The sequence below is a fragment of the Podarcis erhardii genome, assembly GCF_964252035.2.
Source record: "Podarcis erhardii genome assembly, chromosome: 3".
Taxonomy (NCBI): Eukaryota; Metazoa; Chordata; class Lepidosauria; order Squamata; family Lacertidae; genus Podarcis; species Podarcis erhardii.
This window is the reverse complement of record NC_138507.1, coordinates 11159230-11303408: the sequence shown is the minus strand read 5'-3', so window position 1 is coordinate 11303408 and position 144179 is coordinate 11159230. Positions and strand designations below refer to the sequence as shown.

Genomic DNA, 144179 nt, shown 5'->3' with positions numbered 1-144179 from the left:
GATTAAGGCCTACTGGGAAATGATCTATAATGAAATTAAGAAAATCCTTAAGTGGACATTTGTAAAGAAACCGGAGGCTTTTCTCCTGGGCATGGTCGGCCAATTGGTACCAAAGAAAGATAGGACCTTTTTTATGTATGCAACAACAGCAGCAAGAATCCTTTTGGCGAAGTATTGGAAGACTAAAGAATTACCTACTCTGGAAGAATGGCAGACCAAGGTGACTGAATTTATGGGACTGGCAGAGATGACCGGCAGAATTCGTGACCAGAGGAAAGAGACAGTGGAGGAGGACTGGAAAAAATTTAAAATCTATCTTAAAAATTGTTGTAAAATTTCGGAATGTTAAGATGTCAAGGGATTGGATACAAAGAATTACAGCTATAAATTGAAATTTATAAAATAGAATTTTTTTTTAAAGAGAATTAAATATAAAAATGGGATGAAGAATTGCTAAAAATTTTTAAAATATGGATGCAGGGAAGGGGAGGTTTGGGGAAGTCGTGTTATGTTTATTTGTTTTTTGTTTATGTTGTAAAATCAATAAAAATTATTTAAAAAAAAAAAAGGAGTTGATCATGGTGCCGCTGCCACCAGCCACTGCTGCTCACAAGGCACAGGTAAACAGCCACTGGGGCTCGTCTGGTGCTGTGGAAAAGGGAGGGGAGAGTTGGGTGGTGGAAGGACGTATGGATCCAGAATTGGCCTCCACAGTCACTTACGGACCCACTGTTAAAACCATGTTTATGGAAGAAGAAGAAGAGGAGGAGGAGGAGGAGGAGTTTGGACTTGGCATCCCGCTTTATCACTTCCCGAAGGAGTCTCAAAGCGGCTCACATTTTCCTTTCCCTTCCTCCCCCACAACAAACACTCTGTGAGGTGAGTGGGGCTGAGAGACTTCAAAGGAGTGTGACTGGCCCAAGGTCACCCAGCAGCTGCATGTGGAGGAGCGGAGATGCGAACCCGGTTCACCAGATTACGAGTCCACCACTACACCACATGCAAAAGGGCTCCAGAGAGAGGCTGGCAGCAACAAAGCCCGAATTGAGCCTGCTTAAAATGGCGGCCACTCAAGCGCTTATGCTGCTGCTGTTGCTGGCACCAACAAAGCCCAGCCCCCTTCCTCTCAGCTCTAAGCAGGGTGGGGAGAAGCCAGGAGGAGGCACTGCCGAACACGCGTGTTGGCACAGCCCGAACAATCAGATCCACGCTGATCCACATGGTGATTCCCAGACCGTCCGTGGACTGGATCCAGAAGGCAACTGGGCCAGATCCAGCCCCCAGGCCTTAGTTTGCCTACCCATGATTTAGAAGGTCAAAAGGTAAAGGACCCCGGACGGTTAAGTCCATTCAAAGGCAACTATGGGGTTGCAGCGCTCATCTCGCTTCAGGCTGAGGGAGCTGGCATTTGTCCACAGACACCTTTCTGGGTCATGTGGCCAGCATGACTAAACCGCTTCTGGCACAACAGAACACCATGACGGAAACCAGAGTGCACGGAAACGCTGTTTAACTTCCCGCCACAGCGGTACCTATTTAGTTACTTGCACTGGTGTGCTTTCAAACTGCTCAGTTGGCAGGAGCTGGGATAGAGCAACGGGAGCTCACCCCGTCGCAGAGATTCAAACCGCCAATCTTCTGATCGCCAAGCCGAAGAGGCTCAGTGTTTTAGACCACAGTGCCACCAGCAACCCTAGTTAGGAGGAGGACAGTTTAACCCACAGCAACCTTGAAATAATCCATACAACCTGGGTCTTGTATACTTTTCGTTACCTGCCTTTCCCCACCTTGATCTCATTCATTCATAGTTCTTTGTAGCAAAACAGAGACAGGTAAACAGGTGCCCTAGCTATGGTTTAGCTCTCTGGGATTTCCTGAACGAGATAAAGATGTGCATATGCCTTACTCTTTTACTTTCCTTGAAAATTCTCTGCAAAACATAGTGATGAATTCCACACGGGAAATTCCCAGTTAGGGGGAAATGGAGGCTACCTGCAGCTGGATCTGCATGGAGTGCAGAATAGCTCCAATCATAGAACTGTAAAGTTGAAAGGGACCCTGAGAATCATCTATTCCAACTCCCTACAATGCGGGAATATGCAGCTGTCCCTGTCATGAAATTCTACACAATACAGTCATACCTCGCGTTGAAGTAGCTTCGGGATAAGTATTTTCGGGTTGCGCGCTGCAGCGACCCGGAAGCAACGGAGCTCGTTACTTCCGGGTTTCACCGCTCACACATGCGCAGATGGTCAAAATGATGTCACGCGCATGTGCAGAAGCGGCGAATCATGACCCGTGCACATGCAGACGCGGGTTGTGTTCACTTCTGGATGCAAACGGGGCTCCAGAACGGATCCCATTTGCATCCAGTGGTACCACTGTATTGATCCAGAGTTGATTCCAATGTATAGTTCAACAAACAACACAAGCAACACGATGACCAGTATACTAGATAGCACTGCAATTCTTATTGCATAATATACATAATTTAGTACAACAATAACAAAAACAAAATGTGTACACTTGTAAATTCTCTAATGTATTTGAAATCAATTGAACACACGTCTGTCAATCTTTGAAAGTCTGTAGAAGTATAATAAGTCTATAGTTGAAACAAAGTAATAGATGCTATCCTGTGGGCTAAGCGGTAAAACCTTTTAGGCGTTCATGGTGCCGAATAACAACGTAGGACAGTGATCCCAGATAATCTGACTGTTTCGCTGGAATCTTCTTCAGCACAACCCATAGATTAGAAAAATGCACAAGGAGCAGTGGTCATAAGGATATGTTTCAACTATAGACTTCTTATACTTCTACGGACTTTCAAAGATTGACAGACGTGTGTTCATTTGATTTCAAATATATTAGAGAATTTATAAGTGTACACATTTTGTTTTTGTTGTACTAAATTATGTATATTATGCAATAAGAATTGCAGTGCTATCTAGTATATTGGTCATCGCGTTGCTTGTGTTGTTTGTTGTGTTAAGTTTGCAACACAGGGGTTTGTTGTTCTGTATCCAATGTATAGTTGGTAGAGTAACAACTTAAACACGTTGCAGGATTCCCAAAAAATAGAACAGAGGCAATTATATTTCATCCAGCAGAGCTTTACTGCTACTGAAGGCAAATGAGCATCATGGTCACAAACACAGTACATTCAGGATTGGCACTGTCCATAAGAAATCCAGTTGCAGAAGACTTAATTTATAATAATTTATAATAAGTCTAAACTTTAACACTAAGCAGATTATGTACAGAACACCACGCCAGAAGGAAAAGAGAAGAGAAACTGAAACTCAGGCTCCTTCTGGCCTTACTTTTAAAGTCAGCATGACCTCTTTGACTGAAAGAGATAAGAGAACCAGTTTAAACCAGCTGTACTCAGCTTCTCTGAAGGAATAACCCAAACATCATGAACCTTCTGCTTGTTCTTTCACAAGGAGAAGCTTCGAAAACTCTCTTGAATTAATTAGAACAGGAAGGATCTCTACACATCAGATCAATACTTTCTGTGCCAAGAAATGCAAACTGACAGTCCCATATGAAGATCAAACTTGCAACCTTGGCATTATCATCAGCACCATGCTCTTACCAGCTGAGCTATCCAGATGCACATACAGATCCTTTTTTACAAAAAAAGAAGAAGTGTGGGGCAGGATGGAGAAGTTGAAGATACAACCAGCTGAGTATGGGCTTCATTTGTCTCTTTTTATGAGGATTGGGGATGCAAACAAAAACAGAAGCATTTGTATCTTTCCTGAGATATGGAGTGTTGTAAATTGGGGTGGCATAGGAGCCTATGGATTGCTTTTTAAAGCTTGTCAAACTCTTTGAATTGCCTTTCTTCCAGCACCCAAAATATATTTCCCATACAGTGGTACCTTGGGTTAAGAACTTAATTCGTTCTGGAGGTCCGTTCTTAACCTGAAACTGTTCTTAACCTGAGGTATCACTTTAGCTAATGGGGCCTCCCACTGCCGCCACCCGATTTCTGTTCTCATCCTGAAGCAAAGTTCTTAACCCAAGGTACTATTTCTGGGTTAGCGGAGTCTGTAACCTGAAGTGTCTGTAACCTGAAGCATCTGTAACCCGAGGTACCACTGTATTTGTCTTATTCATATCCATGCGACGGTCACCTCCAGGCTTGACTACTGTAATTCGCTCTACGCGGGGCTGCCCTTGAAGCTGTCCCAGAAACTCCAGTGGGTGCAGAATGCTGCAGCGAGGCTCCTCACGGGGTCTCTGCCATGGGAGCATATTCACCCAGTGCTTTTCCATTTGCACTGGCTCCCGGTGGAGTACAGGGTCAGATTTAAGGTGCTGGTTTTGACCTTTAAAGCCCTTCACGGCCTAGGACCCTCGTACCTACGGGACCGCCTCTCCCGGTATGCCCCACGGAGGACCTTAAGGTCCATAAATAGCAACACCCTAGAGGTCCCAGGCCCTAAGGAAGTTAGATTAACCTCAACCAGAGCCAGGGCCTTCTCAACACTGGGTGTATATATTTTATTTTAATCATGCTTCAGTATTAATTCAATATCAATTGCATTTAACCTTTGGGTAGAATGTATCCATACCATGCCCTGAGGCAGCATTCTAGGTGCACTGATTTCTTTCTCAGTAGTGGCCACTGTTGCCAGATATGACACAGAGGCGATACATAGCCATTAAAAGAGGCCAAAAGGAGTTAAGTGTCATGGGCCAGTAGTCAGCTTCACCTGCTGAGCAGCAGCCTGAAGGAACAGAAGGCGAAGTGACAACACCTGATGTTGATCAGCCTTCTTGCTCCTGATGAGAACCAGCTGGCTCCAGTTTTCTTAAGAAGGGTTTCCAGCCTCAGTCAGTTGCTGACATTCGTCATTCCTGAGCAGGCCTTGCTGCTTCTTGTGACCCCGGACCTTCAGCTTTCTTGACCCCCGGATGGTCTGACTACGTAAACCCGAGATACTCCTGACCTTAGGACTGGACTGGACCTTGTATTCAGACTCTGCTTCCAGGCAAGTTCCTCCCTGACACTCAGCTGGTTGGCTGGCTTCTCCCTCCACTGAGCTCTGCCATGGTTGGCAACACCACCAGTGCAATTCTAAACACCCTTATGATTGTAGCAAGCATTGTAAGATGCCTGGCATCTTACAGGAAGACACTGCATGCACATTGGCACAAGTCTTTTTCTGAACCACTGCAATGCTGAATATGTATAGACCAGGCATCCCCAACCTGTGGCCTTCTAAATCTTTTGGCCTACAACTCCCATGATCCCTAGCTAACGGGACCAGTGGTCAGGGATGATGGGAATTGTAGGCCAAAACATCTGGAGGGCTGAAGGTTGGGGGTGCCTGGTATAGACTCTGTTGTAAAGGTAAAGAGACCCCTGACCATTAGGTCCAGTCATGACCAACTCTGGGGTTGCGGCACTCATCTCGCTTTATTGGCCGAGGGAGCCAGCGTACAGCTTCCAGGTCATGTGGACAGCATGACTAAGCCAGTTCTGGTGAACCAGAGCAGTGCACGGAAACGCCGTTTACCTTCCCACCAGAGCGGCACCTATTTATCTACTTGCACTTTGAGGCGCTTTTGAACTGCTAGGTTGGCAGGAGCAGGAACAGAGCAACAGGAGCTCACCCCGTCGCGGGGATTCGATTGGCAAGTCCTAGGCTCTGTGGTTTAACCCACAGCGAGGCAGCTATTGTTGCTGGACTACAACCCCATCTGACCTGACCATTGGAAATGTTTGCAGCAGCTGGTGGGAGCTGGAGTTCAACAACACATAGAGGCTGCCATCTTGGTTACCTTCACTCTATCGTAATTCCTATTCCAGCAGCTGCCCTTGTGTAGGAGAGAACCCTCCATCTCCAGAGGTGTCATGGGTGGCAGCCAGGCAAATAGACCTCTGTTATGGGAGCACCTTGCCAAAAGAGGTTGAGCTGCTGACCCCGCCCCGCCCTGCTTGTATTTAGGGAAGTTTTTATGAACAACTTTTTTTTCTAGAGCCAGTTGTTGTTGCTTTTGTTTGTTTTTTTAAAAACCGCACTCTGCTGTTTTATCTTGCTAGTCTTTTCTGGTTTAAATACAGTGGTACCTCGGGTTAAGAACTTAATTTGTTCTGGAGATCCGTTCTTAACCTGAAACTGTTCTTAACCTGAGGTACCACTTTACCTAATGGGGACTCCCGTGCTGCTGCTGCGTGATTTCTATTATCATCCTGAAGCAGAGTTCTTAACCTGAGGTACTATTTCTGGGTTAGCGGAGTCTGTAACCTGAAGCGTCTGTAACCCGAGGTACCACTGTGTTCCAGTTTATTATTTTGTACATATTCAATCCTATTTTAAGCCGCTTTGAGGAGACCAGTTATAAATGCAATCCGTCAGTGAACTGGTTGACTTTAACAGGACGATTCTGGTGCAAATGAGAAGTGGACTGCAGCCTAATACACTTTTCTGTTTCCGAAATTCCTTCCTATGACGCTAGGAATCCTATAAATGCCTTGCTCCCTGGTGGCCCGTTTTTGCGTAGAATATATTTAACGTTTGCAAAGATGTGATTAGGAATGAGCAAACTGACTTGCGCATATTTCTGGAATAGTTGGAAACAGCCCCGGCCCTGTTTGTGGAAAAGGCAGATGCTTGCATAGTGGGCAAAGCACATCAGTACTGATTATAGCAGCAAAACAAATGTGAGTCTGCAGTGCCACCTGTTGCTTCAGTTAGGATCATCGCATGTAATAACTGCAGCTGGAATCACATTTGCTTGGAAGTCAAGGCCAGTATATCTCCCTTGGGGGCTAGGCTGGGATGCGGGTGGTGCTGTGGTCTAAACCACTGAGCCTCTTGGGCTCACCGGTCAGAAGGTTGGTTTGAATCCTCACAACATGGTGAGCTCCCATTGCTCTGTTCCAGCTCCGGCCAGCTGAGCAGTTTGAAAGCACAGTGCAAGTACGGTAAATAAATAGGTACTGCTGTGGCGGGAAGTTAAACAGCATTTCTGTGCACTCTAGTTTCTGTCACAGTGTTTCGTTGCGCCAGAAGCAGTTTAGTCCTGCTGGCCATGTGACCTGGAAAGTAGTTTGTGGACAAACGCCGGCTCCCTCAGCCTGAAAGCGAGATGAGCGCCACAACTCCATAGTTGCCTTTGACTGGACTTTCCATGCACTCTTGATTCTGTCACAGTGTTCCATTGTACCAGAAGCATTTAGTCATGCTGGCCACATGACCTGGTAAGCTGTCTGTGGACAAACACCAGCTCCCTCTGTCTGAAAAGTGAGATGAGCCCATAGTTTCCTTTGACTGGATTTAACCGTCCAGGGGTCCTTTACCTTTTACCTTGCTTTGGGGCTAGTAAACTGCTGCCCTTGGACTTCTGTTTTGAGGCTGTAATACCTGGCATTTCAGCGATAACATGAAGTTGGCCCTGTAACAGGGCCAGATTAAAACTTCTAGAGGCCCAAGCACATAAAAGATTTTGGTTCCCCCATATATATCTAATTCAAAATATAAACTGTAAAATAAATTTTATTTTTTGAAATGAAACAAAAACTACAGTAGGATGGAAAATAATTGGGGGTATGTATACTTCCATTTTATTTTTTAAAAAAATCTAATTTCAAAGTGTTTGATCAGATCCTCAAAACTAATTTTAGGTAATGCATCGGTGTCTATGCTTGGTAGAGATAATGAATTGTTGTTGTTGATGTTGTTGTTGTTGTTAATACCCCGGCCACTCTGGGTGGCTTCCAACAAAATATTAAAAAGGCATCCAGCCTTTCTTGTTACATAGTTGTTCTGTTGGAATTCTGAATATACTTCAGCTGAGAAAATGAATGCTCAGCTGAGCAATTTGTGACCATTAATGTTAAAAATCTGACAATGGGAAATTTCTGTGGTGCCCCCCCCCATTTTTGGCGATCGAAAATGCCAAATTTTGCCATTCCTGCCCTTTTCCTACTACCACTATCCCTTCCCCAAGCCAGAAAAGCTTGACTTTGTGGGATGCAGTAGCAGGGGGTCAGAAGGCATAAGATAGACTCTGTGAGGCTTGTTTAGCAAACTACATTTCCCAGGATTCTTTGGGGGGAACCACAACTGTTTAAAGTGATATGGTGCAGCTTTCAATGTCTAGTGTAAATGGGCCTTACTCAGAACAGGACCTCTCACATCGTCAGACTTAAGTTACTTAAATTCATCGATTTCATTGGGTCTACTCTAATTATAACTAATATTGGATATCAAGCTGCATTAATTTCTGCCCTTCAGAATACCCTTTGCCTTTTTTATTTCTGTTAAGGCCCAAGCTAGACCCACCCACATCTGATGGAAGGGCATTCCACAGGGCGGGTGCCACCACCAAGAAGGCCTTCTGCCTGGTTCCCTGTCCAGGTTTCCTCAAGCTCATCCCTCCAGATGTTTTTGGCCTACAACTCCCATGATCCCTAGCTAGCAGGACCCAGTGGTCAGGGATGATTGGAATTGTAGTCTCAAAACATCTGGAGGGCCAAGTTGGAGGAAGCCTGCTATAACCTCACTTCTCACAGGGAGGGAACCACCAGATGGTCCTCAGAGCTGGATCTCAGTGTTCAGGCTAAACGATGGGGTGGAGACGCTCCTTCAGGTATACTGGGCCGAGGCCATTTGTTGTTGTTCCATACCATCTTTCCTGGACCTGGTGCCTTCAAGATGTTTGGGGCCACTGGTGCTGATGAGCAGTTGCTGTCCCAAACACCTAGCACACACCAGGTTGGGGCAGGTTGCTTTAAACATCTGTGTCAGAAGATTAAAACCCACACACTCGTATACAATTGATGAGATAAAAGATACCATTTCAAACTACTCCATGTCTCTCTTGCTGCGATCAATGCAATTGCAAACGTTTGGATCATTTGAAATCACAGCACAGTAATAGGTCAAACTCCCTGATTCTTATCACAAAATGAGCAAAGCAAACAGTAAACACTCGTAATACAGCATTTCAAAGAGGGGTGAGCCTGCTAAACTTTAGAAGAATGTTTTCCCCCAGAGAATCAAGCCTTATAAGCACTTGAATTCCTCTGTACTGAACATTCCCCGTATCTTTCACTTTGTGGTCTTAATGCTATGGTTGAATATTGTGTTTTAAGTTAGGAATGTCTAGTCCAATTCATTACACTGCCTACAAAGATGAGGTCATTCAGTATTGGTTCTCAAACATTATGATGGGCTTGCTGCGTTTGTGAGTTTGGTGTTTTATTGCACATTCAAAGCATCTGTTTCCTTCCTGTACTAACTAGAACAGTAAATAGTGGAAGCGAACTAGATTAACGAGTTAGAATAGCAAATACTGGAAGTGAACTGGATTAACCCTTCTGTGCTTTTCTTTCATTAGATTAGGTGTCGGATAAGCAGAGAGGTTTAGGTTCTTGAAAAACAAAAATTGAAGAAATTGCAGCAGTTCCAGTAGCAGGAAGAGATTACAGGGTAAATGAAAAGTCCCACCCCTATCTCTCTTCCTTTTAAATTTTGCCAGTTTGATGACTGCATCGCACAATCAGATTAGGACTGCTTGAAATAAAAGTCTGGTCCCACTGAAAGGAAGGCAAGTCTATCTTTGAAATCATTTATTTATTTTACAAATACAACTTTATAACCATCAAATACACATCCATATAAAGATATTACTCTGAATCTCAGGACTTCCTCCCATCCACTCCAAGAGTCCTTTTGTCAACATTTTCAGCTGCATAATTTGTATTTTATATCTATCCATATTGTCCATAGTGTTTGTTACAAGTGAGATTAAAATCCTGCTAATGTTTTCATCTGCTTACAGTGGTCACCTAAATAAATTATAAACTTTTCCCATTCTTGCTTGAATTTCTTGTCTTCTTGGTCCCTGAGCTTTCCTGTCTGTTTTGCCATTTCAGCGTAGTCTAACAGCTTAGTTTGCCATTCCTCTCTGGTAGGGACTCTTTCTTCTTCCCATCTCTGGGCTAGTAGCATCCTTGCTGCTGTTGTCGCATACATAAAAAGTCTTTTCTGTTCCTTTGGAATGTCGGTACCTGTAACTCCTAATTAAAAGGCTTCTGGGTTTTTTTTTGCAAAAGTTATTTTCAACCTTTTTCATTTCATTATGTATCATTTCCCAGAAAGCCTTTATTACCTTACATGACCACGTCATATGGTAGTAGGTATTTGTACTTGTTTTATGTATTTTTGGTAGCTTGTTGATGTTTAGTCGTGTCCGACTCTTCGTGACCCCAGAGCACGCCAGGCACTTCTGTCTTCCACTGCCTCCCGCAGTTTGGTCAGACTCATGTTGGTAGCTTCGAGAACACTGTCCAGCCATCTCGTCCTCTGTCGTCCCCTTCTCCTTGTGCCCTCCATCTTTCCCAACATCAGGGTCTTTTCCAGGGAGTCTTCTCTTCTCATGAGGTGACCAAAGTATTGGAGCCTCAGCTTCAGGATCTGTCCTTCCAGTGAGCACTCAGGGCTGGTTTCCTAAAGAATAGATAGGTTTTATCTTCTTGCAGTCCATGGGACACTCAAGAGTCTTCTCCAGCACCATAATTCAAAATTTTGCTAGCTTACTAGGAGTTAAATACTACTGGCACATCATTTTCCTATAATTTTCTTTCAGCATACAACATGCCATCGATTTCAAGACGGCAAGTCTGTCTTTGATTCCATCTGTGGTCAAGAGAGATGGCACAACTGCTCTTAGCAGAAGCCTCTCTGCTGAAAGACTGGCGAGGAATTTAAGTGGACTCTGTTAATAGCAAAACAAAGGGTAGTGGTGATGACCAGCAGCAGCAGGCCCCGGGAATCTTGTGGTTGCTCAGATGTATGGGGTTGAAAGGGAAGAGGTGAAGATTGCCACTTACATCCATTTTTGACTCCTGCCATTAAGCTTGGCTTCATTCTAAGGACGAAACTAGATGGAACAATGCAGCCATGTTAATGTCTCTGCTCCATTCATGTATAAGGTGGGGTGTTTGTGTGCCAAAAGGAATGTGTGAGGGAGGGGAGCACACACACACCCCAGACACACTCCAAGCAGTCAGCTACCCAAAGAAGGGATTGTGCATGCCAACTTCCACAAATAAATGGAAGGAAATGAAATTTTAGCTGTAAGCTGCCTGTCATGGGAAAAGACAGAATGATAATGACAACAACAACGAGAATGATCAGGAACATACCAGAGAGTAAATCCTATTGACCTCAGTGGGACTTTGTTCTGAGTAAAATTGCCCCAGTGAGCAACCTGGTTGCTGATTTCCGCACCATCTGAAGTTTCCGAACTATCTTCAGTTCATGTGGAACATGTTGCAATAATCTAACCTAAAGGTTCCCAGAGCATGGACAGGGCAAGTTAGGCTATCCCTGTCTAGATAGAGATGCAGCTGTGCCCAAGCAGATAGAAAGCACTCTGAACGAGGCCACCTGCAATTTTTCTGTTCCTTATACATACCCAAAGAGCTATTTTAAGTGCTTCCGAGGCTTTTGGCATGCCCATTGCAATGACTTTGGGGACTTTCCCTCCTTATAATGAACATCAGCCTCTGCCCTACTTTACCCAAAGCTGCCTTTGAAAAGCCCCCTTCATCTCAAAAGCTATTTGCTACGTAATGTGGGACAGAGAGGGAGGGAGAGATGACACGGACTGCTCTTGAGGAACCACAAGACCAGAACCCCGTTTTGTGTGCATGGAACTGATGGTGCGATTCATGGGATTCTGGTCATTGTCTTTATTCTAGCCCTTCATCCATGAGCATCTAGGCGCACGATTGCACTCAAACCGACTAACCTTCCGCATTCTTTTAGGGCCCTGTTTTACAGTTTGCTAAAAATATTGTCTGCTCATAAAAACGGCAGATTAAATTTCCTTGGCAGTTACACACACACACACACACACACACACACACACACACATATCCATAGATGTACAATAGCAAATAAGCTAACCTCATTCTGGCATGAATGAAAACACTTTCTCTAAGTGGTTAGAGTTCCTAAAACAGAATCTACATGCCATAAACATAACTATTCCGGTGAAATTGTTTGCACATGTCTCTCTTTCTTCCCCTCCCTTCTATACCATCTTTGCTGCCAACATATTACTTAGCAGCTCTTTCGATGTCTTTATCTGTGATTTAAATGCATCATGACACATTTTTAAACAATAGCAGGAAACCTCACTTATTACTTTAATTATAAAATAATGTTATAAAATTATATCCACATTTTTCACTAGGCAGTTGGCAATCTTCATCTGACACGAGTAACCCCTTTTTGAGTCACTCTCTGGTTGAGCTCCGTGCGGCTTACGACGGTATGTAATGGATATAAAAACAAGAGCTTTAGGAAGCAGCTATCGGATCATGTTAAAAGAGGTAGCCAAGCTCATAAATGCAATCATTCTACTATGATACATGCCAGGAGAATTAATAACATAAGTTGTGGGAATAAGGGAAGAAAATCTGCGCTCCTTTTTTTTTCTCTCAAAAGAAAATCTGTGCCGCTTGCTACGATTTAATGGCACTCCTCTATGCTTGCGTTAATTGCTTGGCTTTCGTCTTGGTGCTTTTGCCTCCTTTCGGATCACAGCTGCTTCCAATATTCCCCTCAACACTGACATTTTCATATATAACTATATCTATAAATCTGTACATTTAGTTCTACGTACATGGCTACTGATTCCTAAACCTGAAAGTGGGATGGTAACAAAACAAGGTATCCTATGAAGAGTCTGGATTCTCTTAAATAGGCAGGGTTCTAAATAAACAGGGCTCAAATTCTCAATTCAGCAACAAAACTTCCTGGGTGACCTTGGGCCAGCCACTGATTTTCAGGCCTACCTCACAGGGTGGTTGTTGGGGATTAAATGAGGAGACGGAGAACCATTTTTGGCACCTTGGAGGAAAAGGTGGGATATCAGTGCAAAAAAATAAAACTAATTAACTCAATCATGGTTCTAGATTCAGGTAGGTAGCCATGTTGGTCCCCCGGCAGGTATCAGGCAGCATCATTTTGGATCTAGTCTGGCTCTGTGCTATACTTTACAGAGGATGGTTTGTAAAGAAAACAGTCTTCTATTTGAAGGCAGCCCTTTGTCTGAAGTCTGTCTGATCCAAGAGCAGTTCACAGATAAGGAGCCATCAGAAATCACAGCAGGAGTTTGAGGTGGTCCTCGGTAGTTAGTACCTGGGACAGCAGACTCAGCAAACACACAGCAGTCACATGCAAAGGTGTTTTTCTTAAAATACACGTATTCCTAGACAGCATCTTAAAAAGCAGAGAGATCACCTTGCCAACAAAGGTCTGTATGGTTAAAGCTATGATTTTCCCAGTAGTAATGTATGGAAGTGAGAGCTGGACCATAAAGAAGGCTGATCGCCGAAGAATGGATGCTTTTGAATTATGGTGCTGGAGGAGACTCTTGAGAGTCCCATGGACTGCAAGAAGTTCAAACGTATCCATTCTGAAGGAAATCAGCCCTGAGTGCTCACTGGAAGGACAGATCGTGAAGCTGAGGTATCCAATACTTTGGCCACCTCATGAGAAGAGAAGACTCCCTGGAAAAGACCCTGATGTTGGGAAAGATGGAGGGCACAGTGGACGAGATGGTTGGACAGTGTTCTCGAAGCTACAAACATGAGTTTGACTAAACTGTGGGAGGCAGTGGAAGACAGGAGTGCCTGGTGTGCTCTGGCCCATGGGGTCACGAAGAGTCGGATACAACTAAACAACAATTCCTGTTTTCAGTCTTTGGACACAAAGATGCTTGATGTTCTTTCTCTGAAACCAGAAGTGGGTCCCATTGATTTCTATGCGACTTAATGTCCTTGAAGGATGGCTTTAGAATTTTGGTTTAACAGAGATTATAGTGTTTCTGAATGAACAAATAACCAGGCGTTGTTCCTAATGGCGAAGAAAGTGGTACAAGGGAAAATTGGCCATTTATGTCATGCAAGCTTTTTATTGCAAGTGGTCCTAGATAAAACGAAAGCATTTATGCTTTAGGGAGCCTGAAGTTTTCTCTCTGTCTCTCTGTCTCAGCCTTTATAATTTGGGATTTGCAAAACTCATAGGTTGTTATTACTAGCCCTTTAGAGTGAAACTATTCCATATCCCCCCCCCCAGATCATTGTACATGGCAATCTTCTAAAGAATGATGGCTTTACTTGCCTTGATTTGATTTGTTTTAATTTCATTCCTCTTTCTTTATCCCACGATATAATTAAATTAGCTGTTGTTTCCATTTAACACATTTATATCAGCATTTCTGAAAAACTGGAAATGAATCTGACAACGACATGGTGCCCTAAAAGTCTGTGTCTCTTCTAATTATGCAACGCATGTTGCATTAGCAATCAATCATGGGACTGGCAATTAGACTTGGGTGACACCCAGCAGACTTTTTTCCCTCTATGAAATTTCTCATGCACGTTTGCAAAGTGAAGAGAAGTAGGTATCCCAGGCTTGGCAGGACCTTCTCATCCACTTCTGCAACCCTAAATGTTGTAAGCTCCCATGAGAACTTGCCTACAGGACTTAAATATATTTGGAGTGCTGTGTCACCAGAGAATGAGGAACACAGGGAACTACTTAATACGCAGGTCACGTGACCTGTTTCTTCGGCATTCACGCTGATTTGTCTGCGGAGAACTTAGTGTCAACTATTTATTCAGCCTTCATTCTGCTTTGTTTAGAGGGAGGTTATTATTATTATTATTTAATTTTTATTTTGCTTTAAACAAATACAGATAGATATAAACAACCAAAATTACAAAAGAAAAATCCTTAATAATAATAATAATGGAAAAGGCTAAAAAACTACAAAAAATATCAAAGTACATGGCACAGAAAATAAGCCATTATGGGAAAGAAAAAAGAAAAAGGAAAAAAGGAAAAAAGAAAGAGAAAAAAGGTCAAGGTCACAACAGATCATTATTCTTATCAATTCTCTCTATCTGCATTCCATAGAATCCCTCATCTTGGTATCAGGGAACATTTCCCTATGCAGTATCATTCTAAATATAACCAGGTCTTTATTGATGAACTCTTATCCCCTAGATAATTATTTAAACATTCCCATTCTTCTTTCACCATCTTTTTAGATTTATCTCTTATTGCATCTGTCAGCTTCGTGAGCTCCAAGTACTCGCACAATTTGACCACCTATTCGTCTTTAGTGGGTGTATTTTTATCTTTCCAGTGTTCTGCCACTATAACCCTTGCTGCCGACATCACATATATAAATAACCTGGTTTTATTTTTGGGAATATTATCTGAAACAATTCCTGGTAAAAATTCTTCCGGTTTCTTGCTAAATGTAGTTTTTATCCATCTCTTTATCTCTTCATAAATCATTATTATATTTATCATTATGTTATTAATTTATGCATTGTGTTTTACCTGCACACTAAGGCAATTTGCAAACACAGCATAAAAGCAACTAGAAAAACTTCCAAAAATGGTATCAAAAAACCCCCAGAAAATAAGTTTAAAGATAATACAAGATGTTAAGCAAGTGTTTTCCCGCATCTTCCACTAAATGCTCTCCTCAGAGAGGTTTGGCTGGTGCCTTCATGATATACCTTTAGGCGCCAGGCAAAAATGTTCCTCTTTAACCAGATCTTTGGCTGACTGACATCCAATGCCCTTTTAAAATGTGTTGGGGAAGGGAAGGAATATTGGGTTGTTTTATGATGTATTTTGTTTTTTTATATTGTGATTTTATGTTGCAACCACTCTGAGACCTGCAGTGATAGGGCAGTATACAAATTTTAACCACTACAACAGTAATTTCCTCACCAGTATTTGGGGGCAGGGTGAGCAGGTTTGTTGCAAAATTACTCCAAAACAACTTCGATTGTGCAATCTGGATTTGCTGGCATGCGACTGAATCCCACCACAAGATATCAACAGTCTAGAAGCATCCCATTGTTCCCACTAGCACAATATTGTATTTGCTGGCTGGCAACAACTCTTCCAACTCTGGGACGCGGGTGGCTCTGTGGGTTAAACCACAGAGCCTAGGGCTTGCTGATTTGGAATTTTTTTTAAAGGAATGGTTTCATACTGCTTTACATGCTTCCACCTTGGGTGGAGATTGTAAGGTAGAACATGCACCAAGCAATGTGAAAACTGAAAAGAATTGCAGCCTTTTTACAGATGATCAGGAATTTAAGAATAAATTGGCAGCTATTTGAATTTGTGAACAATTTGCTACAAAGCAGGTATACAAACACCATGTAAATAAATGAAACGTAAATTTATATAATTTTTTTTATATTAAAACCAATGAAGTCATTGGTGCCACATGTTATCTGAGATGGAGAGAGGAAATATCTCGAAACATGGTGCAGTTCAAACAGCACACCTTCACTGATCCATTTTTGTTACTTTTGATTTCTTATTCCTCATCAAACGAAAAACCTCAGAATGCTACTGTCAGGGAACTGCCATTGGAGCCAAGGGTGGTGGTAAGGCTCCCCAATGACGCTGGAGAGGGAACCAGCAAGGAGAGAGGGAGAGCTTCCGCTGGGGAAGGAAATAGACGTGACACCAGGGAAAAAGAGGAGGCTGAGGGAGCTTCGGAGGGAAGGCTCCGGGACTGTTCCAGCGAGACCAGCGGGGAGAGCACAGGACCTCCCCTTGGGACGCCCACTCTGCGCAGAAAGCTTCCGCGCAGGGAAGCCAGGCGACGACTTGGTGTCAAAGAACTTTTATGTTGGAGGAAATTCAGGAAACGCCCACTGACGGATTCTGCCAGTGATTGAGACAGTCACGGAGTACTGACTGTCCAGCCAGGGGAAAGTTTTAACCAAACTACTCAGCTTGGAGCAGTTTGCGCCTTACGCACAAGCAACCCCAAACCCCATTACAGCTACCTTTGTGCACGTGATAAGCAGTGAAATATGCATGCATGTGTATATGTATGTAATGACTAGATTAGAATGATGATATGGTTTTAATTGTAGATGTGTGTGTTTTTGTTTTTTGTGTTTTTGTTCTTTTTTGTTTTCCTTTTTTGTGTCCTGCTTTTTTTTCTTGTTTGTATGGTACAGTGGTACCTCGGGTTAAGTACTTAATTGGTTCCGGAGGTCCGTTCTTAACCTGAAACTGTTCTTAACCTGAAGCACCACTTTAGCTAATGGGGCCTCCTGCTGCTGCCGCGCCACCGGAGCCCGATTTCTGTTTTTATCCTGAAGCAAAGTTCTTAACCTGAAGCACTATTTCTGGGTTAGTGGAGTCTGTAACCTGAAGTGTATGTAACCCAAGGTACCACTGTATTATTTTGGATTCAACGTTTGTAATTTTTGTTATAATTTTGCATTGAAATTTTTAAAAAAGAAACAAACCAAGGGCAAGTCTAGACAGATAATAAAAGGATATATACAATTTTTTTTTGAAAAAAAGAAAGAAATATGCATGGCAGGGAGTTGTTTAATGGAAAACTCCCCCATTCCATATTGCCTTGTCACAAACAGAGCCGGCCCAACCATGAGGCAAGGTGAGGTGACTGCCTGAGGCAGCAGGATTCACCAGGGCATCAGATCCCATTGTCAATCTTCCTTCCCTACTTGTTCCTGACGCAGATCTTCCCTCACCCCCTTTCCCCTGGTGAGCAGGAGGTCGCCATTTTGTAGTCTGCCTCAGGCGCCCAAATTTCTTGGGCCAGTCCTGATCACAAACTCCTCTATTTCAGAAGTGGTTTGATTTTGTGGCTTGGGAGGCTACTGTTGCTGAAACTCCAGCCCAAAGACTCCTTGGGCATGTAGAATTAGTTGCACAGTTCCTTGGATCTCAGCCATGCATTCCATGGAATTTAGGACAATTATTGATGTGGAAATGCTTGCTATTTCCCAGTGTAGGGAAAGGCGGTAGGATCCCGTTGCTCTCGGGCGAACATCATTTGTGTAATAAAAGTCATCACCCTGAGTTATGGCAGAAGGAAGGAAAGCTGGCTCCATTCTGATCAGTTCTGTGATCTCAGTTTGAATAGTTTATACCAGAAATCCTAAAGGGCTCAGCAAATATTTGTACAGCGCAGCAGTTCAGCAAAGATTTGCCTTCTTTTCTGAAGCAGGTCCGAGTAAGGGAAATCCCCGACACCTGCAGAATGACTGTATTGCTTGTTAAAAGAAGCAGAAACCAAACCAAATAAGGGAATTGTGAATCAGCATTAAAAAAAGAGGAAAAATATATTTGGCTAAGTGTCTGGGCATGAAATTGAGGAAAGGACATGCACTGATTTAAAAAATACCAGAGAATTAAGATAACGAGGTGTTTTCAAAAGGCGAGAAACTCTTCACACCAACTTTATCATTGCCCACATTTTCCAGTTTTGTGGTGGTGTTTTCAAAGTAGGAATGTTGTTGGACCTGTAACGTTGGCCATAGCTCACTGTCAGGGTCCAAGATTTGCCTGCTGAAGTTTTACATTGCTCTTAGAACTGAGTATGCAGAGAGGAGCCCCACCTGTTTACTTGTTGTAAATGACTTCCATTAGCTACTGTTTTCAGAAGGCTATAGGCTAAAATACAAAGCTATTGTACTACCAACCTTACCATATGCTTATGAAACATGGACCGCTTATAAATGCCATCTCCAACTCCTCGAAAGATTCCATCAACAGTGTGTCTGAAAAATTTTACACATCACTTGGGAAGGCAGGCGAACTAATACCAGTGTACTGGAAGAAGCAAGGATCACCATTGTTGAAGCAATGATCCTTCAACATCAACTTCGTTAGACTGGTCATGTTGTGCAGATGCCTGATTATCGTCTTCCAAAGCAACTACTGTATTCCGAACTTAAAAATGGAAAGTGTAATGCCTGGTGGTCAACATAAGAGGTTTAAAGACTCTCTCAGGGCAAATCTAAAAAAAAAAAGTAGTATAAGCACTTGATAACTGGGAAACACTGGCCTGTGAGCTCTCCAATCGGAGAACAGCCTTTACCAAAGGTGTCATGGGTTTTGAAGATGCTCAAATTTGGGACGAAAGGGAGAAATGTGCTAAGAGAAAGGGACACTTGGCAAACCCTCACCATGATCAACTCCTGCCTGGAAACATATGTCTCCACTGTGGAAGGATGTGTGGATCCAGAATTGGCCTCCACAGTCACTTACAGACCCACTGTTAAAACCGTGTTTATGGAAGAAGAAGAGGAGTTTGGATTTGATATCCCGCTTAATCACTACCCGAAGGAGTTTCAAAGCGGCTGACAATCTCCTTTCCCTTCCTCCCCCACAACAAACACTCTGTGAGGTGAGTGAGCCTGAGAGACTTCAGAGAAGTGTGACTGGCCCAAGGTCACCCAGCAGCTGCATGTGGAGGAGCAGGGAAGCGAACCCGGTTCACCAGATTACGAGTCTACTGCTCTTAACCACTACACCACACTGGAAGACAATCGTACTCAGCTACAAGTGATCACCAAAGAAGAAGGTATGCCAAAGTGGAAGAGAATTACATGGCTGCACTGGTGGGTTTCATTGAGACCCCTCTCCCCATCCTACCCCACTTCAGAGTGATGTAATAGTTGATTCATCCTTCCAGGGGACTCTGTGAATTATATCTCTGTGAGGTAGATAGGGGTCTCCTAGCAACTATCAGCACTATTAACAAATGACAGCTCCCAGGATTCTTTGGGGGAAGCCAGGACTGTTTAAAGTGGTATAATACTGCTTTAAATGTATATTGCAGATGGAACCTCTCTTTCTATCACGCATGCACACAAACCTTCCAAATGAGAATTAAAAACTGCTTGTTCAGAAAGGAAACTTCCAGCAGGTCGCTTATCACAGAGAGTCCAAATAAACCTGTCATCTGATAGAAGTCACAACCCACTTCTGAGTCCTGCAGACATTTCCTGATCCTCTGAACTCTTAATCTCTTGGCATCAAATAAAGATGACATCAGTGCTTCGCTGAAATGTGTGACCTACCAACTGCACACACCTCTCCACAGCAATTTCCCATGTGGATGAATGAATGAATTGGTGTCTGTTAACTTCAAGGGGAGTTCCACTCTGAGGCCCTATTAGTATTAGTATTAGTATTAGTATTAGTATTTAGTATTGGGGCGCGGGTGGCGCTGTGGGTAAAAGCCTCAGCGCCTAGGGCTTGCCGATCGAAAGGTCGGCGGTTCGAATCCCCGTGGCGGGGTGCGCTCCCGTTGCTCGGTCCCAGCGCCTGCCAACCTAGCAGTTCGAAAGCACCTCCGGGTGCAAGTAGATAAATAGGGACCGCTTACTGGCGGGAAGGTAAACGGCGTTTCCGTGTGCTGCGCTGGCTCGCCAGATGCAGCTTTGTCACGCTGGCCACGTGACCCGGAAGTGTCTCCGGACAGCGCAGGCCCCCGGCCTCTTGAGTGAGATGGGCGCACAACCCTAGAGTCTGGCAAGACTGGCCCGTATGGGCAGGGGTACCTTTACCTTTACCTATTTAGTATTAGTATTAGTATTAGTACCTCAGGTTACATACGCTTCGGGATACAGACTCCGCTAACCCAGAAATATTACCTCAGGTTAAGAACTTTGCTTCAGGATGAGAACAGAAATTGCGCTCCGGCGGCACAGCAGCAGCAGGAGGCCCCCTTAGCTAAAGTGGTGCTTCAGGTTAAGAACAGTTTCAGGTTAAGAACGGACCTCCAGAACAAATGAAGTACTTAAGCCGAGGTACCACTGTATTAGTATTAGTATGCCACCCTATACCCACAGATCTCCGGGAGGTTCACAATATAAAAACACAAAATACATAATAAAAATAAAAGCAAGAACAATCCAATACCCCCCTTTTTTAAAGCAGTTTCATGCCTCTTTAAACAGCCATGGCTTCAACCAGAGAGTCCTAGGAACAGTAGTTCGGCAAAGATACTGAGAGTTGTTAGGAGATGCATAGCCTATTTTTCACACAGCCCTACAATTCTGAGCATCGTCGTAACAGCCAACCCCTGTTCCCAGGGGTCCCCGAGAACTGTAGCTGTGTGAAGCTGAACAGGGGGGTCCCCTTACAAACTCTCAGCAGCCTTAACAAATTATGGTTTCCAGAATTATTTGGGAGGAAACCATGACTGGTATTCTAGCGCTCTAAATGTGTATCAGTGCCAGATTTACGTGTAAGCTAAACAAGCTATAGTTTAGGACCCCACCCCTAAAAAATTAAAGAAAAAAACTGGATGAACATTTCCAAAATATAATATAAAAAACAAATAAAATAAAACCTACATACAGCAACAGTGTTTTGTGTTGTGTACGCTCCTATTTGTTATGTGCAAATGGCTTTAGATACCTATTAGGTCCATAAATTACCATATAGCATATATTCAACACAAACAGGGACAATATAAAGGGCCCCATTACCTTCAGTAGCTTAAAGGTAAAGGTACCCCTGACCATTAGGTCCAGTTGCGGACGACTCTGGGGTTGTGCGCTCATCTCACTCTATAGGCTGAGGGAACGGTGTTTGTCCACAGACAGCTTCCAGGTCATGCGGCCAGCATGACAAAGCCGCTTCTGGCGAACCAGAGCAGCGCACGGAAATGCCGTTTACCTTCCCGCCGGAGTGGTACCTATTTATCTACTTGCACTTTGATGTGCTTTCGAACTGCTAGGTGGGCAGGAGCAGGGACCGAGCAATGGGAGCTCACCCCGTTGCAGGGATTCGAACCACTGACCTTCCAATCGGCAAGCCCTAGGCTCTGTGGTTTAGACCACAGCGCCACCTGCGTCCCTTCAGTAGCTTAGGGCCTAAATCCGGGCCTGTGTGTAGTGCTGATGAGGCCAAGTGCGCTGGGTTGGTAGGAACAACTTTATATCAAAGGCTGCTAGACAAAAATAAATAGCATGATTAAGGCATTACAGGAGACAGGGGAAAATCCTCACTTGTCATTAGGGATAGACCAAAGTCAAAAAACTATCAGTTTCCCTGCCTTCTTTGGCAACTGGCCACTGTGGATGTTCCTTGTCAGTGGAATGTGCCACTGAGCACCACTGAAGACTGGAAGACCATGTAAGTCTGTGTCTGTAGAAACTGACAGCCCTTCAGGTCTTCTGGCTGATTCACGCGGCACCCAGTCAGAGTGACTTGCACGCATGAATTCACCACCACAGATCAGACGCCACAGGTCAAACGTTCATATCGTCCCCCAAACAAAACGCAGTTCTGCGGGATCAGCTAATAGTCGGCTGTGAGGGAAGGCTGAGTAACCAAGGGATATTAAAATGCATCGATGAATTTTCCTTTGGGCACAAGCTGATAGCGACTGGCATTCGAGGCTAAACGGTTGACATGGGCACAGTGACATCTACTGGCCATAATGTGGGAACGCCGTTTTATTTATTTTCTTTTTTGTTTCTCACTCCACGAATGCCTTTCCCCTCCCTTATTTGATTGTGCCAAACTGTTAGGACACACGCAAGGCTGTCCAGAGAGGCTCCTTCTCTGTTGTCTTTTCAGTGATTATTGGTGCTGACCTTAAAGCCCTAAACAGCCTCGGCCCAGTATACCTGAAGGAGCATCTCCACCCCCATCATTCTGCCCGGACGCTGAGGTCCAGCTCTGAGGGCCTTCTGGCGGTTCCCTCCCTGTGAGAAGTGAAGCTACAGGGAACCAGGCAGAGGGCCTTCTCGGTAGTGGCACCCGCCCTGTGGAACACCCTTCCATCAGATGTCAAGGAAATAAATAACTATCTGATTTTTAGAAGACACCTGAAGGCATCCCTGTTTAAGGGAAGTTTTTAATGTCTAATGTTTTACCATTTTTTATGTGCTATAAGCAACCCAGAGTGGCTGGGGAAACCCTGGGGTATAAATTTATTAATATTATTATCATCATCATCATCATCATCATATTTATTTACTATTTAAAGCCGGATAGTGTGTTGTATTTGAGCTCAGGACCTGAGGTTCCCCACCTCTGATGAGAGCCCTGCAACTGGGCATTTGAGAGTGGCTTTCATCTTTTCTTTTCTTTTGCACAGGAGAAAGAATAATAATAATAATAATAATAATAATAATTTATTTACCCCGCCCATCTGGCTGAGTTTCCCCAGCCACTCTGGGCGGCTTCCAATCAAGTGTTAAAAACAGTACAGCATTAAATATTAAAAACTTCCCTGAACAGGGCTGCCTTCAGATGTCTTTTAAAGAGAAGATAGCTGCTTATTTCCTTGACATCTGAAGGGAGGGCGTTCCACAGGGCGGGCGCCACTACCGAGAAGGCCCTCTGCCTGGTTCCCTGTAACCTCACTTCTCGCAATGCGGGAACCGCCATAAGGCCTTCGGCGCTGGACCTCAGTGTCCTCAGCTGAACGTTGGGGATGGAGACGCTCCTTCAGGTATACTGGGCTGAAGCCATTTAGGGCTTTAAAGGTCAGCACCAACACTTTGAATTGTGCTTGGAAACGTACTGGGAGCCAATGCAGATCTCTCAGGACCGGTGTTATGTGGTCCCGGCGGCCACTCCCAGTCACCAGTCTAGCTGCCGCATTCTGGATTAATTGCAGAATCAAACATTACCCTTCCCAAAGCTACATGGAAGCACAGCTTGGCTTTGGACTAAGTGTATCTGTTTCCCAAAAGTGAGCAATCGATTTCCCCACACCTTCTCTTTTTTTTTGCCTGCCCCTGGGTATGATGGAGGAGCAGGTTGTAAGCCTCCCTGCTGCCTTTGGCAAGACCAAGAGGTGGGGGAGGAGGGTCATGGGAAAAGACCTTTTAGACAGGAGGCTCCATGAGATGCTTCTTTCCAAACCTGGGCAACAAGCATCCCTTCCTGGCTTCTCCTTGCATCCTTTCGTCTGCCTCTCACACACATGCCCAGCCAGAATGGCTCCTTCCCTGGCTTCCTCCTCTGGCTGGCCTCATCGCTTGGTGCATGGCATGTTCCAGCTTGTAGCCTTGATCAGCAAATTGCAACGCCACTTGCCAGGTAGGATGGCTTGGCTGAAGTTGTTGCCAGCAGCTGCAGATAACCCAGAGGCTTCTCAGGGCTAGCTGCAGATAGAAGAGGGTTTGCAGCATAGCTGTCAGCCGTCCCTTATTTGGCGGGAAACTCCCTTATCCCAGTGCCGTGTCCCGCTGCTGTCCTGGATTGAAGATATCCCTTAAATTTCGTGGTTTCATGCTTGCCCGGCTTGGGAAGGAAGCAGCGGCTCGGGGTCCTCCGCCGCAAGAGAGAGCGTGCACGCACAAGCTGCCGCCTCTCCATCTCTCCCTTTCCCCCCTCAGGGGCACGTCGTGAGGCGACGGGTTGCAGCGGGTGGGCAGGCAGCCCCTCTCTTGCGAGACTTCCACCGTGCTGCCAGGGGAAGCCAGAGGCGGTGGTGGCGGCTGAAGAGGCAGCCTGAGGGAGGAGGAAGAGGAGGGGATGGGGAGGGACACAGAAGGGTGGCACTTCAGCTGCTGCGGCGGCGCTGCAACCACCTCATGCCGGACTCACGGGCGGGAGTCTCTCTCCCTCCCTCCCTCTCTCTCGGGCGGGGAAGGGTCGATGGAACTCCTCGCGCCAGGACGATGGCAGCCCTGACGTGCATAAGCTGAGCAAAATCCCGTATTTTGGCTGCTGATCCCTTTTTTTCGAGCCTGCTGGTCCCTTATTTTCAAATCTATAAGTTGACAGCTATGGTTTGCAAGGAGATGTACAGTAGTCTGCATGCATGAACAGCCAAGATTGGGATGGAGGCTCACAAGTGGAGAATATGCACATGTACCAGTGTGTGAAATGATAGCACTGATCATCCAGCTCAGGGATGAGGAATTTGTGGTTCTCCAGATGTTGGCCTCCAGTACCCGTCACCCCTGCAAGCACAGCTGATGGTCAGAGATGATGGGAGTTGTAGTCCAGCAACACAGGGAGAGTCACAGGTTCCTCATCCATTCTGATCCACCTGTAAGCCACATAAGACCTACTCCTGGCATAGGCAAACTTGGCCCTCCAGATGTTTTGGGACTACAGCTCCCATCATCCCTAGCTAACAGGACCAGTGGTCAGGGATGATGGGAGTTGTAGTCCCAAAACATCTGGAGGGCTGAGGTTGCCTATGCCTGACCTAGTCCCTTCTTCCCTGGCTGACTGACTCCAACTACCAAAGCTGATCCTGCTGCTCAAAGGGCCTAATAGGGACCATTGGGGCAGGATCTTGCTTGGGGGTTGTGGTTGGCAGCAACATTTAATTCTGGGGGAAATATACTATTTTTGCTGCCATCTGGATTATGATCTTGTATTTTTATTCTTGGGCCTAAATATGAATTGATACTGGACTGTTTAACTTGATTAGTAGAATATATTTGTTTATATCCCAACTTTTTCCCTGATGGCAGCTTACAGGTGAAAATAAGAACCACAAAAAACATAGGAAAAAACAACCATCAAAGAAAGAATTAAACATTGATAGAATCGAAGCTATCTACATATATAAAACATTAGTGTATATTTATCTCTTTGATTATTTTTTAAAAAAATTATAGCCCATCAATATTTGTATGGCTATTGAGAGTTGGTTGATATGTCTTATAGTTCCTGGTGAGTTCTTTTGAAATGTTGTTATATTTTATTATGGAAACTCCCAGTGCTTGTGAGCTGCTTTGAGAAAATAGCATACAAATGTTGTTGTTGTTGTTAAAATGTATATACAGTACTGCCCCATACCCAGAGGTCTCAGGGTAGTTCACAAGATAAAACCACAATATCAAAGCACAAAATACATAATCAAAATATAAACTAAAACAACCCAATAATCACACACACACACACACACACACACACACACCCTTAGAAAGGCATTGGATGTCAAACAGCCAAAGGCCTGGCTAAAGAGGAACGTTTTTGCTTGACGCCTAAAGATGTAAATAAAGTGGTGATGATGAGAATTTTCTTATTTGAGATATAAACTCCTCTGCCAGTCATATAGATAGGAAGCCTGTGGCCCTCCAGATGTTGGTAGACAGTAGCTCCATCTGACCACTGGTGGTCTGACAGCGGCTGATGGAGTATAACATCTGGAGAGCCACAGGTGCCCCATCCCTGGTGTAGATGATCCTCTAAAACAGCCTTTCTCAACCTGTGGGTTCCCCAGATGTTGCTGAACTACAACTCCCATCACACCTAGCTAGCAAGGCAAGAGCGCAGAGATTATGGGAGTTGTAGTCCAATGACATATGGAGACCCACAGGTTGAGAACCGCTGCTCTAAAATCACCTTTTTGAGAATTTGGAATGGGCATCTTGAGAAGATTCCAGTCAGTATAACCAATTCCCAGCCCTGGTCAGTACAACCAGTTTTCTTTTTTTTTCTTCTTCTTTTTTCTTTTTTTGCAAGACAAATAGATTTTTATTAAGATTTTATAAGTTACAAAAAGAAAAAATAAAGAACATATTTAAACAGGGGAAAAACAAAGGGGAAAAAATACAACACAAAAAAACAGGAAAAAAGATGCAGATAATTAAAAAAAAAAATCCTTTACATAGCTTTCTTTCCTTTGCTTATTTCCTTGACCACCTCACACCTCCCTTTTTTGTATTCTAATTCAATTAAATATTTCAGCAAATCCTTTCCATCTTTATTTCTATCCAAATGATTTATCTTAATATACTATAATTTTACATTCTGTTCTTTCACCAATTAACAATCCATTTTTACTTAATCCTTTATATCAGTTCTGCTAAAACCACATTACTTCATTCCAACATCCTTCTAACATTCCTTAATTTTACAATGTTTCTGTAGATAAACTTTAAATTTCTTCCAAACTTCTTCCACCGACTCTCAGTACAACCAGTTTTCAGGCACGATGGGAGTTGTACTCCAACAACATCTGGAGGGCCAACAGTTCCCCAGAATATTGGGTTGCAACCTTGCTGCCTGTACAGGTTCTTCTGAGTCAATGTAACTTCCATGAGATAATATGCATGACTACCCCAGCACCAAGAAACACCTTCAGAAACCAACAGCTGAACACTTGCCTTGGAGGGGAAATACATTTGTCTCCGACTGTTGTGAAATTGCCTTGGCACACATCTTCATTCAAAGTCCCCAAGCAGAACACGGGTGAGAGTATCCAAATCTGGAGAGATATCTTGACTGACGTTTGGGGTTACTCAAACATGGAAAGTTTTGATGTGATTTTAGAACTCCTGGGAAAGCAAGATGCCCGGGCCTTAGCTCACTCCCACAGCCCCGTCTCAACAGGTGATATATATATATATATATATATATTAATAATATTTATTCAGAGTTTAAAAGTTACAAAAAGAAAAAAGAACAATACAAAATACCAAAAAAAAGAGTACAACAGCAAAATAAAAATACATTCACTTAAAAAAGAAAAGAAACAGATTAAACCTTTACATAACTTTCTTCCTTTACTTATTTCCTTGACCTCCTCACACATCCCAATTTTGTATTCTAGTTCAAATCGTTATTTCAGCAAATCCTTCCAACCTTATTTTCATTTAAGTAATTTAATATATTATAATTTAACGTCCTCTCTTTCGTCAATTTCATCAGCTCATTTTTACTTAATCCTTTATATCATTTCTACCAAAACCACCTAATTTTCTTTTCCCAACATCTTTCTAACAATCCTTAATTTTACAATATTTTTGAAGATATACTTTAAATTTTTTCCAATCTTCTTCCACCGACTCTTCTCCTTGGTCCCGGATTCTGCCAGTCATCTCAGCCAATTCCATATAGTCCATCACTTTCGACTGCCATTCTTCTCGGGTGGGTAATTCTTGTGTCTTCCAATACTTTGCGATGAGTATTCTTGCTCCTGTTCTGTCTCAACAGGTGATAAGATGCTTTCTGGAAAGGGATGTTGCCGCCCCAGTGTCCTGGCCAGTTCAACCCTAGATTTGCAGACCTTCCAAATGTCCCTATTTTCCAGGACAGTCCCGGATTTACATAAGCCGTCCTGGTTTCTGATTTGATCCTGAAATGTCCTGCTTCCAGTTGTTGTTGTTGTTGTTGTTGTTGTTGTTTAGTCGTTTAGTTGTGTCCGACTCTTTGTGACCCCATGGACCAGAGCACACCAGGCACCCCTGTCCTCCACCACCTCCCACAGCTTGGTCAAACTCATGCTGATAGCCTCGAGAACACCGTCCAACCATCTCGTCCTCTGTCGTCCCCTTCTCCTTGTGCCCTCCATCTTTCCCAACATCAGGGTCTTTTCCAGGGAGTCTTCTCTTCTCAAATTCAAATTCAAAATCCTTTATTAGGCATAGCACACCACACATGAACAAACAAACATCATATACAGACTGTATAAGATACGGGCTCAGCGAACACTTTTTATCTCATTCCTATTCTTAACTCCCAGAAATAAATCGATGTACACAAATGATATAATACAACACAGCAACATCACCTACCATTAAAACCACTAAATCTCTTTATCATGGCCCATTCTTTATCATGGTCAAACTCATGCTGGTAGCTTCGAGAACGCTGTCCAACCATCTCATCCTCTGCCGTCCCCTTCTCCTTGTGCCCTCCATCTTTCCCAACATCAGGGTCTTTTCCAGGGAGTCTTCTCTTCTCATGAGGTGGCCAAAGTATTGGAGCCTCAGTTCACGATCTGTCCTTCCAGTGAGCACTCAGAGCTGATTTCCTTAAGAATGGATGATAAATGAAGTCTTTAACATGCATAAGAAAATCAGTTTTCAGACAGAAAAATCCAAACTGGAAACAGAATTATTAGATAACAAACAAAAAACCTATCCAAGATGTACAGTTTATTGCTGGAATGGCATATGAAAGATGAACAAGTGAAATCTGTAATGATTGAATGGGCCAGGCACAATTATCATGATGGTGGATTGGGAGAAATTGTGGAAAAAAGGAATTAAATTTACAGCTTGTAATGTATTAAGAGAGAATTTGATGGAAATGATGTATAGATGGTATTTAACACCAGTAAAGTTAGCAAAAATGTATCATACTCATGATAGTAAATGCTGGAAATGCAGAGAAAAAGAAGGAACCTTTTACCACATGTGGTGGACGTGCCCCAAGGTAAAAGACTGCTGGGAAAGGATTTATAATGAACTGAAAAAAGTGTTGAAAAATACATTAAAAAACCAGAAGCCTTTTTACTTGGTATAGTGGGGGGTGAAATTCCCAAAAAGGGTGTTACTTTTTTTCTGTATGCCACAACAGCTGCAAAAATATTGCTAGCGAAGAACTGGAAGAAACAAGATTTACCAACTATAGAAGAATGGCAGATGAAGATGATGGACTACATAGAACTTGCCGAACTGACCGGGAGACTCCGAGACCAGAGAGAAGAGACGGTGGAAGAAGATTGAAAGAAGTTTAAGGAATATTTGAAAAAAAAATGTTAATATTTAAATCTTAGAATAGCTTTGGAAGTGGATTAGGCTGTAGGGTTAGAAGTAGAAGATAGTGTATTTTAAAATAGTATTATTTGCAAGTGATAAAATGTGAAGATTTTTATGGTTAAAGTAAGTGTGATTTAAAAAATGGTTAGAAATTATGATATATGTAAACTGTCAAAGATGAGGTAAAATGAAAATCAGATGGGGGGACTTGGGGAACCCCACCTAACAATGTTTAGAAAAAATAAGGATAAGATAAGAATCTGTTTCTATTGTTTGTTTTCCTGTTTGTTATAAAATGAATTGAAAAAATTGAAAAAAAATGAAATGTCCCGCTTTTCCTGAGGACACCCCCATTTTCATCGAAGAAATGTTGGAGGATATGGAGTTATGTGACACCCACCCTAAGCCAAGGAGATAAGTAACTATATAATCTTTAGAAGACATCTGAAGGCAGCCCTGTATAGGGAAGTTGTGTTTTTTTTAATGCTGAATGTTTTATTATATTTTTATGTATGTTGGAAGCTGCCCAGAGTGGCTGGGACAACCCAATCAGATGGCTGGCATATAAAAATCCACAGATTATTTTCCAGTCTTCTCCAATACGCTTCTGGTTCGCTATTGAACTCTTACCCATAGAGAGAATGCCTGTTTTTGCCACTGCTATCAATCCATGACACATTACAGGAAGGTCTGCAGGAAGCTGAATCAACGAGAGACCTTTCTGAGCATGACAAATGATTCCATTGCCATCTAACAGGGCCCGGATTTGGGGATTCATGTTTGGAAGCATGACAAAGATCTGAATCATTAACCCAGACTGCATAGGAAACTCCACATTGTTGTGATACGTTTGCTTGTATTACTGATCTCCTTTGAATCAGAGAAAGAATTCCGTCCAGCCACACACATCTCATGTTTACTCACTGGTGACTTCATGCAGACATTTCTGGATTTTCATTGGTTATCCAGCCATATGATCATTTCTTGTGTGTTGTTGTGTGTCAGGGCATAACATTGCACTACCATGTTGGCTACCTTAAGCAGGAGATTTGGGTAGCAAGTAATGGCTTAATTTATTACTGTTGTACTTTGGCTACCAGAGAACGGAAGGGGGGAGTGTCAGTTTGCGTTTTTTAGTACAGAAAGTATCAATCTGATGTGTAGATATTGTTCCTATTCTACTTAATTCTGGAAGCTTCTAGAAGCTTCTCTGTGTGGAAGAAGCTTCATGATACAGTGGTTCCTCGGGTTACAAATGCTTCAGGTTACAGACTCTGCAAACCCAGAAATAGTACCTCGGGTTAAGAACTTTGCTTCAGGATAAGAACAGAAATTGTGCTCCGGCGGCACGGCAGCAGCGGGAGGCCCCATTAGCTAGAGTGGTGCTTCAGGTTAAGAACAGTTTCAGGTTAAGTACAGACCTCCGGAATGAATTAAGTACTTAACCTGAGGTACCACTGTATTTGGGTTATTCCTTATGGAAAGCTGAGTACAGCTGGCTTAAACTGTTTCTGTTATCTCTTTCAGTCAAGGTCATGCTGACTATAATAGTAGGGCCAAAAGGAGCCTGGGTTTAACTTACTTTCTTTTTCTATCTCTTTTCTGTCTGGTTCTGTATGCTTAGTGTTAAGTTTTAGTCTTGTTACAGTAGTACCTCGGGTTAAGTACTTAATTCGTTCCGGAGGTCCGTTCTTAACCAGAAACTGTTCTTAACCTGAAGCACCACTTTAGCTAATGGGGACTCCCGCTGCTGCCGCCACGCCACCAGAGCACAATTTCTGTTCTCATCCTGAAGCAAAGTTCTTAACCCGAGGTACTATTTCTGGGTTAGTGCAGTCTGTAACCTGAAGCATCTGTAACCTGAAGCGTCTGTAACCCAAGGTACCACTGTATGAGCTATTGTAAGTTTAAGTTAAGTCTGCTGCACCTGGATTTCTTATGGACAGTGGCAATCCTGAATGTATTGGATTTGTGACCATCATGCTCATCTTTCCTTCAATAGCAGTAGAGCTCTGCTGGATGAAATATAATTGCCTCTGGTCTGTTTTTGGGGATCCTGCAATGTGTTTAAATTTTTACTCTGCTTACTATACGTTGGAATCTGCTCTGGATCAATACTGTTGTTGTTGTTGTTTAGTCATTTAGTCATGTCCGACTCTTCGTGACCCCATGGACCAGAGCACGCCAGGCACTCCTGTCTTCCATTGCCTCCCGCAGTTTGGTCAGACTCATGTTTGTAAGCTTCGAGAACACTGTCCAGCCATCTCGTCCTCTGTCGTCCCCTTCTCCTTGTGCCCTCCATCTTTCCCAACATCAGGGTCTTTTCCAGGGAGTCTTCTCTTCTCATGAGGTGGCCAAAGTATTGGAGCCTCAGCTTCAGGATCTGTCCTTCCAGTGAGCACTCAGGGCTGATTTCCTTCAGAATGGATAGGTTTGATCTTCTTGCAGTCCATGGGACTCTCAAGAGTCTCCTCCAGCACCATAATTCAAAAGCATCAATTCTTCGGCGATCAGCCTTCTTTATGGTCCAGCTCTCACTTCCATACATCATTACTGGGAAAACCATAGCTTTAACTATACGGACCTTTGTTGGCAAGGTGATGTCTCTACTTTTTAAGATGCTGTCTAGGTTTGTCGTTGCTTTTCTCCCAAGGAGCAGGCGTCTTTTAATTTCATGACTGCTGTCACCATCTGCAGTGATCAGGGAGCCCAAGAAAGTAAAATCTCTCACTGCCTCCATTTCTTCCCCTTCTATTTGCCAGGAGGTGATGGGACCAGTGGCCATGATCTTTGTTTTTTTGATGTTGAGCTTCAGACCATGACAGTGCTTGTGGGACTTTGTGTCTCGGGGACCAAAACAACTTGAACACTGCTATTTTTCTAGGAAAAGAGGTGCCAGAACTCGCTGTCAACACCTCCTTGGTTCTCTTACAATGGCAATAGCATCCACCTGAGAGGTGCCAGAACTCCAGTGAGTTCTAGCTGAAAAAAGCCCCATGCTTGACTACTCTGTACCTCAATATTTTTTTGGGGGGGTGCTATATGCTGCTCCATTTCAGGTAGCAAAACATTTTGGACTGGCCCTGTTCTGCCTTGAAATCCTCTCTAACAAATATGTACCGTGAGGGTTGGGATCTTAAACAGAGCAATTGTATCTTCATGTTACTTCTCCGGCCTGCAATAGGATTGAGCCTTCTCAGACCGATAAAGTTGGGTTGGCACAGGCTTCTTCAACTTTGGCCCTCCAGATGTTTTTGGCCTACAACTCCCATGATCCCTAGCTAGCAGGACCAGTGGTCAGGGATGATAGGAATTGTAGTCTCAAAACATCTGGAGGGCCGAGGTTGAGGAAGCCTGGGTTGGCACAACGAGCTTACAATTACATAACAAGCAAGGCCATTAAGTCTAGTGTAGTGTGAGGCTGCTTATACACTATGCCTTTAAAGCACATCCAGAACACATTTCTTTCTCTTCTGGGCACTGTAGTTTACTCCTCAGAGTTACAATTCCCACCAAACGTTAACAAACTACAGTGCCCAGAATTCTTTGAGGGGGGAAATGAGCTTTGAATGTGTTTTAAAGGTATAGTGTGTCCATAATCTGAGCTATAGGAATCTTCTTGTCCAGTGTCCCAAATATTTCCCTGGGCTCTCTAACCAACTTCTTCCTCACCCCACAACTCCATGATCTTTCATCTGTTTTGAAAAATGGAGTCCATTAGGGTTAGTTTACTCAACAACCATCCTGATTTGTTTGCCCAAAGCTTACACAGTAGTTAGACTGTGACAGGTCTTTAGTGAGCATTTGTTGTGTTTTGTTTACAGGAAAACTATATAACAAGAAGAATTCATCCTACATTCAACCTGAGCTGCTTGTAGGGTGTTTATAGGCCTTCCTATTAATCTTTTGTGCCTCCCACACTCTTCACATCCCAGCTGCAAAAATCCCACATTTTTTTAAAAAATGTGTGTTTGTTAATCTAGGCAAGGCTTCCTCAACCTCGGCCCTCCAGATGTTTTGGGACTACAATTCCCAGCATCCCTGACCACTGGTCCTGCTAGCTAAGGATCATGGGAGTTGTAGGCCAAAAACATCTGGAGGGCCGAGGTTGAGGAAGCCTGATCTAGACAACAGAAGGCTTTAATCCTGGATATCTGGTATGCGCCATCCCACAAAATAGTGACACTCTAGAGTTCCCCTTAGCTTTTCTTAGTTTCCTTACATTTCTAACTAACTGACTTGTGGTAAGACTCCGGGGGGCTGGGAGGAGAGCGGATGCTACCAGAGTTTGGTCTCCTCTGGAAGAAAGAGCACTGAAGACTGTTTAAATGTTATTTTTGCAGCATTGCTTCTTTACCTATATGAAAACACAGCATCAGTGGAGACAAAGCAACAAAGCGTCAGCTAAACTCCTCCTAGCTGTTTTAAGGCAAGCACCAGTACCATGGGCTTGGTCACAGTCCTACTTCTCCTGCATTTTATGGTCTTCGATCACAGTTTAGCTGAAAAGTAGAGTATATGTAACAGTTGTTATTGTTACTAATATTATTTTTCTCCAGATAAGTGTGTGATATATCTGTCAGCTGTTGGCAAGCAGTGGGAAAAGGCTCAGTGGAATGATATATTCCTGACATGCAGAGAAGTTCCCTGTCTAAACCACTGAGCTTCTTGGGCTTGCTGATCAGAAGGTTGGTGGTTCAAATCCACTTGACAGGGTGAGCTCCTGTTGCTCTCTTCCAGCTCCTGCCAACCTAGCAGTTCAAAAGCATGCCAGTGCAAGCAGATAAATAGGTACCACTGTGATGGGAAGGTAAAGGGCATTTCTGTGTGCTCTAGCTTCCATCACAGTGTTCAGTTGCACCAGAAGCTGTTTAGTCCTACTGGCCACATGACCCAGAAAGCCGTCTGCGGATAAATGCCATCTCCCTCAGCCTGAAAGCGAGATGAACACCACAACCCCATGGTCACCTTTGACTGGACTTAACCATCCAGGGGTCCTTTATCTTTTACCTTTACCTACCGTTTGTGTACAAATAAATGTGGTTGATTCATTACCTTGTTATTATAGACCTCTGGTAAGGGAACCTAATATGCAGGAACAGGAGAGTAAAAGCAAGTTAAGAAAAACCCCAGTTTAGTCCAAGGTGCAAAGGACATAATTCTCATGAACATGGTGAGCAATGTGTTGGCGTGCCGGGCAGTGTCTTCTTGTTATTCAGGTGAACAGCAGTTGTGGGCTGGTACATTGGCCACTTTCTTTCTCCTTCAACATCAGCATGACATCACAATGGCCTTTGTCTCTCCTTCTAGTGGGACACATCCATGTGAGAACACAGTGGCCAGTCTGTCCAGGGATCCTTTACCTTACCTTTACCTCTCTTTTTCCCCCTACCTTATCTCCAGGTACAACTGGGAGAAAGAACTGCATGAATTCCTTGAGGAATGCTGGCAGTTAATGTAGATCATACAGAGCCAGATGACTCAATGGTTTGGCTCAGGATAAGGAAAGCCTATGTGTCGCAATAAACCTACTGGGCTTTTAAGCTGCCACAAAACTATTTGTTTTTGTTGCAACAACCAGAACTTAGAAATCTGTATTTATCACTGTAAAGTGGTACCTCGGGTTACATACGCTTCAGGTGACATACGCTTCAGGTTACAGACTCTGCTAACCTAGAAATAGTGCTTCAGGCTAAGAACTTTGCTTCAGGATAAGAACAGAAATCGGGCTCCGGCGGCGTGGCAGGAGGCCCCATTAGCTAAAGTGGTGCTTCAGGTTAAGAACAGTTTCAGGTTAAGAATGGACCTCCGGAACGAATTAAGTACTTAACCCGAGGTACCACTGTATACACCTGAGCTTCCCATAGACCTATCACTGGAACTCTTTCATTTTTTTATAGTGAATATGAATATTTTTTATAATGTGAATATGAAGTCATTAGCTAAGCATATTGGACCATTATTAGCATAAATTAGAAGGGAACCAACTGTTGTCGAATTAGTGTGCCTCTTGTTTGATCAGGATTCATTTAGAACACCAAAAACTTGGGGCAGCACACATTTGAAATGATAGGTTCTAAGTAAAGCTATGTTTATATTTTAGGTAGACATTTGTTTTCCCTCTGCAATCATCATTGGAACAAGCAGATTATTTAGTATCCTTACGGGAAATGCTGTTTCCTCAGTTTAGAATGTATGGTTTTAGTCTGGTAGGAAACATTTTGAAAGTTCTGAATGTATTGAAATTGCACAGCAGCTCATTGCTTAGAATGCAGTAACACAGCTCTTGAACTTCATAGAAGGATGTATTTCTTTTCTGTGCTGTTTAGCTGAAAACAACAATACAGAACAATAACTTTTTAATAATTCTATATACAGTGGTACCTCGGGTTACATACGCTTCAGGTTACAGACTCCGCTAACCTAGAAATATTACCTCGGGTTAAGAACTTTGCTTCAGGATGAGAACAGAAATCGTGCAGCAGCAGCGCAGCGGCAGCAGGAGGCCCCATTAGCTAAAGTGGTGCTTCAGGTTAAGAACAGACCTCCAGAATTAAGTTCTTAACCCGAGGTACCACTGTATGTGTTTGGGACATAGGAGCCAACTCCTAGATGCAGAGCTCATTTCAGGGCCCCCAATAAAATATGAGGGGACCAGCCCCCCCAGTTGATTGGCATTGTCATTGATAGTATGCGTGCCCCACATCTTGTGATTGATTATGCAGGGAGGGGCTTACCTGCCGCCTCCCATATTTTATTCAAGTTTGCACCCCTGCTTTGGGGGTTTCCCTCTGCTAGTTTGCCATTTTTGAGATGGGAAACTGTGGCCCGATCCACAGAGGGGCTCTTCTTGCACACAACATGTGCACATGGGGAAGTGGAGACCACGACGCTTCCACCATGCGCATCCTTTGTTGTTGTTGTTGTTTAGTCGTTTAGTTGTGTCCGACTCTTGACCCCATGGACCAGAGCACGCCAGGCACTCCTGTCTTCCACTGCCTCCCGCAGTTTGGTCAAACTCATGCTGGTAGCTTTGAGAACACTGTACAACCATCTCGTCCTCTGTCGTCCCCTTCTTATGCCCTCCATCTTTCCCAACATCAGGGTCTTTTCCAGGGAGTCTTCTCTTCTCATGAGGTGGCCAAAGTACTGGAGCCTCAGCTTCACGATCTGTCCTTCCAGTGAGCACTGAGGGCTGATTTCCTTAAGAATGGTTAGGTTTGATCTTCTTGCAGTCCATGGGACTCTCAAGAGTCTCCTCCAGCCCCACAATTCAAAAGCATCAATTATTCGGCGATCAGCCTTCTTTATGGTCCAGCTCTCACTTCCATACATCACTACTGGGAAAACCATAGCTTTAACTATATGGACCTTTGTTGGCAAGGTAATGTCTGTGCTTTTTAAGATGCTGTCTAGGTTTGTCATTGCTTTTCTCCCAAGGAGCAGGCGTCTTTTAATTTCGTGACTGCAGCAGTCATGCTGCCTAACCATATCCATTGTGTAATTGATCCTTTCTGTAGCAGCTTTTCATGTTCAAAACAAGGGTGGGATTGGTAATATGGTGTCTTGAGCTAGGCCAAAAATTGATGCCCCATCCTTTGATGCGCATCCTTACCGGGGAGCAACAAGCCTACTCCTTGACCCCAGCGCAATTTCCTTCGGAGTCAGCGCGCAGAGAACTGCAGGAGGCGCATTCCTTGGCTTCGACGCCGTTCCTCTTCGCTCCAGCCAGACGCTGGGAAAGACCCGCGTGCGTTTCGCCGAGGCGTCTGCAGGAAGCTCCGCCCGGCGCGCTCGCTTGTTCTTACCTGCCTGCCTGCCGGTGCCAGACAGGGAGGAGACTGAGGAATCTCGCGTCCGGGCCAGGCGTGCGTCTTTGCGCACGGGGCCCGACGAGAGCGCAGGTCATCGGCGCATCTGCGCCGGCTCCTCGGGGCCCCGCCGCCTCGGAGGGTGGGGCTGGCGGGGAAGGAGGGAGGCACCTCCTGGGCTGGCGCTGTCGGGACCTGCACCCAGCGGCTCCTCCGGGACGGGAAGAGGCGGCGGCGGCAGCAGCAGCAGCAGCAGAGACGGCGCCCGGCTTGGGAAGGAGCGAGTGAGTAGCGCGTGGATTTGGGCACCATCAAAGACTTATCGGGTGGGGATCTGGGGCAGCCCGGGTGGCCGGGGCTGGTGCCAGCGCGCTCGCGATTTCCTAGGCTGCTTGCGGAAGGGAAGCCCGCGATTCGGAGCAGCTCAGTCAGTGGGAACACCTGCGCCGTTGCTATGCTATGGGGAGTGGGAGCGCGCGGGTTACTTCCAGAGGGCGGGAAGCGGGCGACTCGAGAGTTGCAGCCAGTCTGCCAGTCCTTAGGAAGGCACTAGAGGAGGCCGTGCGCACGTATTGCTGTTTAGATTATCATTAAAGCTTTTGTCGTGATCTAGAAACTTAATGTAAACAAAAAACAAATACAAATACAAAAAGTATCTGAATCGAGTCCTCTGTTAAAGATAGTTCTTAACGCTTACCGCCCACAGGAGTTAGTAGACCCTCCCAGCTTCCATATATATATATATGTGTGTGTGTGTGTGTGAGAGAGAGAGAGAGAGAGAGAGAGAGAGATAGTATATATATACATATACTTTGTGTGTGTGTGTGTATTTCAACTTATGTACCGCCTTTATCAAACGATCCCAGAACAATGTACAACATTAAAAGCACACAAACACATATATAGGTAGGTGCTTGTAAACTGCTGGGAGAGCTTTTTCTTTCCTTTTCAAATGAATAAATCTTCTAAGCAGATCAAAAAATATGGATAGCATATCAGAGAATGTCTTGGTCATGTGTTTATACACACACACACACACACACACACATATTTACATATATACACACACTGATATGCTATCCATATTATTTGATCTACTTAGAAGATTTATTCATTTGCATATGTATCTCTCAGAGCTGGACTTTAATATGATGCCTTGAGCGAGGACAAAATTTGGTACCACCACTAAATACTGTATTTATTAGTTTCACAATAATTCCTTTAGGCACAGTTTCTTTTTTCCAGATCTTCTCAGCTGGTACTGATATAAATATAGTTGTTGTTGTTGTTATGTGCCTCCTTGGCTCAGCGCCCTGTGCGGGGAAACAACCCACGCTGCCCTGAAGCCAGCGCTAGATAGATAGGTAAAGGTAAAGGGACCCCTGCCCATTAGGTCCAGTCATGACCGACTCTGGGGTTGCGGCGCTCTTTTCGCTTTATTGGCCGAGGGAGCCAGCGTACAGCTTCCAGGTCATGTGGCCAGCATGACTAAGCCGCTTCTGGCGAACCAGAGCAGCACACGGAAACGCCATTTACCTTCCCGCCGGAGCGGTACCTATTTATCTACTTGCACTTTGACGTACTTTCGAACTGCTAGGTTGGCAGGAGCTGGGACTGAGCCAACGGGAGCTCACCCCGTCACGGAGATTCAAACCCCCGACCTTCTGATCAGCAAGTCCTAGGCTCTGTGGTTTAACCCACAGCGCCACCCGCATCCCTAGATAGATAGATAGATAGATAGATAGATAGATAGATATAATTGCTTGTCCACTGCCTGAAGAGCTTTTTCTTCTTTTCTTCACGGTTTGAGCTTATTGCACTGATCCCAGCCTGACTGCACTGACTGCCAATTAGCTTCTAGTCCCAATTCAAAGTGCTGGTTTTGACCTATAAAGCCCTAATGGCCCAGGACCGCAAAACCTCAAGGACTACCTCTCCTCATATGAACCAACCAGAGGACCCTGAGATCAATCTCTGAGGCCCTTCTTTGTGTGTCTCCTCCACAACACAAGAATGGGCCTTTCCTGTGGTGGCTCCCTGCTTGTGGTGACTCACCTGGTGCCAATCATTACATATCTTTAGGTGCCAGGTGAAAGTGCTTCTCCTCCACCAGGTGTTCAGCTGATTAACACTCTATGGCTTTTTAAATGTGTTTGTGAGAAGGAGGTTATAAGTTTTTGTTTTATTCTGTATTGTGTGTTCTCAATTTGTATTTTTCTGTTGTCAGCCTCTCTAGGATGTTCAGATGAGGGGTAGTCAAATCATCAAATACAATTGATGATGATGAATGAATCTTCTAAGCAGATTAAATAATATGTACAGCCATAAGGATGATTGCTCTAACAAACATGGTTTCCTGCACCAAAATATCCGTCCACAGGAGCACCTTAAAAGATTGCAGATTTAATGGACTTTCAAGTCTTGAATAAACTATTGGGAGGGGGGAGTGTGTGTGTGTGTGTGTGTGTGTGTGTGTGTGTGTGTGTTTGGAGGGAGGGGAGTGTTAAAGAAAAAGACAAGACCTTGAAAACAAGAGACATCTGGCATATTTATTGAGTTTGATGGATAGCAGGGGATTTTCTTTTGTTGTTGCTGGGTCATAGAGTTCAGGAAAATAATAGTTCATAGAAGCTCCTTGGAATTTAATTAGTGGTTGTTCCTGTTTATTGGTGGGGGAAGATTCCAAGGATTGCTTTGAAAGGGATGTATCCACAGAATCTCTCCAGAAAAGGCATCCCCATTGAAAACTATTGAACTATTGAATATCATTTAATAATAATAATAATAATTTTTATTTATATCCCACCCTCCCCAGCCGAAGCCGGGCTCAGGGCGGCTAACAACAATAAAATAATACAACATTCTAAAATTATTTAATTATAAAATTAATTCAAATCAAATTGATGGCAACCATGTTTTTGGTTGTAACCAGTAATTATTTAGAAATAATTACTGTTATTTATTAAATTTGCATGCCGCCCTATACCCACAGGTTTCAGGGCAGTTCACAACATAAAATCACAATATAAAAACACAAAATAAATAATCAAAACAGAAACAAAAATAACCCAAGAACACACACCCCCATCACATTTTAAAAGGGTATTGGACATCAATCAGCCAAAGGCCTTGTTAAAGAGGAATGTTTTTACCTGGAGCCTAAAGGTATATAATGAAGGCACCAGCCAAACATTCATGGGGATATCTTTAGTTGGCTTCAGTCATCTTGGTCCTAAACTAGGTGAAGTGGCCTTTACAGCCGGGTAAAAAAAATGCCTCTCTTTTTCCCCTTCGCCTCCTTTCTTTCTGAACAGATGTTGACTTTTCTTCCATTCTTGAGCCTCTGGGATTTTCAGTAGCAATATGACTTCGTCGAATGAATATGGTTCCAGTTCCTGGGAGCTCATTGTTGCTATCGATCACCAGTGTGGAGGGGAGCAAAAGGAAAGCACCCTTCAAGTATCAGGAGATCTGCACATTGGAGGAGTGATGCTTAAGCTCGTGGAACAAATCAGTGAGTTCAAAAATATATACTTTTCTGTATATGCACCAAAGCAGAACACTTTGGTTAATTTCCTTATATGGGCAGTTTCTTCAAGTGTCACTATACAACAACTCTTCATTGGTGTTCATGTTTTTTGGGGGAGGGGATAGGGTGTGTCCTGTTTAAGCAATTGCAGGATAAACCCTTTTTGTTAATAAAGGGCTAGATTCAACTAAATAGTTGCATTAGTGGGAGTTAGTACAAGAAGTCCCATTAGTGCAACAGGGCTCCCGCTACCCCCAAAATTGGCTGTGAGGGCTGGGGTGGGGGTCAGGAGAACCCCCAGAATGGTGTGCATGGGGAGAAGAGGGGAGATTATTCTGTGCGACAAGCAGAAATGTTTGCGCTGACAGAATGACTCAGTAGTGCAACACTTGAGTTCCTCCCAATGCTTTTAATCTTTTGCTGCATTCTAATTTTGTATTGTACGTTTTGTTTTGCTTTTAAATTGCAAGCCACTTTGTGAGAGAGGGAGAGGGAACTATTTGTAGCAAGTGATAAATAAATATAATTAATAGTAATGCTTGGATGACTTGCAATAGACCAGTGATGGCCAAACCTGGCCCTCCAGCTGTTTTGGGACTACAGTTCCCATCATCCCTGACCACTGGTCCTGTTAGCTAGGAATGATGGGAGTTGTAGTCCAAAAACAGCTGGAGGGCCAAGTTTGGTCAAGAGATTCCGGCTTTCGTTGATTAACAAGAGCAACAACCAAAGGCTTGTTCTTCCTTCTTTCAAATTAGGCTTTCAGCTGATTGTCAGGGCTTCCAAGTGTCATGCCCCACATGTGGTGAAAAGAGGTCACTTGAGGTCATGGTGACATCATGGGATAGACAGATAGGCAGCCGCAGCTACCTATCAAACTTGGGGAATTGGGAAAAATAAGGATCTGGCTCACCAGCCTAGGTGCAAAGTAGAGCCAGGTGGATTCGTGTTTACATAAGAAGGCTTATAATGGTACCTGTTCTTTGAACTCAGGGATGGGAAACCCGCAGCCCTAAAAATGTTATCGCACTACAACTCCCATCATCCCTGACCAATCACCTTTAGCAGGTTGTTAATACTCGTGCTTGGTTTTGTTGTTTTTCCCAGGAGTGTCGCAGGACTGGTCAGACTATGCCCTTTGGTGGGAGCAGAAGCAGTGCTGGCTTCTAAAAACTCACTGGACACTGGATAAATATGGGGTGCAAGCAGATGCCAAGCTGTTGTTCACTGTTCAGCACAAAATGTTGCGCCTTCGCCTGCCGAGCATGAAAACGGTGAGGCTGAACGTTAGCTTCTCGTCTGTGGTCTTCAAGGTAGTTGGAGACATCTGCAGGACCCTTGGTAAGTAATTGAACTAATTGTTCTATTTGGTGACCTGGATATGTGTTGCTAACACAATTAGTAGTATACAAAGATGCATTATATACTGAGTCAGACAATTGTTCCTTCTAACTTAGTACCTTCAGCAGTTCATTCATATATACACACACACACACACACACATATATATATATATAATTTTTTTATTGATTTTAACATATAAATTATAAAATGTACCACAAAACTTATCACTTATACAATCTTTTTAGACTTCCATCAGCACCCCTGATGATCCACCATTTTAACCACTTCTTATGCATTTCTTATTTGTTTCGCCAATTAAATCCGGATTTTTTAGTGGGTTGTTTTTTTTAAGTATATTTATTAAGGTTTTAGAAAAAAATAAGAAAAAATACAAAAGTACAGAGATACAAGAAAAAAGTTACGAATACAAAATATGAAAAAACAAACAATTAAAAACAAATCCATCTTTTCATAGCTTATACTTCATTTACTTATTTCCCTGACCCCCTCACACCTCCCTTTTCTGTATTCCAATTCACATAATTAGTTCAGCAAATCCTTCCCCTCTTTGTTTTAATCTTAATCCAATGTCTTAACACATTGTAACTTTATATTTTCATCTGTTATCAGTCTATTTTTGCAAATTCATTCTAACCTTATTGCTAAAACCACTTCGTTTCAATCCAACATCATTTTAACTTTCATTAATTTTACAATATTTCTGCAAATAGTCTTTAAATTTTTTCCAATCTTCTTCCACCGACTCTTCTCCCTGGTCTCAGATTCTGCCAGTCATTTCCGCCAATTCCATGTAGTCCATTACTTTCATCTGCCATTCTTCCAGGGTGGGTAGATCTTGTGTCTTTCAGTACTTTGCGATGAGTATTCTTGCTGCTGTTGTGGCGTACATAAAAAAAGTTCTATCCTTTTTTGGCACCAATTGGCCGACCATGCCCAGGAGAAAGGCCTCTGGTTTCTTCAGGAAGGTATACTTAAATACCTTTTTCATTTCATTATATATCATTTCCCAGAAAGCCTTAATCCTTGGGCACGTCCACCAAAGGTGAAAGAATGTACCTTCATTTTCTTTACATTTCCAACACTTATTGTCGGGCAAATGATATATTTTTGCAAGCTTGACTGGTGTCATGTACCACCTGTATATCATTTTCATAATATTCTCTCTTAAGGCCGGATTTTTTAGTGTTTTGGAGTCTACTGCTATGCCAAACAAGCTTGAGGCTGCGCTTCTCGAGGGTAGAAAATGGCGTCCTCGCTGCTCTTTTTGCTCCTTAAAGGAGCTTTATTTGGCAGCGGAGAGACCGCTCTATGGCTTGCAGGGATCCTGTCCTCAGGATCTTCCTACTGAGGCTTTGGGGGGCTTGTGGCGCCCTTGCAAAACCCCTGTTTCCCCCCGAAAAGCTGGATTCTCCCCAGAGGGCTGAATCCCGCTTGCAAATCGGCTCCGCAGGAAACCGGAAGTGTGACTAGCAGCAGTTCTGCAGGTTTTCAGACAAGGCTGCCTCCCAATGCCTGTGTTCTGCCATTGACCAATGTCCCTTCCCACAATTGCAATCCCTTCCATATCTTTTGCCTTGTGGTTGGCTTCCCATGAAACCACTCTTTGCAAAGGATGGAAACAGAACAACATCTGGCTTTGGTAAATTTTGCCCTGTGTTCTTCGGTGCGGGTTATAATTCCTAAGGCTGTTTGATGATCTAAGAATGAGCTTTCTGCTTCTGTGATTAAACGAAAGAGTTGCTTCTTCAGTTATCTATGTTACTTGTGTACTGTGGTACCTCGGGTTAAGAACTTAATTCGTTCTGGAGGTCTGTTCTTAACCTGAAACTGTTCTTAACCTGAGGTACCACTTTTGCTAATGGGGCCTCCCGCTGCTGCCGCACCACCGCTGCACGATTTCTGTTCTCATCCTGAAGCCAAGTTCTTAACCCAAGGTACTTTTTCTGGGTTAGCAGAGTCTGTAACCTGAAGCGTCTGTAACCTGAAGCATCTGTAACCCGAGATACCAGTGTATAGATATTTTATACAGTGGTACCTTGATACTTGAACGGCTTGCCTCATGAACAAATCGGCTCCTGAATGCCGCAAACCCGGAAGTGAGTGTTCTGGTTTGTGAACATTTTTCAGAAGCCAAACATCCAGCGCGACTTCCGTGGCTTCCACTTGAGTGCAGGAAGTTCCTGCAGCCAATTGGAAGCCATGCCTCGGTTTTCGAACAGTTTCGGGAGTCAAACAGACTCCCAGAACAGATTAAGTTTGACAACCAAGGTACCACTGTACAGTGGTGCCCCGCAAGACGAATGCCTCGCAAGACGAAAAACCCGCTAGACGAAAGGGTTTTCTGTTTTGGAGGCGCTTCGCAAAACGTATTTCCCTATGGGCTTGCTTCGCAAGATGAAATGTCTTGCGAGTTTTTCCGACTTTTTTTCCTTTTTCCCCCCTTTTTCTAAGCCGCTTATCCGCTAAGCCGCTAAAAGCCGCTAAGCCACTAATAGCGCTAATCCGCTAAGCCGTCAATGGGCTTGCTTCGCAAGACGAAAAAACCGCTAGACGAAGAGACTCGCGGAATGGATTCTTTTCGTCTTGCAAGGCACCACTGTTTGCTTCAGTGGGTTAATCCCAAGCTAATTGGATGAAAGCCCAATACTAGACAGAGTTGCTACCATCATGCAGTGTCTCCTCTGCATTCTCCAAGGCTTTTCATCCATGCACCTTTCAGTTGCAACTCTCATTGCTCCAGAAAAACCTTTTCCAAGTTGCCAGGGTCAGGGGGAATTTTACAGAGCAACACCACATGTGGAGCTGTCGCAGGAAGGAAATATGGTCCTCCTCACCCAGGGTGGATAAAAATCTAAGATTTTTTTTAAAAAAAATTAAATCAAATAAAAAAATTGATTTTTTTATTTAAATCAGATTTTTTTTATTTAAATTGGATTTTAAAAATAAAATGCTTTTGGAGGAAAAATCTTTCTAAAGATATTTTTCTATTTAAGTTACATTATAGTCCAAAGGCTATTCATCAGGAAATAAGGATTTGTTTTAAGTTTTCCATGTGTGCTAAAAATCAGTCTAAGGTTTTTTAAAAAATATATATATGCAACAGTTAACAAACATGGATACATATGCTATAATGTTTTATTGTTTTAATTAAATAAATTGTTTAAATTGTTATTAAGGAAATGGTTATTTTTCTCCTTCCAATAAAGTTCTGCAGAAAAGTTGTCCAAATATGAACAGTTAACCTCACAATCATTTCATAATTTTCTGTCAATGTATTTCTAATAGTATAACCAAATCAGTCATTTTTGGTATAACTGTAAAAACTACTGTGAAAATTTACTATTCCAAAAATGAAACCTTCATTTGGTTGCAAATATTAAGATTATACGAGCAAGAATGAGTCTTTGTGTAAAAAAAAAAAAAATGTTTTAAATCAAGTCTTACTGACTAGTGATTTAAATCGTGATTGATTTAAATCAAATTGATTGATTTAAATGAAATCCAGCCTGTCCTCACCTGTGCATTATTATTATTATTATTATTATTATTATTATTAGAATCTATATAAGCACTTTCTGACCATATACCATATTTTTTGCTCTATAAGACTCACTTTTTCCCTCCTTAAAAGTAAGGGGAAATGTCTGTGCGTCTTATGGAGCGAATGCAGGCTGCGCAGCTATCAAGGAAGCCAGAACAGCAAGAGGGATTGCTGCTTTCACTGCGCAGCAATTCCTCTTGCTGTTCTGGCTTCTGAGATTCAGAATATTTTTTTTCTTGTTTTCCTCCTCCAAAAACTAAGTGCGTCTTGTGGTCTGGTGGGTCTTATAGAGCGAAAAATACGGTATGTAAGGTTGGTTGTGATCTACAATCAGCTTTTCAAACAGCCCAGGAACCTCTTTACTTTTCGGAACAGTGTTCCTCTTTTCTCCACCCGACGCTGCATTGCAGACGGCTTTGGGTGGTATTTCAATTATGGTTTATGTTGTGGAGCAGTTATCCTTTGTTGCATGGAAGTGGCTGCTGTATGCACTTCTTTAGATCAGAGGTTCTATCTGTAGAAAAGGGACGTGGGTGGCGCTGTGGGTTAAACCACAGAGCCTAGGACTTGCCGATCAGAAGGTCGGCGGTTCGAATCCCCACGATGGAGTAAGCTCCCGTTGCTCGGTCCCAGCTCCTGCCAACCTAGCAGTTCGAAAGCACGTCAATGTGCAAGTAGATAAATAGGTACCACTCCGGCAGGAAGGTAAACGGCGTTTCCGTGCGCTGCTCTGGTTCGCCAGAAGCGGCTTAGTCATGCTGGCCACATGACCCAGAAGCTGTACGCCGGCTCCCTCGGCCAGTAAAGCGAGATGAGCACCGCAACCCCAGAGCCGGCCACGACTGGACCTAATGGCCAGGGTCCCTTTACCTTTACTATATGTAGGCTAAGCCAGACCCCACCTAGAGTACTCTGGGCACGGCTGTTCAAAGAAGGCTAATGGGAGCAGGAACCACCCTGAGATCTACAGATAAAGGGCAGTCTATTAAATAAATTAATAAGTAGAGAAGAGGGCAACAAAGACCGTGAGGAGCCTGGGGAGCAAGTCCAAAGAGGAAACACTGAATGAATGAGTTGGGTGTCTGACTCAGTTAGCTCAGTCAGTAGAGCATGGGGCTTTTAATCTCAAGGTTGTGGGTTCGTCAAAAGATTCCTGCACTGAAAGCAGTTTGGACAAGATAGCAGAAGAACTCTCACCTAGATTCTGGGCAGATTTATTTCCTATTGCTGCAGAGGGTTGAACAATTGGGTTTGAATTCTAAGAAAAAAGAATATAAGGAAATGTGGCAAATTGCTCTGAGGGAAAACCTTACCTTACCTTTCAAGTAAAGGCTCGAAGAAATGGTCCGGAAGCAGATCAATTTTATGCCATATGATATAAATTTAATCGAGGGACGCGGGTGGCACTGTGGGTTAAACCACTGAGCCTAGGACTTGCCGATCAGAAGGTTGGCAGTTTGAATCCCAGCAACAGGGTGAGTTCCCGTTGCTCGGTCCCTGCTCCTGCCAACCTAGCAGTTCAAAAGCACCTCAAAGTGCAAGTAGATAAATAGGTATCACTCTGGCGGGAAGGTAAACAGTGTTCCTGTGCGCTGCTCTGGTTCGCCAGAAGCGGCTTAGTCATGCTGGCCACATGACCCAGAAACTGTATGCTGGCTCCCTTGCCCAATAAAGCGAGATGAGCACTGCAACCCCAGAGTCGGCCACGACTGGACCTAATGGTCAGGGGTCCCTTTACCTTTATTTAGCGAGCATATAACTTAAATCTAAGGGCATTCTTCACCCTCCCACAACTCTTGGAAGATTTTGGACTATATTTGGCAAGGATACGGAAGCACCTTGTTGTTGATTTAACATTTGATTGTCCCACACTTGTTTGTTTCATTTGTTACGGGTATTGTTCTATGTGTTTTATTTTTATGTACCTTAAACTTGATGTAAAAACGTAATAATAATAATAATAAGTTATTCCAAAAAGAAAGAAAGAAAGAATAGAAACATTTTCTCTCAAAAAAGAAAGAGGGTATAGTCTAAACATTAGGGACCTATTATATCCAGAAAAAATCTCTCATATATATACCTTGGTTAATGTGAAGCAGAGATGAATATCAGACAGATAGACAGAGTATACACAGACACACACTAGGATTTCTCCCCCTGCTCGCTTCGCTGCCCCACCTGCTTGTCAACCCCATTGCAAACTATCCTTCCCCATACTTAATCAACCCCACTCCCTTTACACTTCAACACACCCGCCCACGGCGAGCAACTTTGGATTTGCTTTTGCAAAGAAAAATGGAATGCACCATTGCAATAAAATTATTTACCGTATTTTTTGCTCTATAAAACTCACTTTTTCCCTTCTAAAATGTAAGGGGAAATGTGTGTGCATCTTATGGAGCAAATGCAGGCTGTGCAGCTATCAAGGAAGCCAGAACAGCAAGAGGGATTGCTGCTTTCACTGCACAGCGATCATTCTTGCTGTTCTGGCTTCTGAGATTCAGAATATTTTTTTCCTTGTTTTCCTCCTCCAAAAACTAGGTGCGTCTTGTGGTCTGGCGTGTCTTGTAGAGCGAAAAATACGGTATCTATCTTTAGAGAGAGATGAGGAGGAGTGGTTCTGAAACTGTCAAAATGGCAGTGATAACACACCATCTTCCTACTGGTACAAATCTCACAGAGTTAATGGTGTTTGTATCGACACGGCAGCTTGAGGTTGCTGCCTCAACGCAATAAGGCTGTTTTAAGGCCATGAATTTCGGAACGACCGTAGTGCATATCGTTCACATCTCCTGTGGCATGTGAATTAACGCGCACGCTCCCCAGGGATGGAATTTGTCACCCCGAGCCATATTAACAGCTGTGCAATTCACTATCTAAATTCCTAGCGCATGACTGTAAACCTGTCTTGAGTGTCACAATTACTATGATGAAAGCCCCAGATATTGCTCAACTGGAATTTGGCTCTTCAGTCTTCCTAACCACAAATAACAGTTATGGAGCAGATAAATTAGTTCAGCCCGCGGGAGAATATGTGCGACCAAATTAACAGAATAAAAGCATTGTTTGGCTATAAGACCGTAATTAAAGAAGAAGGGAAAGTAGGAAGCGCCTAATGCAATTGATTGTGTTTTCAGAACACTGCAGTATTTCTGCTACAGTACAGCAGTTAGTTCTATTGCTTGAGTTGACTGACAAAATAAGATAGGGTCAGTCATACACATCAGACCATGTTTGTTCTACATATGCAGAGATTCAGTGCTACAGTTCTCATCCCTGCACCTTGGTCAAGCAAGCAAGGAGAATGTTCCCATACATTGGGAAAAAGGAAAGAAAATAACACAAAAAAAATTTTGTTTGAATTGCCAGCTCGTAGGTAGTCAGGTTCATTTTTATTTTATTTTTATTCCTTTCCAAGGTTTCCCCCTCCCCTAAAAATAACTTTTATTAATATAGAAAAATTGAGGAAAAGAAACATAACGTGTATGTGCTGCCCTTTGATATAATAAATTTATTCAGGGAGGGTTGCAAATGAAATATTGTAAGCATAGGCAAGGCTGCAAGAGCTCAACCAAATTTGTCAAAGCTCAGGTAGCACAAACGAGGGAAGCCTTTTCAGCCTGTTCTCCTCAAAGATGTTTCCATTTTTACCTTCCAAAACTCCGTCCCAGGTATCAGACGGCCAGAAGAACTCTCTCTACTGAGACCATCGGAAGACGCGAAAAAGAAAAAGAGAAAAGACAAGGACAAAGAACCAGTCATAGAAGATATTTTAAATCTGAACAACTCTCCTGTGAGTTTGGGATTGCCAGGTAAATAACCCAACAGACACTACTGAGTTTATTTACTTACTTATTTGGTAAGTAAGGCACTTGTGATCTTTCAATTTGTCACAAGCAATAGAGGAAAGAGAGGGAAGGAATACGTGTTGAGTGCATAAGAAGGCTTACTTTCGGTAGTGGGTGAGCATTATGGGGGTTGTACCAAAACCTGAATTAGTTTTTCAAACTGTTTTTTTAGCTTTTGAAATCATGTTTTATTTGACTTTACAAATGGAAATTACCGTATTTTTCGCTCTATAACACGCACCCGACCATAACACGCACGTAATTTTTAGAGGAGGAAAATCCGTAGGCATGCCACCTGTGGGCATTCCCTCCATAACACGCACAGACATTTCCCCTTACTTTCTAGGAGGAAAAAAGCGAGTGTTATTGGTGCAAAAAATACGGTAGTTACAATACCAAATACATATCCGTAAAATGAGATTTCTCTGAATCTCGAGACACCCCCCCCATCCCCTCTGTGGGTCTTATTGTCAACATTTCTGATTGCATATTACTTCATATTCTATGTTTTATAACCATCCATATTATCCGTAGTATTTGTGGCATTACAAGTGAGATTAAAATCCTGCTAATGTTTTCATCTGCTTACAGTGGTCTCCTAAATAAATTATAAACTTGCCCCATTCTTTCTTGAATTTCTTCTTGGTCTCTGAGCTTCCCAGTCCGTTTTGCCATCTTAGCATAGTCTGACAGTTTAGTTTCCCATTCCTCTCTGGTGGGGACTCGTTCTTCTTTCCATCTCTGGGTGGTTTCTCAAACTTTTTTTATGGCGAAGAAGGGCAAAACCATTCTCCAGCATCTGCACTGTGACACCCATAAAACTGGTAAAGGTAAAGGTAAAGGGACCCCTGGCCATTAGGTCCAGTCGTGACTGACTCTGGGGTTGCGGCACTCATCTCACTTTATTGGCTGAGGGAGCCGGCATACAGCTTCCGGGTCATGTGGCCAGCATGACTAAGCCGCTTCTGGCAAACCAGAGCAGCACACAGAAATGCCGTTTACCTTCCCGCCAGAGCGGTACCAATTTATCTACTTGCACTTTGACATGCTTTCGAACTGCTAGGTGGGCAGGAGAGGGACTGAGCAACGGGAGCTCACCCCGTCAGGGGGATTCGAACCGCTGACCTTCTGATCAGCAAGTCCTAGGCTCTGTGGTTTAACCCACAGCACCACCCGTGTCCCTATAAAAACTGGTACCCAAGTCCAAAAAGGCATCAATACATTCTGGAGGGAATCAATGGTCTCCGCAGTAACAATTCTTGCCAGCTGTGCTGGATGACGACAGTGAAGGCCTTTGAGCATCTTTCAGTCTGCTGAACAAGGAGAAAATGGAGAGAGAAGCTGGTGGGATAACAATCTGTCTGTGGGAGTTTAACTCTGGAGCTGTGCGCAAAATGGCCTCTTGAAATTCTCCCCTCTGTGGGCAGAGAAATTGAAGGAGAGACCGAGGCTACATCCACACCATGTATTTAAAACACATGGCTTCCTCCAAAGAATTCTGGGAACTGTAGTGTGTTAAGGATGCTGTGATGTGAGGGGTAAACTACAGCTCTCGGGATTCTTATGTCCTGTTTTTCCAAGGAGATGGGAAGCTCTTCAACAGTTTCCCAGGGGTGGGGGCTCACCATTGGCAGCCTCTGTCACCAAGTTTGGCTTTGTTTATTCTGCTGCTGTTGGCAAAGTGTCCGCCATTTTGAATCCACCCCAGTGCCTCAGGCCTAGCATCCTTCTGGGCTATTGGAAGGGTAGGAAATAGTGGCTGCCGAAGCAAGCAAAACACAAAAACCAAGCAAAAAGTGGAGATTAGTCTGCAGTGTAGCCTTCTTTACTTGGGTGGGGGAACGTGACAAAGGAAAATCTCAGGAAGTATATCAGGAAAATGTTTCCTGAGAAATGGTGACCCTGCTCTAGTTTGTTCCTCCCATTTCAGTCTCCCACCAGATCCCCTCAGGATCAGCCTGCTGAAAAGGGGACAGTTGTAGTATGATAGATTGGCTATCAAAGGGAGTGAGTTTTTCTTGGTGGAATGGGCTCCTCTTCACCCCAGCAATGTCTTCTGGCTTGTGTCACTGATCTCTTGCCTTAGAAGCCACTTATCCTGGAAAGCTATCAAGAGGAACGAAGGAGATTCACTGAAGGGACCTGGCTGGGAAAGAAGGGACACAGTTTGCAGTCTTGGCTAATGAAACGCAGTCGCATGGGAGCTGTTGCTCTAGCTGAGTCACAAAGTGCCTTTCTCAGAAAAGCAAGGCTCTGGCTGATACAAATTCGTTCCTGGGGTACCGGGCACGTGAAAGTCGCCTGCTCCAACCACCCCAGAACAGCCTTTAAAAAATGGCATTAAGGCTGCCATTCTGTACCCCTTTACGTGAGGGTAATCCCCATGGAAATAAATAGGTCTTGCTTTTGAGTAGGCATGTAGAGACATTATGCGGTCAGTAACTGGGAGCACCTAGCTCGTTCCTCATTCCTTCACCACAGTATGCTCTTAGCCTTAAAGAGACTTTGATTTCTTCAATTTCCATGAGCAGCTCCCATCAGGGATGGGACAAACCTGCACCCCCCTAGATGTCACTACAACTCCCATGATCCCCAACCATTGGCCATTCTGCTTTGAGCTGATGGGAGTTGGAGTCCAGCATCGCCTGGAGAGAGCGGAGTTCTCTATACCTGTTTTATAGAAGGTCACTTCTGAGATCAGCCAGGCTTTAGGAAAAGCCACTTTCCTTGTTTTGATACTGGCTGTGCTGTTGTAGACTCAATTGTTTATCTCTTCTATTTCAGCAAGCCCTGGCTTCTATAGCAAAACCATGACTCCCATCTATGATCCTGTCAGTGGGACACCTGTCTCGTCTGCAGTTGCCTGGTTTGGTGACAGTCCTCTGGCCAAGCAGAGCTGGAACAACCTTGCCTTCAGCCCTTCGAACTGCACACCGGAATCGCTTGCCAAAATGTACCAGCCGCGGACTCTGGTTGACAAAGCAAAGCTGAATGCTGGGTAAGAGACTCCTCCGCTGGATATCAGGATTAGCCACTTTGGACAAGCCAGGATAGGTCATAAGTGTGTCCTTGCATAGGCTTATCATTATTACAGTGGTACCTTGGGTTAAGTACTTAATTCATTCCAGAGGTCCGTTCTTAACCTGAAACTGTTCTTAACCTGAAGCACCACTTTAGCTAATGGGGCCTCCTGCTGCTGCTGCTGCTGCTGCTGCGCCGCTGGAGCACGATTTCTGTTCTCATCCTGAAGCAAAATTCTTAACCCGAGGTACTATTTCTGGGTTAGCGGAGTCTGTAACCTGAAGCGTATGTAACCCGAGGCACCACTGTATCTCTATTTATGCCTTGCCAATTTCCCTGGCAGGGACTCAAGGCAGCTTACAGTATTATGGGGGTTTTTTTACGGGGGGGGGGGGAAGGGAGGCTGAAAATCAGTGATACAGCCAAAAGTTCTTGATTTAAACCCCGGGATCACCAGATAGGTCTGGAAGACAGTGCCTGAAGCCCCGATTGCATGGTTATATGCTTCCTTGTTTCTCCCAGACACCTTGCAAATTAACAGGTTCCTTCCTGCTCTGTTCCTTTGTCTCCTGTCCTGTTTCAGGTGGTTAGATTCCTCTCGGTCACTTATGGAACAAGGTATCCAGGAGGACGACCAGCTTTTGTTACGCTTCAAGTACTATTCTTTCTTTGATCTGAATGCAAAAGTAAGTAACTCTTAAAGCGCCGCTTCCCTTCACGGTCTGTCATGACTTAGGGCATGTTGGATAAAGATGAACTGCGAGGATCTTACTAGGTTTCCTGTTTGTTCTCTGAGTTTTGGCCATCTGTGACTCATGTAGCAAATGCATATCTACATAAATATAGAAAAACTAGGGGCTGCCACCCCCCCCCCCTCGCGGCACTTGCCAACTCTGCACTGGATTCAGCTAACTCATTCCACTAGTGGAAGCCAGTGCAATGACTCCTGCTAGCATCTTGCAAACCCACCCAGGCACCTGCCCCAAATCTGCTCTGGAGAGTTCAGAAAACTGCAGAACATCCCAGGAAAGAGAAGAGAGGTGCTTTCTGTACAATCTCCACAGCACTCCATTGAATTCCACCATCTATATAATACATTGCTATCTCCCACAACTATAAATACCAGTATTATAAATATCACAATGCAATAACTATAACACATTACTAATTTACCACGTAGAAAAACTGCTGTAATTATAATATAAGAATCATAATTTATTGCTTATATCCTGACCAAAGCCAAGCTGTGCTTCCATGTACCTTTGGGAAGGATAATGCTTGATTCTTTCTCCTGTGCAAAGAAAGATGAAAGTCACTCTCAAATGCCTAGTTGCAGGGCTCTCATCAGAGGTGCATTTGAGCTCAGGTCTGGAGCTCAAATGCAACACACTACCTGGCAATAATAATAATAATAATAATAATAACAACAACAACAACAACAACAACTAGTAATAACTAATAATATAATTTATTATTCATACCCTACCCATCTGGCTGCATTTCCTCGCCACTCTGGGTGGCTCCAAACAGAATATTAAAAACACAATAAAACATCAAATATTAAAAACGTCCCTAAACAGGGCTGCCTTCAGATGTCTTCTAAAAGTCAGATAGTTTATTTCCTTGACATCTGATGGAAGGGCTTTCCACAGGGTGGGTTCCACCACCGAGAAGGCCCTCTGCCTGGTTCCCTGTAACCTCACTTCTCGCAGGGAAGGAACAGCCAGAAGGCCCCCCTAGCTGGACCTTGGTGTCCAGGCTGAATGATGGAGACGCTCCTTCAGGTATACTGGGCCAAGGCCATTTTGGGCTTTAAAGGTCAGCACCAACACTTTGAATTGTGCTTGGAAACGTACTGGGAGCCAATGTAGGTCTCATCAACGTTAATGTTCTACCTATTCTTCATGAATTCAATTAAAGATTTCCACTTATCTTTTAACGTTTTCTCACTCCTGCAACTATCTCTGTCTGACTCAGGCTTGCTTCCTATTAGAAATGCATTGTGTGTTTGTGTGTCGCACTGCTTAGCTGTACATAATGACAGGCTCACTCAAGATGTTGGCCACCGCTGGCTGAGAGGCTTTGGCTGCCTCTGACACAACATGGCCTTGTTTGTCTTCTCCTGGCAGTACGACGCGGTGCGAATCAACCAGCTCTACGAACAAGCCCGCTGGGCCATTCTGCTGGAGGAGATAGATTGCACAGAGGAAGAAACCTTCATATTTGCTGCGCTGCAGGTACGTACTTGATCCTCAAGTTGACAAACCAGTTTCCCCATTTGCGGCAGGCAAACACCTGCCAGGACACGAACACAATAAACCGAGCTCAGACTGGTTCCTCTCTGCAAGCCCTTTCCTTCTGCTGCTCCAACCCCGCCTCTCTCGGCAGTGATTAACGGGTTGGCTCTTTCAAGCTCCGTTGAGACCCATGTAAATAATTGACAGGTGCCCCCAGTCTTTTACGGCAGCAACTGCCAAGTTACACTTTGGTAGAACGAATCTAACCACACGAAATGCAAACAAGACCATCCCTCTCAAAGCATTGTTCTGTGCTTGCCACTTCCAAGCAATTGGTCATTTCAGGAGGAGTGCTACAGGAATCAGTTTCTTTCAGATGAGAGAAGAGTGTTTCTATACTTTTTTCCCCGCTTTCCTTACAACAATGCAGGCAGAGTGGAAACAAACAGGCAGCTGTCCTGCTAGCCCCTGCAACAGAGTCCCAGAAAGTGGGAGGCTCCACATTCATTGTTAAAATGCATAATAAAACTATCTGCTTGAAATGTTGAAATATTAAGGCCCATGGTCAAAATATGCAATAAAACAGAGCCGGTGTGAAATAGTGGTTAGAGTGATGTCCCAGGACCTGGGAGATTAGGGTTCAATGCCTGATTTGGCCATGAAGTTCACTGGGTGACCTTGGGCCAGTCACTGTCTCTCAGCCTACCTCCCAGGGTTGTTGTTCGGATAAAATGGAAAGGTAACAGAATTGAGTATCGAGCTCCTTGCAGGACAGGTGGGGTGTAAATATACAATGTTCCCATTAATACACGGTGATTAAAATGGGAGACTTTGGTCAAACAGGAGACTCCAATCTCCTGTTGTGCTTGGCTGTTGTTACTAAGACTTTCTGAGAGCTGATCCAAAAATGGGACAAATCTAATGCATACATTTTTTCCTGTTTCTTTTTGTATAATTTTTATTACATTTTCTGTTTTACATTTTAGAATATTCATTTAAACAACCTTAAAATATCAATGATATTTTCCATGGCTCATTTTGCATAACATAAATCCCTTCATATTTTATATAAATTAAAACCATTCAGTATTTCCTTATTACATCCATCAAAACTTATTTACACTGTAGAATTTATCTTAATGCTGGCCACGTTTTCAAATGTTTCACAATTTCCCCCCATATATTCAACGAACATTTTCCAATCTTCTTTAAACATATGTTCTTCTTGTTCTCTTATTCTATATGTTAGGTCCGCATTCTGCACATATTCCATCAGTTTAAGTTGCCATTCTTCTTTGGTTGGGACTTGGCTCATTTTCCATTTGGGGGCTAACGAAACATTCATATGCATTCATAGAATCATAGAGTTGGAAGAGACCACAAGGGCCATCGAGTCCAATCCCCTGCCAAGCAGGAAACTTTTGTAATGCATTCATCTTTTAAAAGGACGGCTTCATAAGATTTTGTTACCAGCTCACAACAAATCCCTCCTGGATGTGAAGCCAACGTACCATCTCTTGCTCAACTCTCTGTCTTTATCTTGTTATCTTTTCTGTAGTACCACATCAGCAAGTTGACACTGTCATCGGGGTCACAAGTTTTCACAACCGAAGCAGAAACGGATGAAGTGGAGGCGGCCCTTTCTAACCTTGAAGTCACTCTGGAAGGGGGGAAAGCAGAGAATATTTTGGTATACCATGCACACACATGCTTTTAGAGGTCAAAGTTGAGAACGTTGGGTGGGCAGAGGAGTGGGGTCGGTGACTTGTCACTAAGCATTTCTCAATCTACATCCAATAGGGCAGGTGTGGCCAACACAGGAAACCCTCCAGAAGTGGTAGACTCATAGAGTTGGAAGAGACACTCATGATGATCTCTTCCAACCTCCTGCAATTCAGGAATATGCAGCTGTCCCTTACGGCAATGGTTTTCAACCAGTGGGCCATGGCACCCTAGGGTGCCTTGAATAGTGATCAGGGGTGCCACGGGCAACACTAGCCTCCATCCCTCTTTCCTTCCCTTCCTCCTTTGATACCCTTTCACATCTCTGCCTCCCAAAGGCTCGCACAGCTGTTTGTTGCAGCAGCCCTGGCTACAAGCTCCCCAGGTGAATGGTGCCTTTGGGGCTGGTCAGAGTGTGCTGGTTGCCAGGAGCTGAGGCGGTCTTGGAGTAAGCAAGCAAGTGGGTGAGGGAGCCCAGCCAGGCAGTCCTCCAGCCCTTGCTGTTGGGAATGGACAGTGTGAGGAGGCACCTCTCTTTGGGGCAAGGGGCAGCATCAGCGGCTGCCCAGAGGACTCCCAAGGAGAGGGGAGAGGAGGCTGAGGGAACACCCCACAAGGGAGGTTGTTTGAGAAAGGGTGAGAGGTTGCCAGCTCTGCAGGCATCAGGTGACATAACTGGGCTCCTGAGCCCCACAGGGCTTCCACAGAAAGAATGTAGGTGGTATGGGGGCCCTGGACTCAAAAATGTTGAAACCTTTTGTCATGCAGGGATCAACCCTTCAACCTTGGCTTGATCAGCACCATGCTCTAACCAACTGAGGTACCTGGGCGTTGGACAATGACTTCCATTATCCCTGTCCATTGGTCATGATAGTTGGGGTGATGGGAGCTGTAGTCCAGCAACATCTCAGGGGTTCCATTTTGGCCATCCCTGTAATATGGGAACACAAACTGACTCCATTCCAATGACAGTCCATCTCTTGTATGGTTGCAACTCTTCTACTGAAATAAATGTTCTTTTCGTGGGGTGGAATTCAGCTTAAGTGCGTGGGTTAATGCACATGGGGAAGGAGGTCCACTTGCACAACAGGACTTTCTCCCTCTCTTCCCCTCACGAGTCCCCTAAACCTGTCCTGGGCTTCCCACCTATGCTCCAGAACAGATTTAGGGAGCACAGGTGGGGTGCTGGGAAAGTCCTTTGTTTTGCATATGCAACAACTCAGTTCAATCTCTCCCAGTGTGGAGATTGCTCCCCAATTTCTGACTCGGCTGAGATTGTCCTAAAGAGAAACTTTTTCTGTCAACTTGCTATGCTCTGGAGAACACCTTTTGGATAGTCTAATTCTCCCAAACGTGAAAAAGCTGGTGGCATGCTTTTCAGTTGGGATTCAAGATATACCGCAAGGGAATTAAAATAACAACACATAACTTTATAACCAAGTGCATATATATGATAGGATCAGCAAATTCTAAGTGCACTGCACTAAAACAATTCTTGACTGTCTTTAGGAGGACATCACAGACATACCAAAGCTTGCAGATAACCTCAAACTATTTAGGTAAGTAAAAAAAGCAAAACAAAAAAAGCATATAAATTTTCTTTGTTTTTGTTTTGTAAATCGTAAAATTAAAATACGGACTGTAATGGACACCAGTTAGCACTGAAAGGTTTTATGGCTATAATTTATTTTAACATTCCCGCTGAGATGCAGAGTGTACCAATGTAACACTATAGTGTGATGAATGCCATTAGCCACCTCCATAAAATAGCTTTCTTTAATCTTTATTTCTTTTAAGGATTGTGCTGTGAACTGAAATGGCCACATGGTTGGACAAGGCTGCCTTGTTGTACTTTAAGCCTTTCACGGTCTAACCTTGTTTGCAGCAGAGACTTCTGTATTCTCACATGGAAGTACTATGTCTCTACGTTCCTAATAAGTGGGACACAGGTGGCGCTGTGGTCTAAACCACTGAGCCTCTTGGGCTTGCTGATCAGAAGGTTGGCGATTTGAATCCCTGCGACGGGGTGAGCTCCTCTTGGTCTGTCCCAGCTCCTGCCAACCTAGCAGTTCAAAAGCACGCCAGTGCAAGTAGATAAATAGGTATCGCTGCGGCGGGAAGGTAAACGGCGTTTCTGTGCGCTCTGACACTCGTCAAGGTCCTCTATGCACCAGTAGCAGTTTAGTCATGCTGACCACATGACCCAGAAAAGTGTCTGTGGACTAACGCCAGCTTCCTTGGCCTGAAAGCGAGATGAGCAACCCCATAGTCACCTTTGATTGGACTTAACCGTTCAGGGGTCATTTACCTTTTTACCTTTTATCTAATAAGTGTGGTTAATCTGCATGGCACCTCTTCCATTCTGTCTTAAGACTGTTAGGAAGACTGGAAGCTGACAAGTCACATCCTTGGCCCATCTATCTCAGAAAACACCTACACTGACTGTCCACAGCTTTCCAGAATTTCAGACCAGGGACTCTCCTTGTACTACCAGGAGGTGCCAAGAATTGAACATGGAACCTTTTGCATAGAAAGCAGATATTGTGCCACTGAGCCCTTATCACACCTTGTAAATTGCAGACTAGGTTTTTTCCCCCCGTTATCATGCCAGCAACATATTTTTCTCTCACTCTCTTCCTGCCTCATTTTTCTGTGTGCATTTCTTTTGTGCTTAACATCTACCTAGATCAGTAGGCTTAAGAAACACCAAGGCTGGCTTCTCGGTGACTTTTTAGTTGGTCTTAAAAATAGAATAAATACTACTGTTGCTATTTTGGATTCCCCCCCCCCAATTCTCCTAGTAGACCAGGCATAGGCAAACTCTGGCCCTCCAGATGTTTGGGACTACAATTCCCATCATCCCTGACCACTGGTCCTGTTAGCTAGGGATGATGGGAATTGTAGTCCCAAACATCTGGAGGGCTGGAGTTTGCCTATGCCTGTAGTAGACCAACACCGCTACTGGCAACATTTGCCTGCATACTTCTAAGTACAGTCGTACCTTGAAAGTCTAACAGAATCCATTCTGGAAGTCTGTCCAACTTCCAAAACATTGGGAAACCAAAGCACGGTTTCTGATTGGCTGCAGGAAGTTCTCATCAAACCCGTCTGACGTTCAGCTTCCAGAAATAGTTCGCAAACCGGAACACTCACTTCTGGGTTTGCGGCGTTTGGGAGCCAAAATGTCCGAGAACTAAACTGTTTGCAAACCAAGGTATGGCTGTATATTGTTAAATGAGCATGAATTTCAGGTAGGAGCTCCTACCTGTGTCGCTATCAGTTGTGTGTGTTGGCGATCAAATTGAACATTCCAGTGACTCAGATAAAGCTCTGCTATTGCCTGTCTTATTTGCACTGGAAAGTTTCTAGCCTATTTCTTCCATTGAAGTGACTGATTCCAGACGTTTAATTCTATGGAAAACATAAGATAACAGATTGCCTGTAGCTTTGAACTCTGATTAGAGTGTTTAGTTTTGCTAATCGGTGGCGGCATTTCCCCCAGAAATGAAGCGGTGTGCTGCAAAGTGAATTTGATTATTTTTGAAACCTCTAATAAAAGAGCGTTTCAATTCATATGCAAGTGACAAAGGGCAGGAGCTGTGCTTTCAAGATTAAATGCCAGTTTTCAGCATCAGTCTGTTCCCTGCCTGTCAGGGCAATAGCCCCAAAGGACTTGTGTGAGCTCCCTCAAAGGCAACAGTGCTATAGGGACCCGTTTCTGTCACTGAACCAATGTCATTCTTATTAAGACATTCTTAATAAGAACCGCGGAACGTCGGAAGTGACCTTTGAAATGCAAGAAACCAGAGCGAGGGGAAAAAGCAGCCAAATTAATGTGCACACACTCAGATTGGATTTCATTTGAATCTAATTGATTTAAATCACTAGTCAGTAAGACTTGATTTAAATCATTTGTTTTACAAAAAGACTCATTCTTGCTCATATAATCTTAATATTTACAACCAAATGAAGGTTTCATTTCTGGAAGAATAAATTTTCAGAGTAGTTTTACAGTTATATCAAAAACTACTGATCTGTTATACTGTTTGAAATACATAGACAGATAATTATGAAATTATTGTGAGGTTTAATGAGTTAACTGTTTATATTTGGACAACTTTTGGAAGGAGAAAAATAATCATTTCTTAATATCAATTTAAACAATTTATTTAACTAAAACAATAACATTATCACACATGTGACCATGTATGTTAACTGTTGCATATATATATATATTAAAAACCTTAGACTGAGTTTTAGCACACATGGAAAACTTAAAACAAATCCTTATTTCCTGATGAATAGCCTTTGGACTATAATGTAACTTAAATAGAAAACTAGAAAGATTTTTCCTCCAAAAGCATTTTATTTTAAAAATCCAATTTAAATTTTTAAAAAATCTGATTTAAATAAAAAAAAAATCTGATTTATTTTATTTTTTAAAATCATTGGTTTTTATCCACCCTGCTCACACTATACACAGAACTGTAGTGTTGGAAGGTACTAGTCCAATCTAGTCCAATCCCGTACTATGCAAGAATCTCAGCTAAAGCATACATGGCCCTCCAAACTCTGCTTTAAAAACCTCAAATGAGAGCCAGTGTGGTGTAGTGGTTAAGAGCGGTAGATTCGTAATCTGGGGAACCGGGTTCGCGTCTCCGCTCCTCCACATGCAGCTGCTGGGTGACCTTGGGCTAGTCACACTTCTCTGAAGTCTCAGCCTCACTCACCTCACAGAGTGTTTGTTGTGGGGGAGGAAGGGAAAGGAGAATGTTAGCCGCTTTGAGACTCCTTCGGGTAGTGGTATAGCGGGATATCAAGTCCAAACTCTTCTTCAAATGCAAGAGAGTGCACTGCCCCTCATGGGAGTCTGTTCCACCCTCAAGCAGCTCTTACTGTCAGAAAATTCATCCTGACGTTTAATCGGAATCTCCTTTCTTGCAACTTGAATCCGTCGGTTTAGGTCCTAACCTCTGGAGCAGGGGACAACAAGCTTGCTCCCCACCCCCACACAGATAGTTTGTTAGTTTGCAGCTTGGTTAATTGGTTTCTTAATTTGCAGGTCCAAAAAGCTGGCGCTGAAAGCCTTCAAGCAATATTGGTTTGTCTTCAAGGACACATCCGTCTCTTACTTTAAAAATAAGGAGGCTGAACATGGAGAACCCATTGAGAAGCTCAACCTAAGAGGTATGGAGTGCTGTTTTTCAGACCACCTTTACGAAACGCATCCTGGTTCACTACCTACTGGGGAATTTCTAGCACAATGCAGTGCTCCCCTTTGCTCTTCACTTTTGGTGCATATGTGCACAAGTTATAAACAAAGTTATAAACAAAGAATCAAAAAGTATATTCATATAATAATAATAATAATAATTTATTATTTATACTGCACCCATCTGGCTGAGTTTCCCCAGCCACTCTGGGCGGCTTCCAATCGAGTGTTAAAAACAATACAGCATTAAATTTTAAAAACTTCCCTAAACAGGGCTGCCTTCAGATCTCTTTTAAAGATAAGATAGCTGCTTATTTCCTTCACATCTGACGGGAGGGCGTTCCACAGGGCGGGCGCCACTACCAAGAAGGCCCTCTGTCTGGCTCCCTGTAACCTCGCTTCTCGCAATGATGGAACCGCCAGAAGGCCCTTGGCGCTGGATCTCAATGTAAAGAGATTCCTCCAAATCTCAGGGCTTCCCCCCATCCCCTCCATGGGGTCCCGTTTTGAACATTTAATACTGTACAGTGGTACCTCTGCTTACGAACTTAATTCGTTCCAGAGGTCCGTTCTTAACCTGAAACCATTCTTAACCTGAGGTACCACTTTAGCCAGGGGTCAACAGACTTTTTCAGCAGGGGGCCGGTCCACTGTCCCTCAGACCTTGTGGGGGGCTGAACTATATTTTGAAAAAATAATGAACAAATTTTCCTATCCCCACAAATAACCCAGAGATGCATTTTAAATAAAAGCACACATTCTACCCATGTAAAAACATGCTGATTCCCGGATCGTCCGTGGGCCGGATTTAGAAGGTGATTGGGCCAGATCCGGCCCCCGGGCCTTAGTTTGCCTACCCATAGCTAATGGGGCCTCCCGCTGCCGCCACGCCACCGGCGCATGATTTCTGTTCTCATCCTGAGGTAAAGTTCTTAAACCGAGGGACTACTTCCAGGTTAGCGGAGTCTGTAACCCAAAGTGCTTGTAACCCAAGGTACCATTGTATATTCTTTCATACTTCAATTTTTATATCAAAGCGTATTATCCATGGTAATTGTTAAGCCAAAAGTGAGAACAAAACTTTGCTAATGTTTCCATCTGCTTGCAATGGTCTCCTAAATAACTTATACATTTTTAAAATTCTTTTATAAAGTTTTTGTCCCCTTGGTTTCTGAGCCCACCAGCTTGGTTTGCCACTCCTCTCTGGTAGGGACTTTGTCTTCTTTCCATCTCTGGGCCAGTAACATCTGGGCAGCTGTTGTTCCATACATAAAAAGTCTCTTCTGTTCCTTTCGAATATCAGTACCTGTAATTCCTAACAGAAAAGCTTCTGGTTTCTTAACAAAAGTTACCGTATTTTTTGCACCATAACACTCACTTTTTTCCTCCTAGAAAGTAAGGGGAAATGTCTGTGCGTGTTATGGAGGGAATGCCTACGGATGGCGGGGGGATCTGCTGCAGTCGTGAGCAGAGGATCCATGGTTCCCCTTCCTTCCCTCCTCCGTGGCTCGCTTTGAAACAGCAAAGCGGGAGAAGAGCCGCTGAGTGGGGAGGAGAGAGGGACAGAGAGCCTGCTTCTTTAAAGGAGCAAAGCGGGAGAGGAGAGGAGCCTTCTCCCCTTAAACCCCTCTCCTGCATTATTAGCAGCATCCTTCTCCACCCACCCCATGCATGCTCCTTGTCCCTTCTGTGCTTTTCCTTCCCTCCCCACTTAAAACGTGGTTACAAAGCACGGATCCACATGGATCCTCAGGATTTTTGCACTGGGTCACCCCAAATTCACCATCAGATCACATAGCATGTCCATGGCTACATCTTGCACCAAAAAAATCACGCACCCACTGTTGCCTGGGGCCGCAGTGGTGCAAAAACGTGGTTACAAAGCATGGATCTACATGGATCCTCAGGATTTTTGCATTGGGCTACTCCAAACTCACTGTCAGATCACATGTCTGTGGCCACAGCATGAACCACAAAAATCATACATCCACTGTTTCGTTTAGAATATTTTTTTTTCTTGTTTTCCTCCTCTAAAAACTACGTGCGTGTTATGGTCGGGTGCGTGTTATAGAGCGAAAAATACGGTATTTTAAACATTTTCTTCCTTTCGCTGTATATCATCTCCCAGAAAGCTTTTATTACCTTGTAAGTCCACCACATATGATACCTTCTTTACATTTCCAACAAGAATTTGTAGTCTGCTTTTATGGAGTCACCCCATTCAGACATGACACTGGTCATAAACAAGGGTTAGGGAAATTAGCCTGTGCAGGAACTGTGCTGCTGTATTCAGTTCCTCCCTTCCTAAACCAGGTTGACACACGGTGGAGCGGCTGGCTTGCTGTTATATGGAAATAAACTCTTGGGACTTACTTTCCCCCAAGCAACTCGCAAGCAGGAAGCCAAGAGCAAACTTTGGCTTCCACATTTAATGCTAAGACGGCTGCTCTGTACTGTGTTTCTCCACTCTAGGAAGGGAGGAGAAAGCAAGGAGGGTCCCAAACTCTATCATGCAGCTCATGTACAGACTTAATTACCTGACTGTGGTTTATTGTGTGCAAACAGAGCCCAATGTTTTGATTGAATTTGCTGTTTTCTGAATCACTGCTTCTGCTTTAGAGCACGAGCTCTTGCCAAATGTAGGATTTTGATGTTTACGATGATTATGTTGTCTGTCAGCGCTGTGATTCTAGAGCGGGGTTTCTCAAATTGGGTCTCCAACTGTTTTTGGACTGCAATTCCCATCATCCCTGACGACTGGTCCTGGCTAGCTAGGGATGATGGGAGTTGTAGTCCAACAACAGATGGAGATGCAAGTTGGGGAGACACTGATTTAGAGCGTTACTTTTGGCCTTAAATTTAAGTAACTTCTATGCCACGCATCCCCAACCTTCGGCCCTCCAGATGTTTTGGACTACAATTCCCATCATCCCTAACCACTGGTCCTGTTAGCTAGGGATCATGGGAGTTGTAGGCCAAAACATCTGGAGGGCCACAGGTTGGGGGTGCCTGTTCTATGCTGTAATGTTAATAACATGTCTTGCCACACCTAACACGTGGAAGGAGTTAAGGAAATTAATTGCAGTATTTCCTAAACCAGCTATTTGGTAATAGTCATGACATGGGCATAGGGAGGCCATCATAGTAATATAATATTCAATCACCTGCACAACTTGAAATCATGTTACCTTCTTTTTTTTTAAATATGCCTTTTTATTCTTATCCTCTTCCGGTTTCCTTTCAAGTTCTCCTACCGTAGCTCACCTTTAAAAGCATAACTTCGCTTCTGACTTTTCGTGCCTTCTGTCAATCAGGATGTGAGATTGTTCCGGACGTGAGTGTGTCGGGCAGAAAATATGGGATTAAGTTACTCATCCCTGTAGCCGACGGAATGAATGAAGTGCACCTGAGATGTGATAACGTGAGTAGCAAAAAAGGGTTAACCCAAAATCTATAGGAGGGTTTAAGGTCCATTGCGTGCATTGCAGTGAAGCTTAGGAAGTTTCCTTAGAGGCTGGCATTGCAAAGCACGGGGAACGACTGCAGGGCCTAAATATTGCCAGTGAAGTGAGGTGTTAAGTTGTGGGTGAACATATCAGACGACACAGCGATTCTTCAAACAGCTCTTGTTTATTCAGAGGCCAGAACAGAACTGAACTGAAGGGTTCAGTCAGCCTGCTTATATAGCGCTCCAGTACAACGTTACTGTAACAACTTTCTAAAACTATCCAATCGCTGAACGTCACTTTCGATCCTTCATTTGCATAACTATCTACAGCACGGGTGTCAAACACAAGGCCCGCGGGCCGAATCCGGCCCGCCAGACCTCGTCATGTGGCCCGTGTAGCCGCTGCCGGCCGCCAGCCTTCACCTTTTATTCTCGCTAAGGAGTCAGTAAGCTTAAGGAATAGATGTGACCTGGCCGCCGCTCTGCTAGCCAAGACTGCAAAAAGAGCCCCAACGTCTGGGCTGCGCACAAAAGAACCGCCGGCCTAGGTCGCACCTCGGCCCGCCCATTCTGTAAGAGTGACGCGCCTGGCTTAGACTCAAGTTGCTACTTCTCCACCCCACGCTCTTGTAACTAACAGCTACATTAGTAATATTTTCCCCCTAAAGACCCAGTTTGGTGAGGCTAAACCCCAGCCAGCCACTCTTCTGCTGCCTCGTTGCCCATCCTGGAGAGGGAAGAGTTAAGCCTCCACGATCCACAGCTGCACAGCCCGGGCTTTTGCCTCCAGAAGCTGCAGAGCTTAATTGTTTCCTTTCGCCGAAACCCCTTCCGCCCCCTCCTCAGAGCCCAAGCAAGTGGGACAGGCTCCAAAGGAAAGAGGGATTTGTTCCCCCACCTTGTGCCTCGCCCTCCCGGGTTGCAGGTGTGGGATCGCTGCTGCCCTCTGCCGATCAATGCCCCCCACATGGCCCCGACCTCCAAAACAGCGCGCCCGGGAGAGTAACAAAGAGCGATTTCCCTCTGGACCCTAGTCGTAGTCGTAGACTATAGTGGTACCTCGCAAGACGAATGCCTCGAAAGACGAAAAACTCGTAAAACGGAAGAGTTTTTCGTTTTTTTAGTTGCTTCGCAAGACAGATTTCCCTATGGGCTTGCTTCGCAAGACGGAAACGTCTTGCAAGTTTGTTTCCTTTTTCTTAAAACCGTGCATTCACTTCGAGGAACAACTCATAGCACGCGGTGTGGTAGCCTTTTTTGAGGTTTTTGAAGACTCTGGTGATTTTTGAAGCTTTTCCAAAGTCCGTGCTTCGCAAGACGAAAAAATCGCAAGACGAAAAAGCTCGCGGAATGAATTAATTTCGTCTTGCAAGGCACCACTGTTTCTCGCTGCTCTTATGCCTGTGAGTGTCTTCATGGGCCACTTCTCATATTGTAGTGGTATTGTCCTGGGAGCTTGTTTTCTTCCTACGTACTCTCTATTCCCCCTGTGATCCAGCTCTGTCACTGGTAGCCAGTGATTGTTAATGACTGGCAGGCTCAAATGATCGCACATGCCTTGGTCTTCCTAAAGTGAATGGGATTAAGTGCTTGAACAGCCTCCTAAGTACCAAGGAGGGAGAATGCTTTCAAAGAATGGCAGCTAGGGGTGCAATATTAAGATGAAATACATTCTTAATTATCCATTCCTACATAACCTATTCTTTCTCAGTCACCTGTACTTACTTTTCCTGTCAATGCTGTACTTTATGCAAACAAGTAGCAAGATGTCCACCTAGCATCTGTAGAAAATGATGTGATTTTCCACACACACACACACACACACACACACACACACCATGTTTATTTCAGATTGCTGTTTGAAGCGGGTGGGTGGCTTTCAGAACTGTTTGATTTATAGAGTCTGTGGCAACATTATTGACTCTTACAATGCAACTAATGGCTCAAAGCTCCTCTACAGAGCTGACTGTATTTTTAGGCAGAGAGAGCTGATTGCCTCAATAGACACATGCAAAGAAGAGGGGCCAATGGTGGCAGCTCTACAGCCCTTTCTTTTATGCCCTCTGGCTGTGCCCTCCCACTGGGGGAGAGAGTTACCTATGCCAGGCATGTCCAAAGTCTAATCCAGCCCCTGTGGCAGTTTAGGAGTCAAATCCTGAAAAAAGCTCAACAACTTTGGTCGGCCCTCACGCATGTTCACTTCATCAGATCTGGCCCTCTTTGAAAAAAGTTTGGGCACCCCTGATCTACAGTATCCCCCTGCTGGCCCATGGTGAGAACTTCAGTACATAACATGAGGCATATGCACAGAAATGGGGTTTGTGCAGGGAACGAGTTAACAACACAGAAGGGACAACAGTGAACCAGGCTGTGGGTTGGCTTCCACATATCAGGAGTGGTTCACCTGGTGGGGAGGCAGAGCCCAAGCAATAGCTTCCCAGACACAGCCCTGTCCTCATGTCGAACTTCTCCATTAAGCAACAGCTTGCTGGAAAGGCTATTGCTGTTGCTGGGAGGCTGTTGCCCCCCTGGGCGAACTCCTTTCCCCACCTATAGCCTTGGATTTATGTTCCTTTACAATGCAGGCCAGCCTGTGAGTGGGAAGATTTATGGGGAGGCCAGTGTAAACAAGGGAGTTAGTACAGTGTCCGGGCGAAATCTGTCTTTCAGATAAGATCTGGCGTTCACAAACCTCTCAGCAATAACCTCAACCTTGTCCGTTCAAAATACCCTGCATTCTCCAGACTTGGGAGTGTCCTATAAGAGCCTTTGTCCTATAAGAGCCTCCTAGGGACGTGGGTGGCGCTGTGGGTTAAACCACAGAGCCTAGGACTTGCCAATCAGAAGGTCGGCGGTTCAAATCCCTGTGATGGAGTGAGCTCCCATTGCTCGGTCCCTGTTCCTGCCAACCTAGCAGTTCGAAAGCACGTCAAAGTGCAAGGAGATAAATAGGTACTGCTCCGGCGAGAAGGTAAATGGCATTTCCGTGCGCTGCTCTGGTTCGCCAGAGTCATGCTGGCCACATGACCCGGAAGCTGTACGCTGGCTCCCTCGGCCAATAAAGCGAAAAGAGCGCCGCAACCCCAGAGTCGGCCACGACTGGACCTAATGATCAGTGGTCCCTTCACCTAGCCAGTCTGTGAGTGGGGAGATTTATGGGGAGGCCAGTGTAAACAAGGGAGTTAGCACAGCGTCTGGGTGAAATCTGTCTTTCAGATAAGATTTGAAGTTCACAAACCTTTCAGCAATAACCTCAACCTTGTCCGTTCAAAATACCCTGAATTCTCCAGACCTGGGAGCGTTGTTCAAACTTTGTCCTCTAAGCGCCTCTTAAGAAGAAAACTGAGCTTCATAAAAGTTGGAAGCAAGGCACTCGGTTTGCCCCTCTGGAGCAAAGGAGCTATAGCACCAGGCAAGGAAGAAGTCTCAGATTTAATCTCCCCTGTAAATCCAGAACCGTCCTTGGTCTGCAACCAGCCTCTTGCCCTAACATCACCACCACCACCACTCTCAACCCCACATATTTAATTGCTGGATAGGTAACTAGTAATTCCTCGTAAGAAGAGCCTACTGGATCAGGCCAATGGCTACATCAGCGATGCCAAGTATCTTTTGGAAGTTTACATTGATGTGAAGGAAATAAGCATCTATCCGATCTTGAAAAGACATCTGAAGACAGCCCTGTTTAGGGAAGTTTTTAATATTTAATGCTGTACTGTTTTTAACACTTGATTGGGAGCCGCCCAGAGTGGCTGGGGAGACTCAGCCAGATGGGCGGGGTATAAATAATAAATTATTATTATTATTATTACAAGGGGCAAAGGTAGCAGCTGTTGTTCGAAGACAGAAAGCCTCTGAACCTGAGTGCCGCCATCATGACTGGTAGCCATTGTTTACTGATCCTCCTTGAATTAGTCCAGTCTCCTTGCAAAGCCACTCAGAATTCATGCAAGTCAAGTCTAGGCCCTACCCTGTCGCTTTCAGATTAGGGGCTGTGTCTAAACTTAACCAAAAAGAGGGAAGTTAACGTGGGGTCCTCCACCATCCTTTGCCACGAGAGGGTACCACTTTGCCGGCTCTTGGTTCAAGCAACTGCAAGGTGGGGCAGAAGAAAGCAAACGACAGTGCAAGGATTCTTTGCAGAAGTTTATTCTTCTTCGCTGACTGTCTTCTTTGCAGGAAAACCAGTATGCCAGGTGGATGGCCGCTTGCGTTTTGGCTTCCAAAGGGAAAACGATGGCCGACAGCTCCTACCACCCAGAGGTCCACAACATCTTGTCTTTCTTAAAAATGAAAAGCAGAACTGCTGCTCCCCAGGACGTTTCTGACGTGGAAAGCATGGATATGAAGCCAGAGTGCTTTATCTCGCCACGATATGCAAAGAAATACAAGTCGAAGCAGGTAACCGGGGGTGGGGCGAGGGGCTGGGAGAAGGAAATAACAGCGGGATCTAGAGCAGATTTTCCTTGTCAAGCTGACTCAAGCTGACTCAAATGATTCTTGTTTATCAAAGCCAAAAGCATGTATTTTTCTTCAGCAAGGTCTTAGACTGGGATGAGAGTAAGAAGCATGACACCCGTGGGTCCAATGACTGTTTGTGGTCTTCCTCTGAACCCATGATGCTTTTGAAGATCACACACACACACACACACACACACACTTCCCTGTTGGTCATAAAGTGGTGAGGGAGGTTTCCCTTTTCTTCTTTGAAAAGCATATCAAGATGAAGTTGGAAGAGCGACGCTCTTTCCCATTTCCCTTTCCAGTTCTATATGTTTTTCCAGGCTCAGATTAATTGTACTGGATCTAACCTTTATCCAGAGTCCATGGCACATACTCCCAAATCCAAACGTGCCCACAAACTTTAAATCCAAACGTGCCCACAAACTTTAAAAGGTTGGTCACAATGTTTAAAATTACCTTCCCCCCAAAACCAGAGTCCTTTCTGTTGGGCATAATTCAGACTGAAATTCCCCAGGTGTTGGAAAAGGTTATTTATGTATGCGACAACTGCGGCCCATGTTTGGTTAGCCCAAAAATGGAGAATGGAAAAAGATTGACAACTTAGGCTGACAGAATATGCACAGCTTGTAGACTTAACATATAGAATAAGAGAACAAGAAGAACCTACTGTCAGAGCTGCCTATAGGTCCCAGCTCACAGAGGACCAACGCCCGGTTGATGTAATGTACAAGAGTCTTTATTGAAGTTTAGTTTCCATTTCGAACCCCAGAGTGTGCAGCCCTACGTCTTGGCCCTAGACCGGCGAAGTCCCCTCTGAGTCACTACCCCTTCCGCACCAGTTTAAGATCCTAGCCCGGCTCCACCTCCTGCGCTGTTCCTTCCTCCTCTGGGTCCTTCTGCCCCCTGGGGTTTCCTCCCTCCTGGACTCTTCTGACGCTGACCCCCCTGAGTCTTGCCCTTCCTTCCGGCGGGCTTTGGGACCTGGCTCCCTATCCGGGCTACCTGCTGTGCCGCTCGCCTGTACATTTGAACTTGGCGCGCGCGCCCAGCCGGTGACTTTCCTCTTGACCGTTTCCCCGCTCTCCGATGGAGGCGTGGCCAATCCTGACTCATCTCCTCCCTCTGGTGGTGAGAAGACTGGTCCCGATGCCTGGGACTCCTCCCCCCCACTACGCTCTGGTGGGGACGCTGGTCCTGATTTCCAACTGCTGCTCAGGGAGTCCCCGCTGGCCCCTTCCTTCTGGGGTTTCCCCCTTGGCACCCCCCTTGCCCTGGCCATCGGCGCTCCTCTCTGTGAATCTTCCGATTCGCTGGAGAGACTCGTGGAATCTCTCTGACCACTGTCACTGCCTACACCCCCCTCGTATTCCTCCTCCTCACTCTCCATTTGCTCCTTCTCCTGTGTCTCTGCTCCTGAACCCCTGACACCTACGTTTAAAGGAGATTGAGAAATGTTTATTAATTGTGCAGCTGAAACTCTGGCAGCATTAAGATATATTCAACAACGTAAATAAGTTTTGATGGATGTAATAATGGAAAACCGATTGGTACAGTTTATGTAAAATATGCAGGGATATAAGATATGTAAAATGAACCATGGAAAAAGAAGGGAAGTCATTGATATCTTAAGTATGTAAAAGGTTTATCTGAAATTGTAAAACAGAAAATTTAATAAAAATCATATTTAAAAATAAAAAAAGGTTGGTCACCCTGCTAAACGATGAGATCTGCATGTAATAACCTAAGAGCCCGCTTTATACAACAGATACAGAGTATTGAACTTGAATTTGGGAGGTGTGAGTTTCTCATGTCCTCACTTTATTGACCTGTATAAATCAGTTTTCCTTCTGCAGAATGGGTTTAAGAGAGTAGAGCAGGGCTGGGCAAAATTGCAAGCATTTCTGTGAGGCCTCAGGTTCCATTCCCTGTGCCCAGGATGGCCTGATCCAGCACAAGGCAGCCTCAGCTACCCAAATCCTGTGTACTTAACTGGCCTCAAGAAATATTACGGACAGAAAGATCCTTGAAGCATTAAGGACACTTGAGAAACAATCCTTAATTGCTGCATTGTTCCTAATAGAGGAAGATTAAAATGCAGATTGCCAGGGTCAGTTCAAAACTTCCCAACCTGCCTTCTCTCTAACATTTATTGCTTTTAAAAATGTGCTCGGTTCCTTGTTGCATTGTGTGTTAAAGTTTGTTTTTAAAAAAACTAGTTTTTTAAACATATCATTTTCAACAATTATTAAACATACTTTTATATCTTACACAATTTTTTTTACTTCCACCAATCACATCTGAAAATTTTCCAATCTTTTCACTTAATATACATTTCTTACTTTCACTATTACATTTACATCTCATAACTAATGTCTCTCTTCTTTATCTTTTTTGCGATATTTCATATATTTCTCCTTACAAAACTTCTTGTAGTCCTACTAGTGCAATTTGTTGATTACAGTTGCTCTTCAAATAGTTCGTATATTTCTACCAATCTTCTGTAAATCTCTGGTCCCACAGGTTTCGAATCCTTCCTGTCATTTTATCCAGTTCTGCGTAGTCCATTAATTTTGTCTGCCATTCTTCTTTTGTCAGTATTTCTTCTTGCTTCCATTTCTGGGCCAACAATATTATTGTCACTGTCGTTGCATATAAGAACAATTTAACATCCTGTCTATTAATATCCTCACCTATAATACCAAGTAAAAATGCTTCTGATTTTTTTAGAAATGTATATTTCAACGTCTTTTTCATCTTATTATATATCATTTCCTATAAGTTTTTTACTTTCTTACATTCCCAGCATTGTGTGTTAAGGTTTCGCTTCTAACAACCCTAGCTGGTCAGTTCCCTCATCTTTGGATTCCATTTGTTGTTGTTTAGTCGTGTCCGACTCTTCGTGACCCCATGGACCAGAGCACGCCAGGCACTTCTGTCTTCCACTGCCTCCCGCAGTTTGGTCAAACTCATGTTCGTAGCTTCGAGAACACTGTCCAACCATCTCGTCCTCTGCCGTCCCCTTCTCCTTGTGCCCTCCATCTTTCCCAACATCAGGGTCTTTTCCAGGGAGTCTTCTCTTCTCATGAGGTGGCCAAAGTATTGGAGTCTCAGCTTCAGGATCTGTCCTTCCAGTGAGCACTCAGGGCTGATTTCCTTCAGAATGGAGAGGTTTGATCTTCTTGCAGTCCATGGGACTCTCAAGAGTCTCCTCCAGCATTGGATTCCATTAAGATTGCCTTATTATGTATTGCACCAGGCAGCCCTGTAGTAAACCACAGTCACCAAGTCCTCTTGGGCATCAAATACCATTCATAGCTTAAGTCCCCAGCCATGCCCTGGGTGATAAAGAAAACAAAAGCTACGGGAAATCAAAGCCACCTGTAGCCGTTTAAGGCCTCTTGCCCATGTGATTAGGGGATATCAGCTCTGCCCATGTGTGCAACATTTCTGGGGATCGGGAACCAAGTAAGAAGACCCCCTGAAATGAATGATCTGTCCCCAGTTTGCAAACCTTTGCCTTCCTTCCTTAAGGGAGTAGCAAGGATGGCTGCTCTCTGACCACATGCATAACCATCTTCCTAATGCTCTTCTTTCACCCCGGCATCTGTCAATCAAAACCTCTATTCCCCTCCTTGTTTTCGCAGCTGGCTACTCGCATTTTGGAGGCGCACCAAAATATCGCCCACATGTCTCTGGTGGAAGCCAAGCTGAGGTTTGTCCAGGCGTGGCAGTCCCTCCCGGAGTTTGGCTTATCGTACTACATTGTGAGGTAAGTGCAATGTGACCATTTAATGGCAGGTGGCTCTCTGCTTCCTTCGTTTTGACTGAGCGCCAAGTGAGTTGGCAATTAGATCAAGCAGAGGTGATTTTGAACGGAAGCTGTGACAATTGCAACATGATTTCTGGTGACCTGACAATGTTCTTCAAGATGCATCGATTTTTCTCCCAGGTGGAATTGGATTAAATACAGCAGGTTGGGTGAACCAGGTCATGAGCTGTGGGCCACTTTGACAGTCATCTGACGTCCCGTGACCCAACTGCAAAGAGCGCAGTCTTAATATTATCCTGCTGTTTACATACATAAATGAATACAGTGGTACCTCTGGTTAAGAACTTAATTCGTTCTGGAGGTTCGTTCTTAACCTGAAACTGTTCTTAACCTGAAGCACCACTTTAGCTAATGGGGCTTCCCGCTGCCGCCATGCCACCGGCACACAATTTCTGTTCTCATCCTGAAGCAAAGTTCTTAACCTGAAGCACTATTTCTGGGTTAGCAGAGTCTGTAACCTGAAGCATCTGTAACCTGAAGCGTATGTAACCCAAGGTATCACTGTATGTTTTTCTAGGGTTGTTGGCCCACGTTGCTAGAGCTATTGACTGAAATGCCTTTGGGTCTCAGCTGTAGGGTTGTGGAGAATATGTGAACTTTACACTTTTGTATTTTTAAATGAAGCTGGTAATCTTTTATGCACATAAATGGGAGGAAAACCGCAGGCAGCATTTAGCATTTAGTTGATCAGGCGTCGGTAAACTGGTGCTCATCTTCCAGTGTTCTGACCAACATTGGAATGACTGACAAGTTCGTGTTAAAGAAAAGAAAATACAGTCAAGTTACATTGCATGGGGATTATGTTCCTTTTTTGCACCTGGACCTTGGCTGGCACAGGGACGCAGGTGGCGCTGTGGGTTAAACCACAGAGCCTAGGACTTGCTGATCAGAAGGTCAGCGGTTCGAATCCCCGCAACGGGGTGAGCTCCCGTTGCTCGGTCCCTGCTCCTGCCAACCTAACAGTTCAAAAACACGTCAAAGTGCAAAGAGATAAATAGGTACCACTCCAGCAGGAAGGTAAACGGTGTTTCCGTGCACTGCTCTGGTTCGCCAGAAGCAGCTTAGTCATGCTGGCCACATGACCCGGAAGCTGTACGCCGGCTCCCTTAGCCAGTAAAGGGAGATGAGCGCTGCAACCCCAGAGTCGGCCACAACTGGACCTAATGGTCAGGGTTCCCTTTACCTTTACCCTTGGCTGGCATGTGAGTGAAGTCGCAGGGGGAGGCCAGAGGAGGAGGAAGAGAGAGAAGAGGGGGCAGCCAGAGAGAAAGGGAAAGGCAGAAGAAAAAGGCTGGAACAGGGTGCAGCCAAGCAGCTGTTGAATTCATGCAAGTAAAAAAACTGAGCCGCTGGGAAATTGTTTAGAAGAAGAAGAAGAGTTTGGATTTGATATCCCGCTTTATCACTACCCGAAGGAGTCTCAAAGCGGCTAACATTCTCCTTTCCCTTCCTCCCCCACAACAAACACTCTGTGAGGTGAGTGGGGCTGAGAGACTTCAAAGAAGTGTGACTAGCCCAATGTCACCCAGCAGCTGCATGTGGAGGAGCGGGGAAGCGAACCCGGTTCACCAGATTACAAGACTACTGCTCTTAACCACTACACCACACTGGCTCTCCCACTTGTTTAGGTGTCTCCCACATGCAATTAAGAGGTTGCTGTTTCACACTGACCTGGCTGTCGCTTATTTTCTCCCGCTCCATCCTCGGTGTCCCTTAGTTGACTCCCATCATAGAATTCCTGACTTTGGGTCTGGAATTATGATGCGCTAATCTTTATTGTCATCGTCCCATACAGCACAACAAAATTGAAAAAATCTACATCGGACATTCAAAAACCAACAAGCCTGCTATCCCAACTATCCCAGCCTTGTTAGCCCCTAAAAACTCTGATACCCCACAAATGAATACAATATACTCCCATAGAGACTACTTTATACTGTGTTTAAAACCAAAATCTCATTTGGATAGAAACTGTTTCTCAGGCAGCTAGTCCTAGTCTTTATAACCCTGTACCTTCTTCCAGAAGCTGAAAGAGATCATTTCCGGGGTGCGCACTATCCTGCGCTATCTCTGCAGCTTTCTTATGGCACCTGGAAGCATAGATTTGATCCAAGGTGGGAAGAGTGCACCCAATTATTCTTTACAACCTTGGACAGCATTGTTTTTTTCCCTAACCGTGCAGCTCCCAAACCATACACAGAGACCATAAGTCAGTGCACTCTCAACAGTACAATGGTAAAATGCCATCAACAGGTCCTTTGAGAGATTCTGGCGTTCAGTCCCTGGGCCAATGCTCCAAAACGAGTTAGCAGGTTAACTGAGGGCGAGTCCTGTTTGGGCAGAGAGCAGCACCAACATTTTTCAAATTCAGAGTGCATGAGATCAGGTAACCTGGCCAAAGGCCCAGTTTTCTTTCTGTTGTCATGCGCTCTTAACCAGAAAAAAATGCCAGCGCCATAATGAACAGATATTATTCAACCACGAACACCCACGAGGCTAAATCTGCTTCATTTACCACTGTGTCTTTTTGGAAACTGTTGCTGGTGTGTGAGAGAGCTTCAGGTCTTTAAATACTGCGTTCTCCCTCTCTTGGGTCCTGTGTACACATCTTTTCTGGCTTTAACGTTTAACTGTTACATACAAGTGCCGATTTCAACCACAACAGGCTTTCTTCCCTGCAAAAAAGGCTACAGTCATTACAAGGTCGCTACATTTTGCCCTGCTACTACTAAATCAGGGTTTGGGCCAAAATATTTTTTTTTTCACAATATGATTTTTTTAAAAAAACAAACACCTGGAAAAGCCTTCGGAAAGTTTAATGCTTAGCGATAACTATTTTCATATCGTTTACCATTGCGTTTCTGTGCTTGGCCAGTAGAGGGAAGCGCAATCCCATCATAAACATTGATATTCTCATTTCATCCCTCTTTACATTAGTTACTGACTTGTAGGCTGGAGGGGAGGCAATAATAATAATAATAATAATAATAATAATAATAATAATAATACCACTCTACATAGGTCCTCTCTCCCAGTGCAAATCCTTATACACACTCTTCACATAACCTCCAAAAAGGACTGTGATTTTTCTCCCTCTGTCGCAAACTGCTTTTCAAGAGACTTGCTGAATTAATTGACTGGGTTTTCCCCCTCCTTAGATTTAAAGGAAGCAAGAAAGATGACCTCTTGGGCATTTCTTACAACAGGCTGATAAGGATAGATACAGCCACCGGGGACCCAATTACGACATGGAGATTCTCAAATATGAAACAGTGGAACGTGAACTGGGAGATACGGCAGGTAAAGACAAAGGTTTCCTGGAGAAAACTTGCCTCTCGCACTGCGATTTAACCTTTTGCACAAATAAACCTGGCAAACAGCCCTTTTGTGATGTATCTGAAATTGCAAAACAATGTACCTGCTGTACATAGAAACCCTTATATGCAAGCAAGGAGGAGGACCCCGTGGCCCTACAGCGGCTATTGGACTACAACTCCCACAATCCCTTATTGCTGGCCATGTCAGCGGGGGCTGATGGGTATTGTAGTCCAATAACATCTGGAGGGCCGCAGGTTCCCTATCTCTGCATTAATGTGTTTTCTAATATTCATCATGGAGGGACGCGGGTGGCGCTGTGGGTTAAACCACAGAGCCTAGGACTTGCCGATCAGAAGGTCGGCAGTTCAAATCCCCGCGACGGGGTGAGCTCCCATTGCTCAGTCCCTGCTCCTGCCAACCTAGCAGTTCGAAAGCACATCAAAGTGCAAGTAGATAAATAGGTACTGCTCCAGCGGGAAGGTAAATGGCGTTTCCGTGCGCTGCTCTGGTTTGCCAGAAGCAGCTTTGTCATGCTGGCCACATGACCCGGAAGCTGTACGCTGGCTCCCTTGGCCAATAAAGCCAGATGAGCGCCGCAACCCCAGAGTCGGTCACAGCTGGACCTAATGGTTGGGTCCCTTTACCTTTACCTCATTATGCATCACATCCCCATTCACAGTATTATACTTTATTATATTGGGTCGTTTTTCATCATATTGGGCTGTTTTATTCACTACCTTTTTTTATTTAGGGACTTCACGATCTCCACCATGATATAAAATATCGCTGTGGAGTTTCTTTCTTTAACAGTCATTTGAAGGAAAACTGGGAGTGTGGGAGACATAAATGCGATGAATGCGAGGGGATAGAGCATGGCGTAAACCCAGCTGGGAGTCACAAAAGATAATCTCTGAAATACGTTCATAGTTTCAGGGCAAAGAAGCAAAAACACTTCGCAGAATGCATAATTCACTTGACAGAATTTGCTGCCGCAAGAAGCATTGAGAGACACAAGCTGTCAAGGGGACTGAGGCAAATTCATGAGAAAAAAGTCTATCACAGTCTTTTAGCAGTTGCGGCTAAACAAAACCTCCAAGTGCAGGGGCAGTCTAGCCTCCTAATACCAGTGACTGGTGGGAAAGGTTGGGCTTTTGTGCCTTCAGGCCCTGCCTACAGGCTTCGTGGAGGCATTGGATAAAAGATGCACGGTTAAATAGGCCATTGGTCTGATCCAAACAAGCTCTTCTAATGCTGTAATGTTTCAGGAACCAATGTGCTGGATCTAGGCCTGGGTGATGTATCAATACACTATCCAGGACCGGGTTGAGGGCGGTATATCGCAGGCTTCCTCTCTGGCTATCCCCTTCCTCCCTCTATTATTGGTTTAATTGTGCTTTATATATATATACCTCTTTGCATTTCCCCTTCAGGTTGCAATTGAGTTTGACCAGAATGTGTCTATTGCTTTCGCTTGCCTGAGCGCAGACTGCAAGGTGGTCCACGAATACATTGGAGGTTATATCTTCCTGTCCACCCGTTCCAAAGACCAGAACGAAACGCTGGACGAGGACCTGTTCCACAAGTTAACTGGAGGGTGGGAATGAAGAGAAGCAAGGAGCCGATCGACAACTCCAAAATGCGAGTGCCTCCTCTAGATTCATCTTGGTTTTGAACCTGAGAAGTTTAAACGGGTAACCTTTTGAAAAAGAAACATAAGCTTACCTCAAGGGTTTATCTACGTTGGATGTAAATACTTGGCGCAGGGGTGGCTAACCTGTGAATGCTGTTCAACCCCCATTTTTCCTGACTGCTGGATGTGCTGGCAGGGCCGATGGGACTTGTAGTCCATATAATCGGGAGGCCCTCACGCTCCCCCACCCTGACTTGGAGCCTACTGTGCACCAACAAACCTAGAGTCTACTGTATTGCAACCAAGTACCTGCGGCAGAGGTGTGGAGCCTGCAGTCTTCCAGGTGATACTGCAATCCAAGCCGCATCAGCCCCAGCCAGCATGGACCGGGATGATGGGAGTTGTAGTCCAATAGTTCTCTATCCCTGATCCCTGTAGAGCACATGGTTTTGGCTTATCCGTAATCTTTATTGGCGTGTGACGCTGGGGAGCCTGTGAAATCCAGTTAAGGCTCTAATGCAGCAAATACTTTAGAGGACAAATCCAGCTTCCTTTTGTGCCTCCTATTCCTCACCTCCGCTCACTCCTGAACCCCTTAGGCATGGCCCATCCGTCTCAAGACACATTGGAGTGCTCCGTTGGGGGAGGAGTCAATCCTCTGGAGAATCACGGCGTCTGCTGTGGCTGCAGAGACCAGTAACTTGTAACCACTGCCTTCTGCGTTGTTTTTGCTGTATCGGCAGCACCAAAGTGATCTCTCAGGCGCAGGCCTGAGCAGTGTGTATGGAGGACCTGGGCTGCCCAGATAACAAGACTCGGTCCAGTCGCTGATGTGGTCCAAAAGAAACCAGAATGATATGTTTGGCACCAGTTTGGCTGCAGGAGTTGCCAGAAGGAGGCATACAAGATGACATTCAACTGTCTCCAGATGTGCGCTTAGCCTTTTCTTTTCCTAAAGATGTCCCACAATGCATCAGGTATGGATTTTTCCTTGGGGTTCACTCCCAAAGACTACGAGCTGTCAGACACACACAAGCATGGCATACTGTGAAAAGCATTTATTTGAACTGATTAATTCCGATGACTTTTCCTTACTGCTTAAATAAGACAAGAAAACAAGTGCCACCAAAAGATTTAATGTTATTTTTAGGGTGTTGTTGCACCTGGACATTTTGTTGTTGTTGTTGTTCTTGTTCTTCTCATGGAAAGGATTTTATCAACGTCCTCCCAGTTTTTGTCGCAATTGCTCATATTTTCATAAGCCATTAGTACCTGCTTTTTGTACAGTGCTTTTTGCATTTTGTAAAGCTTTGCAACTAGTGCCTTGCTGTAGGGAAACTACAGTTTTAATTTTGTGTCATCTTCTGAAGTAATTTAACTTCCAGCTTGTTTTTAACGTTTAGTCATTTTCATATTTTATATCAAAACTGTTGGCGTGTAGTAATGAACCTACTGAAACCATAATTTTTTAAGCTGTGTAATAGAGATTTTAAAATAAATACATTCTTGCAAAACAATAGTATCCTAGTGATGGTTCTGGGACTTCCATGAAAGCCTCTTCTTCTGTACTTATTCTATTCTGCCTTCTTTTAAAAAAACAAAACTACCGTATTTTTTGCTCTATAAGACTCACTTTTTCCCTCCTAAAAAGTAAGGGGAAATGTGTGTGCGTCTTATGGTGCAAATGCAGGTTGCGCAGCTATCCCAGAACCCAGAACAGCAAGAGGGATTGCTGCTTTCACTGCGCAGCGATCCCTCTTGCTGTTCTGGCTTCTGAGATTCAGAATATATTTTTTTCTTGTTTTCCTCCTCCAAAAACTAGGTGCGTCTTGTGGTCTGGTGCGTCTTATAGAGCGAAAAATACGGTGCTTTGAGATGGATTCTTGCTCTAGTGTTTTCTTCTGTTCATAGTTATTTGAATCCAATTCAGTGCCAAGGGTGCTAGGTGAAAGGTAAAGGACCCCTGGACGGCTAAGTCCAGTCAAAGGGGATATGGGGTTGCGGCGCTCATCTCGTGTTTCCTGCTACATGAACTATATTCTATGGAGTTAAAGCCAAACTAATTAAAGCATAACAGATCTTTTGGTCCTCTGTAGAAATCGCCTTGATTTTAGGTGTCAGAATGTGCGGCAGAGAAGAAAACAGCATGTTCTTTCTTTTTGAGGTATATTTTATTTTCCTTCTTTACAATCAGTTGTATGCAGGGATCTGATTCAGTCTGGGTTGAATATGTCATGCTATTTTTATGGAGTGCAAAAAAAAAAAATATTCCTCAGCCTTTGCTGAATATTTCAGTTCTTATCATTCTCTGTTTGCTAAAGGAGGAGCTCATCTCTGGAGCCTGGTACCATCTCCTCTTGGGACTGCTCTGGTCTGTTTATCTTCCTGTGTCAGTAAAGAATTCAGCTTTCAGTCTTCACATTCCAACCTGGATGATTTGCAGCCAGCGTTGATTCATCCCTTTAGAGATGGAGAGGAGGAGGAGGAGGAGGAGGACATAGCTGGTTGCAGCTTTCAAGGTGCTGTTATAATATACAGAGTGCAACATGCTTCTATCCTGCTTCTGAAGCGAACACACATCTGTGTAGTCTACTTGCTGCATGTTTAGGACAGTGGTGTCCAAACTTTTTTCAAAGGGGGCCAGATTTGATGAAGTGAAGGGCTGTGAGGGCCGACCAAAGGGCCTGCCAAAGTCGTTGACCTTTTTCTTAGGGTTGAAGTTGTTGAGCTTTTTTTACGATTGAAGTTGTTGAGGTTTTTTTAGGATTTTACCTCAGGAAATAAACTTGGAAACTGCCACAGGGGCTGGATTAGGCCCCTGAAACAGACTTTGGACATGCCTGATTTAGGAGATCTGGGTTTAACTCCCTTTGAGCGAGTCAATTTCGCCCATTTTCATCCAGTAGTAAATGAGATAACGATTCCAGTGCTAAAATGGATGAGGGAATGCTCATCCATCATATGCTCAGTGCTTCACAGACAGAGAACCTGGAACTGTTTTGCACTTCCCAACAGTGGTAATTAGGGCAATATGACTTCTGCAACTTGTTAAGGGGTTTCAAGAGTAGCTAGCTGTGTAGTGGGATCAAAAAATCAAGACACTTCTTAAAGGCACTTTAGATGACGAAACCACCAGCTTATAGTGCAGCAGACTTTTACAATGACTTTTAAAAATAAATGATAATGGTTTGTATCTAATGTAGCGCTTTGTGAATGTTCGGTTAGTGTGAGGATTTCTGCTTGTGCAGTGAAATGTTCTCCCACTCTTTTCCCACTGTGCGCCTCCTAAATCTGTTCCCCCTAACCTATCTCTGGAGCAGATGTGAGAAGGGACCAGGATAAAGGCACATGCAGAATTCCCCCCTTTAATGTGAACATGAAGAGGAGCTCATTTGCGTCGGAAGATGCTGGTATAGTTCTAAGCCCAATCACCAGTGAATATTTGTTGTACCTTTATTGGAAATCAAAATAGATCCCTTTATTTAACTTTCAATCTAACTTTGTTATAAGATTTGTTCTCTAAATTCTGGATCAAAATTTGAAATGTCACAGGTATCAGGGTCACCCCAAACGCAGGTGATTTATTGCTTTCTTCCGCCTTCCATCTTTCTTCTTTAATATCTTGGCAGTGTGATAGGAATTTTGAGGTCTTAGATATATGGTAATGTTCATATGCATACCAACCCAGCACATACATAGATCAGCACAGGAAGACGGACCTGGGTCAAAGTGGGAAACCTCCCATTGTCTCTTTCCTCACAAATCCTGTCTTAAGGGCACATTTAAGATATGACTAGGGTGTGAGCCTGTGATATGGCCCAGGAACTAAGTCTTTATCATTACAAAAGACTGGCCAGGCTCCCCAGGCAATCCAGTCAAGTAACCTGCCAGATAGGAGAAAAACAAGGACAGGAGAAAAACAACATTCAAATTTCTGTTTTAAGAACGCCTTTTCTGTGATGTAGGTATGATGTATCTGAGGGGTGGTCTTAGGTTATACCCCTTCTGTGATGTATGTATGATGTTTCTGGGGGTGGTCTTGATCTACAGGGTGCCAATTTCAAAAGTCTTTATAAGGCCTTGCACACCATTTTTCGGGGTTCCGCTTCCTCTCCTGTGAGAGAGGGGAGCACCCTGTTGCAACAGTTCAAATAAAGATCAAGCTTACTAGCTGCTTTGCTTCTCAATATTCTCTGGTTGGCCTCTGTTATCTTCTCCTACCAATAGGGAACCTAACGTAAGGACTCTATATGGGCTCTTGGATACCCCATAAGGGAAAGGGGCATTTTTTGTTTACAACGGCAGTTTGTGTCATTTCCTGAGGAATGAAACGATAAGCTTGAGATGGGCATGCACACTCTCATGTGCTTTTTCTTTCATGTTGTTTTTTAACCTGTGAAATCAGGAATGTGTTTCACTTACAGAAGCGGTGCTGTTAAGATCATGAGATATGAGGCAGATGTCACTAGTTCCTTCAAATCCCAGTTTAGCCATTAACGCCTTAGATAGCCCTAGGTAAACTCTGAGCTCTCAGCTTCCGTTCTCCATATGCATTAGCGGGATAATAAAACCAGTTTATTTGTGCTCCCAGACACTGGAAAACTGCAAGAGCTTTTTACCACAAACTGCTTGCAAATAGCCATGGTAGGGGGAAAAAATCACTTACCAATGTAGATTAGCTAAAGACAAAATTAAAATAACTAATTTTCATGGAGTGTGGTGTGGTTTTATCTCGTATACAAATCAGGGACACGTGGCAAAGGCTTTCCACAGATTGCGGGAAAGAGCTAAAGTAGAAATTGCAATATTACAAAGAAGTAGAACAAAATCTCCAAATTTCCAGTGCATATTGGATACCAAGATACCTACAGAGGAGAAACATGTTAAAGGCATCATCACCTTCTGTTAGTATTTATATGGTGTAGCTTTTTTATTTTGTTGTTTGTTTTATGTTGGAGATAAAATAATACTTGTTTATTTTAAGCTGTCTGGATTGTCATAAGGACCTCTGGGTAGTGCTGAATGAAGCTACTTGAGCACTTAGGGCATGTGTTTTATAAATATAAATAAATGTATTTTAAATCAGACAGATGGGCATTCTGAAGCATCTAACTGTATTGATGTTTTGACTTCTGTCGTGTCTGACAGGTTGACCAAATGTGTCCGTAATCTGAGGTACGCCTCTTTTTGCCCTACTTCTCCCTAGGGTTTGTTTTTCCAGAATTGTTGCTGCGGGAGAAATTACCTTTCAGTATTCACCAGAGTTGAACAGCATTGGGCAATACCCGATGACGCTCCTTCACTTGAAAGTGGTTTTCTAAAAGTACACGCTGATCTGTTTGTAACAAAGGAGACAGAACCCAAAAGGGCTCCAGACCAGACAGTCCCATTAAGAAATCTGTCTTACGTTTCTGCGAAGTCTGGTAGATCTCAAAGCTGCCTTGATGCTGAGTGACATGTGCAAAGATAAGCCTAGCATGTGTTCTTGAGGCCCTTTGAAAAGCATAGCTTTAATTGCTATAATAGTTGTAGGGTGTGCATGCTTTTCCTTGGACAATGATGACTGCTGCTTTTCACTCACTTGCCTTAAACTGAGTTGTTGTTGTTGTTTAGACGTTTAGTCGTGTCCGACTCTTCGTGACCCCATGGACCAGAGCACGCCAGGCACTTCTGTCTTCCACTGCCTCCCGCAGTTTGGTCAAACTCATGTTAGTCGCTTTGAGAACACTGTCCAACCATCTCATCCTCTGTCCTCCCCTTCTCCTTGTGCCCTTCATCTTTCCCAGCATCTGGGTCTTTTCCAGGGAGTCTTCTCTTCTCATGAGGTGGCCAAAGTACTGGAGCCTCAGCTTCAGGATCTGTCCTTCCAGTGAGCACTCAGGGCTGATTTCCTTCAGAATGGATAGGTAGCAAACTGAGTAGCAAACTGCTAATTTGCACAACAGTAATTAAGCCTTGACACTGGCTTGTTCTTTCTTCATTTAAAGAAAAGTGACTCTGGGAGGGTGGCTAATTGTGATTTTATGGTCTCTCTTTCTCATAGCCAACCTATTTAATAGCTATATGAAACCGATGGGGGATGCCTCCCAGGGATTTGGAGTGTGATGCTATTATTATTATTATTATTATTATTATTATTATTATTATTATTAAAGGATTTTCCTAGAACAGCAAGGGTGCATACAACATCTTTGTTCTCAGTTCATAGAATTTTCCATTCTTTTGCTTAGTGTATGCATAGGGTTTTTGTGTCAGCATCACAGGGATAGGTTCTTTATTTGTCTGTCTGTCTGTTTTGGCGGACCGAGAGCCCAGAGCATGGTTGGTTGCAATGAGTTTTGTTTGTATGTGAGAGAGGGTGGTTGGGTCAAGTTAGCTGCATCAATTGGTATGCTGTTGCGGGGTTTATGTTGTTGTCTTGCTGGGCTGTATATGTAATAAAGGGGAGCCATACCAGTGTTACCGCATCTTCTTTTGTTTGTCCCTGTGCTAGTTCCGTTTCTTTTTTTCAAAAAAAAATTATTGGGTTTCCAAGTTTGTACCAAATATAACATACAAAAAAGAAAAAAGAAGAAAGGGGGGAAAAGAAAACAAAAAAGAGAAAACATACAAATAAATACTTAATCCTTCTAAAAATCCAATTTAGTTTTCATTATTAACTGACTTCCTCAAATCCCCCCTACCTGAGTTCCATTGTATCCCCTTGTAACAGTTTTCCAATATCTTCTTTCTAACTTTTTCAAATTACTTTCTTTACTTCTTTCCATAATTTCTCACATAATGTTTTACAATTTAATCATATTCTATTCCTAAGCCAAATTGATAAATTCAAGTTGCTTCTACTTGTCTTATGTTTATATTTATATATTTATATATTTATATATTATGTTTATATTTATATTTAGCTAAGTAATCTTTAAATTTCTTCCATTGTTCCTGATGTTCCTCTTCCCTCTGATGGTGGATTCTTCCAGTCAAGTCGGCCAGTTCCAGAAAGTCCAACATCTTCATCTGCCATTCTTCTACTGTGTCCCTGTGCTAGTTTCAATTTGTTGCTTAACTTTTCTAGGAGGGCCGTTTCCCATACAGTTTGGGAGCAGTGGTAGGTCCCTCCAGTTTTTAGTTATGACGCTCCTCACTGCTGAGAGGAGGTGGCTTATGAGTTCTTTGTCAGGTGAGTATACATTGTTGTCTTGGCAGATGTTTGCTAGGGCAAGTTTTGGAGTTGCTTCTCATACCCGTTTCATTATTTGGCAGCTTTCTTGTAGGACAGACATCCGAAAGGATTGGGATTGGGGGCATTTATGCTGCTAACATAGGACATGGGTAGCGCTGTGGGTTAAACCACAGAGCCTAGGACTTGCCAATCAGAAGGTTGGCGGTTCAATTCCCCGCAACAGGGTGAGCTCCCGTTGCTCGGTCCCTGCTCCTGCCAACCTAGCAGTTCGAAAGCACATCAAAGTGCAAGTAGATAAATAGGTACTACTCTGGCAGGAAGGTAAACAGCGTTTCCGTGCGCTGCTCTGGTTCGCCAGAAGAGGCTTAGTCATGCCGGCCACATGACCCGGAAGCTGTACGCCGGCTCCCTCGGCCAATAAAGCGAGATGAGCGCCGCAACCCCAGAGTCAGTCACGACTGGACCTAATGGTGAGGGGTCCCTTTACACTTTACCTTTATGCTGCTAACAATCCGCTCTACATAGAGCCTACAAAGCGATGGAGTTCCATTGTTGCCGAGCCAATGAAAAGGCTCTGTCAGGGGTGCCCACCAACCTAATCATCTTCACAGGTGGACACCTAAGTAAGTCTTCCAACACCGATTTCAGTAAATGGACAGGTTGGCATGAGTGCAGGTGGTTACTCAAGTATCCTGGGCCCAATCTGCTCAGGGCTTTTAATGTTACAGCTTTTAATGTTTAATCCACATTTATTCACAACTTCACGTCTTAACTGTAAGATGTAGTCTAGGAGACCACTCCAGAGCAGGGCCCTTGGGATGACTGACACTCATAGGACCCTACTAGCATTAGTTACTCAGTTGCTAAGCCTGTGTGTAGGGCTACTACACATGTAGGACACGTGTGACAGGTACTATGTTGGTTTTGTTGTGTTACACTGTCATGGAAACAGGCAGCCTGAGGATGAGGGATGTAGATGTCACCCTTATGATCAGATCATTACATCACAAAGGGCGTACATTCTCATGACACAGTCTCTGGTGGGAGGCAGAAGAGAGATGAGATGCACAGGCCAAAGGATGGTCCAGACTTGGAGATTGAAAATTCCAGTGGGTTTACAGAATGCTCTGGGAGATTTTGCTTATGGCAATAGAAGCTGTGCCAATACTGGACCAGTGTCTGGAGACCCTGATGAACTGAATAAGGTTAAAAAAATGAAGCTGAAATGTACCTTCCCTGCTAGGTTGGCAGGAGCTGGGAATTCCATTGCGGGAATTCGAACCACCGACCTTCTGATCGGCAAACCCAAGAGGCTCAGTGGTTTAGACCACAGCGCCACCCACGTCTGTATTGATAGAGATCCCATTACACTGTTTTTTAGAGCTCACAGCACTGGCTGCCTAGGCTCAATTCAAAGTCTTGTTGCAGAATGTCATATATTATCTGCAGTCTAAGCACAGGTACTCCTTCAAGTCCTCTTGAAGACATTAAAGCATGGGCCAGAGAGGCCCTGTTCTTGGTACCATCAGTGGAAAATCCTATAGGACAATGGCAGAAGGAAGGAACTTCTCAGTGGCTGCCCCCAGACTATGGAATTTGCTCCGAACTGAAATTGACCACCACCACCACCCATGCCTTTGGTCATTAGCTGCGGATATTTTAACAGGTAAGAGCTTATTATCTGCTGCCTTGTCTTTTAAAGGTTGCCATTGATCTGTTTTAATTAAAGTTGTACAGTGGTACCTCGGGTTACATACGCTTCAGGTTACAGACTCCACTAACCCAGAAATATTACCTCGGGTTAAGAACTTTGCTTCAGAATGAGAACAGAAATTGTGCTCCAGCAGCGCAGCAGCAGCAGGAGACCCCATTAGCTAAAGTGGTGCTTCAGGTTAAGAACAGTTTCAGGTTAAGAACAGACCTCCGGAACGAATTAAGTACTTAACCCGAGGTACCACTGTATACTATTTGTATTGCATATTAAGATTGTTGGAAGCTGCCCCAGGCTCTAGCAGGAGGGAGTGTGGGGTATGGGAACAATTAATAAACCTACAAATGGCATGTAAATGAGCTCACAGGGGAGCTTGACCCTCAACCACTTCCCTTCTCAGAATTGCTCCCCATAATATTTACCCTTCCCAAAGGCACATCTGGGACACCATGGAGAAAGGGAGCAGTTAAAACGACATGAAAAGCTCCTTTAGGGAGGGGACCGTTTTGAGTGGGAAAGTCCCGGGTGAGGCTGTACCACTTGCTATTTTTTCCATTCTAAACCTGCCCCACTCAAATTGCTCCCTTTCCAGAATTGGTGGTGAGCAATTCTGAGCAGGGAAGTGGTTGAGGGTCAAGCAGCCCTTTCTCCCACCCCTCCTCCTCCTCCTCCTCTTCCTCCATTCGAAACCGTATATTCCCAAGTCCACTTCTTTGAAAAATAAATAAATGGTGGCGCTCCTTAAATAGATACAAGGTGTAGTTTGCCCTTTATACTTGCAGAGAAGTCAAAATTGCCTATTTCTAGAGGGAGAGGGAAGAAGACATTGGCCTACTTATCAGCAGTCTGGCACTCTCCATGGACCTTTCACCTTTGCAAAAAAAAGCAATCCTTTCTGCTGGCAATAAAGATGTTTTTTCAGCCCACCAGTATCACCCCAGCCTCTCCCTCGCCCCCCCTCCCCCAGCTATGCAGGGAGGAGCTGACAGTCCATTTGTGTAGCTTGGGAAATAAATCTGCCCACTTCCCATAAAGGGATGGGGATAGGTGTGGTGTAGTAAAAAAAGGAACAGCCCTTTCCCTAAGACGAAGGGGCAAACTGGAATAAGGGGCCTGACTTGGAATCAGCGGATCTGGTGAGAGGACGGGATCAAGGGAGCAGACAGGGGTTTGTGCTTGAGCTCTGAATCATCGGAATGTATAAAGCAAGTGCGGGAAAACTCGGGGAGCCTTGACACGGAGCAATCTGCCTGAGAAGCACTTTGGCAGGTAAGTGCTTGCTGATCCTAAAAGGGTGAAAGGGAGACGGATTCACTCTTGGGAGGTTGGGTGTCCCATTCCCCCACCCCCAAATGAATATTAGCCAGTTCAGCACAGAGAAACCAAGTTAAGTGTTTTGCAATAGAGGACTAGATGGCAAGCGGGGGTGATTGGGCTTAGCCACTATACCAGCATCACATTAATGGGGGGAATTCTGCACGTGCCATTTCTTCTCCCACTGGGGTTTCTGTGCCTCAGCTTTTAAAAGACCAGAAGACACCCCCACCCCCCTTTGAGTAAACAAGTTAGAACTGAGCTCCCTGATACCTTCCAAGCAAAGAGTAAGTAAAAAATTGTGCATCTAGATAAAAGAGGTGTGCGTTTTTCTTAGGGTTACAATGTGATAGGAAAACAACATCAGACTGTAGGGTAATGGGTGTAGCCAGGATTTATTGGGGGGGCAGGCTTTATATGGGAGGGGGCAGAACTGAGTTATCTGCCACGCAGTTGGTCAGTTAGTTAAGTACCCCCTTGCTAAGTCCATGTTTAGGCTTGCAGTGGTCTGGTGTAAGGACTTCGTGCCACTGTTGTCTCTGGCCCTCATCCAGCAGTGCCACGAAAGAACCACTTGCATGGTGATTCCTAGCAGCCAGGGCACAGGAGGCCAATATGAATGTTTGTAGCCTTAGGTCATGCGGTCTACTACTCTCACTGTCCCCCAAAGCAGTGTTTACCATATTTAGACACAGGAAAACGCGGCCCTCCAGATGTTTTGGAACTACAACTCCCATGATTCCTAGCTAACAGGACCAATGGTCAGGGATGATGGGAATTGTAGTCCCAAAACATCTGGAGGGCCAAGTTTGCCAATGCCTGACCAAATCCTTAACTTCACAGCAATCCTTTGAGGTAGGACTCATTATGTGGAATTGTCAAAATAGCTTTCTGCAGCCAGCCCAGTGTACCTGAGAACTGCATCCAGGTGAGTTTCCAACACACTTGCTTCAGTGTTCTCTTGTCAGTTCAGCTTCTTGTGATATATAGATTATTATTAGGATAATGGAGAGATTATTTTGTGAACGTGGATACGAGCTGCGCAGCCATGCTAGTTCACCTCATATTGTGGCCCCTTGAAGGCCCACATAAGATGCCATATGCTTTTGTGGACTTGCATGAAGTTAATACAGTGGTACCTCGGGTTACAGACGCTTCAGGTTACAGACTCCGCTAACCCAGAAATAGTACCTCAGGTTAAGAACTTTGCTTCAGGATGAGAACAGAAATTGTGCGGCGGCAGCGGGAGGCCCCATTAGCAAAAGCGGTACCTCAGGTTAAGAACAGTTTCAGGTTAAGAACGGTTAATAATTAAGTTCTTAACCCAAGGTACCACTGTATTTGGCTGCACTCAACATCACTGCTTTCCTTCTCTTTATGAAAACAGGCCTCTCATCTTCTTGAGGGAGCGGTTACCATGTTCTGCTTGCTTGCCTGCCTGTTAGTCCTTGTACGGGAAGTGCCAACCAGGCCAACAAAGGAAACGGGATCTACAGCCCCTGGAGATGCGAAAATCCTTTTCCAGTTGAAGCCGAACACTTGGGAGGAAAATGTCAACCTCAGTAGCCTGTCCTGCGGGGATCTCCGTGCCCAGACATGGGCCTACTTTCGCCACAGAAATCAGAGCCTGACCTCTTTCCCTGCCTGCCTGCCTGAGCTTCTCGAGCATTTGGACCTGAGTGTCAACCTCTTGCCTGAATTCAACAGCCAGGAGGTGGCTGACTTGCCAATGTTGCAATCCCTCTCCCTGAGGCAGAATAAGATTCAGCAAGTGGCATGGGATGCCAGGAACCTCAGCCGCCTCCAGTTCCTGGACCTGAGCTTCAATTTGCTATCAGTTGTGCCCGCATGCAATGCATCTGTTCTGCAAAACCTCGAGTGGTTTTCTCTAGCTGGAAACCCCATTGTCGAAATCCAGCCATTGGCTTTTTCCTGCTATCCTCAATTGTATTTCCTGAACCTGTCTTCTACTTGGCTAGGGAAGGATGGGAAAGAGGGGATTAAGGAATCTGCCTTTGCAACCATCTTCCTGCCTGGGGACGCCGCCGAAAATGCAGGAAGTGATATCCATGCGCTGGACCTGAGCGCAACCTATGTGGAGAGATGTAAGTACCGAAACCTAAGAGGAAAGCATCAAGCACCAAACACTTAGGGTGTGGGGGAAAGAGGAGACAATGGCTGCAAGGATTTCAACTCTTTTGCCAATGTGGTGATGTCATGAAGGCTGCTTGTATGTGAAATGGGAGTTTCCTCTGTAATATGTTTGTTTGTTTGTTTGTTTGTTTGTTTGTTTGTTTGTTTGTTTGTTTGTTTGTTTGTCTTCTGCTTGACCCTCAGTGCATCAGAACTGGACCAAAGATCTGCCCAGGCTCTCATCCCTTTATTTAAGAAAAATGAGCAGGCTGAGAAGCCTTGATGTCAACACCTTCCTGCATCTTCCTGAGCTGAGGGTATTGGACTGTCGATATTCCCATGCCCTCAGTCTGGTGGAAACAGAGTCTTTCAGCCACACGCCTCACTTGGCTTTCCTCATATTCCAAAAGTAAGTTGTCCTATCTCTAAGGATTCCCCTGACACCAGGCCTCCCTTGTAAGCACAGGTGGACATTGTTAGGACTTGAATTCAGTTGTAGGGCTGTGGTCTGGTAATCTGATAAATTATTACGACATTAAATGGACTGATTCTGTAATGGTGGAAGGGAACATAGGGGGTAAAAACACACACACGCACAGCACTTTTCATTACAGAATTTAAACTGATGTAGACCTATAAAGTAGTCATTTACGATTCAGTTTTCCTTCTGTATGCAAAATGTTTCTGGAGCCAAAAAGTATTCAAAGAAAACCAATGATGGGGATCTCTTTTGTCCCATCAAATGAAAAGTGTTTGGGTAAATATCTTCCAGCAAAATGTAATCCAGTGGTGTAAATTTAAGGGCCCAGGCACAGTTTGCTTTCTGAAAACAAAAAGACCTTAGGACAAAAATTGTCTAAAAATAAGAATATTGATTTTTTGCCACTGTGGTCCCATTCCCCACTCTCCTAGCTAATGTTAATGTGTTTAAAATGCCTCTCACAAAAACTAAGACAGATGCAGGGAAGCAGGTGTGACCACCTTTCTTCTGACTCTAGCACATGGCTTTGTTTGCGGACATTTTTCTACCTAGAGATGCATTGAAAGTTAACTTCGGGTAGGAAAGCCACCCGTAAAAACGTTTGTTCAGTTATTTATTGATCTGGTTTTAAGCTGGTTTGTATTTTCTGGGTAAGGGGCAAGACTGAACTCTGCATCCTGAATGAAAACCAAATGTTGGTATGTTTCTATCAGAATGATTTAGGGTTCATACATCGTCAGACATTTTAGATTTTCTATTTCTCCGTTTCAGCGTGCATTCCTACGCAGGTCTTTGAACTGATCTGTCTCTGTGTGTATGTGCATACATGTGTGTGTGCATGAGGTAAAGAACAAAATGGCACCATTTTGAGTGAAGAACAAGGGCAGGAGGAGACTAGCAGAGCCTCCTATTCGTCAAGAGGTTGTTGTAGAAGCGGCATGGAGCGAGGCTGCCCAGGAGGTGGCAAATCCAGCCTCCAAGGAATGTGCTGCAGCTGAAGAATTCCTTGGAGGCCAGGTCTGCTGGCCCTGTGGATCCTGCAGCCTGAGGCAGCCGCTTCACCTTGCCTCATTGGTGGGCCAGGCCTGATGTGGGTTTGATCTAATACAGTGGTGCCCCGCAAGACGAATGCCTCGCAAGATGGAAAACCCGCTAGACGAAAGGGTTTTCCGTTTTGGAGGCGCTTCGCAAAATGAATTTCCCTATGGGCTTGCTTCGCAAGACGAAATGTCTTGAGAGTTCCTGCAGGTTCCCCCCCCTTTTTTTTCCCTTTTCCTAAGCTGCTAAGCCGCTTATCAGCTGATCCGCTAAAAGCCGCTAAACCGCTAATAGCGCTAATCCAGTTAGCTGGATTGGATTGGATTGATCTTTATTACGGCCATTGGCCCGTTACACGACAGTTTCCCATACCAACATATTCTACTTAAACTTCCAAATTTAAAATCGCCTAAACTTACAAAAGACAAACAGGAACCGAAGCAAAACAAAAACAAGGACGACCATCATACATTACAATAAATTTGTAACCTATACATCGCCCTCTGCTCATAAATTAATCAAGGATATCAATGGTGATATCGCCTAAAACATAGATCATGGTTTAAAACAACGGTGATATCACCTAAAACATAGATCATGGTTTAAAGGGGTTATCCGAGCCACACAGGAGACCGTTTCTCTTCTTTAGGGATAGGACGCTGATCAAGAATCTGGCAACCATGAGTGATCTTAGGGGGTCATCGTCAATTAGTAGATATCTCAGTTTGGCTTCAATCGTAAATCCGCTAAGCTGTCAATGGGCTTGCTTCGCAAGACGGAAAAAACGCTATACGAAGAGCCTCACGAAACGGATTAATTTCGTCTTGCGAGGCACCACTGTACATTGTTAGCTGTCTTGGGTGTTTCTGGAAGGGAAGGTGGAATACAAGTGGATTATAAAAAAATATTTTAAAAATAATCACTCTGCTCTGGAGAAGGCAGAAACTGCATGTAATTTGATAGAGAGAATTAGCTATTAAAACAATAGCCCATACGTTGGTTGACCTAGTTTCTCTTATTCCAGCTGCAATTTGAGCTCTTTCAGTCCATGGCATCTCAGCTCACAGCAAAACGTAAGGATCGACCTCTATGGCAACCCTTTGGTGTGTAGTTGTGATCTTTCTTGGCTGCTCTCCAAGCCAGACAGAATACTTCTACAGAGGTAAGGAGAAATTTAGAAGCTGGTTCAAGGTACGTTGTTGGCAGGCTGTGGTGCTGCTTGTAAACTCCTGCTCTCATCTCTTTCCTTTTGATATAAAAGAAATGTCTAACTCTAGTGGCGGCAAAGATAAGACCGAGCATATCGTAGCAATAAGCGCTACAGGTAAATGAAAATTGCCTTCCCAAATCTATTGTCCTCCAGATATTTTGGAAAACACTTATCGTCTTCCCTAACCAAAGTTGGCTATGCTGGAGTCCACAACATCTGAGGATAACAGGTTGGGGAAATGTTGGTTTAATTTTTTAAAAAAATCTCTCCCTAATATAGCCTCATTTCAGTTTTTGTGGGGCTAGCGCACATATTTAAGAGCATCAGCTTAAGGATATGCGCTCAAATGTCCCTCAGTTTCACTATATCTTTCAGGAAAATGACATGCATGCTAAGTTTAGGCACCAGAAATATGCACTGGAATATTGTTGATGAGAGGATTACAGTTCTTGGATTCTAGAATTATTACAATTAGGTTACATTTCTAAACTGAGTTGTCAGCCTGTGGCTGGCCAACCTGGTATAATGGTCTGAAACACTCATGCATGCAACTCATACATAGCCTCAAACTATGGATTTATCTCTGAGTGATGTTATGTTGAGGACAATACTGATCTCATTCCACTTCCTCATGACAACTGTTCTTGTTTCTCATATATTAGGGCATCAGAAACTTTGTGCTACCCAGAAGCCAAAGAAGCATCTGGACGTATGCTGCTGTCCAAGTTCTACACGGAGTGCCAAAGGCAAAGAATTTCCAACTCCACTCAAGTCAAGCTTTATGGTACCTCTCCCAGCTTCACGACAGACACCCTTCCAGACTCCAGTACATTTCCCCAAGAATGGCCCAGCAGCCCTTCTTCTCCTCAATGCCCTCATTTGACTTGGGGAGATACAGCAAAGGAGGCTTCAAGCGAAGCAGACATTCTTGCCTACAAAGAGAAAACATTTGGCAGATCTACAGACGGCCCACCCACCACAGCAGCTCCTTCAAGAACTCTGGGGGAACTCTCTTCTGATCCAACCCTAGTGAGCATGACTGAAATGAATCAAAGGAAACACGACACCACAGTAGTGGATGGTTTTATTGGCCACAAGGACGAAACATGGTCCCACTTCGCTCCGCTCAGTCCTACAGCTGAAGAGACAGCGGCAGATTCTTCTGTGTTGATTCCACACAATACGGTAAGGCCAGCTCAGTCTACACCACCACTGCAAAGCCCCACCAAAGCAGTCCCTCTTATGAATCTTGCAACCACTCATAACAGTCCAAGATCTTATGAAGATTATTATGACTACGATAAGCAGGCGGAGGAATTTGTGGCTCAGGGCCTTGGGCCTTGTGATTACGATCCATGCAGACACCTCCAAAAGCCTTGCTTTGATCTCCAGTTGTTGTCTCCTTGCCTGTGCCCGGGGATCTCTGATGAATTCACCATCCCAGATCCTCCGAGGCTCCGCGAGATATCTGAAATTATGGACACTTCAGCAGAGATCTGCTGGTGTGCTCCTTATTCAGCAGTAAGATTCTACCAGCTTGCTTACCGCCCTCAGGACAGCAAGAATTTCACTGTATCTGGAGAGATTTATGCCACGGCTAGGCGATACACACTGTACAATCTCCTGCCTGGCTCAACTTACCAAGTATGCATAATGGCTTCAAACAAGGCAGGATTGAGCCAGACTGCAGATTGGAATGAGCCCAGTTCTCCATGTGGTTCCTTTAAAACAAAGTCCAGCTACAAATCTATCTTTGCCACTTTGTGTGCAACAAGTGGATTCTTTCTTATTGCTACCATCTTGTTGTCAGTGTGTCTCTGCAAAAAGTGTAAAGGACCCCACACTGAGCATTATAACACACACCTTGTCTCGTATAAAAACCCTGCTTTTGATTACTCCTTAAAATAAAGGTGAACAGGATTGGCAAAAAAAAAAAATCTATTTGATGGCATTTGCCTTTTCGTACAGCAAAAGGGAAGAAAACAGTTTAAAATACCTTTCCTTCTCTGTGAGCGTCTTTCCAGAATTTAAATTGTTGTTTGCATAAGTACAGTAAATAAATAGGAGAAGTAGGCAACAGGAAAGTATTTATTTGCTTTTGAAAGTGTCTTTAAAAAACTTAAGTATTCATTAAGATTTTTTTGAACATGGTTATTGGAAATTAGTTTTGGAAAAATGAAGGGTTGAATCTAACTTTGCAGGGGGGATTCCACCCCAATTATTCCTTCTCCCTGCAGCTCCCTAAAAGATTGTGGGCAGCAGGGGAGAGAATCAGGAAAAAGTACCTCCCACTTCCTCCAATGTTGGCCATGATCCTGCTGCCAGAAAATTGAGCCCCGGTCAGATGCTGCTACCACCTTCTTTAACGTGACTCATTAGTGGAATCCTGCCCATTGTGTCCCTTGCACAATGCCATGTTATGAATTTCAATCCTACATCAGGTTTCAGAACAAAATATTGAGCGTGCAATTTTTTATCACTATATTGGCTTTGCATGGGCTGAAAAGCCTTTTTGCAAGGTTGTTGTTCCTAGCAGCACCCTCTATTTATCTGGAACAGCCTGGTTATGTGATTATGATGTTGTGATCTGCAGTATCAAATAAGTGGTCAGGCTGGAAGCAGATGCACCCAGTAGTGAAGAGAGATCAGGCTAAGTTAATACTAGCAGCAGCTAGATTAATCTACCAGTGAGATAAAGATACTAGAATAAATGTGTAGAAGCCACATTAGAAAGCCAATCCATCTTCACATTATTCCCACCACAGGAGTTGGATAACAACCAGCAGACACCAATAGTCGAGTCATAGAAAAATTTATTTTAAAAGTGCAGAGGCACTGACTATGGACAAGCCTTCACATCATTTTTCAGTTCTCTTTAAAATATTTGAGACATGTGGTATCTATTCTTGTCCAGTTGAAAGAATGTACCTGAGTGCTTCTACAGTACATCATGCTCTATTTTGTCTTGATAAACTTAAAAAGCTTCTTTATCTTCTTACACTGCAACACAACTGGACTGCAGCATTCTGAGGTTACATAAACTATCTTTTCAATATACCTTCTTTATACAAGTTAGAATATATCAAACATATTAAAAAAAATTTTAATACTCCATCAAGCCTTTGATTCCACAATAAATTCACTTATGGTGAGATAGCAGCATCATCCAACATGCAAAAGTTCATTTTCAGTTTATAGAACCTTTTTACGGGTCATCTTGCTCACCATATGCAAAAGACTACATGCCTATAGATGGACTGTGCTCTGACAGGCCATCATTTATCTTCCATGTCTGATGTTTTAAATAGGAAATTTAAAAACTGCCTCCTACTGTTTTATTAAAAGAACTAGCATATTCATTTCATACTAACCACTAATGCAGAATACTTGCTTGCTTGAGCTACAGAAGTCCTAGAGATCACCTGTGACATTGCCCAGAATTTTATCATTATGTCCTAATCATGTCTTTTTTCCATCAGTGGACTTTTCAACACCCTATAAGCTAACCACACTGTAAGTCCTATCTTAGTTTTAACTTCACTACCTTTATTTTATTGTGTTATGTTGAATATTGTGTGTTGTACTATTTGTTGAATATGGGAAACCAAACTCTTGTACCATACAGGTAACAAGAGGAGCATCTGTTCTGGCAGTATTAGCAGCTCCACCCACTACTTCATACATCAATTTTAGTAATCCAGTTTCTTATCTACTATGCTACACCAACTTTTTTCATTATTTCAACACATTTAATCATGATGTCTAATTTGTGAAGAGAGCGTTTATCTCTTTCCCAAAGGTTCAGGGTTGCCTTGCTTAGTCAGCAATTCAATTCTAAACATTTATACAAGTCGCAAGGTTAGTGCACATCATAATTTACTATGTCCTTGCATAACAAAGGCTGCCCTTTCCTAAACATTAGACTATTAAGAAGGGTGGTTCAAGGTTTTAGTTTGAACATTTTTATCAACAGTGTAGGACTTATACCAAAGGACCGTGACTTTCAAAATAGTAAAGATGTAGGCTTCCGTTTGCCCCACATCCTAAAAACAATGAAATGGAAGGGGGCTGTGATGTGTTGAATTCAAATACATCAAGGAGTGTAGCATAGCAATCCCCCCCAAATAAGTGAAAACTTCAGAAAAGCAATGAGCAATAACCATCAGGTGATAATCTCTGCAAGTGTTTGTGCATTAAGGTAAAAAATTATATTTTATTTGTAACAAATTGAAAAAAGTACATTGAAAATTCTGCATATTTACATGATCAAAACTTCATTTTAACTTCCGATTAGCTTCAATGTGAAGACCTGGTTTCCACTGAGACAAAGCTATCAAAAAGTGTTGTTTATCCATAGTCCAAAGATAATGCGGGCAATGCCATCCCAGCACAAACTGAGCAAGAAGTAAGCAACTCACTCAGAGCCTTCATTTGCTGTTTAGTACCTGAACTGTTTTTCGGCCATAATGATAGTAACTGTAAGCAGATGCTGTTGTTGTGAAAGCTGTGATGCACCTTCAGGGAGGAAACAATCGTATTAGTTACCTAGGAAACACATGGAGAAAAAAGTACCATAGCTCGCTAGTAAAGAAGGGTAGATAAGGGCAAGGGATGAAGGGGAAATGTGTGTGCATCCTATGGGGCGAATGCAGGCCTTCGCTGAAGCCTGGAGAGCCCCAGCACCAGCACCACAAGGTCGGGGGACAGCGGGGAGGCGGAAAGCCCCCATCCCACTGTCTCCCAATGTGGTTTGGAGGCTGACGGCGGGGAGATGCGTGCTTCTCCCCGCTGCCAGCCCCGCAAGCTCCGGGGACAGCTGGGAGGCGCAGCGTGTCTTCCCACTGTCCCCGGACCTGGTCTGGAGGCGGGCGGCGGGGAGAAGAGCGCTCCTCCCCGCTGCCTGCCCCGCAAGCTCCGGGGACAGCTGGGAGGCGCAGCGCATCTTCCCGCTGTCCCCGGACCAGATCTGAAGGCGGGGAGAAGAGTGCTTCTCCCCGCTGCCAGCCCCGCAAGCTCCGGGGACAGCGGGGAGGCGCAGCGCGTCTTCCCGCTGTCCCTGGACCTGGTCTGAAGGCGGGCAGCGGGGAGAAGAGCGCTTCTCCCCCACAAGCGCCTGGGGGGGGGGGAGATAAATTTTTTTTCTTTATTTCCCCCCAAAAAAACTTGGTGCGTCCTATGGGCCGGTGCGTAAAATACGGTAATTCAAGTCCTAAATTTGTTGACCACATACCAACTCAGCATAAGTAGTAACTCTGCCTATAGGAATATAATCCCATGTTAGTAGGACTGCAATCCTATGCACATGATTACCTCAAAGTTTAAAATGCCCAGAATTGAGCTGCAATTGCTTTAACTTGGGCTTGCAGCCACTAGTAGCGTGATTTCAGCAACCATACAAATCGGTGATGTCCAAAACTGCTCAGGATCCCAACTTTCATTTGCATCCTATTCTTTCAGAATTGCCTGTTCCCCCACAAATCAGTTGTATCGTAACAATTATAAGGTCTACATACCATAAGGTCTGAAGATACATACTGTCCACATAATTGAAAACCGGAGCTGCTAAAGAAGCTGCCACTAAGATGAGCTGGACTACCGTGTTCATCTGGTGGGAGATTATGTGAAAACTGAAGTCACACATTAGCATTCCTTTTCCACCCTGAAATCAATGGGATCTAAAAGTGCTACACTTTTAGCAGTAATGGAAATTTGTAAATTAAAGGCTAAACATCTGAAAAATAAAACCAAGAATGTGAGAAATAATTCCTGCAGTTTTCCTCTGACACCATGAATATTAGGGGCCCAATTCAGTTTTTAAAAAATGACAATTTCCTGTTGAAACTCAGGAAACTGCAGATTATTGTAGTTGCTTAAATAAATCAGGATTAAACTGTTGTGTGAATGAACCAGAGGTTCCAAAGTTCAGACATTAACAGAAAACTTCGTATGATTTAAAACAGCAGCATTTAGACCTCCTCACCTCATTGTAAAAGGAGTTCACCAACTGTGACTCGCACAAGTAATGCTTAAAACATGGTTTATTGTTATGTTTGAACCAGGCCAGGAAGTAAACCCCAGCTGAAATTAACTTCTCATAAAGAACAGGATTCTGCAAAGTGAAGGCTTAAATCAGGCATAGGCAAATTCCGGCCCTCCAGATGTTTGCGCCTACAATTCCCATCATCCCTAGCTAACAGGACCAGTGGTCAGGGATGATCGGAATTGTAGTCCCAAACATCTGGAGGGCCAGAGTTTGCCTATGCCTGGCTTAAATAAACATTTTTCAATAGTGAGAAGTTGAGGCAGCACAGATATCCCCTAAAGGGATCCCATACTGGTCCCTTTACAAGAGATGTCAGAATTTAAAGGAAGAAAACCCACACTGCCAAATCAGAACTTGGAGCCCTCACCCAAGTCCCCTCTCATACTTTCACTGGGCTTGTTGATGGTAGTGAATAGTACAAAAACATCCATACCCAACTGTGCTGCATGGTGACATAGACTAGGTTATCAAATGAATAGCAAGATGTACAATTGCTCTTACCTTGCTGATAAATGTTGGCTTTAACTGAGCAGTGGCATAACATGGATTGAAATATCTACTAAGTGTTCTCTGTGGAAGACAGAAAGTTTGATTTGTAATACTATCGAGGAGAAAAGTCTATAAGCATGTGAGCTGGTAAGAACCAACTAAGGCATTTACAAAGGCAACACGATCATTTTCCATCTTCATATTTAATAATACAATAATTTAAATAGTCATTTTACTATTTATATCCCACCCCCCTTGGTACAAATAAGGTGTGACTATGATTTAAAGTCAAAACAAACACCTGCATACTTACTGGTGGAGGAAGAGTTCTGTATCGCACGTAAAAAACAGCAGCGATTAATGCAATGTCCCTTAAAATGACCATAGATGTAAGAGGAACTGGGAAAAAAAACCATGATAGTTGTTAACATAAGCATGCAGAAAGGCAATTCAAATCCTAACATATACAAGTGTACAGTGGTACTTCGGGTTACGAACTTAATTTGTTCCGGAGGTCTGTTCTTAACCTGAAACCATTCTTAACCTGAGGCACACTTTCGCTAATGGGGCCTCCTGCTGCCACTGCACGATTTCCGTTCTCATCCTGGGGCAAAGTTCGCAACCCAGAGCAACTACTTCCAAGTTAGAGGAGTTTATAACGCGAAGCGTTTGTAACCCAAGGTACCACTGTATAGCACCCAAAGACCCATCAGACATAATTTTTTAAAATAATTTGCTTTCTTTTATTTAGTCTAAATTTAGGGCATTTAGTTTGCTGTCCACCTATTGAATACCACACATTTAAAACACAGTATCTTGAGGTCAGGTAAGGAATACAAAAACCCATTGTTTAATATGCACTGGCAGCTGCAAAAGTACAACTGTAAAGTGGATAAAAATCAATTATTTTTTAAATAAAACCCTAAAAAAATACATTTTCCTTAAGTAATGTCTTGACTAGTACTAAAACCCAGCAGTTAACACCTACACAGCAATCAACTTCTCATTCAGATACATTGTTAATGGAGGGTTTTTCTTGGCTTTTTTTAGGATACTGTTTTAAAATGTGTGTTTGCATACGTAAATAACCTTATTTATATATGCAACTACTGCAGCCCAGGTTTTGTTAGCCCAAAAATGGAAAATGAGTGATGTCCCAAGTAAAGAAGAATGGCAACTTAAACTGATGGAATATGCGCAGCTTGCAGACCTAACATATAGAATAGAACAAGAAGAACATACGTTTACAGAAGATTGGAAAATGTTTATTGATTACATGGGGGAAATTGGGCAGCATTAAGATAAAATTCAACAGTGTAAATAAGTTTTGATGGATGTAATAATGGAATACTGAATGTTTTGGTTTATATAAAATATGCAGGGATTTATGTTATGCAAAATGAATCATGGAAAGAGAAGGGAAGTCATTGATATTTTAAGATTGTGTAAAACAAAAAAATTAATAAAACATAGATAAAATGTGTGTTTGCCTGTGCTTTTAACTGTTTATCTTTTGTTGTGTTTTTCATTTTGGCTAGTTACTGTTTTTGTTGTTTCAGTATTTCTAACTTGCATCCTAGAAAGGTAGGACAGAAATCTCGGAAGCAAACAAATGCAACAAAATTCATGAAGGAATACCAATTATCATTTAAAGCCACCACTCTCTATGAATATGAATTCAATAAGTGACTTCAAGGAAGGACATGGATTAACTATACTTACTTTTCAACATACAGTGGTGCCTCGCAAGACGAAATTAATTCGTTCCGCAAGTCTTTTCGTCTTGCGAATTTTTCGTCTTGCGAAGCACGGTTTCCCATAGGAATGCATTAAAAATCAATTAATGCGTTCCTATGGAAACCGCCTTCAGACCAGGTCCGGGGACAGTCTGTCCCCCGACCTCTTCTGAAGGCCGGTGGGGGGCGAAAGTCTTTGCTCCCCCCCCCCCCGCCTGCCTTCCCGGGAGAGCGGAGAAACGCAGCGCTGCGTTTCTCCGCTCTCCCGGGAAGGCAGGCAGGGGGGACAAAGACTTTTGCCCCCCGCCCACCTTCAGAAGAGGTCCAGGACCTCTTCTGAAGGCCGGTGGGGGGCGAAAGTCTTTGTCCCCCCTGCCTGCCTTCCCGGGGGCTTTTAAATCGCCCCGGGACAGCGGAAAATTCCTCCGCTGCCCCGGGGCGATTTTAAAATGCTGGCGGGCAGCAGCGCTGCCGCCCGCCAGCATTTTAAGATCACCCCAGACAGCGGAGGAATTTTCCGCTGTCCCGGGGTTTTTAAAATGCTGGTGGGCGGCAGCGAAGGCTTCGCGGGCAGCAGCGCTGCCGCCCGCCAGCATTTTAAGATCACCCCAGACAGCGGAGACTTCTCCGCTCCCGGGGTGATTTTAAAATGCTGTCCGGCGGCAGCGAAGCCTTCGCTGCCGCCCACCAGCATTTTAAAAACCCCGGGACAGCGGAAAATTCCTCCGCTGTCTGGGGTGATCTTAAAATGCTGGCGGGCGGCAGCGCTGCTGCCCGCCAGCATTTTAAAATCGCCCCGGGGCAGCGGAGGAATTTTCCGCTGTCCCGGGGCGATTTAAAAGCCCCCAGGAAGGCAGGCAGGGGGGACAAAGACTTTCGCCCCCCACCAGCCTTCAGAAGAGGTCCTGGACCTCTTCTGAAGGCCGGTGGGGGGCGAAAGTCTTTGTCCCCCCTGCCTGCCTTCCCGGGAGAGCGGAGAAACGCAGCGCTGCGTTTCTCCGCTCTCCCGGGAAGGCAGGCGGCGGGGGGGGGGGAGAGCAAAGACTTTTGCCGCCCGCCCGCCTTCAGAAGAGGTCCAGGACCTCTTCTGAAGGCCGGTGGGGGGCGAAAGTCTTTGCTCCCCCCCCCCGCTGCCTGCCTTCAAAAGCCGTCCGGGAAAGCGGAGAAAGCGTTTCTCCGCTCTCCCGGAAAGCAGGCAGGGGGGAGCAAAGACTTTTGCCCCCCGCCCGCCTTCAGAAGAGGTCCAGGACCTCTTCTGAAGGCGGGCGGGGGGCAAAAGTCTTTGCTCCCCCCTGCCTGCCTTCAAAAGCCATCCGGGATAGCGGGAAGCGCTTCCCTGCTATCCCGGACTGCTTTTAAAATGCTGGCGGTGGGGAGCAAAGCCTTTCGGCCCCCGCCGGCCTTCCTGGACCTCTTCTGAAGGCCGGAGGGGGGGAAAAGGCTTTGCTCCCCACCGCTAGCATTTAAAAGAGGTCCCCGGAGATTTCCCTATGGGCTTTCTTCTTGCGAAGCAAGCCCATAGGGAAATTCGTTTTGCGAAGCGCCTCCAAAACGGAAAACCCTTTCGTCTAGCGGGTTTTCCGTCTTGCGAGGCATTCGTCTTGCGGGGCACCACTGTACCGTATTTTTCGCCCGAAAGGACGCACTTTTTCCCCTCCAAAAATGAAGGGGAAATGTGTGTGCGTCCTATGGGGCGAATGCAGGCTTTCGCGGAAGCCTGGAGAGCAAGAGGCATCGGTGCGCACCAACCCCTCTCGCTCTCCAGGCTTCAGGAAGCTATCCGCAAGCCTTGCAAGCCCGGCGGGAGGTCCCGCGGGCTCGCAAGGCTTGCGGGCAGCAGCCTGCAGCCCACAAGCTCGGGGGACAGCGGGGAGGCGCAGCGCCGCCACCCCGCTATTCCCCGACCTGGTCGGGAGGCGGGCGGTGGGGAAAAGCAAGCTTGCTTCTCCCCATTGCCATCCCCACAAGCTCAGCGGATAGCGGGGAGGCGGAGCAACGCCACCCCGCTATTCCCGGACCTGGTCTGGAGGCTGGCGGGGGGGAGAAGCAAGCTTGCTTCTCCCCATCACCAGCCCCACAAGCTCGGGGGACAGCGGGGCAAGCCGCTGCCCCACAGAGGCTAGAGAGGCTGTCCCTGAAGGCAGAAGAGGGAGACGGAGCGCTCCGTCTCCCTCTTCTAGCTTGGGGATGGCTGCGCAAACCTGGGGGGGAAATAAGAAATTTTTCCTTGATTTCCCCCCCCCCAAAAAAACCTAGGTGCATCCTATGGGCCGGTGCGTCCTATAGGGCGAAAAATACGGTAAGTCTTAATACACTGCTCTGCAGGTGGGTGATTAATGTGAACCGTGTCATCACACTGTCTGGATACTATATTGTGAGGGCAAGCGGGGAAGCTATGGGTGGTCTCCAGATAACTTGCTCCATCAGCTTGTGCAATGTAATTCCCTCCAAATCTGTTCAGGGAGTTCCCCCAACTCCCTGGAGCAGATTTGGGGAGGGCCAGGGTCTCACACATAGGAAGGGGAAAATTCTGTTGAGCAAGTGGCTACCCTTGTACTGACAGAATGAGTTTTTTGGATATTGCCCTATAGAATTAAAGTGATTAACTATTCAAGCCATTCAACAACAATATTCATCTGCTTACCTGGAATAAGATTTGCACAAGTCAAGCTAATGTACAGGACGCTGATGAGAACTTTATCAGCCAGAGGGTCCAGGGCACTTCCCAAAGCAGATTTTTGGTTGGCCCAGTTTCGTGCAATAAAGCCATCCAACTGAAAACGCAAGTTGAACAGACAGCTAAGACAAACTAACTCTTTTAATGCTACTATTAACCTTGACCAGAATTGAAAGAGCTTATTCAGGAGTGCCCAGAGGCTTAGACATGCCAAGTGAGATTTCTGACTCCCCTCAACCCTTTGAACAGTAGACACCTGAGCATGGCAGCATGCCATATCACAAATTGCCTTTGAAAGTCTCCTTACTTCGGGAAGATTAGTACAAGCATGTTCAGGCAGGACTTGGGTGGTGAGGGCTGGCAGGAATGGAATCAAAATGGGGCTACTGAGAAACAATAGGAGACTATTAGCACAACAGGAGGTACCTGAGGCTTGCAGAAATAACAAATATATATATTGGGCTGAGCATACTCAGTAGCTATGAAATATTTAGTCCTGGTTGGAAAAGAAAAACATAAACCAGGGGTTGGGGAGGAGTGAGAGAATGAAATGACCTTAAATTCCTTACAGCAATCCTGAATAGAAGCACTCTTTGCATACAATAATGGCCAAGTACAAAACACAAGCATTTATTCTCAGGGAAATGGTTTGTTTGTTAAAGTCATGCTTAAAAAAACAACCCAAGTAGAGATTAGAAGCACACAGTCAAGAAAATTGTAAAAAGTAGGTTTCAACATAGCCAGTCTCTTATCTTAAGCCGCAAACGAAAAGAACGGAAAATTCTCTCTTTACTTATTGAATCATATTATTCCTATAAAATAAAAAGATGTACAAAAACTAAACTGAAAAACATTCTCATTTCTTCTGTAAAACGTTTCAAAATGGTATGCTAAAACTTACCAAATCTGTTATTCCAGCCAGAGTAAATACACCCAATGCAATATTGAAATTTTCTTCAACAATCAAGTAGCCCAAAACCGGTGCCAGACCAATCCTTGCCATTGAGAGTAAATTAGGAATTGTCCAAGGGTTTTCATACTGGAAAGAACAAAACAACAGGAAGTAAGCTTATTCAAAATCAAATACACATTACCTCAACTCAGTCTGCTTGGGTATTGATTTTAGCCTTTAGAATGAAAAGCAGGCGAGGAAAGGCTACACATAAACAATACCCCCCCCCCCCAAAAAAATGGGAAAACACATTCAGATGGCTAAGACTGCAATCCTAACCCTGCTTACCAGGAAGTAAGCTGCGCTGAAACAATAGGACTTACTTATAGGTAGACATGGCTAGGACTGTACTATACACATGTGAAAATAATGCCCTAGAGAAAGTCTTCCCGGTTTAGAATCTGAAGTGATGTTTTGACATAAAAATATTTTCAAATAAACAAATCCCAATGTAAAGAATGACAATTCACTTCAGAGCCAATTCGCACACTGCTTTCTTTCTGATTCAAAACGGAATGTATGAATTGGCTCCACTGAAAATAGCAGGCTGGAAGAAAGGAAGTTTTCTGTAGTGATCTGAGGTCTTCTTATGTTCAAGCTACTACTTAAACACAGTGGTCATTAATGTACTCTCCTTCACTGGAGATTTTTAAACAGAGGTTGGATGGCCACCTTGTGAGGGATTTTTTAGCTGTGATTACTGAATTGCGGGGGATTGGGCTAGATTACCTTTGGGGTCCCTTCCAACTCTATGATTCTAGGTACGTTTGAAACAGGCATCTGCAACCAACCACCTATGTGCACAGCAGCTTGTAAAGAAACTGCTGGGTTGATGTTTACACATCATTACGTCACTGGTCAGCCTGTAATTGCAGGCAGGCATTAACACTTCTACTTCTTCACTCCATTAAAAGGTAAATGTAAAGGTACCCCTGCCCGTACAGGCCAGTCTTGACAGACTCTAGGGTTGTGCGCTCATCTCACTCTAGAGGCCGGGAGTCAGCGCTGTCCGCAGACACTTCCGGGTCACGTGGCCAGCGTGACGAAGCTGCTCTGGCGAACCGGCACCAGAGCAGCACACGGAAACACCGTTTACCTTCCCGCTATAAAGCGGTACCTATTTATCTACTTGCACTTAAGGGTGCTTTCGAACTGCTAGGTGGGCAGGAGCTGGGACCAAACGACGGGAGCTCACCCTGCCGCGGGGATTCGAACCGCCGACCATGCGATCGGCAAGTCCTAGGCGCTCAGGTTTTACCCACAGCGCCACCCGCGTCCCGCTCTTCACTCCATTGGTATATTTCAATTCTCCATATGGAAACAAGGTCCTGCACATGAATAAGTCTTCCAATAAACATGAATGGCCTACATCCATAATAATATAATTTCTGAATATTTGAAATGGGGAAATAAAGAAGGTCGCAATAGCCATTTTTAAGATCTCAAAATGCATTTTTTTTTTCACTGAAGCAGCTGCTTCTTTTCTTCCATCTCCACAAGCTAGTATAAGCTTATACAGTGGTACCTGGGGTTACATACGCTTCAGGTTACAGACTCCACTAACCCAGAAATAGTACCCCGGGTTAAGAACTTTGCTTCAAGATGAGAACAGAAATCGTGCTCTGGCGGCGTGGCGGCAGCAGGAGGCCCCATTAGGTAAAGTGGTGCTTCAGGTTAAGAACAGTTTCAGGTTAAGTACGGACCTCCGGAACGAATTAAGTACTTAACCCGAGGTACCACTGTATATGGAAAGCCAAGCATAAAACTTTCCAAACTTAACAACCGCATGAGTTCTTAATCACATGGGGTTGGAACCTGACATGATTATGGAGTAGTTTGAACCCGCTTTCTCTGTGGATCTGCACCAGATTGCAAAGGGAAGACTTGGTACAGCTGATTTCAGTCTCCATCAGGCAATCTGGCAGACCTACAAAGGAAGTCATTTCAAGCACAGGTGGAAACAAGTCCAGGACCAACACTGCAGAACACATTATTAGAATTTGCCAATGAGGAGATCCTGGAGTGTGCCCAAAATAGTAAGGGGAAAGAGTTTCTCTAAGGTCAGTGGGAAAGGCGTTTTCACTCCACACTACAGTGAGACTGGTACACGATAGAAAGGGAAGCCAAGCTCTTGCTGAAGCAGGCAGCCCGTATACAAGCCTGTGTGTTCACATACCCTCCAATATTTCTCTAATGAAAATAGGGATGTCCCATCCCAGAATAATTCTACTATTTCTACCCCACACATCTTACTGGGTTGCCCCAGCCACTCTGGGCATCTTCCAACATATATAAAAACATTTAAAAAAACACTTCCCTAAATATAAGATAATTAGAAGGTACTTGAAAGTATCAAATAGGCCTAGGATTAGAATAAGAATGTTGTATAGTAATATAGATTAAGTCAATAAGAAAAGAGATGAAGAAAGTAAATTGAAGGAGTAAATTGTAGTAGAAAGATGATTTTGGAGAACTGCTACAAGGTGATACAATGAAATTCAGTTAGGGAGGATTTGAGGAAGTCAGTTAATAATGGAATTTAAAATAAACTTCAGAAGGAATATGTGTTTTTATTTTGGTTTTTTCTTTTGGTTTTTTCCCCTCTTAGTATTTTAATGTTCTTTCTTTTGTATGTTTTATATATCTGTTAAAAGCAATAAAAAAATGAAAAAACCCCACACATTTCCCTATACAGTGGTACCTCAGGTTAAGTATTTCATTCATTCCGGAGGTCTGTACTTAACCTGAAACTGTTCTTAACCTGAAGCACCACTTTAGCTAATGGGGCCTGCTGCTGCTGCCACGTCACCAGAGACCGATTTCTGTTCTCATCCGGAAGCAAAGTTCTTCACCCGAGGTACTATTTCTGGGTTAGTGGAGTCTGTAACCTGAAGCGTATGTAACCTGAGGTACCACTGTACAGGATTGCCTTCAGACGGCTTGGGGATCAGATAACGCCATACCCGCCAACATTTCTCCAACGAAAATAGGAACATCCTAAGGAAAAGTGGAACATTTCGGGATCAAATCAGAAACCAGGACGGCTTCTCTAACTCAGGGCCGTGCCTGGAAAATAGGGACACTTTGGAGGGTCTGCTGTATCCGATATCCTCAACCTATAGGGGGAAAAAAAACTTTCCCAGGCCACAGGAGAGGAGTCCATACAAAGGTAGCAACTCTTTCAATATTGAAGAACATTCCTGCATAAGTAGCCCAGCCCAGACCCTCCTTGAGCCCGACAAGCTAGTTATCATAGAATCATAGAGTTGGAAGAGACCACAAGGGCCATCGAGTCCAACCCCCTGCCAAGCAGGAAACACCATCAGAGCACTCCTGACATATGGTTGTCAAGCCTCTGCTTAAAGACCTCCAAAGAAGGAGACTCCACCACACTCCTTGGCAGCAAATTCCACTGTCGAACAGCTCTTACTGTCAGGAAGTTCTTCCTAATGTTTAGGTGGAATCTTCTTTCTTGTAGTTTGGAGCCATTGCTCCGTGTCCGCTTCTCTGGAGCAGCAGAAAACAACCTTTCTCCCTCCTCTATGTGACATCCTTGAACATGGCTATCATATCACCCCTTAGCCTCCTCTTCTCCAGGCTAAACATGCCCAGCTCCCTTAGCCGTTCCTCATAAGGCATCGTTTCCAGGCCTTTGACCATTTTGGTTGCCCTCCTCTGGACACGTTCCAGTTTGTCCGTGTCCTTCTTGAACTGTGGTGCCCAGAACTGGACACAGTACTCCAGGTGAGGTCTGACCAGAGCAGAATACAGTGGCACTATTACTTCCCTTGATCTAGATGCTATACTCCTATTGATGCAGCCCAGAATTGCATTGGCTTTCTTAGCTGCCGCGTCACACTGTTGGCTCATGTCAAGTTTGTGGTCAACCAAGACTCCTAGATCCTTTTCACATGTACTGCTCTCAAGCCAGGTGTCACCCATCTTGTATTTGTGCCTCTCATTCATTTTTTTTGCCCAAGTGCAATACTTTACATTTCTCCCTGTTAAAATTCATCTTGTTTGTTTTGGCCCAGTTCTCTAATCAGTTCCCCCACTGTAAAAAATATCCTAGTGTTCTAACCATCGCAGGGATCCCAACGGACCCCTTGGCAAAATTAAATGCCATTTCACATATGGAGGGAGGAAAACAAAAAACAAAAAACCCCTCCAGAACCTTTTTTTGAAAGTAGTAAAACCAGGGCGAAACCTTCCTCGGGTTTGGAATACAGGAAGGGGAGGTATGAGGAGGTCGGGAAAGTAAGTTTTATGAATATAAGGGATTGAAATTATACTTGTTATTGTATATGTTTTGTATGTATCTTTTTTTCCCCCTCTTCTTTCTTGTTTTTCCTATTTTAGATAACTCTTTGAAAACTTTAATAAATATTTTATTAAAAAAAAGAAAGAAAGAAACCTTCCTCGGGTTTGCCAAGTACCGGAAATTCGGTTTGTGGCGACGGTGTGGGGGTTATTTTTTTGTGTGCGTGTTCCCCGCGACCGCCCCCTTGACCCCGGCCACGAGGGCCGCATCCGGGGCCTCGAGTGGCCGCGAAGCCCCAGACCCAGGCCGCCTGCTTCGGCGAGGGGGGGGGCGCGCTTCTCCCCTTACCAGCTCGGCGTATCCGCGGGGAGGCCTGGCTTTCCCGGCGCCGCGCTCCGAGTTCCCCGCGGGCCCTCCGACCCCGCAGCTGGCCCGCTCGCGTCGCGGCCAGGCCCAGGCCAGCAGCTGCTGCTGCCGGGAGCCGGTGGGGCGCAGCAGGCGGTGAGGGGAGGCGGCGGCGGCGGCGGGCGGCGCCCGGGAGAGGAGTCCCCGTCGCGCCTTGGCGGGGTTGGCCCCCCTCAGGAACCGCCAGCCGCAGGCGCCGCCCTTGGCCAGCCAGGCCGCGGGCAACATGGCTGGCCTCTCCGCCCGCTCAGGGGAGAACCACGGCGACGACGCTGAGGGGCGGCAGCGGCGGCTCCTCCTCCCCGGCTGCTGCTGCTGCCCCCGCCGCCGGCCGCCGCCGCCTCCTCCTCGCCCTCCATTCAACTTAGGCCGGGCCGGGCCTTTCGCCTCACAAACGCGCTTTACGTTGCCTTTCGCGACAGCGCCGCGCTTTACGGCAAAGCGCCCGACCTGCGGCTCTCAAAGGTGGCGGGCGGCGGCGTTGCTTAGGAGACGGAGCGTCGCAGCACGTGGGAGAACAGGACGTCGCCTGTGCGGGGGAGCGCGCCGTTTTCACGCTTTTCCGGTCGCCCAAGCCAGCTGGTGGGATTTTTTTTTTTTAGGTATCCACAGCTTAACGCCTAAAATGGAAGTCATGGTAAAAAAATAGCTTTGTGGCATGCAAACCAATAAATGACTATTTAATCAAAGCAGTAAGTGGTTTTTTAAAATAGCTTTACAGTGGTACCTTGGGTTAAGTACTTAATTTGTTCTGGACGTCTGTTCTTAACCTGAAATTGTTCTTAACCTGAAGCACCACTTTAGCTAATGGGGCCTCCTGCTGCTGCCACACCGCCGGAGCCCGAATTCTGTTCTTATCCTGAAGCAAAATTCTTAACCCGAAGCACTATTTCTGGGCCACTATTTCTGTCTGTAACCTGAAGCATCTGTAACATGAAGCGTCTGTAACCCAAGGTACCACTGTATTGTACTCAAACCATGGGACATGGGTGGCGCTGTGGGTTAAACCACAGAGCCTAGGACTTGCCGATCAGAAGGTCGGTGGTTCAAATCCCTGCAACGGGGTGAGCTCCCGTTGCTCAGTCCCTGCTCCTGCCAACCTAGCAGTTCGAAAGCGCCTCAAAGTGCAAGTAGATAAATAGGTACCACTCCGGCGGGAAAGTAAACAGCGTTTCCGTGCGCTGCTCTGGTTCGCCAGAAGCGGCTTAGTCATGCTGGCCACATGACCCAGAAGCTGTACGCCGGCTCCCTCGGCCAATAAAGTGAGGTGAGCGCCGCAACCCCAGAGTCGGCCACGACTGGACCTAATGGTCAGGGGTCCCTTTACCTTTACTGTGATACCTCAGGTTTAGTACTTAATTCGTTCCAGAGGTCCGTTCTTAACCTGAAGCACCACTTTAGCTAATGGGGCCTCCTGCCGCCGCGCCGCCGGAGCACAATTTCTGTTCTCATCCTGAAGCAAAGTTCTTAACCTGAAGCACTATTTCTGGGTTAGTGGAGTGTGTAACCTGAAGCGTATGTAACCTGAAGCATATGTAACCTGAAGCGTATGTAACCTGAGGTACCACTGTATTGTACTCAAACCATTGAACAAATAATTTTCTTTTTAAAAAATAGCTTTATTCACATAAACCAATAAACAAATGGTTAAAACAAAACAGAACAGCTTTATTGCACACAAATAAATAGATGAATGTAACAGCAGGTTGAAGGGGGGTGTTGACTCTGTCCATAATTTTAAAATGTCAGCAGTTTGGTTTCCCCCCCTGAATTTAAGATACTTTTAAGGACGCAGCAACAGTACCTGATCTATTCAAAGGCTACAAGGCTGTCTACATGAGTAATCTTAAACATTTGAAGACAAGGGCTGCAGCTTTAACCCAACCATGCATCCCTTAACTTTTTACTGTATGTTTGTATGGTGGCATTGCTGTTGTTGTGAGCCGCCTTAGTTCAGGCTGTGATTCACCTGAACAGCAGTGGTCTACTATTCCCAAACGATCACGCAGGACCCAACCCTCTCTTCCACCTAACCAGCAACAGGTAGGCACAACATGGGGAACGGCACAAAGTGTTCCTATTCTACCCATAAGCAAATTCAATACATACATGGGTGCAAGTCACAGCTGATACCTTCCTGTTCTATACAAATGTAATGGAAAAATAATAGCATTCTAAAACAGAATTAGTGGTCTGTGCTGGAAATTTCTCCGGTATTCCCAAGCCTACGGTTGATTGTAAATCGTCTTACAATCTTCAAAACCTGCCTATGAAACTGGCTATCAGCCAAGGATAAATTCAATTCAATATAGAACTATTTCAAAATCACGTTTCCTTCACTTGACACAGTTTCCCTTTTTTAAAACCATGCTAAATATTATGGGTTTCATCCAATATTAGCTACACTTAGAATAGATTCATTGAAATGAATGGACATGACTAACTTTAAATCCAATGAATCTAACCCAAGCATACCTTGGTTGGATGCAACCCAATATAATTACTGAGTGAATTAGTTGTTGTATTTAAACAAAATAACAATATTCACTACTAGTGTGCCCAAGTTTTCAAAATGAACGTTTTAAAAGGCAATCACTCATACAAGAATCATGAATGATTTACACACTTTCATACTCCCTTCTCACATATGGCTTCTATGTCCACCTACTGTTTATTGGTAACCAGTTTGCTGTCATGTTTGAATCAGTGAGCTTCAGTTCGAACTGAGATAAAAACTGAAAAGGAAGCCTTTTCAACCGACACGCAAAACAGCGAAAGGAACGTGTGGGGAACACAAGAGCTAACAGCAACCAGACCAGCAGCACAACTCACCTCTGAAAACCACCACACACAAACCAAAAGGAAACTTTTTGTAAACACAAAACACACTTGCATGCTTCTGCTTGTCTGCATAGAGCCAATGTGTTTTACTGCAGAATGCAACATGAGAATCTGCTAAGCATTTTTAATCATTGCATGTTGGATTAACATTCTCTCTTGCAGTGCCTTTTGAAGATGGCATCTTAAAACAATGCATAAGTTTCACTACTTGTTTAAGTTTTACTTATTTACATGACTTTGAAATGGCAGCTGAAGTGATTTTCTCCATTATGATAATAACCTATCTGAGCAGGTTTCTGCACATATTTTTGTAACACCTGGTGTAACAAAGTACTGATTTTTAAAAAGGTCTTGCATATAAGCCTTGGTAGCCTTAACAGAGTATTGTGTTGTGTTCTACTGATCCTCTTCCAAAAACTCAGTTACTTTGGTTGCTGAATTCCTTCACATAGTTTGAAGCTGGTACAGCCTTGGACCTTTTTTCAAGAAATAACCCTGGTCATTTAAAGATCCAATGAAGTTTTCAAAGTCGGCTACCTGGAAGAATCACACAAAGTAAGTTCATTATCTGGAGAGACAAAACACTACACATTATGGTACAAGCCTCTTCCCTCACAAGAAGTTGATATTTAAACTATTTAAATATTTTTCATCCAGAAGGGAATTTCAAAAACAATTTGTGACACAAGTATCTGCTATGTGAAAGGGTGGAGGGTGAGGAGATTTCACCCCTCCCATACCCAAGAATCTCCTGATGATCTCCTGAGGTCTCTGCTGACTCTACAGAGAGGAGGAGCAATGTACTGCTCTCTACTTAATTAGTCAAGTGAGTGAGTCAGTCTGTGTGTGAGAGAGAGAGTCAGTCAGTGTGTCGGAGAGAGAGTGAGTGCAAGAGATCGTGTTTAGAGATAAGATTGCTGCTAAGAGCAGCTGCAGGCACTCAGAGTTTAGCATTGATTTATGCTCAGAATATTTAGCTCTGTATATAGTTTTGTATTATAGCTGTAGTTACAGAATAAAAGGAAGATACTCTACAGAGCTGCTCTCCGAGTGGTTTATACTCTGCAAGACTCTGCAAAACGCTGCTGCGCAACGACTGTATTATTGAGACAGTGAATCCGGTGCTCTCAGCTCCAAGCTGTGAGTCCACAGCACTGTGACCTGTTCCTGTGGGAAAGGAGGTCTCTGGCAGTGCTACCCAGCTCGCCTAGCCCAGTCGGGGCTGTAGTGCATGAGTCCAGTTGGTACACTGGCTCAAGGGTGATGCTGACAGAGGGATCAAAAATTCACCTAATACAAGCCCTTCATTATTATTTTTTAAGACATCATTTTCTATTCATTCTCTAGTTAAAGTGCAGCAGGGCACAACTCTCTCTGACTGTCCTAAGTTATCTATACAATTGTCAGTGTTCACACAGTGAAATACTGCAGAAAAAAAATTAAAAACTGCAGAAATTGCAACACACTTCAAGATAGTTCACAGGTGTCAGGCTGTTAAAGAAGAAAGGCAAGTTTCAGTAACAACAAAGTTTGCGGTGCTGATGTTAGATGATATATTATTAGTAGGGCAACCAATCTCAAATCCAATTTCTAAATACATAGGCAAAGTTCAGCCATCGGAGCTGGAGCAATATGATTAAAGTCCTCTGAACCATGGAGGTATTCTTATATGCAACGGCCGCAGCTCGGACTTTGGTGGAAAAGGGGTGGAAGGAACAAGAAGGCCCGACAATAACGGACTGGCATTACAAGCTACAAGTATTTGCTGAAATGGCGCGGTTAACAAATACCCTAAGAGGCAATTCAAAACAAAAATTTATGGAAAAGTGGGATAGATATAAAACGTATGTTCAAAAATACAGTAAAGGTTCGCTATCTATGCTAGCATTTGATTGACGTTGGAGTGAGACTGAGTTGAGAAATAAGTCTAAGAGCACATATTGATATAGGAATGTATTAGATAATATGTAATGAAATATACAATAATAAGAGTACCGTATTTTTTGCTCTATAGGACACACTTTTTCCCCTTCAAAACTGAAGGGGAAATGTGTGTGCGTCCTATGGAGCGAAGACGCCATAGTCCCGTGACCCTCTCCCAGCTGGAGAGGTGATGCGCGACTATGGCAGCAGCCTCTCCGCTACGCCTTTCCGCTGCTCCCTGACCTGCTCTTTGGGGCTGGTGGTGGGCTTCCCCCGCCAGCCCCAAAGAGCAGGTCGAAAGGAACCTGAAGCCTGGAGAGGGAGAGGGGTCGCGGGGGGCTTCTTTTGCCCCACGCGCGCTCTCCCGGCTGGAGAGGTGACGCACGGCTATGGAGGCTCCGACCCCTCTCCCTCTCCAGGCTTCCTGAATGGCACCTTGTTTTAGAGCGGGAAAACAAGAGGGGGAAAATTCTCCCCCTCTCTGCGCAGCGCCTCCTGCCGCTTTGCTGAAGGGGCGCTGGGCAGAGAGGGGGAGAATTTTTTTTTCTTGTTCTCCCCCCCTCTAAAACAAGGTGCGTCCTATTGTCCGGTGCGTCCTATGGTGCAAAAAATACGGTACATACATTTGTAAAAAAGGATTATACAATGGGAAAGACAGCAAGTCTAGTGTGTTGGTATGTATATGATTTTGGGGGAAATTTGTTGTTGTTTTTTCTTTTTTTGGTTTCATTTTCTTTCTAGGTATATAAAATTTGTATATAATTTTTGTATACATGTTGCAAATTATATTACAGTAAGTCCTGTAATGTAATATGACAATGTTTACCAATGTAATATAAGAATGTTAATAAATAAATAAATGCAAACAAAACAAAACAAAAAAAGGAAGTACAGATGCTGGGACCAGAACTTGTTTTTCAAACTGATAATTCCAATATCAAACTTAATCATTTCCAAATACAAAATTTTATTTTTACTCACTTTTACGTTTACCTCCTTTGCAATCTGCCGCAGCTGTTGAACCTCAAAAAGGCTGTTGTAGGTTCTTTCTGCAATACGGTGAAGGGCAGAAACAAACCTCTTTGCTTGCGACCTGTTGCTCATTCCAGAACCGTGTTGTGAACGATCAAAATCCAACTTCCCAAACTCATCAGAGTAAGTTCCCAACATGCTTGAAGAAGAAACACACAGAAACATCAATAAACAATGAAGGCGTAAAACTAGGCAGAGAAGTGCCTTTGGAAGAGTTAACCGTAAGAGCAAGCTTGAAGCTGTTGTTCATTTTCTGCAGGGAATGGAGGGACTCACCAGTGGATTGATCAATTAGAGCTCTCTCCCCCACCTGTCAACATCCATGGCTTCTCCCTCCATTCTAGTGTAGAAAACAGCTCCCTGTACGCAATGGGGAATGTGACATTGGACCGTGAACATTGGAGCCACCTAATTTGAGCAGCTCAATTTGCATATACAGTGAGTGGAGGGACAGGAAAATGTATACATATCACTGAAATAAATAAAAGCACCACCAGGTGTGCAAAAGAGCCCCACAGACCTTTGGTTTGCTGTAGATTGGGTTTTATTCTGGTGCATACTACCTGTATTTCATTATTTCTATGACATCTTCAGCATCTTCTTTGGTGGCCTTTTCTTTTAATTCTAACCTTGACCGTGCCTTAAACAAACAAACAATAATTAAAATTAAAATGGGTTTTATCCAAGGCATACTCGAGAGTAGACCTGCTGAAATAAAGGGGCCTGATTAAGTTAAGTCCATTGACTTCAATGGGTACTCCAAGTGGGATTTAGTCAGCAATAACCCTTTGCAATGACCAACCTAATTTATTCAGATCAGAAAAGCTACGTGAAAGGAGTTGACACCAGCAGCTGAAAAATACAGGCAAATACACACTACATTTTTCAGTTTGAAAGTAGATATAGTTCAGCAAAGCATTTAGTGACATTTAGGAAAGAACAGAACAGAACAGAACTCCATCCGTGCTGGCAGAGAACACAAGCTTCGTACACACAAGGCCCCAGGTTTATTCCCTGGTATCTCTACTTAAAGGACATCAAGTAACCAACCTGGGAAATGTCCCTGTGCCAAAACCTTGGAGAACCACTGACAGATGGAATAAGTAATGCTGGACTAGAGGATTCAATGGCATGACCCAGTTTAAGGCAGTTTCATATAGTTTAAAATCAAAGAGGAAGAATGGGGATTGTTCCATTTAGCAAGCTGAAATGCTTGTGCTGAAGAAATGATTAAAAAGAGCACATCACTGAACTCCTTCCTTGGAACAAAGGCAGCTTAGAGTATCAACGTAACGGATTGGGGAGAGAGAAGTAAAGTTGAATCAGCCACAAGATAAAGAACGAACAATCCGGGTTACACCAGAAGAATCGTATTTAAAAAGTGAGATATCCAGTGGAATATCTCTATGTTTGCAAGATCTTTTCTGGAATAACGTCCAGCATCAGACATTAAATTTTAAGGAGTATCTCTACTTTGAGGCTAAAGTTACAAGGGAGCCATTCAAGAAACAGAAGACAGTGAACATGGCTGAGCCCAGTTTGTTAGCTTTTAGTATCCTCAATTTTATTTACAGAAAAAGATGGTAGCAGCATTTTTTAAAAAAAAATAAATAAAGATGGTGAGTTTTTTCCTTGCTCCCCTGGAATCTCAAGAATCCGGCAACTCAGATTTGATCCAAATCCACTCCCACCAGGTTGATGGAATTACATCTATTTATTTAAATTAGGTTTTTTTAAAGAAATCATTTGCGCAGGCTCCCAACGCCCACATTAAAATCACTAGCATTTGAGCAGTCTGTCACTTGGCAAAACTTTCCTACTGCAAGAAATCCAAGCGGCAAGAAATACAAAATTAAAGGAAACCTCGGTAAGACGTATCAACGACTCCAACTGCCGTGTGGTGATAGGTGTGCTGTCTGCTCTTTGGCTTTGCTGTCGGAGTTGAAGGTAGAATTCCTGGAGGACCTGAGCGGCCTCTGGAGACAGCGTGGGGTGCACATACTGACGGGCATAGCCAACATACTTCCTCAACAGCTGGTGCGGAACTGGGTCAAAATTTTCTCCCGGAATGACCTAACGATTGAAAACACGCTTTAGGTATTACGGCATTCCGCTCAGCTCCGGAAGAGGACAGTGCCATCAGATTTGAACCACTGGAGCTCCCACAGGTAAGAGTGGGAGTGAGAAACTTGGGAGACCCAGGCTGAAGTCTCTCACCTCATGTAAGTCACTATGCCTCACAGATCGTCACAAGACAGGGTAGATTGTGAGAGTGGCTGTAACGCATGTAAAAAACGCTTTGAACGCTGAAATGCTATATAGCAAACGCAATGGCTGAGAGCTCTACCTCTCTTTTAAATCAGAACCAGTGAAGGTGGTGAAGGTCCTGTGTGAGTGTCTGGAAGCGGTTGGAGGATGGATGGTGGCTAACAGATTGAGGTTGAATCCTGACAAGACAGAAGTACTGTTTTGGGGGGACAGGAGGCAGGCGGGTGTGGAGGACTCCCTGGTCCTGAATGGGGTAACTGTGCCCCTGAAGGACCAGGTGCGCAGCCTGGGAGTCATTTTGGATTCACAGTTGTCCATGAAGGCACAGGTCAATTCTGTGTCTAGGGCAGCTGTTTACCAGCTCCATCTGGTACGCAGGCTGAGACCATACCTGCCCACGGACTGCCTCGCCAGAGTAGTGCATGCTCTGGTTATCTCCCGCTTGGACTACTGCAATGCGCTCTACGTGGGGCTACCTCTGAAGGTGACCCGGAAACTACAACTAATCCAGAATGCAGCAGCTAGATTGGTGACTGGGAGCAGCCGCCGAGACCACATAACACCGGTCTTCAAAGACCTACATTGGCTCCCAGTACGTTTCTAAGCAAAATTCAAAGTGTTGGTGCTGACCTTTAAAGCCCTAAACGGCCTCGGTCCAGTATATCTGAAGGAGCGTCTCCACCCCCATCATTCTATCCGGAGACTGAGATCCAGCTCCGAAGGCCTTCTGCCAGTTCCCTCGCTGTGAGAAGCCAAGTTACAGGGAACCAGGCAGAGGGCCTTCTCGGTAGTGGCGCCCGCCCTGTGGAACGCCCTCCCACCAGATATCAAAGAGAACAACAACTACCCAACTTTTAGAAGACATCTGAAGGCAGCCCTGTTTGGGGAAGCTTTTAATGTTTGATTTGTTATGGTATTTTAATATTTTGTTGGAAGCCACCCAGAGTGGCTGGGAAAACCCAGCCAGATGGGCAAGATATAAATTAATAATAATCATCATCATCATCATCATCATCATCATCATCTTCATCATTATTATCTCACCTCATGTAAGTCTCTCTGCCTCACAGATCCTCACAACACAGGGTAGATTGTGAGAATGGCTGCAACACATGTAAAAATGCTTTGAACGCTGAAATACTATATAGCAAACACAATGGCTGGGATCCAGCTTCCCATCCTGGGTGTAAGTGGAAAGTGTTTTTGTGCAAGCAGGGGAGGTGGAGAGACTTCCATCCACTGGCAGATCTTTTTACTTTATGGGATATCATCAGAGGAACTGGGAGTTGGCGAGAGGGGCAGTTGTTGGGAAGCGGGGAGCGGAAAAGCCCCCGTACACCACAGCACAGGGCACTTGAGAGTTCCAGCTACTTATACACAAACATGGGCTTCATTTATTTTGAATACTTATTTCCTGCTTTATATTCCCCAAGGGTGTCAGGCTTCAGGGACTCAGCTATCCACCCACCCTTTGGCAGTAGATAACCAGAACAAAGCAAAAGGAGTCTCTTACCAGTAAGAAATTTTAATGATCACAGCGAGAGAACAAAGAATCCATTCCTAGGGATGAAGGTGCTCCCAATTAAGGGCTCCATCCACTTCCCCCCTAGTCATCCATGTCACTTCCGCATCTGGCAACCTGATCTCACAATCACTGTGCTTTCTGTGCTGCCACCTTATCTGCTCTCCTTGATCTTGAGCTGAGCGGATGGATGCTTTCCAGTGAAAGTGAGTCTGTTAACTCTCTCTCTCCCAGTTCTTCTTCTCCTAGCTGTTCACCACCTAGTTCTTCCCAACTTCTGCCTTCTGAACTATGTCCCTCTGCAAACCGCTGTTCCAAATCTATACTGTCCCACTGCTTCTGGGAAGATTCAGGATCGGAGAGAGGGGGATAGGGTATCCCACCATTTCTCCTCAGTGCAGCCCTCCTCAGCACGGTCCCTGACAAAGGGTCTCTCAAAAAGGGGCTTACAAAAATCCTCACAATAAAAATTATATCTAAATCTGGTATTGATAACAGAAATATCCCTGTGGTGCCCAGTTTCAGGAAGCATTTCCTGCCATCAAACTTCCCCTTTCTTTTTATTACAGCAAAATTCAGACTTGGATGTGAAAACCCCATTTAGATACAGTACCACCCTAGATACTTAACAAAAACAGGAGAAAAATTGAACAAGCGAGCTCCTAGAATTCATTTCATGGCAGCCTCTGATTGCCTAGAGAGATAAGATGGTATAGGGCCAGGAAATCTGAACAGTATGTACTACCTTTAATCTTTCCAACAACGGTTTGTCTGAAACGGCTTCAAGGACCGATATGTTCGAATTCTGAGAGCTTGCGCGAAGCACTACAGCACTGCTGCATCCAGTCTGTTTTCCTGCTCGCATTGCCATCACGTGTTCGGAAAGCAGGTGGTCATGATCTTCATTCGGTATATCCAGCAGTATGAACACCAAGTCAAATCGTGACAATAAAGCGCTCCCCATTCTACACGGAAAGAAAAACCCGCAAGTACAGTGCATGTTCTTAAACACACACATACCCCTGGGTACACTCTTTCTATAGCACACCTGAAAACATAGTGTGAAGAATTCAAAATAATTTGAGGTCTCTTCAGCAGAAGAAATACTATATACAAGTTGACATCAATCTGAACATACCGTACTTTTCCGTGTATAAGACTAGGTGTTTTTACTGAAAAATTATGTTTAAAATAGAGGGTCGTCTTGTACATGGGTACTGCCTAGGGAGGATGTGGGATTGGTTGATGCCGCGAGCTGGAGATGGTATGTAGCGTGTTATTGGTGTCTGCAGCAAGGGGTGGTGTTGATTGGGTGTTGCTGCGGCAATTGGGCGGGCAATAGGCTGTTTCTGCCGGTGAGCGGACAGACGTTAGGAGGCTGTTGCGACTCAAGCGAGTGTTAGTGTTGGCCAGGCAGGTGCATGGTTTTCAATCACAACAATACAAATACAGTGGTACCTTGGGTTACATACACTTCAGGTTACAGACTCCGCTAACCCAGAAATAGTACCTCGGGTTAAGAACTTTGCTTCAAGATGAGAACAGAAATCGTGCTCCGGCGGTGCGACAGCAGCAGGAGGCCCCATGAGCTAAAGTGGTGCTTCAGGTTAAGAACAGTTTCAGGTTAAGAACGGACCTCCGGAACAAATTAAGTACTTAACCCAAGGTACCACTGTACAACATGTAGGCTAATAGTAGAAAATATATAATAGAATAATGAATATCATTATTCTATTATATATTTTCTACTAACTATTAGCCTACATGTTGTGTTTGTATTGTTGTGAGGAGAGCACTCCCCCAAAAAAGCTCAACAACTTTCCCCCCATTTTCTTAATTTTTAGTCCCCAAAAATAAGGGGCGTCTTATACATGGGGGCATGTTACACACTGAAAAGTACCCTAATTTGTTTGCTTTTTGTTCAGAATTTTACAACATTCAGAAAAAAAAGGGTGGGGAGAGTATTCACATTGAACATTTAAAAGGAGAAATAAGTAATTCCCTCCAGAAAGGTCACCTTTCGGACAAAATCAGTGATGCAGATTTAAAAGTCATTTTTAAAATGAAAAAAAAAATCCCCCCTTCTTTCTTTCTGATGCATGCATTTTAGAAGTACTTACTTTAAATTCTCAGATACTGTTTTGGCCTTGTTGTAGTGTCCCCCAACTGGATTTGCAGCCGCTATGATTGATGTCCTCGCTGGCAAACTGCAAACAATACCAGCCTTGGCGAGGCTGATGCTTTGCTGTTCCATAGCTTCCAGCAAGGCTTGGTGCTGGTTACCCATCTTATCAAACTCATCTATTCCACAAATACCTGAAAAACAAAATGACAAAAAGAGAGGTGTCATTCCCGTACTCTCATAAACTTGATAAGTGAAAGGCAGCAGAGAGTGAAGGCGATGCGCCAAAAACTTGTTTGAACCAGCATTTTCTACAACTGGAGCTATGCAATCTCTATTTGCGTGTGTGTGTTTAAAAAAAAGCATAGCAACAGGTTCTGGCAAACTTTAGCATTTGCCATTGTCAGGGTCCGCAGGCATTGAAGTGGGCTGCACATATACAGTTAGTCATGCCAACCCATCCATCAGATTATCAGTGCCAGAAGTAAAGCCAGTAGTGATCATCTACTTGAAAAGAAGGGGGACTTGATGCAGACTAGAGTGGTCTGATGGAGAAGAGGAAAAGGTTCCTGCCTACATGACAAGCTATGCCTGATGAAATTCCCTCATTTTCAAAACTATAGAAAGTGGAGAAGACCTGGAGATGCAGAGAGGTAGAGAGAACGTTCTTTCATATGTGGTGGGCTTGTAAAAGGGTAAAGGAGTATTGGGAAATGATCCATAATGAATTGGGGGGGGGAATGTTTAAAAGTAAAGGTAAAGGTAAAGGGACCCCTGACCGTTAGGTCCAGTCGCAGCCGACTCTGGGGTTGCGGTGCTCATCTCGCTTTATTGGCCGAGGGAGCCGGCGTACAGCTTCCAGGTCATGTGGCCAGCATGACTAAGCCACTTCTGGCGAACCAGAGCAGCACACGGAAACGCCATTTACCTTCCCGCCAGAGTAGTACCTATTTAGCTACTTGCACTTTGACGTGCTTTCGAACTGCTAGGTTGGCAGGAACAGGAACTGAGCAACGGGAGCTCACCCCGTTGCAAGGATTCGAACCGCCGACCTTCTGATCGGCAAGTCCTAGGCTCTGTGGTTTAACCCACAGCGCCACCTGCGTCCCTAAAAAGTACTTTAAAAGTACTTTCCCCAAAAAACCAGAGTCCTTTCTGTTGAGGATAATTAGGGCTGAAATTCCCAGGCGTCAAAAAAGGTTGTTTATGTATGCCACTACTGTGACCCATGTTTTGTTAGCCCCCAAATGGAACACAAGCAAGGTCCCAAACAAAGAAGAACGGCAACTGAAGTTGACAGAATATGCACAACTTGCAGACTTAGCATATAGAATAAGAGAACAAGAACATACTTTTAACGCGGATTGGAAAACGTTTACTGAATATATGGGAAAATTGTATATAGCTGGAAATGCTGGCAGCATTAAGATAAATTCAACAGTGTAAGTAAGTTTTGATGGATGTAATAATGGAATACTGAATGGTATTGTTTTTGTAAAATATGCAGGGATTTATGGTATGTAAAATGAACCATGGAAAAAGAAGAAAGGAAGTCACTGATATCTTAAGGATGTAAAATGAGTATTTTAAATTGTAAAACAGAAAATTTAATAAAGTATGTGTGTGTGTAAAGACCTGTCCTCATTTGCAACTGGCCACCCTAATTCAGCCAACCACCATGGTACTGTAAGTATTCTGCCCGCCTGTGAGCTGGATAATCTTCCAGTAGCGTATCAAATACCCAGACGGAAAAGGTAGGGAAAGCAACTAACTTCCTACAAGATCACAAATGAGGAATGGACTAGTTATAGCCTTCTGTACCAAAGTCAATGTGAAAAAGTGCTTTGAAGGCTACAGCCACAGTTTTTATAAGATTTCTAGAACTAACAACGTAATGTACCATATCAGCTACCAGTTGATTATGCATCAGCTCAAAGTTTCCAGCTACAGAAAGGATCACTTCTATAGTACCTTGATCTCCAAGCACAAGGGCACCAGCTTCCAAAGAAAAATCTCCAGAAGAACTGTCTCTGGACAGAGTTACAGTCAGACCAGCTGCAGTCGTCGCATTGCCACACACATACACACCACGAGGTGCAATATTGCATACAGCCTAAGAAACAAATGGTAAAGTCTAGTTTTGCATGCTATGCATTTACTTATACTAAAAAGAACAACATCCCCATTGAAGAATATACGTCTTTTCCCTGCATTCATATTGATATAGCTGGCGCTAAAGTATACTTTTAAAAAACACTTTGGATGTCGGTAAGAAAAAGCAACAAATAAACGCTATTTATTAATAAATGAATATACTTGCAACATCTGGCTCTTCCCCAGTCCTGGATCTCCAACCACCAGAAGATGAGGGTCTCCTCGAATAGGAATCCGATTTTTATCATCCATATACTTTTGACAGCCTCCAAACAATGCCAACACTAAGCCAGCTTTCACAATCTGTTAAATGGAAGCATAATACATAAAGTATTGGAATGGATTAGCTCAAGGCAGCGGCACATAGTCCACATGTGGTCTGTTCATACCTCATACCTTGAGAATCCCAACATGAAGAGGTGGAGGCACAATGGCAAAATACTAAGTACACACAGGTCCTGCTCTTAAAATGCTCATTATCCAAAATTTTATCTGAACACAAAGAATTATACCCAAACCTCGCTACACAAATGGCTGATTCAGGTACCTGAACAGCCGGAGTCTGTCCACTTCCTTACTTGTTTCGCGTTTTGCTGGTAGGCACAGACATTTTGAGCAGAAAGCAGGGAGGGAGGGAAGGAAGGAAATCAAACAAATCAGAGAACAGGAGAGATCAGACTAATCAGCTGTCTTTTGCTGGTTGGCTTAAGCAGTTCTGGGCAGAAACTATGGAGTAAAGGAAGGAGACTAAACTAGAAACACAGACTAGAAATGTCACCATTAGAAATAATGGAAATTGTCAGCTCATTATGTGAAAACTCGCCTAACAAACGATTTCCTGGGAATAAATGGTGTTCAAAAAGCAGGACCTGCATGTATCATAAACAAAGCAATAAAAAGATTGATGGCTTCATTGTTTTAAACTCACATGAAATCTATTTATTGAAGATAGAAACAAGAAACTTCTATAAAAATAATTACAAACACTTCCACCGTCGCATAACAACTGAAAAGTGAAAACATACATTTTTAAAAATGAAAAGGCAGCCAATGTACAATTTGTCAGGGGGCTTCAGAACAGGCCTAGGCCATATGAGTAAACATGGGATTTATTTTCCGTAATGCTAACATAACTGACTGAATCCTACAAGGGGCAGGGAAACAAAAGAACAAAGAACATCCCAATCTTATATTCCAAGTTACTCATTCTGGATTGCCAACCAGTTGACAAAAACTAGATTACAGGGGGGACGGTGGACGTTTTCCAGTGAGCATTTAGAACAGCCATCGGAATTTTTCCATTGGGATGCACTTACCTCATGACCGTAGATAGTAGGACAAAGAGAACTAGAAGGAAGAGAAAAACCAAATTAACACATAATTTAAAACAAGTACCCAGGGTAGTGCATGTTCTGTGTCAATAAACATCCCCCCCCAAGTGTTTTGCTAAAAGAATATAGATTTCATAGCATAAACTGAATTCTACATACATGGTGCTATTTAAGCAAATCTGCATGAACAGTTCACGGTTTATTCTGCTCCTAGCAGTCATGGATAGGGGCAAGGTGCTATGTAGGGCACTGAGTTACTAGACATACACCCCTCCTTCATACACCCCTCCTTTGGCTTCTAATTAAAAGGTAAAAGAACCCTGGACAGTTAAGTCCAGTCAAAGGCGACTATGGGGTTGCAGCGCTCATCTCACTTTCAGGCCGAGGGAGCCGGCAATTGTCCACAGACAGCTTTCCAGGTCATGTGGCCAGCATGACTAAACTGCTTCTGGCACAATGGAACACTGTGACAGAAGCCAGAGCGCACAGAAACGCCGTTTACCTTCCTGCTGCAGTGGTACCTATTTATCTACTTGCACTGGTGTGCTTTTGAACTGCTAGGTTGGCAGGAGCTGGGACGGAGCAATGGGAGCTAACCCCTACGCACGGACTTGAACTACCAACCTCACGATCAGCAAGCACGAGAGGCTCAGTGGTTTAGACCACAGCGCCACCTGCGTCCACTTCCTGTAAGTAGAGAGGCCTGTAACAGATGGATTGCCTACTTGCCTGCTCTTCGCCTTGCCTGCTGCTTCTCTGTCCACATGCTGCTGCCCATTTCGGGGAGATGACCACTACACTCATACTTCTGCTGACCACCTCACTAAGAGAAGAACATGCAGGGCCCACCATCTGCTCCCAACTAAGCCCACCTCACTGAAAAAGATATTGTGCTGACATGAGAAAGAAATTGTGCTGAAGCTATTGGCAGCTTCCGCAGGAGCAATAAATATTCTGCCCACATGCTACTGCCTGCCTGAGTGGAAGAGGAATGAAGACGAATGAATGCCTCTCCCCACAAGATGATGCCTGAAGGACAGGGGCTGCCCACTGTGTCCCATGCTAGCCACCCGAGGGAGAAAAACTGGCCACTGTGATCTGATGCTGATGCTGCCTATTTCACAGACTGGCCACTGTGTTCTCACACGGATGTGTCCAACCAGAAGGAGAAACACAGGCCATTGTGATGTCATGCTGATGCTGAAGGAGAGAGAAACTGGCCATTGTACCAGCCCACAACTGCTGTTCACCTGAATAACAAGGAAACACTGCCTGGCACACCAACACATTGCTCACCATGTTCATGAGAATTATGTCCTTTGCACCTTGGACTAGACTGGGGTTTCTTAACTTGCTTTTACTCTCCTGTTCCTGCATATTAAGTTCCCTTACCAGAGGTCTATAATAACAAGGTAATGAATCAACCCCATTTATTTGTAAAAGGTAGGTAGAGGTAAAAGGTAAAGGACCCCGGGACGGTTAAGTCCAGTCAAAGGCGACTATGGAGTTGTGGCGCTCATCTCGCTTTCAGGCCGAGGGAGCAGGCGTTTGTCCACAGACAGCTTTCTGGGTCACGTGGCCAGCAGGACTAAACTGCTTCTGGCACAATGAAACACCATGACGGAAACCAGAGCGCATGGAAACGCAGTTTACCTTCCTGCCACAGCGGTACCTATTTATCTACTTGCACTGGCGTGCTTTCAAACTGCTAGGTTGGCAGGAGCTGGGTCAGAGCAATGGGAGCTCACAATGTCAGGGATTCGAACCGCTGACCTTCTGATTGGCAAGCCCAAGAGGCTCAGTGGTTTAGACCTAACCCGGCTTCTAATTAACAAGAGTTGCCTACACATTTTCAAATTTCTTCCTGCATCTATAACAGCTGGTAACAAAAAAAGATATTTTTTAAAGAATGTTGAGATTTTTAGATCTCAATGATCATATCAATTTCCTTACACAGAATTATGAAATGCCCACTGCCCTGGTAATAGCTTGATAGCAATTACAGAAATAGAGAGGATGCTTGGGTTTTCTTACCAAGTTTCACAACTACCACTCCTACGCAAGCGTCGAAACCTAAGTTCTTAACAATACAATGATCCTGCCGAAGTTCAGCACTTTAAGACCCATTGGGTGGAATTAACTAACTTTTACTCAGAGCAGACCTTTTGAAATTAGTGGACTTAACTTAGACATGTACATGTTCATTAATTTAAATGTGTCTACCCTGTGGGACGCGGGTGGTGCTGTGGGTTAAACCACAGTGCCTAGGACTTGCTGATCGTAAGGTCGGCGGTTCGAATCCCCGCAACGGGGCGAGCTCCTGTTGTTTGGTCCCAGCTCCTGTCAACATAGCAGTTCGAAAGCACCCCAAAATGCAAGTAGATAAATAGGGACCGCTCTCCAGCGGGAAGGTAAACGGTGTTTCCGTGTGCTGCGCTGGTGCTGGCTCGCCGGCTGCAGCTTAGTCACGCTGGCCACATGACCCGGAAGCTGTCTTCGGACAAGCACCGGCTCCCGGCCCCTTGAGCAAGATGAGTGCGCAACCCCAGAGTCGGTCACGACTGGACCTAATGGTCAGCGGCCCCTTTACCTTTACCCTGTTTAAAACTTCATTGAATACTATCTACTGATTTCAATCACTACAGTGGTGCCTCGCAAGACGAAAAGAATCAGTTCCGCGAGTCTCTTCGTCTTGCGGTTTTTTCGTCTTGCGAAGCAAGCCCATTAGCGGCTTAGCGCTATTAGCGGCTTAGCAGATCAGCTGATAAGCGGCTTAGTAGCTTAGCGGATCAGCTGATAAGCGGCTTAGCGGCTTAGCGGATCAGCTGATAAGCGGCTTAGCGGATCAGCTGATAAGCAGCTTAGCAGCTTAGAAAAAGGGGGGGAAGGGAAAAAACCCGCAGGAACTCGCAAGACATTTTCGTCTTGCGAAGCAAGCCCATAGGAAATTCGTTTTGCGAAGCACCTCCAAAATGGAAAACCCTTTCGTCTTGCGGGTTTTCCGTCTTGTGAGGCATTCGTCTTGCGGGGCACCACTGTATATCTCTTCTGTTGAGATCAAGATAAGTTAATATCAGAACTGTTTTAACATTGGACACTTATCAATGTGTACTAGTTACACAAACAGTACCTGCACTCAGTGTCTCCCCTACCAAGCATCAGATAGTTCAGAACAAGGTCCTAGATTCCAAGGAGCGTAGAATGAGCATTTAAGATTCCTCTTCTAATAGCCACCCCCAAAAGAAATCCTGTACAATCTGCTTCATGTCCTAAACTTAGCAGTCAGCCATCTAGTTCCAGATAAGTAGAATGGAGAACAGAACAAGTTGTTCCAGCTTAGACCAAGTTGTGTGTTTCAAGGATTATTTTAAAAGGAGATTCTTTTGTAGAAAAGCAGATTCATGCACACACTTCCTTCTTTCCTTACATTAAATGAATTAAGGGGTCTGGAAGTGAAAAACTGAAGAGGAGAGGGCGTCATGAGTGGATCGTCTGGGATTGTTGAAACAAGATAATATGCAAAGTCTAATATTCACAATGACATGCAAGAAGTGACATACTTGACAATGAGCTTAAACAGGTTCTCTTCTGCTTGTATTTCCCGGACAGCATAAAGATCTTTAAGTGAAAACTCCATGCCGGCTTGGTGGTTTATTCCATGTTCATAGTCCTTGACTTTCTGTCCTTTAGTGTTGCTGATAGAGTTTGCTTCGATGTACAACAGGAAGACACATTTATCATTTTTATTTCTAGATGCGCCTGTTAAAATATCACAGCAACAATCACATTATTCTCTCTATATGGGGATATTACAGTAAAAAAAACCAACAAACCCCCACTAGTTTCAAACACAGGGTGATAATTCCTGAATACAAGATACATACAGGAACTATAACACGTCCAATATACTGACCAAAATCGGTTTTGAAATCACACCACGATAATGATCTTGACCTGGCAATATGCAGCAATATATCGCTCCTCGCATAAGGGCAGCTGATTTCAAGGCACCACCAATATTGCACAATGATCTCAGCAATAATGCTGCTGTTCTAAGCTGCCTTTCCTCACACTAAGGGAGGCAAGGGCAGCTGATCGCCATTACTTCAAGGCACCGTGGAGCACCTTTTCTCAGACAGCAGGAAAGTAGTAGCAGCCACGGTGGATGTGGATCTTCACTGGCTGCCCCCACAGACAGTGGCTTGATGCACCCCCCCATCCCCGCCCACTAAAATCGTGTGGTGGAGGTCACTCTGTTTCCTCTCCTCCTCTCACCCATCCGATTTCTGCAGCTGCTCCTTCCCTCATCCCCACGCCTGATCTCCAATTTCAGACATCGTGATATATCAGATTACAGTGGTACCTCAGTTTACGAATTTAATCCGTCCGGAAGTCTGTTCTTAAACCAAAGCCGTTCTTAAACCGAGGTGTGTTTTCCCTAATGAGGCCTCCCGCCGCTGGTGCCCTTCCTCTGTTCGGATTCCATTCTTAGACCGAGGTAAAGTTCGCAAACCGGGACACTACTTCCGGTTTTGCGGAGTTTGTAAACCGAATCATTTGTAAACGGGGCTGTTCTTAAACCGAGGTGCCACTGTATTGCAATATTTAAAAGGTAAAGGGACCCCTGACCATTAGGTCCAGTCGTGACCGACTCTGGGGCTTGCGGCGGTCATCTCGTTTTATTGGCCGAGGGAGCCAGCGTACAGCTTCCGGGTCATGTGGCCAGCATGACTAAGACACTTCTGGCGAACCAGAGCAGTGCATGGAAACGCCATTTACCTTCCTGCCGGAGTGGTACCTATTTATCTACTTGCACTGACGTGCTTTCAAACTGCTAGGTTGGCAGGAGCAGGGACCGAGCAACTCATCCCGCCGCAGGGATTCAAACTTCCGACCTTCTGATCGGCAAGTCCTAGGCTATGTGGTTTAACCCACAGCGCCACCTGCGTTGCAATGTTTAGGTCTGATACATCGCAATGTTGAAATCCATATATCACTCAGCCCTACTCTTTTTTCTAGTATACCTAAAATCCTTTGCTTACTAGGGGCTACCCCACGTTATGTTCAAAAAATTACTTTGCAGAGGTAACTACCGTAGAGCTATCAAAATTTTCAAAGATAGCCGGTCCATCGTTTGGCTTTTGAAAAATAGGGGGTCCTCACTAATTGAGACCCACTGCACTACACTATCACAGCTCTCCCTAAGATAATTTCTTATTAGATTAGATTCACGCATGTAGATACCATTGTCAGGTAGTTGGTCGCCTCCCCTCACTCTGCCAAAAACAGAGAAAACTTGCACAAATGTCAACATACAGAAGCTATGGCCAGTTATAGTGTACCTTCCTCAGTGTTTGACACTTTGACAATGCCTGTGACGGTAATCACATCTCCCGGAACGCAGCTGTCTACCAGATCCTGTGCCAGTTCACATTCTATGGTTCGAGGAATTCTTCCCGCTTCTCGCTGATCATCGGACATGAGCTCTTGAATCCTAGAATTATGTTATAATACTTTTGTATTCATGATATTTGTCAGGGGTTGGACTGAAGACGAATGGTGGGGGCCGTCCCCTGTTCTCCTGAACCTTCCCAAGAACAGGAGGACAGTATAGATTTAGAACAGTGGTTTGCAGAGGGGCATAGTTCAGAGGCTGCAAAGGGCAAAAGCTGGGAAATATTGGAAGAGGAACAGCAGGAAGATGATGAAGAAGTAGGGAAGAGACAGCTGACAGACTCAATGCCCTCGGAAAGCATTCCTGACCCCCCCCCCCGAACCAGGCAGGCATTATGGGTAGTAGAAGAGAGAACTCAGAGACAGAAAGCTCAGATTAATCGGCGCGGGGGTGACGAGGAATAGAGATGATGTGGGGGGTGGGACTTTACTTGGAGCAGCGCCATCATGGCATAAAGACTACATTCCTTTGTCTCCCTCTATGAATACTGAATAAATTCCGTGGTAAGGACTCTTCGTGTTATCTGCTTTTTTGGCTGCCACCGGGAGAGGGATAGGATTCCCTGAGCCTTGACAGATTACAGAAAAGATAGACAAAATTTACACCCCCTGGTCTAAATCAAAAGAAATATGCTAAACAGTTATGGGGGATGAGTATCAGTGACGAAGGACAAACTAGGCTATTCACAATAGTCATCACTAACATCCCAATTTGCAATGGTAAGGTATTAACCATGCCCATTTGGGGGCCTGTGGATCCTGGGATCCCCCAGCCTCGCTCAAACACTTTCAGTTTCAGTCCCCACCACCAGCAGGACATCTATACCCAGGAAGCCTTCCACAGACATATCTGGGGGCCTCTATTAGCATAAGAGTGGGCCAGGCCTCCCTGTCCCCCAGCAGAGCAGCGCTTCCTAGGGTGTCTCAGCTGAACAAATAACAGCTTTAGGACTGCAGCCTTCATTTGTGAATGGCTTTTTATTCAGCACAACTTAAAAAGAAGAAGAGGAGGCATATTACAATGAAATTATTTGATTGCCTTAGAAGAACATGGCCATTTCCTCTTACGTGTCAACTTTTAATAAGTACATCCAACCTTTAATTGCAATCTGTATCATACACAAACATAAACAAATCTATTTCAGTTGATACATCTAAAATATCATAGATTTTAAAAAAAACACAAAGCAAAACCGAAATATACTTACTTAATAGACTGCCAGTCCACAGTAACTGTATAAGAAGAACTTCTGTCAGGAGTGAATGATCGTCCATGACATTCAGGCAAAGGACACTAAAAAATGCACAAAAAAGTTTATATTAAAGTACTTAAACAAAAAATATTGTGGCACTTTAAAGACTAAAAAAATTATTATGGAATAAGCTTTGGTGGACCAGAGTCCACTTCATCAGTTGCACTTCATCTACTCTACCAAAACTTATGCCACAATATTTTTATTAACCTTAAAGGTGGCACAAGATCCATCATTTTTGCTGCAAGAAACTTAACATGGCTGCCACCCTGGAAACTATAATACTTGATGTTATCCCATTTGTTTTGGAGGAGCAGAAAGCTCATCCACGCTAATTCTCAGAGGCTTCTGCTTGCATAAATCCTTCTTTGGCAAACAATGCTCTGAAGATAAATAATGCTTTACCTTAATTTATGAACCACGTATATAAACTGGGAGTAAACCAGAAGACGTGACAGGTTTATTTTCAGCAATTCAGCCTAGTTTTTTCCGATGTTAACCCATTTCCCTTTATTGCCTGATGTTTTGAAGTCCCAGCAGTCTAATAATAAACAGTGACTTTAAAAAATGGTTTTAAAGTGTTCATTACCTTTGTAGGAAGAGTATATTTGCCATCAGGTAAAGGGAAACTCTGAGTATTTCCACAGGCACTGCATATAAATGCCATCTTGGTGCAGATAGGCCTAATGTTACTGACACGCACCACAGTCCCACGCAAAGCCACAAATTTCCCATAGCAATTGGCTCGAATATTCCTAAGCTGAGTAAGCGGGTCATAGTTGTACACTCTAAAATAAAACAATACGGAAAATTAGATGACTGTCAGGGAAAATCAAAACAAAAAATTCCTTCCAGTAGCACCTTAAAGACCAACTAAGTTAGTTCTAGGTATGAGCTTTCGTGTGCATGCACCCTTCTTCAGATACACTGAAACAGAAGTCACCAGACCCTTCTATATAGTGAGAAGGTGGGGAGGGGTATTACTCAGAAGGGTGTAATCACCCATTCCCACCACCCTTCTGAGTAATACCCCTCCCCACCTTCTCACTATATAGAAGGGTCTGGTGACTTCTGTTTCAGTGTATCTGAAGAAGTGTGCATGCACACGAAAGCTCATACCTAGAACTAACTTAGTTGGTCTTTAAGGTGCTACTGGAAGGAATTTTTTGTTTTGACTATGGCAGACCAACACGGCTACCTATCTGTAACAGGGAAAATCAATCATGTTAAATTCTACAGAGCTACTATGCACACCTACTTGGAACTAACTACAGTGGTACCTCAGGTTACGTACGCTTCAGGTTACATACGCTTCACGTTACAGACTCTGCTAATCCAGAAATAGTGCTTCAGGTTAAGAACTTTGCTTCAGGATGAGAACAGAAATCGTGCTCCGGTGGCGCAGCGGCAGCGAGAAGCCCCATTAGCTAAAGTGGTGCTTCAGAAGAAGGAGAGAAAAAATTAAGATCTAGGCCCAAGTCGAAGGAAGTGCTGAGAGAAGTGAAATTTTTCCAAGCACAATATTCGAAATTGATAAACCAAGAGGTGGAATGGAAAATTAAACAAATGAAACAAAGATCTTTTGAATCAGCAAATAAGTGTGGGAAACTGCTAGCATGGCAGTTAAAGAAGAGACAAAAACTAAATACTGTTACAAATCTAGAGATTGAAGGGAGAATTGTTCAGAAACCCGAGGAAATTAGGAAGTGTTTCCAGAGATACTTCAAAGAACTTTACACACAAGGGCCGCAGAAAGAATCTGAGGTGGATCAATTCGTTAAAACCAATGGATTACAAAAAATACCCCAGGAAATGAGAACAATCCTGAATGGTAAAATTACACAGCAGGAAATTGAAAGTGCCATTCAGAACCTTCAATTAGGCAAATCTCCAGGCCCTGATGGACTCACCTCCAAATATTATAAGGTTTTGAAGGACTATTTGTTGCAACCCTTGATGGAGGTCTGTAATCAGATCATGGAGGGGAAGAAGGCACCGGAAACGTGGAAAGAAGCTTTCATCACATTGATACCTAAACTAGAAACTGAAAAGACCCAACTTAAGAACTACCGTCCCATCTCACTCCTAAATGTGGATTACAAAATTTTTGCAGACATTTTGGCAAGTAGATTTAAAAAGGTTCTTAACGAAGTCATCCATAAAGATCAGGCAGGCTTTCTCCCCGGTAGGCATTTGCTTGATAATACAAGAAACATCATTGACATTTTGGAGCTTTTACAAACCAATCTTAATACTAGAGCGGTGTTAATTTTTATCGATGCGGAGAAAGCCTTTGACAATATTTCTTGGATGTTTATGAAGAAAAATTTGGAAGGGATGGGAGTGGGACAGGGGTTTGAAAATGGTATAGAAGCAATATATTCAGAACAAAAAGCTAAATTGATAGTAAACAATGTGGTGACAGAGGAGTTTAAAATTGAAAAAGGAACACGGCAGGGGTGCCCCCTATCCCCCCTATTGTTTATTTCAGTCCTGGAGGTGTTATTGAATATGATTAGAAAGGACAGGTCTGTACAAGGAATTGAGGTCGGAGTGAAACAATATAAATTGAAGGCATTTGCAGATGACTTGGTATTAACATTACAGGAGCCAGTCTCTAGTACTAAAAGAGTGTTAGAACTAATTTCTGACTTTGGTCGGGTGGCGGGATTTAAGCTGAATAAGCAAAAAACCAAGGTTTTAGCAAAAAATTTGACAATTACAGAAACAGATGAATTTCTGAAAGAAACAGAATTAAATGTGGTTAAAAAAGTAAAATACCTAGGGGTGTATCTGACCTCCAAAAATTTGAATTTGTTTAAAGATAACTATGAGAAATGTTGGTCAGAGATTAAAAGAGATTTGGAAATATGGTCAAGATTGAAACTTTCCTTGTTGGGTCGAATAGCAGCTATAAAGATGAATGTATTGCCGAAAATGTTATTTTTGTTTCAGGCCCTTCAGATCGTGGACAAGGTGGAATGTTTTGGAAAGTGGCAGAAGGATATTTCTAAGTTTGTTTGGCAGGGCAAAAAGCCCCGAATAAAGTTTAAAATACTAACTGATGTGAAAGAAAGAGGGGGATTTGCCCTGCCAGACTTGAGGTTATATTATGAATCTGCAGCCTTCTGCTGGTTGAAAGATTGGATTTTATTGGAGAACACTGATGTCCTAGATCTGGAAGGGTTTGATAATGCTTTTGGGTGGCATGCATATTTGTGGTATGACAAGGTTAAAGTGCACAAACTGTTTAAAAACCATATTGTCAGAAGAGCAATTTTGATGGTCTGGACAAAATATAAAGACTTACTGGAGAGTAAGACCCCGAGGTGGCTTTCACCGGTGGAGGCCAAAGCACGTAAGAGGCTTAATATGGAGGCCTATTGGCCTAAATATTGGGAAATAATTGAAAAAATTGGAGACAATTGGAGGTTGCAGAGCTTGGAAAAATTAAAAAACAAGGTGCGAGATTGGTTGCACTATGCACAAATTCAGGAGGTTTTTAAAGTGGACAAGAAGGTGGGATTCCAGGTGGAAAAATCGAAACTAGAGACAGAATTGTTAGAGCCAAAAAATAAACTACTTTCGAGAATGTATAACTTGCTGCTCAAATGGAATACTCAGGATGAGACAGTCAAATCCACCATGATAAAATGGGCACAGGATATTGGGTACAACATTATGTTTGAAGACTGGGAAAGGTTATGGAACACCGGAATGAAATTCACGGCATGTACTGCCCTGAAGGAAAATATTATGAAAATGATATACCGGTGGTACATGACCCCAGTCAAGCTTGCTAAGATATATCACTTGTCTGACAACAAATGTTGGAAGTGTAAGGAGGCGGAAGGGACATTCTTTCACCTCTGGTGGACATGCCCGAAAGTGAAGGCCTTCTGGGAGATGATTCACAATGAGTTAAAAAAGGTATTCAGATATACCTTACCTAAGAAACCGGAGGCCTTCCTTCTGGGCATTGTAGACCAGAGTGTGTTAAAGAAGGACAGAACTTTTTTTATGTATGCTACTACAGCAGCAAGAATTCTCATTGCGAAGTATTGGAAGACACAAGATTTACCCACACTGGAGGAATGGCAGACGCAGTTGATGGACTATATGGAACTGGCTGAAATGACTGGCAGAATCCGAGATTTGGGAGAAGAAGTAATAAAAGAGGACTGGAAAAAATTCAAGGACTATTTGCAAAAACATTGTAAGTTGTATGAATGTTAAGAAAATGCATTTTTTAGGAAACACCAGCCCCAGCAATTGTAATTAGATGAAATGAAAACTAAGGTACAAAAAGCTAAAGGTGGAACAATGAAATAAGTTTTATTGTGTTTTAAATAGGATATATAAGAATTGGGATACAATATTTTGAATTTGGAAACATGATAAATTGAAAGATACAATAAGTCATGAAACAAGTTAATAAATTGCTGAAGTTTGTACTATAAATAATGCAGAGTCTGGAAGATGTGGGGAAGTCCAGATAAAGGGAATATGGAAATTTGAAACATCTACTTTTTTCTTTTTCTGTCTTTGTTTGTTTCTCTTTGTATTTCTGTATTCTGTAAAACCAATAAAAATTTTATAAAAAAAAATAAAAAAAAATAAAGTGGTGCTTCAGGTTAAGAACAGTTTCAGGTTAAGAACAGACTTCTGGAACGAATTAAGTACTTAACCCGAGGTACCACTATACTACTTAACACAAAGGGATTTTCTTCAGAGAAAACATGCATAGGATCAGACTGAAAATCTCAGTCTGGCAATGGGGCGGGTTAGAATCAACAAGCTATTCATCATAATTTGTGCAATTGATTTCAGTGGAACTTAAGACTAATTTCCCCAATATCTGGGAAATGCATTGCTTCGCAAATAACATGTGGCATGTGGAGTTTGAGCCTTTCAAGAAAACTTGTTCTTTTTAAAGCAATAGCTACCTTGCATGAATATATGGGACATTAATTATGGGTTCTTCATCAATGGACAGTCCCTCTTGTTCCTGAAGTTGTGCTGCATGTTTTTCAAGATCTTTGCTTAGCACCTGTAACATAAAAAAAAAATTCTCAGGAAGCCTCGACCATCATATAAAGATGCTGGTAACACTGAACAGTATTTTCCAACCAGTGCAAAAAAATCACAAAGGTTTCAAGAATCAAAACTCTGCATTCTTAATTGTCATTTTACACACACCCCTTTATTAAATACCATTTTCTGATCCTTTTGTTAGGCACAATATTGGCTCTGAGGGTAGTTTTGTTTAATCCAAGTAAGAGGCTTGCTTGCTTGCTTATTTATTATATTTATTTACAAAGATCTCAGGGTGATTCATAATATAAAAACACGAGATGAAAGCAGAAATAGCTGAAAGAGAAACAACAAAATAATAACCCCTCTCCCACAAACACATTTAAAAGGCTGTAGAATATTAATCATCCAAAGGCTTGGTTGATGAGGAACATTTCTGCCTGGCACCTAAAGATAAAGAAGGCACCAGTTCTCCTTGGGGAGAACATTCTACAAACAGGGAGTCCTGCAGAAAAGGCCCATTCTCAAGTTGCCATCCTCCGGACCTGTCATGGAGGAGGCACACAAAGAAGGGTCTCAGACTATAGAGGTGGTCCTTGAGGTATTGTGGTCCTAAGTCATTTGATGTCAAGCATGCATAAAATCCAAGTTATAACACAAAAATAGACTTCAGACCCCTGAAACCAAAAGGTGAGGTGTCTTATGATTCCATAAGCTTCGTATTTCAAACAAGCAGCCAAGTTAGAAAATCAAAAACTTGTTAGCTGTTTATTTCTTTGAAAACACTCCAGCACAGTCACACACAAAAAAGTTTCTTTCTGCTGGCTCACAGAGAAAAGTATTTGGTTATCAAAATATAAGAGAGTCATGCAGAGGGAAGTTCCCAGACTAGCTCTATGAGAAATCTAGAAGTATGGGTTTCTCTTCCTTTCACACACACTTGTTAAAAAAGAACCTTAAATGACACTTTTTGCCTCTTCCTCCCACCCAAAAGTATATGCATTCAAGTCTGTGAATGATTAAACATTCAAAATTTTACTGCTCACCATGTGCTAGATGTATTTACCTGATGTATGGCTAGGCCCATGCAGTCCAATATCTTTTGTGGCATATCTCTTAATTCAGAAGCAATATCAGGCATTGATTCCATTAATTCTTTATCATGTGCCAGCTCTTTATAATCCACAAGAATACTTCCTTTTCTTTCTATTTCATCCTATAGAAGAGAACTGTGTGAATTTGTCGCAGTATTTTCAAAGGCTTGTCTGAATTGTTTTCAGAAAGGCTGCCAACACGGGATATTATTATACAAGGTGTGTGTGAGCAAGAGGTTTAGCACATAAAGATCCTGTCAGAACAAGGAAGCTGACAAGAAGTTGTTCAGCTTCCCTCCAGTCCTGAAATTGTATTGACTGCTAATAAAGTTTGCTAATTGATTGCACACATATTAATAATAAATAGAAGCCTCACTTTATGCCCACCAAGGCCTTCAAGACACATAATCAAATCATAAATGCATCCTAAAAATATACAGTTGAACACTATAAAACTTAGTAAGGATTCGGTCAGCAGCAAGGATCCAAACAGACCACAACCTCCACATCTGGCAGTACAGGGTTTTACATATCTTCTAAAGGCCACTGCAGAACTTGTTAAGCGTTTCTAGGAAAGTCATCACCATGGAAAATATTACTACTTGTGGTTGTGATGGAAGCCTCAGAAGGGAAAGGTATCCAAAACTAGGTATCATTTACAAACTTGGACTACTGCAATGCGCTCTACGTGGGGCTACCTTTGAAGGCGACCTGGAAACTACTACTAATCCAGAATGGAGCAGCTAGACTGGTGATTGGGAGTGGCCTCCGAGACCTCATAACACCGGTATTAAAAGATCTACAATGGCTCCCAGTATGTTTCCGAGCACAAGTCAAAGTGTTGCTGCTGACCTTTAAAGCCCTGAACGGCCTTGGCCCAGTATACCTGAAGTCTCCACCCCCATTGTTCTACTGGACACTGAGGTCCAGCTCCAAGGGCCTTCTGGTGGTTCCCTCACTGCAAGAAGCAAAGTTACAGGGAACCAGGCAGAGGGCCTTCTTGGCAGTGGCACCCGCCCTGTGGAACATCCTCCCTTCAGATACCAGGGAAATAAACTATCTGACTTTTAGAAGACATCTGAAGGCAGCCTTGTTTAGGGAAGCTTTTAATGTTTGATGTATTTATTGTGTTTTAATATTCTATTGAGAGCCACCCAGAGTGGCTGGGGAAACCCAGCCAGGTGGGCCAGGTATAAAAAATAAATTATTATTATCATTATTATTACAGATTATAATAGTGGAAGGTGGGGATAAGAGATAAGTAATGAGAAAGAGATCACATTATGAAGACTTACCTTATCGTAAAGCTCTATTCGAGACACAAAAAAATTCTCAAATGCTTCAATCTTCTGAACAAAAGGGGAGTTGTCATCATATGCTGAATTGGACAATTTTCATTAGTTATTTAACATTTTTGCTGCAGCTTTTAAACATCTTGCTTAGAATTCAAAAACACAATTTCTCTATTAGAAATTACATTTCCTCAAATGCCATCCTAAAAAAACTGTGCACAAACCAGCTCATTCTTTCTGGATTTTCTTCATAGTACACAAACATAGGCTTAGGTTAAATGACAAGGAAGCTGTTGAGCAAGTAGCATTCATGAGGGAAATGGAAAATATCTGGTCACACTGGAACCACCATATAAAAAAGGGTTGTTTGCATATGGACTTACTGAACAAAGCTCACATAAAACATTTATTTATATAGCACCATAAACATTCATAGTGCTTTACATACAAAGTGACAAGATGATAAACTACTAGCAAATATGTACAAGTAAGCTCATTAACCTTAAATTGTCATTTTTGCATAAGTATGTATTTTATAACATACAGTATCAAGGATTTGGCTTCATCAGGCATTGAGTTAAAGAGGAGAATTAAATACAAGCCAAAATGTTATTCTATTCTTAAGCCATCAAGTCAGTTCTGTATTTATCTACAGAAAAAGCTTACCTTCAGAGAAATATAGTTTCCAGCCTCTATAAGTAGGAATCTGATCCAGAGTCATCTGAACGAACTGAGGCAGAGCTGAAAAGCATTTCCCAAGAAAGTTAGGGATATTAGTCAATTTTCAGTTCTCAATTTTTCATAGATATATCTGCCTACATATGCTGCTTTTAACTGATGTCTGCAATATATTACCGTATAATATCATTTTCATTAAATATTTAAATATATAGCAATATAAAAAGATCCACAAAAATGCAATAGCAAAAGGTAAATACACAAAGCAAGAACTATCAATACAAATGTGCCTGTTCTGTCCACAGGGTCCTATTTACCATATGACATTTATGCCTTCTTTTCTAGCATACCCTGTGGAATAAGAAACTGGCTCTGCTTGTAATATTTCACAATGTTTTATGCAATTTTATTGTTTAAATGCTCACTGGGCTCCCCTTAGGAAGGCAGGACAGGCTATAAATTTAAAAATTCAAAGCAATAGATAAAACACACTTTAGAACTAAAGTTATTTTTTAAAAGATAACAGTTGCTCATACAGTACACAGAGGCAACATTTGAAAGGGGTTCAGATTTTAAAACTTCCCTCCATCTTAAGACCACGATATGGCAACCCCAAGCTCCAGGCCTTGCATTATGTTATCATAGGACACATTTTCTTTATGCTATCCTTCCAACAAGTAACACCTTCCCTTAAAAAAATAATAATACAAAAGCAAATCACGCTGTGGAATTAACATACCAGACTCTGACTTCCCAGCACTTTTGCCTTCTCCTCTCTGTCCACGTCCTTTTCCTCTCCCTTGCCATGCTCCTCTTCCTCGCCATCTCTGAAAGCCACCTTTTCCTCGCCCAGAACCTTTTCCTCTGAGTTCAATGCTCATCTCAGCACTCTTAAGGGACCTGAAACCAGAGTTAAACCAAAGGACGTTGCTTTCAGTTCATGTGTGGCAAGTAACATTACACCTTGCAAGTAATCCATATATGAAATGAAATGATGACCACTTCTTGTAGGTAAAACACTTGGAGTGAGCTAGCATGGAAATCCAATGCACAGTGAGTAGAGAAGACACTTAGGTTGCAATCCTATGCAAATGTCAGAGTAAGTCCCATTGAACATAAAGGAATTTTCTTTTGAATCAACATACATTAATTATAAAATCCAAGGGCACCACCACCTATTGAAGACATTTTCATTTAAGAAGGTGCGACCTATGGAACAATTATATATCTGAAAAAAATGCTTTTTTAAAAGAGTTTGTTTATATGATTATTGTTTGAAAAAATCTGCATTTTAGCCTGTTTCTGTGCTGAGCATCACTTTGAAGGCATTAAGCTGTGAAGCAGCCTATACATTTGTTTAAAAATAATGATAATAAATACATAGCAGCAAAGGGATTTTAAAAAACACTCCATAGATAACAGCAGTACTGTACACTGGATAGGATACCTCGCATCCCTGGGCCACAAATGCTCTCATTAGAGCCAGAGTTAGACATTATGCAGTTCTCAAGCATGGCCAGCCTATAATGTGGCCTACACCCATCCAGACTACAGTACAAGTACTACATGTTCATAGAATCTTAGAGTTGAAAGGGACCTCTAGGGTCATCTAGTCCAACCCCCTTTAACCAATAACAACCACCACCATCATTTCTTCTCATAGAAATCTAGCATGTCAGGGAGATATGCCTCATTTTCATTACCAACACCCTCACCCTGGGCCGGATTTAGGTTTGATGAGGCCCTAAGCTACTGAAGGTAATGGGGCCCTTTATATGTCCAGCTGTCCTTTGTCAGGAACAAACTGTTGCTGTTTTTTATGTTGAATATATGTTATATGGTAATTTATGAACCTAATAGACATCTAAAGCCATTTGCACATAACAAAATATGTATTTTATCAAAGTAATTGTAATTCTAGAAAGTCTGTATCAGATAGTATGCTTTTCAAATAGTTTAATTGCAACCTGAGAGATTTCTTTACACTCTCTATATATGTTTCTTCTGTTCTTCTGTCTTCCCTTTACTTTTGTGGTAGCGTTGTTCCCCCTCCGCTATTTTTACTCTTTATTTTGCTTTGGGTTTACTCACTCCGCGAGGGGTTTTTCCCCCCTCCTGTGTTCCCCGTTTTTCTCCTTGTCTTATTTCCCTTTGTGTTTTGTTGCTGCTGCTAAAATTTACGTTTTATTTTGATATAGAAATAGAGATTTTACCGTCTTGTCACTGCTTCAGTGATGTCTATATGGTAATTTATGGACCTAATAGGTATCTAAAGTCATGTGCACATAATGAAACATGTATTTTATCAAAGTAATTGTTGAACTGAAATACAATTAAGAAGTATATTAATAGTGAATTTTTTTGGGGGGGGTCTAAAAGAGAGGGGCCCTGAGCTATAGCTTGTTTGTTGTTGTTGTTGTTTAGTCGTTTAGTCGTGTCCGACTCTTCGTGACCCCATGGACCAGAGCACGCCAGGCACCTCTGTCTTCCACTGCCTCCCGCAATTTGGTCAAACTCATGCTGGTAACCTCGAAAACACTATCCAACCATCTCGTCCTCTGTCGCCCCCTTCTCCTTGTGCCCTCCATCTTTCCCAACATCAGGGTCTTTTCCAGGGAGTCTTCTCTTCTCATGAGGTGGCCAAAGTACTGGAGCCTCAGCTTCACAATCTGTCCTTCCAGTGAGCACTCAGGGCTGATTTCCTTCAGAATGGAGAGGTTTGATCTTCTTGCAGTCCATGGGACTCTCAAGATCTCCTCCAGCACCACAATTCAAAAGCATCAATTCTTCAGCGATCAGCCTTCTTTATGGTCCAGCTCTCACTTCCATACATCACTACTGGGAAAACCTTTAACTATACGAACCTTTGTTGGCAAGGTGATGTCTCTGCTTTTTAAGATGCTGTCTAGGTTTGTCATTGCTTTCCTCCCAAGAAGCAGGTGTCTTTTAATTTCGTGGCTGCTGTCACCATCTGCAGTGATCATGGAGCCCAAGAAAGTAAAATCTCTTACTGCCTCCATTGCTTCCCCTTCTATTTGCCAGGGGGTGATGGGCCCAGTGGCCATGATCTTCGTTTTTTTGATGTTGAGCTTCAGACCATATTTTGCGCTCTCCTCTTTCACCCTCAATAAAACGTTGTTTAGCTGATACATATAGCTTGTTTAGCTTATACATAAATCCGGCACTGCCCACACCCACCTGCCGCCTGGTGTGGGGCAACCCCAGAGCTGAAAGCAGCAGCTGCTCACCAAACCCCTTTCCGGCCCGTCCACTCGCTCTTCCCTCAGGCAGCTTCCGCTTTTCGAATTTTGGCGCGCGCTTGACGCGTCACCTTCGTCGCCAGGCCGTCAGGAGGCCAAAGAGAAGCCCGGCGCTCCGGTTTCTACGTCACCCAACGCGCCGGGCTTTCAGAAAGCCCATGAAAGGCGGCTGTCTGGTTGCCATGGGAACCCCCTCCCTTTCCCTAAAGGGAGACGGCTACTGCGCCTGCGCCCCCAAAGGGCGAGAACCCGTTTTTTGCTTGGCGGGGAAGGGGAAACGAGGCAGAGGCTGGGCTCCCGGTTCCCCGCGCAGGGGCAGCCGGTAGACTAGAGCGCAGCTTGATTTCAGACGCCTTTGCCCCATAGGAAACGACGGAGGGAGGTGCAGGGCCGGAGCCGAGCTGCGTTTGGGCAGCAGCACTTCCCGCCTCTACTCACCTCCCTGGGAAATGGGGCGAGGGGGGGAGACTGCAGAAGCAAAGAGATGGGGGACTTGCTGCACTTTTCTTAAGTCCTATTCCTATTTGGCGTGGTTCGTTTTACTTCGCTTAAAAAAAGAAAACCCAAATTGCACGGTTTGCAAGAAATTTTTAAAATGTGTGCGTGCCCCGTGTACCGCCTGCCATGGGTGCAAGCTTTTACCAAACAGGGTTTCTTTTTCTTTTTTAAAATAATATTTATTAAAGTTTTGAAAGTTACAGGGGGAAAAAGAATTAAACATAACAAAACCATACAATACAATACAAAGACAAAAATACTACATGTACATAACAAAAATAAAACAAAAACAATTAAAAAAAACACATCCAATACTTTCAATGTTATTAACTTTCTTTTACTTGTTTCAGCGACCTCCTCACACCTCCCTTTTTTGTATTCCACTTTGATTAATTGTTTCAGCAAATCCTTTCCATCTTCCTCAATTTTCTGTCCTATCATTTAACTTGACAAATTCTAACATTATTTTTTCCTTTAATCCATTTACAATCTATTGTACTT

At 43.9% G+C, this 144179-nt stretch overlaps 3 protein-coding genes across 8 annotated transcripts; 2 read left to right on the top strand and 1 right to left on the bottom strand.

Moving 5' to 3' along the window:
* Positions 1-37224: 37224 nt before the first annotated feature.
* Positions 37225-79812, top strand: FERMT1 (FERM domain containing kindlin 1). The gene is made up of 15 exons (XM_081855557.1): positions 37225-37415; positions 40446-40645; positions 41768-42001; positions 49238-49378; positions 52199-52412; positions 53019-53121; positions 54565-54672; positions 56231-56362; positions 57904-57953; positions 61457-61581; positions 64921-65027; positions 69234-69455; positions 73163-73287; positions 76506-76647; positions 78096-79812. The coding sequence occupies exons 2-15, from the start codon at positions 40495-40497 to the stop codon at positions 78267-78269; spliced, it is 2028 nt and encodes a 675-aa protein (XP_081711683.1). The 5' UTR covers positions 37225-37415; positions 40446-40494; the 3' UTR covers positions 78270-79812.
* A 6983-nt stretch (positions 79813-86795) lies between these two features.
* Positions 86796-95296, top strand: LRRN4 (leucine rich repeat neuronal 4). 3 transcript variants are annotated; one of them, XM_081855519.1, is made up of 6 exons: positions 87425-88452; positions 88702-88784; positions 89885-90602; positions 90835-91039; positions 93174-93311; positions 94022-95296. In XM_081855519.1, exons 3-6 carry the CDS (start codon positions 89915-89917, stop codon positions 95265-95267), a joined length of 2277 nt encoding a protein of 758 aa, XP_081711645.1. In that variant the 5' UTR covers positions 87425-88452; positions 88702-88784; positions 89885-89914; the 3' UTR covers positions 95268-95296. The 3 variants fall into 3 exon arrangements, with proteins under 3 accessions (XP_081711644.1, XP_081711645.1, XP_081711643.1); XM_081855518.1 differs by lacking the exons at positions 87425-88452; positions 88702-88784 and adding an exon at positions 86796-87138; XM_081855517.1 differs by lacking the exon at positions 88702-88784 and having other exon boundaries at positions 87426-88452.
* An 859-nt stretch (positions 95297-96155) lies between these two features.
* MCM8 (minichromosome maintenance 8 homologous recombination repair factor) lies at positions 96156-143281 on the bottom strand. 4 transcript variants are annotated; one of them, XM_081855507.1, is made up of 24 exons: positions 143169-143281; positions 140660-140820; positions 139909-139983; positions 139246-139328; positions 137923-138072; positions 136769-136872; positions 132412-132610; positions 131778-131863; positions 130458-130609; positions 128676-128874; positions 125101-125131; positions 123947-124087; positions 123602-123743; positions 121629-121824; positions 120254-120473; positions 117582-117791; positions 116282-116358; positions 115668-115857; positions 105206-105343; positions 104272-104401; positions 100205-100290; positions 99904-99972; positions 98873-98964; positions 96156-97874 (listed from the first exon to the last, which is right to left on the bottom strand). In XM_081855507.1, the coding sequence occupies exons 2-24, from the start codon at positions 140799-140801 to the stop codon at positions 97787-97789; spliced, it is 3000 nt and encodes a 999-aa protein (XP_081711633.1). In that variant the 5' UTR covers positions 140802-140820; positions 143169-143281; the 3' UTR covers positions 96156-97786. The 4 variants fall into 4 exon arrangements, with proteins under 4 accessions (XP_081711633.1, XP_081711632.1, XP_081711630.1 ...); XM_081855504.1 differs by lacking the exons at positions 96156-97874; positions 98873-98964; positions 99904-99972; ... (1 more) ...; positions 104272-104401; positions 105206-105343 and adding an exon at positions 111688-113300; XM_081855505.1 differs by lacking the exons at positions 96156-97874; positions 98873-98964; positions 99904-99972; ... (1 more) ...; positions 104272-104401; positions 105206-105343 and adding an exon at positions 111688-113300 and having other exon boundaries at positions 143119-143254.
* Between the last annotated feature and the right edge of the window lie 898 nt (positions 143282-144179).

What these genes read in the sequence shown, in the direction of transcription:
- FERMT1 (XM_081855557.1), top strand. Translation starts at nt 40,495, where the DNA reads ATGACTTCGTCGAATGAATATGGTTCCAGTTCCTGGGAGCTCATTGTT. An exon ending in TCATATTTGCTGCGCTGCAG is followed by an intron (nt 54,673 to 56,230) that starts GTACGTACTTGA and finishes TCTTTTCTGTAG; the next exon opens with TACCACATCAGCAAGTTGAC. An exon ending in AGAAATACAAGTCGAAGCAG is followed by an intron (nt 69,456 to 73,162) that starts GTAACCGGGGGT and finishes TTGTTTTCGCAG; the next exon opens with CTGGCTACTCGCATTTTGGA.
- LRRN4 (XM_081855518.1), top strand. Translation starts at nt 89,915, where the DNA reads ATGTTCTGCTTGCTTGCCTGCCTGTTAGTCCTTGTACGGGAAGTGCCA. An exon ending in GCTTTCCTCATATTCCAAAA is followed by an intron (nt 91,040 to 93,173) that starts GTAAGTTGTCCT and finishes CTCTTATTCCAG; the next exon opens with CTGCAATTTGAGCTCTTTCA. An exon ending in GACAGAATACTTCTACAGAG is followed by an intron (nt 93,312 to 94,021) that starts GTAAGGAGAAAT and finishes CTCATATATTAG; the next exon opens with GGCATCAGAAACTTTGTGCT.
- MCM8 (XM_081855507.1), bottom strand. Translation starts at nt 140,801, where the DNA reads ATGAGCATTGAACTCAGAGGAAAAGGTTCTGGGCGAGGAAAAGGTGGC. An exon ending in ATAGAAATAATGAAATACAG is followed by an intron (nt 115,858 to 116,281) that starts GTAGTATGCACC and finishes TTCTTCTTCAAG; the next exon opens with CATGTTGGGAACTTACTCTG. An exon ending in TGGCTGGAATAACAGATTTG is followed by an intron (nt 104,402 to 105,205) that starts GTAAGTTTTAGC and finishes TTGCGTTTTCAG; the next exon opens with TTGGATGGCTTTATTGCACG.